Below are 144,179 nucleotides of genomic sequence, written 5' to 3'. Positions count from 1 at the left end.
GGGTTACGTAATCTCCGATACTGGCCTGCAGATGGACCCAGAGAAGGTCTCTTCCATTCTCAACTGGCCTCCTCCTTCCGGACTGAAGGCAATTCAACGTTTTCTCGGCTTTGCGAACTACTACCGTCAGTTCATCCCTCACTTCTCTGCCCTGACTGCGCCTCTCTCTGCCTTGACCAAGAAGGGGGCTAATCCGAAGGACTGGTCACCTGCGGCCGACGCCGCGTTTTGCTCCCTGAAGCGGGCATTTGCTTCCTCTCCTGTGCTCCACCATCCTGAGTTAAACCGACAGTTCACCTTGGAGGTGGATGCCTCCTCCTCTGGGGCCGGGGCAGTGCTCATGCAGAAGTCCTCCACCGGGAAGATGGTCACTTGCGGTTTCTTCTCCAAGAGCTTCTCAGCGTCTGAACGCAACTATACCATCGGTGACCGAGAGCTATTAGCAGTCAAACTGGCTCTGGAGGAATGGCGCTACCTTCTGGAGGGAGCAGTGTACCCCGTGATCATTTACACGGACCACAAGAACCTGGAATACCTGCGGTCTGCTCAGCGACTGAACCCACGACAAGCCAGGTGGTCCTTGTTCTTTGCCAGGTTCGATTTTCAGCTCCATTTTCGGCCCGCGGATAAGAATGTGCGAGCAGATGCCTTGTACAGGTCATTCGTGCCCATGGAACAGGAGGAGGAGACATCCCAGCCCATCATCTGCCCAAGTAAAATCATTCCGGTGGCTCCTGTCACTCTGGCCCAGATACCGCCCGGGAAGACCTATGTCTCTGAAACTGACAGACAAAAAGTGTTGCACTGGGGCCATGCCTCGAAAATAGCTGGCCATGCTGGTCAGAAGAGAACATGGAGTACAATTGTACGTCACTATTGGTGGCCATCCCTTCGCACGGACGTCGCGTCCTTTGTCTCAGCCTGCTCCTCTTGTGCCCGGAACAAGACGCCCAAACACCTGCCATATGGACGTCTTCTGCCGCTGCCAATTCCCTCCGTTCCGTGGCAACACATTGCAATGGACTTTATTACAGACTTGCCCCTGTCCTCCGGACACACAGTCATATGGGTCGTGGTGGACCGTTTCTCCAAAATGGCTCATTTCATCCCTATGGCTGGACTCCCCTCTGCCCAGGAACTCGCTGACGCCTACATACAGCACATCTTCCGGTTGCATGGCTTTCCATCACACATTGTGTCCGACAGAGGAACTCAGTTTACCTCCCGCTTCTGGAGGGCCCTCTGCAAACATCTGGGAGTGACTCTGGACTTTTCTTCAGCCTACCATCCTCAGTCGAATGGCCAAGTGGAACGAGTCAATCAGATCCTGACCTCCTTCTTACGTCATTACGTTAACGCCCATCACGACGACTGGTCCACGCTTCTTCCTTGGGCTGAATTCTCCCATAACCATCACGTCAGTGAGTCCTCCTCCAGCTCTCCCTTCCATGTCGTTTACGGACTTCAGCCCTCCGTCCCATTACCTGTATCTTCTTCCTCGGATGTCCCTGCTGCTGATACCGTAGTCCGTGACTTTTCAACGATTTGGGACTCTGTCAAGACGTCCCTTGGACGTGCTTCCCTGCGGATGAAAAGACATGCAGACAAGAGGCGTCTGGATCCTCCGTGTTTCTCTCCAGGAGATCTGGTCTGGCTTGCTTCCAAATATGTCCGATTGAAGCTACCGTCATACAAGCTGGGTCCTCGCTACATCGGGCCGTTTAAAGTCATCGGCAAAATAAATGAGGTCTCCTACAAGCTGCAGCTCCCGGCCACGATGAGAATACCCAACTCCTTCCACGTCTCCCTGCTCAAGCCAGTTGTCCTTGGTCCCTTCTCCGCTGCTGCCAGTTCTGCTCCTCCTCCTATTGTTGATGATGACATCTATGCGGTAAGGGATATCGTGGCCATGAAGACTGTACGGGGCCGACAGTTCTTCCTGGTGGACTGGGCTGGGTATGGTCCTGAGGATAGGTCCTGGGAACCCCGGGAGAATGTGGGTACTCCTCTGATACGTTCCTTCCTGTCCCGGTTGCGGGGAGGGCGGCGTGGGGGAGGGGGTACTGTCACGCTACCCCGGTGCCCGTGCCATGCTCCCCGGTTCCCCTGCCACGCTCCCCGGCTACCCTGCCACGCTCCCCGGCTCCCCTGCCACGCTCCCCGGCTCCTCTGCCACGCTCCCCCGCTCCCGGACCTCGCTTCCCCGCTCCTGTGCCATGCTCCCCGGTCCCCCGCTCCTCAGCCTCCATGCTCCCTCACCTGCGTCCTCCAGGCAACCCGGTCCCCGGTCCCGGCGCCCGTCTGCTGTCCTGAGCCGGCCCGGCACTCCTGCCTCCTGTATACCGCATCCTGCTCTGGCTTCTGGCACCCGGGCCTCGCGCATGCGCATTAGGGCGCGCGCGCGGTCATTGACCTTTTCTTAAAGGGCCAGCGTCCTCCAACAGGATATTGAAGAGGCAGGTACAGGGTATATAGGGGGTTCTTTTCCAAGTGGGCGGGGCCTGTTTTTCGTGTTTGCTAAGCTAGGAGTCAGGTCTCCTTGTGCCATTGTCTCGTACTCACCTATCTCTCTTGTAGAGCCGCTCCTGTCCCGCCTACCGGTCCTGACGGTTCCAGAACCCCGAACGGGCTGTCCACCATCTTCTCAGTCCCTACCGTCTCCGTTTCCTGGAACTGTGTGGTGACCGACCCCCCGTTCCGCTGGTTCCGGACCCTGCCTGACATCATCTCGGCCTCCGAACCTGCGCTCCGTCACCCGGACTACCTTCAGAGACTCCGTGATTCCAGGGACTTCTACACCCACTCCTCTGAACGGACTGTCCTGCTACCCGTAGTGCTTCGGCTACCGGGCACCTTGCCCTCGGTGAGGTGTTCAGCCCAGTGGATCCACCTCCTGGGCCTACCCGTCCTCCTGGTCCTAACAGATGGTATGTATCAATAAATATCAGAAAGGTTCAATAGTGTCAAATCAGTGTCATGTATTAACAGACACCAAAAGATTATAAGCCACAATAATCTGAATATTAGGCAAAAATCAATGTCCTCTAAATTCACAAGTTTTAGCTGGGTGTGTTCCAGTGAGAACAAAGCCTCTAGTTATAACGTATTGATACCATATATAAAGTTAGTGTTTCTTCTAGGAAAAAAGACATGTATCCATATATATTGTCCTGGTTCTGTTGATCATTACCCATAACACAAATCAAAGTCACAGTGGTGTCATTTGGATCAAATAAGTGGGTATGGTCGTAACGACAATATATATGACTTAATTTTGCTTAATGGTTAAACATTCAAATTAATTATGTGGTACAATGTACAATTACACAATTGATAATAATAAAGGGTTGGTTTCACCCATAAGTCCGGGTCTGTTTTTTGGATGGGGTCAGAGGCATGGATGGATCAGATAGCTGTCCGTAGCCAGACGTGGAACTCTTTCCCTGGAGTGGACTAAACTGACTCATCAATCCCCATTAACTCCCGCCCTTACAAGGGCAGTCTGATTTCTGAGTCTGTTGTTCAGGCTACTGAGCATGCTCAGGCACTTAGTGCATCAGAGGCTAGGTCCGGTAAGGACCTCACTGAGCATGTCCGTGAGGTGGCAGGCCCTGATAGGGCAGAGGGTGTCAGATGTCCTGATGACATGGCCACTCCGGACTGGCTCGCAGAGGCCCGCCCCTATGATCTGGCACCTCACCATTGGTCGTCAGACAATGACTGGTGAAGTGTTTGGGGCGTGGCTGCCATGAGGTCATCAGTGACGTAGTGGTTCCGGATAGGCCGCTGGTGACATCGCTGATGATATGGCACAATGCCATTGGACCTTGGTGGTTCCAATCTGGGTTTGGGGCGGATCTAGGTTATAAAAGGGGCTGGAGACAACATGGAGGTGCGCAGTCTTCACTCCTATTCACTTAGAATTCACGGTGGCATAAGCCTTGTTGGAAGCGGTAGGTAAGGCTAGGTGAACGGTGCCTGTCACGCCAAGATTCGTGGCTCAGCACATGAGGGTCAGGCGCCGTGCTTCCTTGCTACCGTTCCTGTTGTGCTATAGTAGCCCAGTGGCGGTAACTGGTCTAAAACGTTAAATCGTTACCTATCCTGTTGTGCCTCCTACGCACACGGCCAGCATACCTGCTGTGTCACCTGTCCGAGAGTGCCCTCTACGCACACGGACAACGCACCTGTTGCGTCACCTGTCCGGTTGTGCTTCCTATGCGCACGGACTGCTTACCCCAGGACCCCTGTGGAGTTAACAGGGTGTTCCAGGATTGGGTGTGTGAGCCTATTATCCTCCTTGGCTTCCCAGTCAATGCTACTGGTATGATCCCTTGGCCTGACGTTTCCTCTACACGCGTGGCCATTCGCGTGGTGACCAGAAACACTAATCGAAGGACCACTCGGTCTGTCGTGTCTGACACGTGTGGCCGACAGGGTGCTGTCGCAGCGGTCTTCTCGGTCAACGCTACCTGGTCACCATCCGGCCTGACGTGTTCCCTGCACACGTGGTCGGGGTTGCGCCAATTCCACCGTAACGCTAACTGGGTTGTCGTCCGGTCTGAAGAGTCTCTACACACGTGACCGATTCCCTGGGTTATCTCAGAGCCATCCAGCTCTTTAGTCTCCGCCTAACCCACAGGGTGCCAGCAGCTCCATTGCCATCTGGAGCATGGTGGGTCCCGACTGGCGATTGGGATATATACCCCCTGGTCCTAATCTGCCAGTCCCCCCGTAACACCTTTCCCTATTTTTTTTAGAAAAAAAAAAAACAAAAACACATCAGGTTTTTTTTTTTTATCAGCTGGTAATAATGTCACGCTAAGTATAGGGAAGTACCAAGCAAAAGGGAAGGGAAACCCTGTATCCAGGGAAGAGGGAGATAGTGACCCCTGACCACACCTTCCACTGGTCCCTGGGATCCCTCACCACCCTAGATAGGTTCCGCAACTATGCGCCGACTCAGTACCTGACCCTAGGTATACCTTATGTTGGACTATAAATAGGGAAAAGATGGGATGAACTCTTCATCAACCCCACTAAACAGTAAAGAAGACAAAAGAATGACAGACAGGGGGAAAATGCATGAACCACTTATCCACAGATGACTCAGGTAGAAGTTCAGCAACGATATAACAGATGAGTACAAGCTGCCTGCTTGCAACCAGAGCTTAAATGAACTGAATAATATAACCAGCACAAGTCCAGGGAAGATGGGAGTATTTAAGAACAAAGAGAATCTAACAATCAGCAGTTGGATGGTATGAGAGCTCCCCTGGGTCCTAAAGGGAAGTAGATGAAAACCCAACAGGAAAGCTACCTAGTACAATAAATACTAACAGAAGGAACAACAGAATGTCAGGGAGCATTTTGCGCAGCCACACACTGTGACCTTCCATTGCCAGAAACCACATGACTGTCTGTCACCCGTGACCCACTCATGACAATTAGCTTTGCAGCGCTGGGGTCATGGGTTCAAATCCCACCAAGGACAACATCTTCAAGGCATTTCCATGTTCTCAGTGGATTTCCTCTGAATTCTCCGGTTTTCTCCCACACTCCAGAGACATACTGATTGAGAATTTAGATTTTGATCCCCAATGGGGACAGTGTTGTCTATGTTTATAAAGCACCATGGAATTAATAGCACTATATAAGGGAATAAATATTATTATTATTATTATTATTATTATTATTATTGTATTTAGGGGTAGAAAAAGCTGACATGTTCCCACTAATATTTTATCTAAAAAACAGCATTCATCAATGCATTATAGTAATATCATATAATTATTTATATTGATTATTCATATTTTTATTACCCTCAATGAATTTCAGATATATGTCAGATTTTCTGTGGTAGAGCAGTTATCCGGCCCTGTATAATAAGCCGGATAATTGCTCTACCACAGAAAAATCTGTTGGGGTGTGCCGCCCCCGTGCCAGCAGCCGGCGCTGCTCGGGTCCGGGCCTTCCGGGGTGGTGGCTCGAGGGTCCCCAGTTCCGGCGCTCTCGTGGACATGCCGAATAAAAGGGGGGGGACGTAAATGTACAGGCTAGGCCATATTAAGTTTGTGACGCCACCCACGGTGTGTGGTGAAGTGGGACACCACCGCTGCTGTTGTAGGGCACCCGGGGGTGATGTTGTGCAGCTAGTTGTTAACCCCTCCGTGGGTAGGGATGGTTGCCCCGGGACCCTGTGTCTCAGTGCAGGGTATAGCGACTGCAGGGAGTGTTTGTGTACTCACAGTTAATAAACCACACAAGTCTCTAGTAAACCAAGATGCTGGTGGCCGGTGCCGCGGCCGGTTGCATTCGGGTCCCCCACCCGGCTGGTGATCTCTATCCTTTTCCTCTGCACTGTTTTGTGTAAGGTGGACTCCTAGTCTGAAACTCAGGAGTCCGCTCCCGGCTGGATGTGGCCTAAGGAGCCGTGCCCGCAGACGCTGGCCTGTGGGATCTATGGGCCCTGGCGGTGACCTCCTATACCTATCGGTGGGCTGTTGTCTTCTATGAGGGACTTTGGGTGGGACAGGACCTCTAGTCCTGTCCTCAATCGGTGAATTAACCAGTCCGCTTGTTTCCGGTTCTGGCTTCAGGGTCCGAGTACCCCCCTTGGTGCTACGGTTTCTGGGTCGGTTCCCCGTGTCGGTAACGGCGGCCTACAACCCTGTCCCGGTCCACCTCGGTTCTGCCGAGCCGTCTTCCCATCTCCTGCTGACGGAGACCACCGTCTGCCTCCTAGCCAGTGGCACCAGGGCTCCTACCCTGGTAACGTTCAACTTGAACTTTTCTGCTGGAGCTATACTTAGCTCCAGCCCAAACAACTCCAAAGTGAACTCACTCCTGTTTTCCCGCCCCGGGCTGTCTGGACCCCTGGGTGGGCATGTCCAACCGCCTGGTCACACCCACTGGTGGGTCTATCTTAACCTAAGGGGGGGTGACTAGGGTTTTTGGTTGGCTGTGTGTTTCCTAGTGGGGGAAGGTGTTGTGTAGGGGCCTATTTGTGACTACCTGGTTTTGCCAGGGCGTCACAGGTGCATTTGAACTAATGCAAATTAGACTAGCTTACTGACTAGTGAAAGGATATGAGCAGCACATTGGTCAGTTCACCCTATATGAAATAGTTCCAGAATTGCTGAAGTGCCCAAATTTGCCAACAGTCTGTATAAATTCTAACCATACAAATGAGAGACCTTGATTACTAAAAGTGAGGGGAAGTTGAGCAACGTGCAGGTTATTTTGATTGTTACTTTGGTTGTAAATACAACATTACTCTACTCCTAAATTATTGGTCTGGCAACTGGCATAAAAATACATAATTACAACTAATTTTAGGATTACGAATCCAGTGGAAAAATCAGATTTTTCTTAATGTCACATTTACATTTAGATATACAAAAGCCATAGAATAAGATACACTTATGTATTCAGACTAAACATTCCAGAAATATTTACAGCAATCTAAAAAATAAACCTTTTTAACATTTGACTTCTCATTTAATTGCAAGCAGAAATTAAATTTATTCATCCCAGCAGTCTTAGGTTTTCAGTCATAGGGGTGGGCCAGCATGGCTTCAGTCATGCTCAGTGTATAGATTGGAATTGTCTCTCCAGTAAAGGAGACAAACTCTAGCACAGCACCACCTATTGGAAGTAGCGATCCTAAAAGTCACAAGTGGATTTTTAACAATCCTTTGCAATATGACTCAGGATATATAAGCCAGATCAGAATCCCAAGTTGCAGACACGGTGTTTCGGGGTGCCTGCCCCTCGTCAGTGCAAAGTATGGGGGTGTCTGATCTGGCTCATGAGAAAGCTATGTGGGGACCACGGGGGAACACTATTCTCCTTAAGGAGACTTTGCAAGCCAGTCTGGCTGCCAAGTAAGGGGACTTATAGCTGCCACGCCCCTCTAAGAAATATTCAAATTGTCTCTCCAGTAAAGGAGACAAACTCTAGCACAGCGCCACCTATTGGAAGTAGCGATCCTAAAAGTCACAAGTGGATTTTTAACAATCCTTTGCAATATGACTCAGGTTATATAAGCCAGATCAGAATCCCAAGTTGCAGACACGGTGTTTCGGGGTGCTTGCCCCTCGTCAGTGCAAAGTATGGGGGTGTCTGATCTGGCTCATGAGAAAGCTATGTGGGGACCACGGGGGAACACTATTCTCCTTAAGGAGACTTTGCAAGCCAGTCTGGCTGCCAAGTAAGGGGACTTATAGCTGCCACGCCCCTCTAAGAAATATTCAAATTGTCTCTCCAGTAAAGGAGACAAACTCTAGCACAGCGCCACCTATTGGAAGTAGCAATCCTAAAAGTCACAAGTGGATTTTTAACAATCCTTTGCAATATGACTCAGGATATATAAGCCAGATCAGAATCCCAAGTTGCAGACACGGTGCTTCGGGGTGCTTGCCCCTCCCTTAGCCCTGTATAGATTGGGTATGTTTCACGCACATGACTAGTGGAGTTTACCTAGTGCCTGGTAAACCCCCAGAAGATGTTACAACACACTGGGGACACAGGGGTCACGATGCAATGGAGATCCCTGCCGCTAAGAAGAGGGGTGAGGGCAGGGTCGGACTTGGGTGCCAGGGGCCTACCAGGATAATTGACTCTAGAGGCCCGCACTATAGCTGCCATAAACAGTTTTATTACTTGTTCATTTTCGGCTTCTCTTGGTATAACATGCAGCTCTTAGCAAACTCTATAGTGTGCAGAAGAGACCTGTATTGTGCCCTGCCTATATCACAGGATTTCTTGTAGCATCTTATGTAGTTAATAATGGAATCTATTGTACCGCCCCGGGGCTCGGCCGCAGCCAAGCCGCTCGGATCCGGGCTTGTCGGTGGGTGGCTCGAGCGCCTCCGGACCCGGGGTTCACGTCGCTCTGAAGGGAGGCTGGCACTACGTGAGGGGGTTTCAGTGGGGAGGTTCACGGCCGGAGTCGCGGTTTTGGGTTTAAGTTCGTGACGCCACCCACGGGTCGTGGTGAGTGTGGACAACACCGCTGCCGTTGACTGGGGATGGTGTTGCGCAGCCAGGTGTTGACCCCTCCGTGGGTAGGGGGTTGATTGTCCCGGGGCCCGGTTGTTGGAGTTAGCATGTGGGGGTGCGGGCGTGTTGGCGTGATGCGGGGTGGTGCGCGGCCCGAGGGCACTGTTGTACTCACTATGACAGATTAAAAAATAAAGAAAGAGGTTTCCAGCGCCAAGGATGAAGTATAAAATCCTTTTTTATTAAATAACAAAAAGTAAAAATTTAGCAGGCACCATATGCATGTCAGAAAAATTGCAGAACAACGCGTTTCGACGCTTCAGGTCTTAGTCATGTTCTGACTTTAAATGTGACCAGCTCCCTTTTATCGGATCCCTCCTCCACTAGTTATAATCACATGTGTAGGTTTACTCAAGGCAACTCCTCACATAGTAATTGCAAGAGATCCGGCAAAATAGGAGTATACAATGGTAAATTCATATGGATGAAACATATTGGAATTCTGCTATTCCATGTATTCCCCTTCCATAGTCACTGGTGTGCATACCTTATCTCCCCATAGTGATGTTTTTTTAGGTTTTTTGCACCCAGTTCAGACATAGAATGGAGTTCCAAACGTTATTCCTTAATGTACAGGAACGGGTCAAGGTCCGGGTATTGCCCATACGGGCCGGGTAAAAAGTTCCTTACCCGGTTGTCTCTCAGAGGCCCCACGTCCAGGGGACCCCTGACCCGGAGGGTAATCACCGGTTGCCATGGTGACATGGCCTCAGGCCCTTCCTCCAACCAGCCTCTCCTGAGACTGCAGGACCTGAAGGGTGGTCCGGGAATTATTTACAAACCCAAAAGTTATTGGCTGGCCTGCAAGTTCTCTGCCTTGTCTATTGTAACACGGGGCAAACGGGATTCAAAAGGGTCCCAACGGGGGCCAACAAACGGGGTAGCTGGAACCACTACCTTTTACTCAGGCATTGGGCGAGCCCTCCCAGGGCACACACTGGCGAAGTGCCCAGGCAACTCACAGTACCGACAGATGGGCACCACTACACCCCCCGACGTCAGACGGTGCCTCATCCTCGGAAGTAGATTCTGTCTCGGCCTCGTACATCTGCAACACACAGCAGGCACGCTTGGAGAGGGTCATCCGGTACCCATTCCCACCACATCACGGGATATACGTGGCCTCCAGGGCACCCGCACCCGGGACCCCTCTCTTCCTCCGAGATAGACTCCGTGTCGTCACCTGAGCCACTGCCGTCTGACTCCGAGCCAGGCTCTACCTCCGTCGTGGCCGGGCAGACCACCGGGGCCAACATCCTCTCTGCGGCAGGCGGGTCACCGCCAGCTGTCACACGGGGAGCCTCCACCGGGACCTCCGAGCCCGCCGTCCCTGCGGCCCCGCGGGAACTGTAGTTTCTCCTTTCTCTCCGGCGGCTTCCCCTGCATGCGGGTCCCTGCAGGCCGGTGAGGCGGACCCCGCTGCCGGTGCTGGTAGCAGCGGGCCCGGCAGGGGAGCAGCAGTGATCGACATGGACAATGGGGGAGGCAGTATAGGGGGCCGGGGCAGACCGGGTCCCTCAGCCGCATCGGCCGGTCCCTCTGGGACATAGGGGCATGGGTCGCCCACCCGCTCCTCTAAGGCTGCCTCCACTTCGTACGCCCGCGCGACCGCAGCCAGCTCCTCCACCTCAGCTGTCCATCACTCCATCAGGAGACGCACCTGGGCCTGGTTGCGGTGACATATTGCCGCTGTCCGGGCTTCCATCCACGCCGCTGTTCCGGGCGCGGGCTCCGGGATCTCTTGCTTGCCGGACGGGTAGACATGCTGTTGCCTTGGGATCCAGGAACCAAATGGGTAGCAGAGTCCTGGAGTCCCTGCCCTTTATCCACTCGGTCACATGGCACGGGATCTTCACCCACCCCCCCCTTGGACTCGGAGCTCTTTCTGCACAGTTTCACTTTTCAGCCACGCGCTTTCCTGCACCACTCTGTTCCCAGGGGGCGAGGCTTCCCCATCCCGCTCTTTCTGTGGGGAAGAAGACTGGCGGGAATCTTCGCGCCAAAAGATGGCGTATTCTGCAATTTTTCAATGGGTCACCGCTGACTTCTACTTCAAGGCGCACTTCCACCGGTAAGTGGATGGGTTCAATCCTGTTCGTGACACCAGAAGAGTCGATGTGTACCGCCCCGGGGCTCGGCCGCAGCCGAGCCTCTTGGATCCGAGTTTGTCGGTGGGTGGCTCGAGCTCCTCCGGACCCGGGGGTCACGTCGCTCTGAAGGGAGGCTGGCACTACGTGAGGGGGTTTCAGTGGAGAGGTTCACAGCCGGAGCCGCGGTTTTGGTTTTAAGTTCGTGTTCCTGTCTGTGACTACCTGGCTAGTCCAGGGCGTCACACTATTATTTACAATCAGTCGCAGTTTTTCTTATGTGACGCCCTGGCAAAACCAGGTAATCACAGAAAGAGTTAAACCTCCCTGGTACCACCTGATCCCACACTGGTACAGTGAAGCAGCCTCACCCCCCAGTGTAATTAAAGGAGCAGGAGGGAAGGAGTTGAATCAGTCGGTGGAAGGAGGGAGAGGACTGCAGACAGGGGTTGTGGCTCCTGTGCTGCAGGGGAAGTGAAGCAAAGAAAAAGCAGAAGTCTTGGAGCTAAAGTGGAGAGTAGGCTCAGGGGAACCCGTAGTGGACCAGGGCAGGGTAGTGGCCTGCCGGTAGTGTGCACGGGACCCCGGACTTGTGCAAAGAGAGGACTTCCCCCGTCCGAAACAGAGAAGGTGACTCTTAGCTGGAGTGCAGCAGAGAGAGAGGGCCCTGCTTCTTGTACCGAGTGTGGGATCTGAACACCCCCGTACCAAAGGCCTACGGACACCGGCAATTTCTGGTTCAGTACTGGACTCTGTGTTTCCTGATCAATACAGCCTCATCCAACACCAGGACAACCAAGCTGTGAGTGTACTATTCCCTGCATTTCCTGCCACCACCACAACTCCCACTGGGCCCCGGGACATCCATCCCTACCCACGGAGGGTTAACAACATCCAGATGCCAGCCCAACGCCCCCGGGAGTCCCCTCAACGGCAGTGGTGGTACCCCCATTTACCACATACCGTGGGTGGCATCACGTACAAACTTTCCAAAATCCCATACACCATAAACCCCTTTTCAATTGAAGTGACCACGAGACTCCCGGGTCCGGAGACCCTCGAGCCACCCACAGAAGGTACGGATCCGAGCAGCTCAGCTGCTGAGAGCGAGGTGGTACACTTACACACGGACATTCCTTGTCCTAGGAAAACCACCAAGTCCATCAGCCAGATAATATTAAAAGAGAAGCAAAATGTTATCCAGCATCGTCACATGGAAAAGATTACAAAAATTAATCCACCTCTGCCCCATCTCTCTGGGAAATCCCCTATTAGGCCCTGTGTGCACACTGCGTTTTTTGCTGTTGAAAAGCTGCAGAATTTGTTCATAACCTTTCTGCAGTCCTCCTCCAGCAAAATCTATGAGAAAATCAAAATGCTGTGCGCATACTGCGTTTTTTTTCTCTCCAGGTTTTGCTGCAGAATTTCTGCAGCAAAAAGCAGCATGTCACTCAATTTCCGCAGGTACCTGCATTTTTGCCAGCAAATAATGGTTAAAAACCGCAGGGACCAACCCACGGAAAAAACGCGGCAAATCTGCACTAACAATGCAAGAAACTGTGGCAAATCTGCACTAAAAACGCAACAAACTGCGGCAAATCCGCATGCAGTTTTTGGTTCGGAATTCTGCCAGAGGGTGTGGAATTTTCTTAAGAAAATGCCATTTTCCAGTGCGCACAGGACCTTAAGGGAGCTTTACACGCTACGATACCGTTAATGTTTTATCGTCGGGGTCACGTCGTTAGTAACGCACATCCGGCGTCAATAACCATATCGCAGCATGTGACACTTTTGTGCGACCTAAAACGATCGCAAAAGCGGCCAAAATCGTTTGCCGTGGAGAGGTCATCCTAAAACAAAAAATCGTTTACCTCTCATTAGCGATGTTGTTCCTCATTCCTGCGGCAGCACACATCGCTATGTGTGACACCGCAGGAGCGAGGAACATCTCCTTACCTGCCTCCACCGGCAATGCGGAAGGAAGGAGGTGGGCGGGATGTTACGTCCCACTCATCTCCGCCCCTCCGCTTCTATTGGACGCCTGCCATGTGACGTCGCTGTGACGCCGAACGACCCGCCCCCTTAGAAAGGAGGCTGATCGACGGCCAGAGCGATGTCGCAGGGCAGGTAAGTGCGTGTGACCGGGGTGCACGATTTTGTGCGCGACGGGCAGCGATATGCCCGTGTCACACAAACGATGGGGGCGGGTACGCACGCTAGCGATATCGGCACTGATATCGTAGCATGTAAAGCCCCCTTAAGAGTCAGTATGTGGATGTGTGAAGCATTACCCTCCATACACATTTCCATTTGGAGACTGGTGAATTCTCTTCTCTTTCCGCCTTCACACAGTACATAATTATCAGGTAATGATCGGCCCCCAGTGTCTGTACTGGATGTGACCAGTCATTCTGTGGGGACAGAGGCCTAGAAAAGCTGCACTATGGTTTCCAAACTAGTCTTACATGTTGGATAAACCCTTTACTAGCCCTGTGTATTCTGAAAATACTGCTCTATAGGCAGATCAGGCTTTTTTTTTTTTTAATATGTATTTATATTGAGGCCCCTTCTGTACTATCATCACATATAGAGGCCCCCTGAAGAGTAATTACATATAGCCCAAGATAATACCACTGACACTGGAGGTACAGGATAATGACACTGACACTGGGGATTCAAGATACTGACACTGACACTGGGGGTAGAGGACACTGACACTAGGGGTACAAGATAATGACACTGACACTGGGGGTACAGGATAATGACACTAACACTGGGGTGCAGGATAATGACACTGACAGTGGGGGTACAGGATAATGACCCCGACACTAGGGTACAGGATAATGACACTGACAGTGGGGTACAGGATAATGACACTGGGGATACAGGATAATGATGCTGACATTGGGGGTACAGGATAATGACACTGACACTGCGAATACAGGATAATGACACTGACACCAGGATAATGACACTGACACTGGGGTACAGGATAATGACACTGACACTGGGGTACAGGATATTGACACTGACACTGGGGTACAGGATAATGACGCTGACACTGGGGGTACAGGATAATGACACTGACACTGGGGATACAGGATAATGACACTGACACTGGGGGTACAGAATAATGACACTGGGGTACAGGATAATGACACTGGGGGTACAGGATAATGCTGCTGACACTGGGGGTACAGGATAATGACACTGACACTGAGGAGTACAGGTTAATGATACTGACACTGGGGTTGCAGGATAATGAGTCTGACACTGGGGGTACAGGATAATGACACTGACACTGGGGGTACAGGATAAATGACACTGACACTGGGGGTACAGGATAATGAGTCTGTCACTGGGGGTACAGGATAATGACGCTGAAACTGGGGTACAGGATAATGACACTGACACTGGGGGTACAGGATAATGACATTGACACTGGGGGTACAGGACTCTGACACTGGGTTACAGGAAAATGACACTGACACTGGGGGTACAGGACATTGACACTGGGGGTACAGGATAATGACACTGACACTGGGTTTACAGGATTAATCTGACACCCTGCTCTTTACCTCAGCACCCAGCTTTTCTATGTTCTTATAGCCAGCTTGTTCTCAGTACCCAGCTTTCTCATGATCAAATCAAATCTTTATTTTTATATAGCGCTAACATATTCTGCAGTGCTTCAGAGAATGGGAAAGCTGGGAGCTGGGGACAAGATGGATATCAGAACATAGGAAAGCTGGGTGATGAGAAAGAGAACCTCTTTCTCTCAGCTCAGCACCCAGCTTTCCCAAATCCCATCCCATGCTGTGACTGTTGCTATCCCTCTTTCCCTAATCCCTACTGATATATGGTTACTGTGTGGACTTCACTCATGTCACAAAGGAGGGACTTGTGCACACACCCTGCACCCCCAAAATCACACACACCCTGCACCCCCCAAATGACACTCACCCAGCACTCTCATGCGCTGCATATCTCAGACAGACTGGCTGTACCCAAATTACCCCTCTCTCAAACACACTGAAACTCCATGCCCCACACACCCTGTATCACTTAGCTCCCCTCTGTCTTTTTTTAAATCATAAATTTTATTAATAAAATGTGTCAAGTGTTACATCATATTGACAATAAGTTCTCAACATTAGCTCCCCTCTGTCACAGTCTGGCCCCTCATATGTCACTCACCCTGCACCCCTCATCTCTCATTACCGGTGAAAAGCAAGATTTTTCACAAAAGCAAGATCACAATATTTCCTTAAGCGGGCTTTACACGCTGCGACATCGCTAGCCGATGCTAGCGATGCCGAGCGCGATAGCACCCGCCCCCATCGTACGGCCGATATGTGGTGATAGCTGCCATAGCGAACATTATCGATGCGGCAGCATCACACGCACATACCTGCTCTGTGACGTCGCTGTAACCAGCGAACCAACTCCTTTCTAAGGGGGCGGTTCGTTCAGCGTGACAGCGACGTCACAGCAGCATCACTGAACCGCCGCCCAATAGAAAAGGAGGGGCGGAGATGAGCGGCTGGAACATCCCGCCCACCTCCTTCCTTCCTCCTTTTCCGGTGGAGGCAGGTAAGGAGATGTTTGTCGTTCCAGCGGCATCACACACAGCAATGTGTGCTGCCGCAGGAACGACAAACAACATCGTACCTGTCGCTGCAGCAATATTAAGGAAATGAGCGACGTGACAATGAGCAATGATTTTTGATGTTTTTGTGCTCGTTGATCGTCGCTCATTTGCATTAAACGCTGCGATGTCGGTAGCGGCGCCAGATGTGCGTCACTAACGACGTGACCCCTACGATATATAGTTACCGATGTCGCAGCGTGTAAAGCCCCCTTTAGTTTCATTACCAGCCTCGGGCACTTCTCCTTCGGCAGCACCTGCCCGGCTCCTCCCACATTTTCACATGGGCATGAGTCACCGCAGGTCCTGCTGATCCACCACTGAATACATCTTCTTCTTCTCGGAAGCAGCTTCTGTTCTGCCCCTGCCGAGCTGCAGCTCATGGGCTCCAGGTCAGGACCCGCCCCTTTTCCCCCCCCCCCCGCAGCTCCCCCTGTAGCTCCGGCAGCCTGCAGGGACCCCGCCGGGTGTATTAAAATGAACATCGGGACGTGTATGTAGCAGTCACATTATGCCATAATCTGAGTGCTATATGCAGTACCTGCGGTGGCGGCCAGACGGTTTAAGGAGCCGCGGCTGCAGGTCATTTTAATACACCCGGCGGGGGCTCTGCAGGCTGCCGGAGACAGCTTAGATTGAAGACAAGGTCGGGGCCTACTGAGGGTTTTCCCGCTACCCCGCCACGCCAGACCGACGCTGGGTGAGGGGGAACCTGCTGAACTCACCTCAAGCTGACTCCTGAGCTGCCTAGTGACCCTAAACAGGTTGTTTAAACCTGTCGTGATACCTTATTCCCTCAGCTAGCCTTATAATCACACTGCCTAGTGAGCAGGCCGACAAGTTCACTAGACTCACCACTACAATACAGAAACACAAGGACAGGAATACAAACAGGGGAAATAGACATGCAAGGAAAAGACTCTCCAGGTAGCTTCATTGCACCAAACACCACCACTGCACATAACATGACAGACTTCTTCCAGTGCAGGCTCCTTCCAAAATTGACCACATAGAAATGAGGATTCAGTTTCTATCACAGGCATCATGTAGTCAGATCACATGAAATAATAAATAATAATAATAATAATGAAATAGGGAAGGGGAGTGATCTCAAAGAGCTACACCTGAGATTGACAGCTAAAGCCTGCAGCCAGCCAGGAAAGGGTGCTTAACCCTTACAAGGAAGATGATGTTATTTATTAAAAGCAGTGGACCTGCCAGCAGTGAGGCGCTGTGATCTTCTGACACCAGATTCACCTAGGGTCTCTCCCGAGCGAGATACACTCATGATAGTATGGTTTCTGAGGGTTCCCTGAAAAATAAAAAGAGAAACTTTCAGCTCACCCATTCCATGTGCTCAGATTTCCTTCTGCTGCTCAGGCTGCAGGTGCTGTTACCTGTGTATAATGAAGAGGAAAGAGTTCTGCCCAGCGCAAGAAGGAGAAATATGTCAGTAAATTTCCAGGTGCTTTATTCTGCTTGGTTTCCAATAAAAATGGTCATATAAACATATGAACAGTTAAGACATGATCCTCCATGGCTATTGACACAACAGCGACGCGTTTCGGCTACTGGAGTGTAGCCTTTGTCAAGTGGCTTTATTATGTGAACTGAGTCCTCTTTATACCCATACATGAAAAAGTCCTCCAAACAAACAGGTGCAGGTTCTTGCTGAAATCCTCAGAGTTAACCCATGATGGATCCATTGGCTCAAGATATATCACAACACATTACAGGTACATGGGTTCAAATAGAATATAAGAACAAAAGATAGGCACATTATATGACCGTTCTCTCATATCAAAAGACACTACTTGAATGTTACTTTATAATATTCATATAAATAAAAGTTTACATGAAAAATACATAGATGTATAACAATCAGAGTGACGTAAACTATTACCAAAGAGAGTGTGTCACAATATAGATGCATTGTCATAATTGCCCTGTTCCTTAGAAATGACAGAATGACATATGTAGTAAATATTCCATACCCAACGATCAAATGTATAAATGCAATTGAATCCAGAGAAAAAAAAAAAAAGGGGGAAATTTAGATGGGTTTGTAAACCTTTCCTATGTCCCCAGAGCTAAAACTACTATTGTTTATCAGTTCTCTCGTATCAACAGACACTGCTTGAATGCTAAATTATAATGTTCACATGATTAAAATTCCATGGAAAATATAACAATCAGAGTGATGTGAACTATTACCAAAGAGAGTGTGTTACAATATAGATGCATTATCATAATTGCCCCGTTCATAGATATGATAGAATACCTTATGTAATAGATATTCCATACCCAACGATCAATGCACGAGTACAATGAAAAAAAAAAATAAATTATTTTTTTGTGAAAAAATACTTTTGTGGTTTCTCTTAAAGTCCCACCAAACTGCAACTCCACTGATTTCAATTAACAATAGTATTGACAAATCTTCGCTATAGGGGAAGGAGGGGGGGAAAAGGGGAGGAAAAGGGGGGGGGAAAGGGAGGTGAGGGGGGGAGGGGGGGGAGTATATATATATTTCCCTATTCATTTATTATATATCTTTAATCAATTATATATGCATTACATCCTACGGAGACATGTCAATCAGTTGTATTGCAATATCAGATCTTTGCGTATATTCAAACCATTTGGCTGCCTAGTTCCCAATTTAAAAATCCAAAAAGACTCACGATTTAAGATTTTACATCTATAACATCCCCCTCTGATAGGTTTCTGAACCCTTTCTATGCCACAAAAACTGAAACTACTGTTGTCACCTCCGTGTACTTCTGAAAAATGCTTTGATACCGTTGAAGTACCAATTTTATTCGTTCCCAAGGCATCAGATAAGTGTCTCCTTATTCGTTTCTTAAGGGGACCAATAGTGCACCCTACATACTGGATTTGACATAGGGTGCATGTTATTAAATAAATTACTCCGGTGGTGTTACAGTTAATGAATCCATTAATGTCATAAGTATTGCCATTAACTATAGAAGTAAATGTTTTCGTCCTACCAGCATGGGAGCAAGAAATACAAATATTGTGATGACATTTAAAGAAACCCTTAAGGTCCAACCATGTAGAGCCCTTTTGCGGGGGAGATTTTAAAAAACTTGGGGATACTATATTACCAATTGTGGGAGCTTTTTTTGGAATGAATCTAATGTCACACTTGGTCAATACTTCCCTGGTTGTCAGATCACTGTTCAAAATGGGAATATATTTTCTCACAATTTTAACAATATCATTAAAATCTTCACTGTAAGTGGTGACAAAGTTTATGACCTTGTTGTCATTACTACATGAGGGTTTTATCCTATCTATTAGCAGTGACTCACGTTTGATCTGAGAGACCTCCTCATATGTCCTAGCTAGCAAATCTTTGGGATAACCCCTATCTCTTAGATCTTTACATTTGTCCCTTAGTACTTCATCCAAAAATCTGCTATCTGAGCAGTTACGTTTAGTTCGAATTAACTCCCCCTTAGGGATGTTAGAAGTCACATGCCTAGGATGACATGAACCGTATCTCAAAATGGTATTCTCGCTTATGTCTTTACGGTAAGGAGTAATAAGCACATCAGGCGTACCTCCGCCGGCCTGCAGGGTGATGTCCAGGAAGTTATTTTGGCTTTGATGATAATTAGAAGTAAAGCGCAAGTTAAAGTCGTTGCGATTGATATACTCTATAAACAGACCGATTTCTTCCTGGGTACCACCCCATACCAACAGGAGGTCATCTATGTACCTTCCGTACCACATTATTTGCCGTTGCCACGGGTTACCATCGTTCATCAAAAAAATCTCTTCCCAGAAACCCATAACGAGGTTAGCAAGGGAGGGTGAATATTTCCCTCCCATGCTAACACCCTGCTTCTGGATGTAAAAAGTTCCATTAAAGAGAAAATAGTTTTTATTCAAAAGATATTTAGTGACGTCAAGTATAAAGGACTGCATGCAATTGTCATAGTCGCTATATTTGCATAAAAAATGTTTAAGTGATGTCATGATGACCTCATAAGAGATAGAGGAATAAAGAGCTACCACATCTGCTGTCAGCCATATAAATCGATCCTCCCATTGAAAATTTTCAAAGGCACAAAGGACATTCTTAGTGTCCCTTATGTACCCCGGCAAGGACTTGACCAAGGGCTGCAAGGCATGGTCTAGCCAGGCCCCTATTCTCTCCGATAGAGACCCTACGGCCGACACGATGGGTCTAAATTTCGGGGGGAATCCACCCTTATGCACCTTGGGGAGGGAGTGGTAGATGGGGATAACAGGATTATCAACGTATAAAAAATCCATTAATTTTTGCGTAATAATTCCCATCTCCACTCCATCCCGTAGTACTGATAGCATTTCCTTTTGAAAAAAATAAGGTGGGATCCCCCCCAAAATCCCATAGGTGTCACTATTGTTAAGAAGCTCTGCATTGCACTTAATATACAGATCCGTGTCCATGATTGTGATTGCGCCCCCCTTATCCGCCCTTTTTACCGTGATATGGCAGTCATTTTTTATTTCTTGTAAAGCTGCTTTTTCTAATTTGGTGAGATTAGATCTAATAACCCTGTGTGAGGAGTGCAGTTTTACCAAATCTTCCTCAATGAGATCTTGGAATCTATCAAAAATCATGGGTCTGGAATTAATAGGATAGTAATCCCTATTGTGTGTATGAAAGGAATTCATGTTTGCTTTAATAAAACCACCACTTTCTGCTTCCAATTGTCTCAAAGAAGTAATACCACACAGTTCAGAAAAACTGGGAATTGAGTCCAAAATGGTCGCTGTCAGAGGAAGACGTGGATGTGGGAGCTCCTGAACCATCAACAGACATCCAGCTCCCCGACGGAAAATATTCCCGTCTAGCTCCCCCATCCAGGTCCCCAGAACACCCCGGGAGGGGATAGACCCTTATTTTTCGGCTGCACCCACAAGGGCACCTCCTGGGAACCCCCCAACGTTGTAGCCAGACAGGGCACTGGAGGTGGCGAGGCCCGAGAAGCGTGGTCCCAGAGAATGGAGAGTGCGAGGTACTGAAGTAAAGGGAGGCGACTGAAGATAAGTGTGGCATAGTTTTAACACAATCTCATAGTGGTGATAACTGTAACTGTTTAATTTCATTAGGGATTTGTTGTCTGTGTTTGTCTGGGGTACTGTGAAAAAGCAAAAAAAAAAAAAAAAAAAAGTGTGTCTAGTGATTTAGTCAGTAGTATTAGTCACACCTGTTTCTAGAAGCTTCTAGCAGCTTCTAGTAGTCCTTGTAGAACTATATAAACCAGCCAGAGCAAGCGAGGTGCTGAGAGTGCGAGGTACTGAAGTAAAGGGAGGCGACTGAAGATAAGTGTGGCATAGTTTTAACACAATCTCATAGTGGTGATAACTGTAGCTGTTTAAGAAGAGAAGAGTCGCCGTAAGCTGATCGATTGCTGGGACTTGCCGGGTCTCGCTGTTTGAGGACATCGCAAAACCGCGCGCCTGACGGCTCGCGACTTTCGCCTGTCATACGCTACATCAGCATTATGGAAGAGAAGAAAATCCACATGGTCACCTGCAACACATGCTACATGTTTACGGATCTGCCGCACAAAAAATCCAACTTCACCTGTCAAAAGTGCAAACTTGTTGCCCTCTTAGAGGAAAAGGTGCAGGGACTGGAAGAAAGAATAGCAACTTTGAAGCTAATTAAAGAACATGAGGACTTCTTAGACGAGGCAGAAGCAACAATTCAGGATATGGAAAGTGAGAAAAGCTTCAGAACACATACAGAGGCTGAAAAGTGGACACATGTGACCAAAAGAAGCCAGCGGATCAAGTGGTCGGCACCACCCACACAGCTTAGCAACCAATATGAAGCCCTCATGCTGGAGAACGAAAATGGCACAGCTCAGGATGATACCGTCTCTACAGGAGAAGACACAGTATCATCAAAAGAAGTTACTTTGTCAACAAAAGCAGAAACAAAAGACACTCAAAAACACTCAGGAGCAAAATGCAGTGCATCCAGAAAGAAAAGAAGAGTGGTAGTTATGGGCGACTCACTACTAAGAGGCACGGAGGCAACTATCTGCAGGCCGGACATAACCGCACGAGAAGTATGCTGCCTACCGGGAGCAAAAATCAAGGATGTGGCCAACAGGATACCAACTATCCTCGGATCCAAGGACGAATACCCGTTCCTATTGATACATGTAGGAACAAACGACACGGCAAGAAATGATCTACCAACTATTTGTGAAGACTTTGAAATTCTGGGGAAGAAAATTAAGGAACGGAACGTACAGGTTGTTTTCTCATCAATCCTCCCAGTCGATGGCCATGGTGTCAGAAGATGGAATAGGATACTAGATTTGAACAACTGGCTACGACGGTGGTGCAGGCAGCAAGGATTTGGATTCTTGAACCATGGAGTGAATTACCTCTACGATGGACTTCTCGCAAGAGACGGGATACACCTCACAAAACCTGGGAAACACACGTTCGCCAGAAGGCTTGCCACACTCATCAGGAGGGCTTTAAACTAGAAGAAGAGGGGATAGGAGAAAAAACAGCAGACAAGAACATGCAACAGAAGGACAAACTAATCAAGGATACTAGATGCCGTAAAGAGGACCCAAGGCAGGGTAATCAGAAGGAAGCTAAGAAAAGGGGAACAAAACTTCTTTCCTGCATGCTGACCAATGCAAGAAGCCTGACCAATAAGATGGAGGAACTGGAGCTGGTAATGTATGAGGAGAAATACGACATAGTAGGAATAACTGAGACATGGTTAGATGATAGTTATGACTGGGCGGCTAACCTGCAAGGATATGAATTGTTTAGGAGGGATCGTAAAAAAAGGAGAGGGGGTGGAGTCTGTCTATATATAAAGTCCAGTTTAAAGCCCAGACTAAGAGAAGATATTCAAGAGGGAAATGAAGAGGTGGAGTCTCTATGGGTGGAGATACAAGGAGGGAAAACTAATAAAATCCTCATAGGGGTTTGTTATAAGCCACCAAATATAACAGAAACCACTGAAAATGTATTATTGAAACAAATAGACAAAGCAGCAAATCACAATGAGGTGATTATTATGGGGGACTTCAATTACCCCGATATAGACTGGGAAACTGAAACCTGCGTATCTCAGAAAGGAAACCGGTTTCTGTCAGTAACTAAGGATAATTATCTGTCCCAACTTGTGCCGGGCCCAACTAGAGGGGCAGCCCTTCTGGACTTAATTTTAAGCAACAGGCCAGATAGAATAACAGACGTACGAGTGGATGGGCACCTAGGGAATAGTGACCACAATATAATACAATTCCACTTGTCCTTCAGTAAGGTGCCTTGGAGGGGGGTTACAAAAACGCTGAATTTCAGGAAAGCAAAGTTTGATCAGCTTAGAGAAGACCTTCGCCAAATTGATTGGGACAATGTCCTCAAAAATGGGAGCACAGAAAATAAGTGGGAAATTTTTAAATCGGTATTAAACACCCACTGCGAGCTAGCCATACCATACAGAAATAAGAGGGCTAGGAACAGGAGAAAACCAATGTGGCTAAATAAGGATGTAAAAGGGGCAATGAATAATAAGAAAAAGGCATTTAAAAAGCTAAAACAAGAAGGCAGCGAGGAAGCATTAAAAATATATAGAGAAAAAAATAAAATGTGTAAAAAACAAATATATTTAGCAAAAGTAGAAACTGAGAGACTCATTGCTAAGGAAAGCAAAGCAAATCCCAAACTATTCTTTAATTATATAAACAGAAAAAAGATTAAAATTGATGGTGTTAGACCTTTAAAGAACAATGTGGGTAAAATAATAGAAAGCGATGTGGGAAAAGCAAATGTTTTAAATACTTTTTTCTCAACTGTGTTCACACAGGAAAAGCATATGCCAGGGGAAATGCAGAGTGATCATGTAAATGCCCCATTAAGTATGACCTGCCTAACCCAGGAAGAAGTGCAGAACCGACTTAGTAACATTAAAATTGACAAATCACCAGGCCCTGATGGCATTCACCCTCGGGTATTAAGGGAGTTAAGTAATGTGATAGACAGGCCTCTATTCCTTTTATTTAAAGACTCTATAGAAACTGGGTCTGTTCCACTGGATTGGCGGCTAGCAAATGTGGTACCAATATTCAAAAAAGGGTGCAAAAGGGAACCTGGAAACTATAGGCCGGTAAGCTTAACATCTGTTGTGGGTAAAATGTTTGAAGGGTTTTTAAGGGATACTATTATGGAATGTCTCAATGTTAATAACTGTTTAACTCCATATCAACATGGATTTATGAAGGATCGCTCCTGTCAAACTAACCTGATCAGCTTCTATGAGGATGTAAGCTCTCACATGGACCGAGGAGAATCATTGGATGTCATTTATCTCGACTTCGGTAAAGCATTTGACACTGTCCCACATAAAAGACTGCTAAGTAAAATGAGAAAGCTTGGGCTCGGGGAAAATGTGTGTAGATGGGTAGGTAGCTGGCTTAGTGGTAGAAAACAAAGAGTGGTTATTAATGGTGCATACTCAGATTGGGCCAGGGTTACTAGTGGGGTGCCACAGGGGTCTGTATTGGGCCCCCTACTATTTAATATATTTTTTAATGATCTGGTGGATGGTTTACAGAGTAAAATATCAGTATTTGCAGATGATACAAAACTATGTAAGGTAGTTAACACAAAGGAGGACAGTTTGCAACTACAGATGGATTTGAGTAAATTGGAGAATTGGGCTGAAAAATGGCAAATGAGGTTTAACACAGATAAGTGTAAGGTTATGCACATGGGAAGGAGAAACAGATGCTACGATTACTTACTAAATGGGAAACTGCTGGGGAAATCAGACATGGAAAAAGACTTAGGCATCTTAGTGAATAAGAATCTAAATTGGAGTGCCCAGTGTCAGGCAGCAGCCACCAAAGCAAATAGGGTGATGGGATGCATTAGAAGAGGTCTGGGGGCACGAGATGAAAACATCATTCTCCCTCTGTACAAATCACTAGTCAGACCACACTTGGAGTATTGTGTGCAATTTTGGGCGCCGGTGCTGAAGAAAGACATTACTGAACTTGAAAGGGTTCAGAGGCGGGCTACTAAAATAATAAATGGAATGGGTGCATTACAATACACGGAAAGGTTATCAAAATTAGGTCTATTTACTCTAGAAAAGAGAAGACTTAGGGGAGACCTAATAAATATGTACAAATATATCAGAGGGCCATATAGAGATCTCTCCCATGATCTGTTTGTACCAAGGACTATGACAAGAACAAGGGGGCATTCTTTTCGATTGGAGGAAAGAAAATTCCTACATCAGCATAGAAGAGGGTTCTTCACGGTAAGAGCAGTGAGGCTCTGGAACTCTCTTCCTGAGGAAGTGGTGATGGCCAACTCACTTAATGAATTTAAGAGAGGAATGGATGCATTTCTTGTTAGCAAAAGTATAGAAGGTTATAAATAGCATAATCTTACAGGTAGATAGAAGAGCGACCAAGATTATTAGAGGAATGGGGGGGGCTGCAATACCAAGACAGGTTATTAAACTTGGGGTTAGTTAGTTAGGAAAAACAAAGGCTTAGGGGGATCTAATCACAATGTATAAATATATGAGGGGACAGTACAGAGACCTTTCCAAAGATCTCTTTACACCTAGGCCTACGACTGGAACACGGGGGCATCCACTACGTCTTGAGGAAAGAATGTTTAATCATAATCACAGATGAGGATTCTTTACTGTACGAGCAGTGAGACTATGGAGCTCTCTGCCGTATGATGTTGTAATGAGGGATTCACTAGTAAAATTTAAGCAGAGCCTGAACGCATTTCTTGAAAAATATAATATTACCAGTTATGTATATTAGATTTTATGACAGGGTGTTGATCCAGGGAACTAGTCTGATTGCCGTATGTGGAGTCAGGAAGGAATTTTTTTCCCCATTGGAGCTTATTTGACACATTGGGGTTTTTTTGCCTTCCTCTGGATCAACATGTTAGGCTACGGGTTGAACTAGATAGACTTAGAGTCTCCCTTCAACCTTAAAAACTATGAAACTATGAAACTATGAAACCGCAGACACCCGCCGGAGGAAACAAAGAGATCATCTGTGGGCTCAGAAGGAGCGGACTGGGACCAGGAGAACTAACGGTCCTCACCCCCCCCCTCGTCCCGGACCAGACTAGCCCGACGTCCCGAGCAACAACGGGAGGAGAGCCGCCGCCATCTTAATTGAACATCCGCCCGGCCCTGAGGACGGTGGACAGCGCTACGGCCCCACAGACCGCGGGTGCAAGCCGGAAGGCCTGCTGAGATCGAGAGCCTCGACACTTACCAGTCTGGTAGACGGCGGGACCGGAGTGAAGGAACTGCGGGCTGCGGGGGATCTTGGAGAGGCCGCGTGGAGTTTCTGGGACGCGGCGGGAGATCTCGCGATGGTTGTGAGCGGCGCTTCGGGAGATTCTACAGTGCCCGGGGAGAAGATTTGGCGGTGAGTGAGTCCTTCCTTGTCGTCCGGCTACACGCCCGCTACTCCCCCGCACCGGAGCCCAGGGACCAGCCTGCAGCGCCGGCCGGACCCAGCCGCGTGCATGCGGCACCCTGACGTCCCCCTCCATAGCTTCCCCTCGTGGCTCAGCGACCGGTCACGCTGCTGAGGGTTGAGTCACAGGGCGCAGGGGCCAGTGCTGAGTGGGAGACGCCAAACAAAATTACCCCACACTGGAATTCTGCCTGGTGGAGGGTGAAGATAGGGGAACGGACCCTGGTCAAGGGGACCCCTTCTCAAATCAACCCAGGGACATTAAGAGCCATAGGGGGTTGCTCTGTACCCCTCCACACTGCAGGGTGCTCTGTCGGCTCGGGTTTGGGCTCCCACTACGTGGCAAGTTGGCTGGCGGCAAGCAAAATTTCTTAAGTTCCGGCACCACACACCATTACGGGCACCGAGACTACAAGAGAGGCCTTTTGGTGGAGATGATATAGAGAGGGGTCACACAGACGTACCTCTAACATAGAGAGACTCTCTTCTTGCCTCCTTCCCCCTTTTTGAGGGAGTATAATGTTCTAAAATCAGTGCTGCCTGTAGGGAGCGGAGTGGCCTAACCCCTACTATTCATTCTCTCAAGCATAAAACCACATATGTCTGACTTTAACATGGTCAAAATCGGCAACGCACGAGCCAGTTCTCTGCCCAGACCAGTTAAATCCACTACCCAGGCTGATGTCGATAAGTTTCTCAAAAAACACTTACATACAGCTGATGCTAAAACAGACAGCCCCCAAAGCATGTCTACTAATGATGTACAAGATATAGATGACGATGAAAGTGACACTGAAGGTGCTGATAATAGCAAGAGTCTCCCCATCTCAAGATCTTTCATAAAACGGATCCTCAAAAATGCGCTGGAACCGGTGGCAAGGGAGCTATCAGATATTAAACAAGAAATCGGCCAGATTGGACACAGAGTGGAAACCCTGGAAGCGGCCCAAGCCACATTAACCTCCACTTCCAACACTGTCATCTCCTGCCTTCGCCAACAGGAGGACAATATCAATCAAATTCATGCCATTCTGGAAGATCATGAAAACAGAGAAAGGCGAAACAATCTCAGATTAAAGGGACTTCCAGAATCGGTAGCAAATGAAGCTTTGATCCCGACCCTACAGGGCATCTTCTCTGACCTGATGGACTCTGACCCGGCTCCAACCATGGAACTGATAAGAGCTCATAGATCTTTGAGACCCCGACCCAAACAAGGGGAACCACCAAGGGACGTCATATGCCGCTTCCTGGATTACCGAATTAAAGAACTTATTCTTAAAAAAGCCAGAGAAGCGGAGTCTATAAGTCATGAAGGCTCTAAAATTCTGATTTTCCAGGACCTTGCTTCCACCACCCTGACCAAAAGGAGATTGCTACAACCCTTCACAGCAGTGTTACGCCAACGCCAGTTTCCGTACCGTTGGTTATTTCCATTTGGCATCGCTATATCTGCTAATGGAAAACACTACCAAGCCAAAACTTCTGCGGAGATAAGGCGGATTTGTGAAGATTTGGGGATCACATTGGAGAAATACCCGGAGCTGGAAATCCATCGTTCGGCGTCTACACTACAAATGCTGCCAGATCCGGCACCGTGGCATAGCCTCACCCCAAAGACCCACAGATCCAGACGCAAAGCGGCGAAGAAACTCCAGATGAACTCTGACGGCGAGCCCCCCTGAAGGGGCCTTTGATTGGGTCTGTTGTTGCACACAACTGTTTATGCTAGTTAAAACATGAAGTTATTATAGGGGTTCTGCACCTATTGCTCCCTCTTGATGCACACTCTTATTTGTTTGAATTTCAAATAGTTGAAAATGTTGATACTAATACCCTGCTCTCCTTTGAACCTCTCTCTACCCCCCAGTCTCTCTATCTCTTCTACTCTCCCATTGGTCATAGGTCTGGACCATTCATCCCGATGGAAAAAGAACAGAATGTCCTTCCGCTTGTATCACCATGGCATCACATCATAAGGTATTTACGGCAATAAGCCTCAAGCCTCAATGCACATGGATTAAATTCCCCCATACAAAGGTCACAGACTTTGCATAGCCTACAAAAGAAGCACGCAGACATGATATTCTTCCAAGAAACGCATTTCCGTGAAGGCAAAATCCCAAGCTTTAACAAAGCACACTACAACACTTGGTTCCATGCCCCCTCCCCACGCAAAGGTTCTAGAGGGGTCTCCATAGCCCTCGCTAAAGATATACCCTTCCTAGCTCAAGATGTCGCTATTGACCCAGAGGGCCGATTTATTTTCGTCAAGGGTATGTTAGCCGGCTCTATGGTAACCCTAGGGAATGTATATGCCCCAAATGTCAAACAGATTCGTTGGTTGATGTCCACACTCAAAAAATTCCGCATTTATTCAGAAGGTACTCCAATACTGTGCGGTGATTTTAATGTGGCTATGGAACCCAAACTAGACTCCACTGCAAAAAAAGTCACCTCTCTTTAAGGGACCTATCTCGGATTAAATGCTCTCTCCTTTCCCTCTCTCTGATAGATATCTGGCGCTACCAACATCCCACAACCAAAGACTTTACATTCTTCTCTAATCCTCATAAATCATACCACAGACTAGACTACATTTTTCTACCTAGGCATCTACTACCCAATGTCAATGACTCAGAGATCCAATCAACACCTTACTCCGACCATGCTTATGTCTCAGTTAGTTTCTCACTCCTGAGGCCGTATTGGCTTCACCGTACGTGGAGATTGAATGAATCAATTCTCTCCTCGGAAGAAAATAGGAAACGCATATCTGAATGTCTCCGTAATTATTTTGCAGAGAACAAGACTCCAGATATTGCGGCCCCAATGTTGTGGGAAGCGCATAAGACGGTCATTAGGGGAGAATTGATCTCCATTTCCTCACACCTCAACAAGCAGAGGAAATTGTTCTTGCAGACTCTGTATGCTGAGATTGCCACGTTGGAGGCTCAGCATAAGAAGTCCCTTTCCCAACAGACATTAGAACAACTGACTGCGAAGCGTGTGGAACTTAGGGATATACTCAATAAACAGTCGGCTAAATTTTATCTCAATTGGAGGAATCGTATGTTCCTCCACGGGGATAAAGCTTCTAAACTTATGATGTCCCTGATAAAAAAAAGACAGGCTCGCACGTTCATACATGCAATTAAAACCTCACAGGGTCACCGTACGCAAGACTATTCCCAAATCTCGGATGAATTCCTTCGTTTTTATAAAAATTTATATCAAATTCGGCCGGAAGAGTCGGCGACGGAGAGGGACAAGAGGAAATGTGGTATACAAAACTACTTAGCTAAATTAAATCTCCCGAAACTCTCTAAATTACAGCAGGCGTCCCTGGAAAAACCGTTCTCTCGAGCTGAGGTTCAGTCCATCATGTCCAGGAGCCCCGTGGGGAAGGCTCCAGGTCCAGATGGCCTTCCCATTATCTATTATAAAAAATTCTTTGATATCCTGGGGGATCATCTCTTAGCATCATGCAACGCTCTACTACACGGCGACCCTATACCCAAGCAAGCACTAGAGGCGCATATATCATTAATACACAAAGACGGGAAAGATCCGGAGTGTTGTGGAAACTATAGGCCCATCTCACTCTTGAATGTGGACCTAAAGATATATGCTAGTTTAATTGCTAACCGAGTGGCAGGTATTCTTCCAGATCTCATCTCCCCAGAACAATCAGGTTTTGTCAGAGGTAGAGAGGGGAAGGATAACGCGCTAAGAGTAATAAACTTAATTCAACACGCCAGGACCCATAAGCTGCCTCTGGTGCTGCTGGGAACGGACGCCGAGAAGGCGTTTGACAGGGTGGACTGGACCTTCTTGCAGGGGACGCTGGAGGCCTTCCATTTTCCTCCAGATACCATACGCGCAATCCTACAGATGTACACATCCCCCACGGCCAGGATTAAAATAAACAATACTCTCACCGACCCCCTTGACATTAAAAATGGCACAAGGCAGGGATGCCCCTTATCCCCCCTACTCTTTGTCTTGGTCATGGAGCCACTGCTAACCTCCATTCAGCAGGACCGGGACATCGAGGGGTTCAACCTGCAGGGAGTGCACCACAAGTCCGCCGCCTTTGCCGACGACTTGCTGGTGGTAATGTCCAGGCCGGAGAGGGGTTTCCCTGCCTTTATGAAATTATTAGAGGAATATGGCCGCTGGTCAAACTTTAAAATTAATCTATCTAAATCAGAAGCATTAAGCATTAATATCGCCAGTAAAGTTACTAAATCTCTCCAAAACTTGTTTCCTTTTCGATGGCCAAATAGTCACATAACATACTTAGGCATTAAGCTAGGGAAAACCTTCAAGTCCCTGTTTGATCTCAACTACAAGCCCCTTCTTCCTAATCTTACCGCACAAATAGCCTCGTGGAAGGCTCCCTTCCTTTCGTGGATGGGCCGGAAAAATTTAATCAAAAGCATTATACTCCCAAAGCTTATTTACCTCTTTCAAATGTTACCCATACCAATTCCCACAGCTTTTCTCTCTCAATGTAACTCTTTAATCTCCAACTACGTCTGGAACAAACATAAACCGAGAATCAACTTCCAAACATTGAACCTTCCAAAGGACAAAGGGGGCATGGGAGTACCCAATATATCGTTATATTACCAAGCCGCCGTCCTTTCCAGAACGGTAGACTGGATCAGACGCCCACTGAGTAAATTGTGGATATCTATAGAAGAATACCTAGCCCCCACCCCTCTACGAGCTATGCTACTTTCCCCTCCTAACCAGAGAGATAAAAGAACCTTTACAAATGAACTAACGAGAACCCTTCTGCACAAATGGAAGGAAAACAGGGAGATATTGGCCCCACCTCTCTCCCCTCTAACCCACGTTTCCGACATACTAGACGCCGATGTAAACCAAGCCGCGTCTACGAAATCTACATTCCTGACCAATGTGAATGTTCCGTTAGCTGATCTTTTGGTGGATGGCTCTTTGATATCTGAACAGGAGATGGGTATAAACCCTGGCCTCTCTAAGCTCACATTTCTTCATCATACGAAATTAAAACATGTGATCCATCCATTATTACCTCATACCCATCTCGACAGACCTTTAACTACATTTGAATCTTTCTGCATGCAAACCCGGGCCCCTAGGAAAATTCTTTCTAATTTATACCATACCCTGCTTACAACAAAACTGGTGGTAAAGAGAGCATATATACTGAGATGGGAAAGGGACCTGAGAACTACATTTACCGATTTACAAACGAGCCAAATTTATAATGCCTCACACGGTCCGTCGTGTTGTGTGAGAGTTCAAGAGAATTCTTTCAAAGTGATTGCGAGATGGTACATTGTCCCCACCTCGTCTAGTACGTGGAGCTCTTCCACCTCAGATCAATGCTGGCGTTGCGAGAAGGACAAGGGAACATATTTACATGTGTGGTGGACATGCCCGATTATCCAGACCTTCTGGCTGACAGCATCACAGTTAATATTTGACCTCACAGGCAAAAAGGGGGTTCTGGAACCTGGACAAATGCTTCTGAACTTCCCAATGTGGCCTAAAGATAAAGCTTCTTCGAAACTGGCGTCATTTGTAGGCTCAGCTTGTAAACTTCTCATTGCCCAATTGTGGCGCACAACGAAAATTCCCACTCTCACGCAACTCTTGCTGAAGATTGATCAATTATATCATGTTGAAGAACTCTCAGCCCTTTCACGTCAGAATATGCTCTCTTTCCTCCAGGTCTGGAAGGCTTGGCAGGCCTATAAGTCTAAACCTCAATTTTCAGTAGTTATTTCGCAGACGGCAACATAAGGGAATGTAAGTCATCCTTCCCCCCACCAATGAGATGAATGACAACTGTCTGACCATCCTTGCCACGGATTGAATGGACCTAAGACCAAAATCCTCTCCTCTCTACTTTCTTTTCTATCCCTTCCCCCTTTCTCTTCATCTCTTGAACCCTTTAACTCTAATCTCGTAACTGAATTTCATGCGATAAAAATTCGCTCTCCTAGATTCTAGCTCCCCCCCTACCTCTAGTTCCTATGGTACTTGCTGTTAAAAACTGTTTCATATCAATACAGAAACCAGGCTAATAATATAGTTCGGTCTTTCCCACAGCCTGATGGTTAAGTCTATTATGTGGAAAGCTCAGACAACACATAAGTAATCTGAGTTATAGAGATAAAATGGGAAGCATCCGATATAATTGTAATAATATTAGTTAAGACTGTGCTTTCTGATGACTGTGTATTTTTATTTTTTGCTTCAATAAACAAAACATTAAAACAAACAAACAGAAAAACTGGGAATTAAAGTGGTAGTAGCAACACTAATCTTTTCCATTCCATCAATATTAGTAGTGACATTTTCCCCTTCACAACCCAAAAAATGGCATTTCAATGTTAAATTGCGTGTAAACTTATTAATGTCTAACATGGTAGAAAACAAATTAAAGCGTGTTTTAGGAGCAAATCCCAAACCTTTGGAGAGCGCAGACAAATGTTCAGGTTGAAAAATTCTGGTGGTAAGATTCCAGACGGTGTTCATATTTTCTTTTTCCTGGTAGATTGCCTTGTTTGTATTATGCTTTCTACCGGCTCTCCGTCCCCGTTTTTTGACTGCATTGGACCCAAATCATCCTGACTGTCACTCTGGTCCAACCTTTCAGATGAGGAATGAGTAAGGGAATCCCCTGATGTCTCCGGATAGGAAAAACTGACGCGTCTTTTGCTTTTATTCGTTTTAAATGCAAATCTGGATCCACGCCTATGTTTTTTCCACGTATAAACTTGATTTTTAGAATAGTCCTCATTATCTCGTTCCCATTTACGTCTTTTAATATCCACAATTTTATTTTCTAAATTTTCTATGTTGCTAGACATTTTCTTCATTAGATTCTCATAGTTGTCGGGTTTGACCACATCAGACATTTTTTCTTCTATCTCAGTAATGGTTTCTTGTATTTTCACTAGCTCCAATTGCTCATATTTAATAATGCAATTCATCAAGCTCAATGAGCAGGTAGACAGAATGTCATTCCAATCAGAGAAAAATTGATCTGGATAAGGATAGGTGCAATCTTTCGTGATTCTCAAACCTCTTGGCACCATTTTTTTATCCACATAATTACTGAGGAATTCAGCATCCAACCATAATTTTGTTTCTTTTGTTTTTTTTACTATTAGTTGTTTGTATAGGTTTTTAAAGTCCTCTTTAGCAATATCCCCTGGAGGAGTTGCTTGATTCTTGTTCAAAAAAACATTTTGTACCAAGCGTTTGCGTCTGTCCTGGACTGACTTTGCGGGTTCTTGTCCGGTGTCCATATTACAGAAAAATCACCAAGGACAAAAATAACCACATTATGGAAGCACAGGGGAGCACGAAAAACCAGCAATTTAAGAGACAAAAAGAGAAACTTTCAGCTCACCCATTCCATGTGCTCAGATTTCCTTCTGCTGCTCGGGCTGCAGGTGCTGTTACCTGTGTATAATGAAGAGGAAAGAGTTCTGACCAGCGCAAGAAGGAGAAATACGTCAGTAAATTTCCAGGTGCTTTATTCTGCTTGGTTTCCAATAAAAACGTTCATACATAGATGACCTCCTGTTGGTATGGGGTGGTACCCAGGAAGAAATCGGTCTGTTTATAGAGTATATCAATCGCAACGACTTTAACTTGCGCTTTACTTCTAATTATCATCAAAGCCAAATTAACTTCCTGGACATCACCCTGCAGGCCGGCGGAGGTACGCCTGATGTGCTTATTACTCCTTACCGTAAAGACATAAGCGAGAATACCATTTTGAGATATGGTTCATGTCATCCTAGGCATGTGACTTCTAACATCCCTAAGGGGGAGTTAATTCGAACTAAACGTAACTGCTCAGATAGCAGATTTTTGGATGAAGTACTAAGGGACAAATGTAAAGATCTAAGAGATAGGGGTTATCCCAAAGATTTGCTAGCTAGGACATATGAGGAGGTCTCTCAGATCAAACGTGAGTCACTGCTAATAGATAGGATAAAACCCTCATGTAGTAATGACAACAAGGTCATAAACTTTGTCACCACTTACAGTGAACATTTTAATGATATTGTTAAAATTGTGAGAAAATATATTCCCATTTTGAACAGTGATCTGACAACCAGGGAAGTATTGACCAAGTGTGACATTAGATTCATTCCAAAAAAAGCTCCCACAATTGGTAATATAGTATCCCCAAGTTTTTTAAAATCTCCCCCGCAAAAGGGCTCTACATGGTTAGACCTTAAGGGTTTCTTTAAATGTCATCACAATATTTGTATTTCTTGCTCCCATGCTGGTAGGACGAAAACATTTACTTCTATAGTTAATGGCAATACTTATGACATTAATGGATTCATTAACTGTAACACCACCGGAGTAATTTATTTAATAACATGCACCCTATGTCAAATCCAGTATGTAGGGTGCACTATTGGTCCCCTTAAGAAACGAATAAGGAGACACTTATCTGATGCCTTGGGAACGAATAAAATTGGTACTTCAATGGTATCAAAGCATTTTTCAGAAGTACACGGAGGTGACAACAGTAGTTTCAGTTTTTGTGGCATAGAAAGGATTCAGAAACCTATCAGAGGGGGATATTATAGACGTAAAATCTTAAATCGTGAGTCTTTTTGGATTTTTAAATTGGGAACTAGGCAGCCAAATGGTTTGAATATACGCAAAGATCTGATATTGTAATACAACTGATTGACATGTCTCCGTAGGATGTAATACATATATAATTGATTAAAGATATATAATAAATGAATAGGGAAATATATATACTTCCCCCCCCTCCCCTCCCCTTTCCCCCCCTCCCCTCCCCTTCCCCCCCCTTCCCCCCCTCCCCCCCTTTCCCCCCCCCTTTTCCCCCCCTCCTTCCCCTATAGCGGAGATTTGTCAATACTATTGTTAATTGAAATCAGTGGAGTTGCGGTTTGGTGGGACTTTAAGAGAAACCACATAAGTATTTTTTCACAAAAAAATATATATTTTTTTTTTTTTTCATTGTACTCGTGCATTGATCGTTGGGTATGGAGTATCTATTACATAAGGTATTCTATCATATCTATGAACAGGGCAATTATGATAATGCATCTATATTGTAACACACTCTCTTTGGTAATAGTTCACATCACTCTGATTGTTATATTTTCCATGGAATTTTAATCATGTGAACATTATAATGTAGCATTCAAGCAGTGTCTGTTGATACGAGAGAAGTGATAAACAATAGTAGTTTTAGCTCTGGGAACATAGGAAAGGTTTACAAACCCATCTAAATTTCCCCCTTTTTTTTTTTTTCCTCTGGATTCAATTGCATTTATGCATTTGATCGTTGGGTATGGAATATTTACTACATATGTCATTCTGTCATTTCTAAGGAACAGGGCAATTATGACAATGCATCTATATTGTGACACACTCTCTTTGGTAATAGTTTACGTCACTCTGATTGTTATACATCTATGTATTTTTCATGTAAACTTTTATTTATATGAATATTATAAAGTAACATTCAAGTAGTGTCTTTTGATATGAGAGAACAGTCATATAATGTGCCTATCTTTTGTTCTTATATTCTATTTGAACCCATTTACCTGTAATGTTTTGTGATATATCTTGAGCCAATGGATCCATCATGGGTTAACTCTGAGGATTTCAGCAAGAACCTGCACCTGTTTGTTTGGAGGACTTTTTCATGTATGGGTATAAAGAGGACTCAGTTCACATAATAAAGCCACTTGACAAAGGCTACACTCCAGTAGCCGAAACGCGTCGCTGTTGTGTCAATATCCATGGAGGATCATGTCTTAACTGTTCATATGTTTATATGACCGTTTTTATTGAAAACCAAGCAGAATAAAGCACCTGGAAATTTACTGACGTATTTCTCCTTCTTGCGCTGGGCAGAACTCTTTCCTCTTCCCTGAAAAATGCCCACAGGAAAATTGCCCACATGGAAAATTGCCCACACGGAAAATTGCCCACATGGAAAATTGCCCACACGGAAAATTGCCCACACGGAAAATTGCCCACACGAAAAATTGCCCACACTGAAAATTGCCCACACGGAAAATTGCCCACACGGAAAATTGCCCACACAGAAAATTGCCCACACAGAAAATCGCCAATTGCAGCATCACAAAGTTTCAGATCTATGATATTTGTGATTTACAGTTGACCTAGTGCAAAACTGCAAAAATGCTGAAGATCTGTGGTTTGTAGCAGTCTGTCATGATCAGCAATAGATAGATACAGTCTGCTCTAATCTCACTGATTCTGCCTTACTCCTTCCACCAGCCCAAAACAGCAGCACATGCAGAACCAGCAGCAGTGTGATCAAGAGGAGCAATCACTACTATCTGTACTCACAAAAGTATCACTGTATTATCTGTTGAGTTACATGTGACTGCAGGTCACATCTAATACATTATCATCTCAGGGGAGCCCACCAAAAGCAGGGTGCTGCTGGCAGAGATAGGGTACTTTCACACTTGCGTTCATCGCAATCCGCCACTATGGAAAATAGCGCAGTCCGTTAACGGACTGCGCTATTCTCCATAGACATATTGACAACGCACTGTGACGCAGTGTCTGCGTTTCATCCGCTGGCCGATACTGAGTCGTTATTTTGACTGAGCACCGGGAGGAGGGAACGCAGCATGTAGCGTTTATGGTGTCGTTAAAACAACTCACCTTGGCAGATTCCGTTGTAATCCGCCAAAGTGTCTAATGATCGTCTATGGTGGCGGATTCCGCCGCTATGCGCTAAGCAGCGGAATCCGCTGATGGATTCCATCACATTCTACTGAGCATATGTACCGCCCCGGGGCTTGGCCAGCTGCCGAGACGCTCGGATCCGGGCTCATCGGTGGGTGGCTCGAGCTCCTCCCGGACCCGGGGGTCACGTCACTCTGAAGAAATGCTGACGCTACGTTAGGGGTGGTGTTCGGTGGGGAGGTCCACGGCCGAGGCCGCGGTTGTTTTTGGGGGTTAATTTCGTGACGCCACCCACGGGTTGTGGTGAATGGATGGACACCACCGCTGCCGTTGACTAGGCTCCCGGGGATGGTGTTGCGCAGCTTGGTGTTGACCCCTCCGTGGGTAGCGGGTGATGGTCCCGGGGGCCCGAGGGTGCTGAGGAGGGGGGATGTGTGCTGGCTTGTTGGTGAGATGCGGTGCGCGGCCCAAGGGAACTGTTGTACTCACTATTACAGACACACTGGAGTCTCTGGTAAACCAAACAAGATGGTGGACGATGCCCGCAGGCGGCTGCGCTTCTCCCCTTTTTTCAGGTTGGTGGTTCCCGCCTTTCTCCTGCACCTCACTTTTAGTAGAATGGTGACTCCTATGCCTGAGCAACAGTAGTCCGCTCCCCAGCTTTGTGTGTGCCAGTAGAGCCCGTTTGCCCGCAGACGCTGGCCCGTGGGATCTCAATGCCTGGGCGGTGGCTTTCTATCCCTCTGGTTGGGCTGTTGTCTTCAGTCGGGTCTTGGGTGGGAAAGGACCTAAAGTCCAGACCCCAATCAGTGAATTTAACTTGGTCCAGTGGCTTCTGGGCCTCGTACTGGGTCTGAGTACCCCTCCTGGTGCTCTGGTTTCCAATCGGTTCCCCGGTTCGGTACCGGCGGACCACTACCCGGTCCCGGTTCCTTACGGTTCCACCGGCTGTAATCCCTGCTCCTGTAGGCAGCCACCACCGTCTGCCCCCTGGCCACAGGGTATCCGGGCTCCAACCCAGATCCCTGACAGATGTGCACACTTTGCTACCACTCTCTTCCACTCCTGTCACTGAACTCTCTGTTTTTCCCGCCTCAGGCTCTCTGAACTCCTCGGTGGGCGTGGCCAACCGCCTGGCTCCACCCCCCGGGTGTGAACGTCAAGTCCTGAGAGGGGTGACTCAGGGTTTTAAGGTTGGCTGCTGGTACCTTTTTAGGGGAAGGTGTTTGTGCAAGGGCCTACCTGTGACTACCTGGCTAATCCAGGGCATCACACATGCTCAGCATGTCCAGCAGAATGATCTAAATTGTTTAAAATCACTCCTGGTCTCTCTATCGCTCTCTGTCGGTCGGTCTCTCCCTCTCACCCCCTCTCTGTTGGCTTCTCCTCTTTTGAAAATGTCGGCCGCTCATTATTCCATCTCGTATTCCCTGCTTCCCCCGCCCACCGGTGCCTATGATTGGTTGCAGTCAGATGCGCCCCCACGCTGAGTGACAGCTGTCTCACTGCAACCAATCACAGCCGCCAGTGGGCGAGTCTATATCATGCAGTACAATAAATAAATAAATAATTTAAAAAAAACGGCGTGCGGTCCCCCCAATTTTGATACCAGCCAAGGTAAAGCCACACGGCAGAAGGCTGGTATTCTCAGGATGGGGAGCCCCACATTATGGGGAGCCCCCCAGCCTAAAAATATCAGCCAGCAGCCGCTCGAAATTGCCGCATCCATTAGATGCGACAGTCCCGGGACTCTACCCGGCTCATCCCAAATTGCCCTGGTGCGGTGGCAATCGGGGTAATTAGGAGTTAATTGCAGCCCATAGCTGCCACTAAGTCCTAGGTTAATCATGGCAGGCGTCTATGAGAAACCCCCCATGATTAACCTGTAAGTGAAAGTAAATAAACACATACACCCAAAAAAATCCTTTATATGAAATAAAAGACAAAAATACACCCTTTTTCACCACTTTATTAAAATCCCCAAATACCCCTCCAGATACGACGTGATCCACAGAGGTCCCATGACGCTTTCAGCTCTGCTACATGAAGCTGACAGGAGCGGCCACAGACCATTACCGCTCTCTGTCAGCTCCACACAGCAACTGAAGTGAATCGCGCTGTCAGCGGGGATGTCACTGAGGTAGTGCTGGTGTGTGCATTAATGATGGGGGCGGTAGTATCTGCGTGTGTGCGGTGATGATGGGGGCGGTAGTGCCGGTGTGTGCGGTGATGATGGGTACGGTAGTGCCGGGGTGTGCGGCGGTGATGATGGGGGTGGTAGTGCCGGGGTGTGTGCAGTGATGATGGGTGCATTAGTGCCTGCGTGTGTGCGGTGATGATGGGGGCGGTAGTGCCAGGGTGGGGGCGGTGATGATGGGTGTAGTAGTGCCGGGGTGTGTTCGGTGATCATGGAGGCGGTAGTGCCTGCGTGTGTGTGGTGATGATGGGGGCGGTAGTGCTGGGGTGTGTGCGGTGATGATGGGGAGGTAGTGCTGTGATGTGTGCGGTGATGATGGGGGCGGTAGTGACGGTGTGTGCTGTGATGATAGGGACGGTAGTGCCTGTGTGTGGGCAGTGATGATGGGGGCGGTAGTGCCTGCGTGTGTGTGATGATGATGGAGGCGGTAGTGCCGGGGTGTGTGCGGTGATGATGGGGGCGGTAGTGCCTGCATGTGTGCGGTGATGATGGGGGCGGTAGTGCCTGTGTGTGTGCGGTGATGATGGGGGCGGTAGTGCCTGTGTGTGCGGTGATGATGGGGGCTCTCTCTCGGCTAAAGAAAACTAACGCAACGTGTTATTTCACAGGAATCTGTTGCCTTTATTATCCCACTATTTACAACGCATCCGTCACATGCGTCACACAACGCATTGTGACGGATGCCAAACAACGCAATTGTGAAAGTAGCCATAGCTGGTCCTGAAAGCCCCAAAGGCACAGCAGAGAGGTGAGACTCTGTCGCTATTACCACCTTGTATTCGTGCTGGGAATGTATGATATGTTTTTGCAGTGGTGTAACTAGAGTCCAAAGGGCCCCAGTGTGAAATTTGGACCTGCCCCCCCCCCCACTCACACATGTTCTCTCATGTACGGGCCCTTGTAGTGTTCTAACTTCTATCAAGACTTATGAACTGCCTCCCCTCCCCCTTCATTATGTAGTAATGTCCTCTGTCCTGGTATATATGCCCATCATCCTGGTGAATATGTCCTCATCCTGGTGTATATGACCCAATGCTGGTATATAAGGTCCTCATCCTGGTATGTATGGTCCACGTTGTCTCCATCCTGGTATATATGTTCCCATCCTGAGTTACATGGTCCCCAATCCTAGTGGGCATTCATGTCTGTTGACAATTTTCTGTGGACATTTTTCACATATCATGTGAACATCCTCACCTTGCACCTCAAATATCATAGATCTGAAACTTTCTGATGCTGCAATTGGCAATTTTCTGTGTGGGCAATTTTCCATGTGGGCAATTTTCCGTGTGGGCAATTTTCCTTCTGGGCAACTTTCTATGTGGGCAATTTTCCAAGTGGGCAATTTCCCGTGTGGGCAATTTTCCGTGTGGGCAATTTTCCATGTGGGCAATTTTCCTGTGGGCATTTTTCCTATGGGCAATATTCATTTGGGCATTTTTCCTGTGGGCAATTTTCCTGTGGGCATTTTTCTGGTCACCGTTTCTGAGTTGCCAACCAAATTGCTTAAAAACCTCTCTAAGAGGTGCGCACGTCTGTCTACTTTATTACAATTTAAAAGGCCGTAATGTACAAAAAAATAATAAGCTTTCGTTTAAAGAGATTGCCAGGCTTGCGGCTCAAGTGTTCAGTTACTCTATGTGACTGTAGACTTGCCAATCCTCACATTGCGCATACAGTGTGCACTGTCAGGATCCTCCGATGCCGCAAGAGATGTGTGACCGCAATTATCTGACTTGCATACTTTCAGCTACATTCCAACTAGACATGTCTGGCCATGCATGTATAGTTGGCACGTGACCGTATGTATGCAAATCGCATACTTGCGGTCACACACTGCCTGCTTTCTACAAAATCCTGATAGAATGCTCTGTGCAGACAATGTGAGGATTCAGAAGTCTGCAACCACATATAATAACTTCAGACTTTAACCCCAAGCCTGGACAACTCCTTTTAAGTCCTAAAGTGTTCCAGTCATTTTATTTAATTATGAAAAAAATGGGTTTGCAGTTTTATTCATCCTATTGTGCATTCACTGCTTTTAGAGCACACAACTCGGTTATTTTCATTCAAAGACTCCCTAAACTGCTGCATAGATACCCTGTTTCTCCAAAAATAAGACCTACTGTGAAAATAAGCCTTAGTAGGATTTTTGGAGCATTTTGAAGTATGCTTAAAATATAAGCCCTACTCCAATTAATTAATTAATTAATTAAAGAATACAGTAGGACCCTTCATCAAAAAAAAACAGACACCTCCAAAAGACCAGGGGGATATCACAGCGATGTAGATTTGTATGTGAGAGCCCATTCACTTCCTAACGCCAGGGCCACACGGGGCACTAGTGTGATCCTCTCATGACACTCGGCTCATGCTGGCAGCACAGCAGGAGCCGAGTGTCATGCGATTGTCCCTGCGACTGAGGTCAGACTGTGCGAGCGGACCTCTGCTGCAGGGGGCAGGCTGGCACTGAGGAGGGGAGGGCCGGCACTAAGGAGGGGTGAGCGGGATTTCTCTCCCTCTCTCTTCCGTAGCCGGCTACTGCGATTCTTGATCTGCACGCATGGTACACCGGTGTACCTCGAGTGTAGTGCGAATTTTCTCTCGCCCCGTACACCTGAATGGGAGCGAGAGAAAGAGACTTGCATTACAGTGGCAGCATGCTGCGATTGTTTTCTCGGTCCGATTAGGGCTGAGAAATTAACAGCTCATGTGCACTGATGCACAGGCTAAAATTGGTCCAAGTGGAATGTGATGTTTTATCGCACTCCACACGCACCGTTTTTCTCGCCGTGTGGCTTAGGCTTAACTCTAATTGTTTGGGGTGTTGTAAATGCGATTCCATTAGGGGGTGTCTGCTTTCTTTTGGGAGTAATCTTAGCAGTACATAGGAAGAATAATACATTTAAGCAGGTAATTGAAACCATTGTATATATATGATGAACCCCCCACTATAGAATGGGTTCTGCACCATGAAATCAGATAAGAAAATGTGAATCAGTAATAGGTTTAGCACAAAATTATGATGTTCCAGAATGTAATAATATGATTATATTTGAATGAATGCTGTTTTTTTTTGTTTAAAAATAAATATGGATTGTTGTTAATGGGAAAATATAAGACATCCCCTAATAATAAGCCCTAGCACATGTATTAGAGCAAAAGCCATAAACCCTCTTTCAGTGGGAAATTACTCAGCATGAACAGGGATGGATCTGACTCAGAGCAATATACTAATAGACACAAAGGGAAGATTGAATTTACAGATGAGAGAGCAATAGAGATGAAATTCTAAGGCCATATTCACTCTGCACCCCCCCAGCACCCAAAATTAAATATAATATGGTTTTTATCATGACTGATTTCAATATTAGTGTAATATATTTAGAGTTTACGATAACTATGTAAAAATGCTCAAAATTTATTTTTACAAATATACTACCTAGAATCTAGATGATTCAATATTTTATTTCCCAATTTGTCTGCAATTTTTGGTTGTTACAAAAAAGTAAGCAATCCTGGATTAATTAACTAACCTGCAATATCCTAACCTAACAATATGTCATTAAAACAATTTTCTCTATTAGAAACTCATAAATCTCATATTTATACATAAAGACCCCAATTCATAAAGATCGGAATTGTTCATGCTGGCCTTGATGAGGAGTGGAGCAGATGTGCCTTATTTATTAACGGGAACCTCTCGTGTGAAAAAGCGCTATTAACCTGCAGATATGGGACTAATCTGCGTGTTAATGGCATTCTGAAGCTGCCCGGTGCCCACATTGAGAGCCTCGCTGCCAGCAGGAAATTACATTTATTCATCCCAGCAATCTTAGGCTTTCAGTCATAGGGGTGGTCCAGCATGGCTTCAGTCATTGCTCAGTTTTTAGAGCCGGCCATCAGTCAGTGCCATGGGCACGGTTACAGTTATGGCTCACTATGCAATAAATGGTTATTGAAGTGACATTGGCCCACTCCTATGACTGAAAGCCCGAGGCTGCGTGGAGGAATAAAATTCATTTCCTCCCAGCAGCAGGGCTCTCAGTGCGGGTGCCAGGGATCTTCATAATGCTATTAACCTGCATCATAATGCTATTAAACTGCAACTTATATCCATATCTGCCAGTTAATAGTGTTATTTGACATGACACTCTAAGAGGCAGATGAGAACAATAGCCTTCTCCTCAGCAGAAATCTTACTATTGTTTCTTTATTATTTTAAAATTGAAAAAAGAGGGTTGTTAAAACTTTTATATATTTTTTAAAATATTTTTAGTCCCCCTAGGGAATTTGACTGCTTGTTCTATGTACCGCAGTATTGTAACAATTCCTCTGCATAGTGCATCTTGCACACAAGTGATGCTCTGCCGCTCCTTCCTGAGCTTCAGAGTGGGCAGTGACATGTTTCCTTTGTGCAAAGCATTTTGCATATTTGGAGATGCTTTGCTGTGTTTCTCTGAACACTAGCTGTCAGGTGGTTTGACAGCACAGAATTCCATCCAGGTTCTGGGAAGTGCTGATTACACAGGTGTTCCACCTTCCTGGTAATTGCTCTGTTTCATTACTGAGCATGCTCTCCCAGAACTAAAACATACTCTCTGGTTCCGTAGTTGTGCTCTTGGCTTGTGTTTGTGCTTGTCTTCTGATCTAAGTTTCTTAACCCCGGACCGTGCATTGACTCCTCTCTACCCTCTCCCTGTTCATGTCGTTACCTACCCTCCTGGCTTTAGACCTCAGACTGTCACCTGACCACGTCTCTGTTTGCTCCCTGAATCTAATGCGTACTTTCCTGGAATTTTGACCCTCGGCCTGTGACTTGACTGCGTTTCCATTTACTCCCTGAGTCCTGTCATGTCCTCCTGTTTCCTGACCCCAGCTTGTCTGACTACCCTTCCATCTATACTATCCGTAAATAGTGACTAGCATCACAAATATATACAGTAGTGTAAACAGTAACCTGTGATGTATATGACCAACAAAGTGTGTAGTAGCAGTTGAAAGGCAGAACAGGACCTGGAGAGCGTGAATAACTGCTGCACTTGTTATTTTGTAAATCTGCAACCCTGAGGTCACATAAAAATTTAAACCAGAAAACCACTTTAATACAGCCATGTTCATACACTCTTGGGCTGTAGATCTAACAGTAAACTTAAGACTGAAAGTAAACAGCATTTTTTCCACTGAGATATTAGTTAATTGTACATTTTAAATACTGTATTTATGTTAGTGTATTGAATCTGCAGATATTACCATGAGCAAATGGCATATTCCAACAGGATGTCCAAGGGGCATTTTGGTGAGTACACGCTCATGTGGCGCCCCTGAGGCTTCCGTCGCCACAGGACATTGCACCCCATCCAGCGGTGTGATGCCCCATTCTGGGTGAGGAAAGGAGTGAACACCGGTCCCCTGGTAAATCTACACAACACCCATTGTTAGGTACATACTGGGACCAGGGACAGTGGCAGTAACCCTCCCATGCTGCATGCTGGGAGGGGCCGTAAGACCCATCCCTGCTCCTATAGGGTACAGCATAGCAACTGGGGAGGTGGGAGGAGCCACGAGAGAGTAGATAGAGAAAGGAAGGTCAAGTTAGTTTCAGTTTACCTCAGAGAGTGAGCGAGTGAGGAGACAGCATGTAGCTGTGAAAGAGAAAGGAGCTCTGTGAGCTCAGAGTGTCTGCACAGAGAAAGCAACAGAAGTCTGAGAGAGAGTGGGGAAGGAGGAGGAGGTCTGGAGGAGGCAGACGAGAAGGAGAGAAGGAAAGACAGCTCTAGTCAGTCAGGAGCTAAGAAGAAGAAAGTGACGCTTCCTGGTGAAGATCCTGGGACTCAGAGGGTCCAGGTGACACCAAGCAGAGAGAAGAAGGGATTCCAGGGCCACGGATAGCTGTTGAGCTGTGATGGCCTGTTCCACAGGAACATCGGTGGAGGGATCAAGCTGCAACAGGGGACGGTCCCTAGAAACTGGAGGAGTGCAAAATCATCTCCAAACAGTAAAAACTGAGGCCCAGGGAATGTTGTAAACTCCCCGGGCCACAGCCCACAGCAGAACCTCTAGAAAGGGGAGAATCATCCGACAGGTGACCCCCCCAGCCTGGAGGCTGTAGTGGAGGCCGAGCAGGTTCATCCTAAAAGAGCTAGGCTTAGGAAGACAGCTGAAGACAGAGACACCTTAGAGAGAAGGGTACCGGTTTTCACTCCAGGAATCACCCAGAAACGGCGGAGGTCCCTGACAGTGGGTTCCAGTCGTCTGAGGGCACCAGTGTGCGCATACCAGGATGTGTGAGTAAACAACTTGAAACTGCACCCTTGGTGTTGCCTCTGTTATTCCGTCTGCTTAAACTTCCACTACACCATAGACTCTCACGAGTACCAACTGTGCCCCGGGGCACCGCTCCACCTGTGGGGAGCAGTACCACCATTGCTGCCACTTCATCACCCCGGAGGCCTCACACAGCAGCGGCAGCTTAATAGCCGCATACCACAGGTGGCGTCATGAACACAAACTTTATTAAACCCCAATTCATCAGCCATATTTAACTGACACCCACCAGGGCCACGGAGTCGGGCCCCGCCACCACTGACGACCCCCGGACTAGTCCGGCCCGGCACCGGGTGTCCCATAGCCCTGGGGTGGGCGAGTCACTCATTTAAGCAATACATGAACAAGTGTTTTTTATTCAGAAAAATCAATCAAATATAAATCTACACTACAAAATAATACAATTTTAAAAAATGGAAAGAGGAGCTTTTGTCAGTTAATAGAATTCTGTTGGGGTTATATAAATACAATTATTAAATAAATATAAATGGGGGAAAAAACATTCTTTTTATTTACACATTTTAGATTAGTTACTACCAGGGGACTAAAAACTAAAAATGTCCAGCAGTAGAAATACATCAAAATAATTTTATATATCCAAACCATCTGTAGACCTAATTCACACTTGTAAATCATTTTAGGGGGATTTCCGAGTATATTTTCTTATTCTATAAAATTGTGAAAGAAAAAAAATGCACTTAAAGGGAATCTGTCAGCAAGTTTTTGCTACTTCTGAGAGCAGCATGTTATAGGCAAAGAGTTTCTGAAACTAACCATGATTAACTTAGATTACATGGTGCAGCCGTTCTGACTTTCCTTCAGCATGCTATCCTCAACTTACATTGCAAAATCCTGGTGACAGATTCCCTTTAAAGGGAACCTATCTTCTGCTACCTGCTGCCCAAACCAAATCAAAAACATATCCAGTGGCACTCATTAATATAAGGATAGTTTGACATTGCATTACTCCTCTAGGAATGTTAGAAAAAAGGATACATACAGTCATATGAAAAAGTTTGGGCACCCCTATTAATGTTAACCTTTTTCCTTTATAACAATTTGGGTTTTTGCAACAGCTATTTCAGTTTCATATATCTAATAACTGATGGACTGAGTAATATTTCTGGATTGAAATTAGGTTTATTGTACTAACAGAAAATGTGCAATCCGCATTTAAACAAAATTTGACCGGTGCAAAAGTATGGGCACCTCAACATAAAAGTGACATTAACATTTTGTAGATCCTCCTTTTGCAAAAATAACAGCCTCTAGTCGCTTCCTGTAGCTTTTAATGAGTTTCTGGATCCTGGATGAAGGTATATTTGACCATTCCTGTTTACAAAACAATTCCAGTTCAGTTACGTTTGATGGTCGCCGAGCATGGACAGCACGCTTCAAATCATCCCACAGATTTTCAATGATATTCAGGTCTGGAGACTGGGATGGCCATTCCAGAACATTGTAATTATCCTCTGTATGAATGCCTGAGTAGATTTGGAGCGGTGTTTTGGATCATTGTCTTGCTGAAATATCCATCCCCTGCGTAACTTCAACTTCGTCACTGATTCTTGCACATTATTGTCAAGAATCTGCTGATACTGAGTTGAATCCATGCGACCCTCAACTGTAACAAGATTCCTGGTGCCGGCATTGGCCACACAGCCCCAAAGCATGATGTAACCTCCACCAAATTTTACTGTGAGTAGCAAGTGCTTTTCTTGGAATGCCATGGTTTTTTTTGCCTCCATGCATAACGCCTTTTTGTATGACCAAACAACTCAATCTTTGTTTCATCAGTCCACAGAACCTTCTTCCAAAATGTAACTGGCTTGTCCAAATGTGCTTTTGCATACCTCAGGCGACTCTGTTTGTTGTGTGCTTGCAGAAACGGCTTCTTTCGCATCACTCTCCCATACAGCTTCTCCTTGTGCAAAGTGTGCTGTATTGTTGACCGATGCACAATGACACCATCTGCAGCAAGATGATGCTGCAGGTCTTTGGAGGTGATCTGTGGATTGTCCTTGACTGTTCTCACCATTCTTCTTCTCTCCCTTTATGATATTTTTCTTGGCCTGCCACTTCTGGGCTTAACAAGAACTGTACCTGTGTTCTTCCATTTCCTTACTATGTTCCTCACAGTGGAAACTGACAGTTTAAATCTCTGAGACAACTTTTTGTATCCTTCCCCTGAACAACTATGTTGGATAATCTTTGTTTTCAGATCATTTGAGAGTTGTTTTGAGGAGCCCATGATGCCACTCTTCATAGGAGATTCAAATAGGAGAAAAACTTGCAAGTGGCCACCTTAAATACCTTTTCTCATGATTGGATACACCTGCCTATGAAGTTCAAAGCTCAATGAGGTTACAAAACCAATTTAGTGCTTAAGTAAGTCAGTAAAAAGTAGTTAGGAGTGTTCAAATTAAGAAATTGATAAGGGTGCCCATACTTTTGCACCATTCAAATTTTGTTTAAATGCGGATTGCACATTTTTTGTTAATACAATAAACCTCATTTCAATCCAGAAATATTACTGAGTCCATCAGTTATTAGATATATGAAACTGAAATAGCTGTTGCAAAAACCCAAATCGTTCTAAAGAAAAAAGGTTAATACTAATAGGGGTGCCAAAACTTTTTCATATGACTGTAGATAGCTAATGTGAAAATGAGTAAAAAAGACAGACATTGCATTACACCTTTTGAAATATTTGAAAAGAGAAATTCTTAGCTCATGTATTGGCTAATCAATGTGAGCTCGATAACCTTGACAAGGTGATCTCATTATATCGGGAATAGTGATGGACGAACTCGCAGATAATCAGGATCAGCGGTACTAACCAGACTTCAAAAATTGTTTCCAGCCTGGAATTGATCCCAGATATCTGGCTAGACGCTAGTCCCCATATAAGTCTATGGAGACCAGAATCCAATGCTTAAAAATGGTGGTAGATGGGATAGGAGGATTAGAACAAGCACACTATACTTACCAGTCTCTGGAGTGGCTGTAACTGCTTTCAAGCTGCTCACTCTTCTTCCAGGGTTGCTCATTTACCTTCATGCATATTCAAAGCTTCCCCAGCTCACCAACAGTCCTGGCGTGTGTGATTTGTTGCAGTCATGTGTGCCCCCACCCTGTGTGACAGCGTCTGACTGCTTGCGATCACAGACCTTATCTGCGGGTTGCTATCTTGGTGTACAAATAAATAAATAAATAAATTGGTGTAGGGTCCCCCTTTATTATGATACACAGGTTAGACAATAATAAAGTTTATATTTATAGCACCAACATATTCAGCAGAACCTTACTATCAAGCATATGGCTACAGGCTGCAGCCCCCAGCTGTGTGCTTATCTTGGTTGTCTATCAAAATTAAAGGAACTACATGCGGCTTTTTATTATTTAAATAATTTTTTTAAAAAAACGGCGTGCGGTCCCCCCCAATTTTTATACCCAGCCATGATAAAGTCCTACAGCTGTGGGCTGGTATTCTCAGGCTGCGGAGACCCATGCTTATTGTTCCCCCCAGCCTAAAAAAAGCAGCCTGCAGCCACCCAGGATTGTCGCATCCATTAGATGTGAGGATCCCAGCACTTTATTTAATTTTTCCTTTAATTTTTTTTATTTCCTGAGTTGACAGATCCAGATCTGGACTTTTACAGTCTGGGTCCACTCATCACTAATCGGGAGCCTAACCTTGTTCTCACCAAACACTCTGCCCTAGAGCCAGGGTGTGTCCACCATCTTATTTAGCCAGGAAATTATCTGCTCAGAAATGCTGATTTTTAATCTACATAGAGGCATTTAAGGTTAGGTTCTCGATATGAGATCACCTTGTCGAGGTATCGGGCTCACATGGATTGGCCAATAAAAAGCTAAGAATCCCTCTTTGCAAATATTGTCTTTTTACTAATTTTCACATTGCCTATGTAATTATCCATTTTTATCTAATATTTCTACAGCAGTAATGCAATGTCAAACTTCCTTATATTATTTAGGGCCACTGGATATGCTTTTGTAGTTATATTGTTTTTTTCAGTTGGCGCCTGTTAGCATTTATTGAAGCTGCTGGTCAGTTTTCTGATATAGTTGCAAACCAAATCAAAGCCTGTCTGCACGATTGCTGCAAGGTATATTTTTCACTGAAACACTCTGTTAGGGCTGTTTTCCATTTGCGATTTTCATGTGCGAGTGTGAGCCGATAAAACAACGGATCGCACTTGCACCAGTGTTAATCAATGAGGCATTTTATTGTCTTTTATTTCTCGACACAAATCGTACTCTCGGTACAATTGCAGCATGCTGCGTTTTGCAGCGAGTCTCGGCTCATGCATCCCCATACAAGCCTATGGGAGTGTGTGAAACATCGCACTGCACTCGCATGTTCTGCGACTGGAGTGCAATATACGCAGAGACAGAGAGCAGAGGAGATGGGAGAAAGTGTTCCCTCCCTCTTCTCTGCAGCTGTGATACAATTGAAAGATCGCATCACAGTCGCATGACCCTCAGCTGATGCACACAGCAGAGGGTCGTTAGCATATCGCTTCCGATGCTCTAGCATCGGAAGCAGTACGCAAGTAGAAGAGAGCACTTACTCATATAAACTTTAAAGATCCACAGGCAGGTGTAGGTATTCCTTTTAATTATTTTGCATGTGGATGACAACTAGAGATGAGCCAACCCGAGGTTTGGTGTTCATAAGGAACACAGACGTTACAAAAAAACAGAGCTGCGTTCAAAGTTTGTGTGCTTTATGCATGCAAACCACTTGCGCAAGCGTCGCTGTACTTGGTGCTCACCCCAGAACGAGCAAGTTGCAGTGTTTGATCGGCTCACACTGTGGGTAACAATTAGAGTTGAGCGATGTTCGATTCGAACGGTTCGCCAATTTCAAATTCGAGTGATTTTGGGGGGTGTTCGAGTCGTTCGACGAACTCGAACGATTTGCTTCAAGTTCGGCAATTCGAGTTACCGTTCGATAATGGTTCGATCACAAATAGCGTGGCTTTTCACAGTAAGGCTATGTGCGCACGTTGTGTATTTGCATGCGTACTGCATCCCCAGCACAATCCCTCTCTCTTTCCTACTCACCGATCATGGGCGCGAGGCTGCACGGCTGTCACAAATCTCCGACGGCTTTTCCTCTTTTGAAAATGGCTGCCGCTTCATTATTCAATCAGGTATTTCCCGCTTTCCTCGCCCACCGGCGCCCATGATTTGCTGCAGTCAGACACGCCCCCATGATGAGTGACAGCTGTCTCACTGCTACCAATCACAGCCGCCGGCGGGCGGGTCTATATCGTGCAGTAAAATAAATAAATAATTAAAAAAAAAAAAAACTGTGGTTCCCATAATTTTGATACCAGCCAGGATAAAGCCACACTGCTGGAGTCTGGTATTGTCAGGATGGGGAGCGCCATGTTATGGGGAGCCCACCACCCTAACAATATCACCCAGCAGCCGCCCGGAATTGCTGCATCCATTAGATGCGACAGTCCCAGGACTCTACCCAGTTCATCCCGAATTGCCCTGGTGTGGTGGAAATCGGGGTAATAACGGGGTTAATCATGGCAGGCGTCTCCCCGAGATACCTTCCATGATTAACTTGTAAGTGAGAGTAAATAAACACACACAACGAAAAATCCTTTATTTGGAATAAAAGACAAAAAAAACCCTCATTTACCTCTTTATTAATCCCCAAACAACAATCCAGGTCTGAAGTAATCCACATGACACTGTCAGCTCTGCTACATGAAGATGACAGGGTGCGCCATAGAACACGACCACTCTGTGTCCTCTCCACGCAGCACCTGAAGTGAGCCACGCTGTCACCGGAGACTTCACTCTGCAATGCAGAAGTCAAGATAACCAAATCTTCCTATGCTTCTCATTAGAGGCAGTGGCTCAATGGTTAGAGCTACTGCCTAAGGAGCATGAGTTCAAGTCCTGGCCTCCCTGGTAAAGAATTTAATTTAATTTATTTTTAATTTTAAATTATAATTATTATTTATTTATAATTATAATTTAATTTAATTTAATTATGCACTGAGGGGAGGAGCCGGACATCAGCTGTGAGCCGCGGGACACACCTCTAAAATCGGAGCAGTTCACGGAATGAGGCTGCATTGCTCTCTCCTCTCTCTCTTCTCTCTCTTCTCTCTCTCTCTCTCCTCACTCTTTTCTCTCTCTTCTCTTCTCTCTCTTCTCTTTCTCCTCTCTCTTTCTCTCTTTTTCTCTTTCTCTCTCTCTTTTTCTCTCTTTCTCTCTCTCTTTCTCTCTCTTTTTTCTCTTTCTCTCTCTTTTTCTCTTTCTCTCTCTTTTTCTCTTTCTCTCTCTTTTTCTCTCTTTTTCTCTCTTTTTCTCTCTTTTTCTCTTTTTCTCTCTCTCTTTTTCTCTCTCACTCTTTCTCTCTTTTTCTCTCTCTCTCTTTCTCTCGTTTTCTCTCTTTCTCCCCTCTCTCTCTCTCTTTTTCTCTCTCTCTCTTTCTCTCTCTTTTTCTTTCTTTTCTCTTTTTCTCTCTCTTTTTCTCTCTTTTTCCCTCTCTCTCCTCTTTGTAGCTGAATAATCCACTTCTTGATTCTCAAGTGCAAAACAGAGGTCAAGATTACCAAATCTTCCAATGCTTTTCATTACAGGCAGTGGCTCAATGGTTAGAGCTACTGTCTAAGGAATATTAGTTCACGAGTTTGAGTCCCAGTAAAGAATTTAATTAATTTTAAATTATAATTATTATTTATTCATAATTAGAATTTTATTTAATTATGCATTGAGGCGAGGAGCCAGAAATCAGTTGTGAGCCAAGGGACACACCTCTAAAATCGGAGCAGTTCACGGAATGAGGCTGCATTGCTCCCTCCTCTCTCTCCTCTCTCTCTTCTCTCTCTCTCCTCTCTCTTCTCTCTTCTCTCTCCTCCCTCTTCTCTCTCTCTCTTCTCTCTCTTTTTCTCTCTTTTTCTTTCTCTCTCTTGTTCTCTTTTTTTTCTCTCTTTTTCTCTCTTTTTTCTCTTTCTCTCTCTTTTTCTTTCTATTTCTTTTTCTCTTTTTCTCTCTTTCTATCTCTCTCTTTTTCTCTCTCTCTTTTTCTCTCTCTTTTTCTCTCTCTCTCTCTTTTTCTCTCTCTCTCTTTTTCTCTCTTTTTCTCTCTTTTTTCTCTTTCTCTCTCTTTTTCTTTCTATTTCTTTTTCTCTTTTTCTCTCTTTCTATCTCTCTCTTTTTCTCTCTCTCTTTTTCTCTCTCTTTTTCTCTCTCTCTCTTTTTCTCTCTCTCTCTTTTTCTCTCTTTTTCTCTCTCTCTTTTTCTCTCTTTCTCTCTCTCTTTTTCTCTTTCTCCCCCTCTCTCTTTCTTTTTCTCTCTCTTTTTCTCTTTTTTTCTCTCTCTTTTTCTCTTTTTTTCTCTCTCTTTTTCTCTTTCTCTTTCTCTCCCTTTCTCTCTCTTTTTCTTTCTTTTCTTTCTTTTTCTCTCTTTTTCTCTCTTTTTCCCTCTATCTCTCCTCTTTGTAGCTGAATAATCCACTTCTGGATTCTCAAGTGCAAAACAGAGGTCAAGATTACCAAAACTTCCAATGCTTTTCATAAGAGGCAGTGGCTCAATGGTTAGAGCTACTGCCTAAAGAGAATTAGTTCACGAGGAATTAGTTCATGAGGTTGAGTCCCGGCTGTCCCGGTAAAGAATTTAATTTATAATTATTATTTATTCATAATTATAATTTAATTTAATTATGCACTGAGGGGAGGAGCCGGAAATCAGCTGTGAGCCGCGGGACACACCTCTAAATTTGGAGCACTTCACGGAATGAGGCTGCATTGCTCCCTCTTCTCTCTCTGCTCTCTCTCTCCTCTCTCTTCTCTCTTTTTCTCTCGTCTTCTCTCTCTCTCTCTCCTCTCTCCCCTCTCTCTCTTCTCTCTCCCTCTCTTCTCTCTCTCTCTCTTTTTCTCTCTCTCTCTTGTTCTCTTTTTCTCTCTCTTTTTCTCACTTTTTTCTCTTTCTCTCTTTTTCTCTTTCTATTTCTTTTTCTCTTTTTTTCTCTCTCTTTTTCTCTCTCTCTTTTTTCTCTCTTTCTCTCTTTTTGTCTCTCTCTCACTCTCTCTTTTTCTCTCTTTCTCCTCCTCTCTCTTTTCTCTTTTTCTCTCTCTCTTTCTTTTTTCTCTTTTTCTATGTTTTGCTCTCTCTCTCTTTTTCTCTCTTTCTCTCTCTCTCTCTCTCTTTTTCTCTCTTTTTTCTCTTTCTCTCTTTTTCTCTTTCTCTCTCTCTTTTTCTCTCTTTTTCTCTTTTTCTCTCTCTCTCTTTCTCTCTCTCTTTTTCTCTCTCACTCTCATTCTCTCTTTTTCTCTCTCTCTTTCTCTCGTTTTCTCTCTTTCTCCCCTCTCTCTCTTTTTCTCTCTCTCTTTTTCTCTCTTTCTCTCTCTTTTTCTCTCTTTTTCTCTTTCTCTCTCTCTATCTCTTTTTCTCTCTTTTTTCTCTTTCTCTCTTTTTCTCTTTCTCTCTCTCTTTTTCTCTCTTTTTCTCTTTTTCTCTCTCTCTCTTTCTCTCTCTCACTCTCTTTCTCTCTTTTTCTCTCTCTCTTTCTCTCGTTTTCTCTCTTTCTCCTCTCTCTCTCTCTTTTTCTCTCTCTCTTTTTCTCTCTTTCTCTCTTTTTCTCTCTCTTTTTCTTTCTTTTCTCTTTTTCTCTCTCTCTCTTTTTCTCTCTTTTTCCCTCTCTCTCCTCTTTGTAGCTGAATAATCCACTTCTTGATTCTCAAGTGCAAAACAGAGGTCAAGATTACCAAATCATCCAATGCTTTTCATTACAGGCAGTGGCTCAATGGTTAGAGCTACTGTCTAAGGAATATTAGTTCACGAGTTTGAGTCCCAGTAAAGAATTTGATTAATTTTAAAATATAATTATTATTTATTCATAATTATAATTTTATTTAATTATGCATTGAGGCGAGGAGCCAGAAATCAGCTGTGAGCCAAGCGACACACCTCTAAAATCGGAGCAGTTCACGGAATGAGGCTGCATTGCTCCCTCCTCTCTCTCTTCTCTCTCTCTCCTCTCTCTTCTCTCTTCTCTCTCCTCCCTCTTCTCTCTCTCTCTTCTCTCTCTTTTTCTCTCTTTTTCTTTCTCTCTCTTGTTCTCTTTTTTTTCTTTTTCTCTTCTTCTCTCTTTCTCTCTCTCTCTTTTCTCTCTCTCTTTTTCTCTCTCTCTCTTTTTTTCTCTTTTTCTCTCTCTCTCTTTTTCTCTCTTTTTCTCTCTTTTTCCCTCTATCTCTCCTCTTTGTAGCTGAATAATCCACTTCTGGATTCTCAAGTGCAAAACAGAGGTCAAGATTACCAAAACTTCCAATGCTTTTCATAAGAGGCAGTGGCTCAATGGTTAGAGCTACTGCCTAAGGAGAATTAGTTCACGAGGAATTAGTTCACGAGTTTGAGTCCCGGCTGTCCCAGTAAAGAATTTAATTTATAATTATTATTTATTCATAATTATAATTTAATTTAATTATGCACTGAGGGGAGGAGCCGGAAATCAGCTGTGAGCCGCGGGACACACCTCTAAATTTGGAGCAGTTCACGGAATGAGGCTGCATTGCTCCCTCTTCTCTCTCTGCTCTCTCTCTCCTCTCTCTTCTCTCCTTTTCTCTCGTCTTCTCTCTCTCCTCTCTCCCCTTTCTCTCTTCTCTCTCCCTCTCTTCTCTCTCTCTCTCTTTTTCTCTCTCTCTCTTTTTCTCTCTTTTTCTCTCTTTTTCCCTCTATCTCTCCTCTTTGTAGCTGAATAATCCACTTCTGGATTCTCAAGTGCAAAACAGAGGTAAAGATTACCAAATCTTCAAATGCTTTTCATAAGAGGCAGTGGCTCAATGGTTAGAGCTACTGCCTAAGGAGAATTAGTTCACGAGTTTGAGTCCCGGTAAAGAATTTAATTTATAATTATTATTTATTCATAATTATAATTTAATTTAATTATGCACTGAGGGGAGGAGCCGGAAATCAGCTGTGAGCCGCGGGACACACCTCTAAATTTGGAGCAGTTCACGGAATGAGGCTGCATTGCTCCCTCTTCTCTCTCTGCTCTCTCTCTCCTCTCTCTTCTCTCCTTTTCTCTCGTCTTCTCTCTCTCCTCTCTCCCCTCTCTCTCTTCTCTCTCCCTCTCTTCTCTCTCTCTCTCTTTTTCTCTCTCTCTCTTGTTCTCTTTTTTTCTCTCTTTTTCTCTCTTTTTTCTCTTTCTCTCTTTCTATTTCTTTCTCTCTTTTTTTCTCTCTCTCTTTTTCTCTCTCTTTTTTTTCTCTCTTTCTCTTTTTTTGTCTCTCTCTCTCTTTCTCCCCCGCTCTTCTCTTTCTTTCTCTCTCTTTCTTTTCTCTCTTTTTCTATGTTTTGCTCTCTCTCTCTCTCTTTTTCTCTCTTTTTCTCTCTCTCTCTCTTTTTCTCTCTTTTTCCCTCTCTCTCTCCTCTTTGTAGCTGAATAATCCACTTCTGGATTCTCAAGTAAAAAACAGAGGTCAAGATTACCAAATCTTCCTATGCTTTTCATTAGAAGCAGTGGCTCAATGCTTAGAGCTACTGCCTACGGAGAATTAGTTCACGAGTTTGAGTCCCGGACGTCCCGGTAAAGAATTTAATTTATTTTAAATTATAATTATTATTTATTCATAATTGTAATTTAATTTAATTATGCACTGAGGGGAGGAGCCGGACATCAGCTGTGAGCCGCGGTACACACCTCTAAATACAGAGCAGTTCACGGAATGAGGCTGCATTGCTCTCTCCTCTCTCTCTTCTCTCTCTCTCTCTCTCCTCTCTCTCTTCTCTCCTCTTCTCTCTCTCTTCTCTCTCTCTTCTCTCTCTCTTCTCTCCTCTTCTCTTTCTCCTCTCTTCTCTCTCTTTTCTGTCTCTCACCCCTGGCGATGATCTGCTGATGCGGTCACCCGATGGAATCAGCTGACACTATAAGTCGAGCGGTGAGGCCGGCTTTTTACCACCTGGCCAGCTAAACTATCAACTGCTGCTGTCGGACAGGAGCCTGCACAGAAGTGTGTAGATTTTTTTTGTTTTTTTTTGCACTGATGCATCAGCTGATTGTATAAATCAGCTGCTTTGTCACGTGATTCAGGCCCTTGAACCTGACACATCATCTGATCGCTTTGCCTTCCAGCAAACCGATCAGATGATATTGGATCCGAATTGGACAGCGCTGGACCCTTTACCTAGGATTACTGCAGAGGGGGGTTCTTTATTTCAATAAAGATGGAGTCACTAATTGTGCTGTGTTTTATTTCTAATAAAAATATTTTTCTGTGTGTTGTGTTTTTTTTATCTGTACTAGAAATTCATGGTGGCCATATCTAATATTGGCTTCATACTATGAATTTCGGGCTTAGGGAGCCCTAACCCCATTATTACCCAGTGAGCCACCCGTCACCAGGGCAGCTGGAAGAGTTGAATACAGCGCCAGAAGATGGCGCTTCTATGAAAGCGCCATTTTCTGAAGCAGCTGCGGACTGCAATTCACAGCAGGGGTGCCCAGAAAGCTTGGGCACCCTGATCTGCGGATTCCAATCCCCAGCTGTCTAGTTGTATCTGGCTGGACACAAAAATTGGGCGAAGCCACGTCATTTTTTTTTTAATTATTTCATGAAATTCATGAAATAATTAAAAAAAAAAAGGCCTTCCTTATATTTTTGGTTCCCAGCCGGGTACAAATAGGCAGCCCACGTAATTTTTTTTGGGGGAAAAAAACTCCTGCATACAGTCCTGGATGGAGTATGCTGAGCCTTGTAGTTCTGCAGCTGCTGTCTGCTGTCTGTCTGTATGGAGGAGAGCAGACAGCAGCTGCAGAACTACAAGGCGCCGACATGCAAGGACGGGGAGTCGACCATGTGCCAGAGTATCTCGCCGGTACACGGCGATGCTCAAAGGAGCACCGCGTACCAGAGAGATGCACTGACAGAACCTAGCATGATGTCTAGCCATGTGACCAGTCTGTAGCCAATGAGATAATAGACACGTGACTGGTCACATGCTATTTTGACGTCACGGAAGGTCCTATCATCAGTGCTGGTTACTGGGAGGGCGCAGCGATGATCAGAAGGAAAATCAGCGGAAGACAGAGTGCAGGACGCGTCGCGGGCACCTGTAAGTGTAATAGCAATGTTTATTAACTGTATGTGTACATGTATAATGTGTTTCTATGTGTTTTTGTTTACCTGCCTTTGTTTTCAATGGGGTTCGAAGGAGTTTGTCGAGCGTTCGTCGACCGTTCGCCGAACGGAGCCGCCGTTCGATGAACCAAACTGAACTCGAACACTAGGGGAGTGACTCAACACTAGTAACAACATCATTATCGGATGTAGTGTGCACAAAAAAAACCCTGCCCACAGAAGTGCTCTGTTTATGGCTGGCTACATGTGGGTGCAGACCCAAACTCCCCAATCAGTGACTTCCATTGGCATTCTGGTCAAGCCCGGGTCCTAAACCTAACTTTTTCAAAAGTCCAGCTGCACCCCCCGAACCGAACTTCCACGGGTCTGCTCATCTCTAATAACAACATATCAGACAAGTCGTCAAACTTGCGTGATTCAACTAACAACCATGCAAACTGTCGATGCACCTCTGGGTTATAATAAATGCTGAAACTTTGCATCAGTTCATTATGTAATGTATTCCCATATTTACTTAAAATGTGGATTATTTCTAGATCTAAAAATATATAAATTATATATGTGTACACTCTAAATTGATATTCAGTGGTAAGAAATATAAGAAATGTGAGCATCTCATATCTCAGATCAATGTTCCATGTTTCCTTTTTGATCCTAATCTTCCACAACATGAAGTGAATGTGTTGTAATACAGAAGACTGGCATATACATCTTTAGTAAACATTTCAGAGAAACAAAATAAGGTTTTATTTGCCTGAACTCATGGTGTTTATAGCATTTAGCTTGTTATCTAACTTTTCTGTAAAAGGTTTTCGTTATCAGATTTGACAGTCATCAACTTGTCAGATTACGCACATATAAATGATTTTTTTTTCCACCCAGGTTTCCATTAGCAGGGTGCTGCTCCATAAAAACGTTCAATTGCGATGGATTTTCAATAAAGTCAGCTAAATCCTCAGAAGTTCCTAGAAAACATGTCTGACTGGCGCACAAGATTTATGATCAAACACACAGTATTTTGTACTATAAATGCTATAGAACATTTACAGATTTAAGTGTTATTTATAAAAAAGGAATCTGATTCCTAAATTGAGAGGGAGGAAATGTCATTGCATTTATGACACAAAACTATGTTCTATACAAGTCTACTTAACAGCGTTTTCTCAGAAAATACAATGTTTCAGAGTCCAAGCAGAAAAGAGAGTATGTCATAGAAAAAATTAAAATGGTGTTGCTTCCACCAACCTTGTCAACTCCTTCTTTTATTATTCCCTGGTCCCTGCTTCTTTGTTTGAGGCCTCCTTCACACATCTGTGTGTCCGGTACATTTGAGGTCCGTTTTCACACGTACAGAGACACGGGCACACGTAGACCCCTTAAAATCAATGAGTCTGTGCACATGTGCATGTTTTCACATGGAACATGCGTCTGTGTGCAGCATACATGTGTCCATGTGCTCCACACATAGACATGTCCATTTTTCTCAAGCAGCTCGGGTGTCACATGGACTGCACAGATGTGATCCGTGTAACATCAGTGTAACACGTACCAGAGAAAACCACGTTTCTGTGAATTAAAATTAATTTCTCTACTCTACTACTATTGATCCATTTCATTGGTACCTGCACTCAGATCACTGTGATCAATAAGTCAACCTGACTAATCGATCACAGCATGATCATGCAGGAGGTGCTGAAATATGAGCCGTTCTAGCATGATAACCACCAGAGCTTGGCCCAGCTAACAGCTGCTGAGCTCCTGCAGCAACATCAAGCGATGGTGCTCACACCACCCCTGGCTGACTAACCCTCCAGATACCGCAATAGCTGCAGCAACACTTGCAAGTACCAGGTCACCAACTGGTGTGCGGTGTGTCCACATGCTAGAACTCCACATTACACATGTTATCAAGGATATATGAGCAGCAGAGGGCAGTATAATGTGCGCCATCCTGGTGTAACGTGCCCAATCCTTGTATAATGTACCCCATTATGGGTCCATCACTGCTATAATGTGCCCCATTCTGGTATATTGTGCCTCATGATGGTCACCTTCCTGGTATAAGGCGCCCTATCCTTGCATAATGTACCACACCTGGATCCATCCCTGGTATAAGTGCCATATTCTGTGTCCATCACTTGTATAATGTGCCCCGTCTTGGTAAAATTACCACATACTTGTCCCCTTCTTGGTATAATGTGCCACATCCTAGTATAATGAGCCCCATCGAGGTCACCTTCCTGGTATAATGTGACCTATTCTGGATCCATCTCTAGTATCATGTGCCCAATCAGAGTATAATATACCCCATTGTAATCACATCCCTGGTATAATGTGCCCTATTCTGGGTCCATGACTTGTATAATAATAATAATAAGCCACATTGTTGTCAAATTCCTGGTATAATGTGTCCCTTCCTGTTATAATGTGCCCCAATCTGGGTCCACTCTTTGAATAATGTGCCACATCCTGATATAATGTGTTCCATCCTGGATCCATTCCTGGTATAATGTGCCCCATCCTGGGTCCATGCCTTTTATAATGTTCCAGATCTTGGTGTAATGTGCCCCACCTTGCGTCCATCCCTGGTATAATGTGCCCATTCCTGGTATAATGTGCCTCATTGTGAGAAGCTGGCTACAAATTAAAGATTATTCTTCTTATTCCAGCATGGAGCACTGTTTATGTTGATCTGTATTATTGTGTTTTATTAGAGATTTCCTTGTTTGTCAGTTTAAGATAACTTGTCTGTACACAATTAGGGGTGCTTCACACACAGCGAGCTCGCTGCCGAGATCGTTGCTGAGTCACGTTTTTTGTGACGCAGCAGTGACCTCATTAGCGATCTCGCTGTGTGTGACACTGAGCAGCGATCTGGCCCCTGCTGCGAGATCGCTGCTCGTTACACACAGCCCTGGTTCGTTTTCTTCAAAGGCGCTCTCCCACTGTGACACACAGATCGCTGTGTGTGACAGCTAGAGAGCGACAAATGAAGCGAGCAGGGAGCAGGAGCTGGCATCTGGCAGCTGCGGTAAGCTGTAACCAGGGTAAACATCGGGTAACCAAGGTGGTTACCCGATATTTACCTTAGTTACCAGCCGCTCTCACGCTGCCTGTGCTGCCGGCTCCGGCTCTCTGCACATGTAGCTGCTGTACACATCGGGTTAATTAACCCGATGTGTACTGTAGCTAGGAGAGCAAGGAGCCAGCGCTCAGTGTGCACGGCTCCCTGCTCCCCGCACACACAGCTAAGCGGTGTGCGCTGGTAACTAATGTAAACATCGGGTAACCATACCCGATGTTTACCTTAGTTACCAGTGTCCGCAGCTTCCAGACGCCGGCTCCGTGCAAGCGCAGCGTCGCTTGCACGTCGCTGCTGGCTGGGGGCTGGTCACTGGTCGCTGGTGAGATCTGCCTGTTTGACAGCTCACCAGCGACCATGTAGCGATGCAGCAGCGATCCTGACCAGGTCAGATCGCTGGTCGGATCGCTGCTGCATCGCTAAAGTGTGAAGGTACCCTTAGAACGGGGAAGGGGTTGGAACTGTGTATCATCCTAGTTGGTCTCCATTAGAGTTGAGCGCGGTTCGCGGTTCGAGGTTCTCCAGTTCTAGGCTCGAGTGATTTTGGGGCCTGTTCTAGATCGAACTAGAACTCGAGCTTTTTGCAAAAGCTCGATAGTTCTAGAAACGTTCGAGAACGGTTCTAGCAGCAAAAAAACAGCTAATTCCTAACTGGCTTTCCGCTGTAATAGTGTAAGTCACTCTGTGACTCACACTATTATGACATTTCAGTGTATAGTGTGCGTGAACAGCGCCTTCAGATCACTTCTGTTTGTATAATGGCGATCGCCATTTTTTTTTTTTTCCTTGTCTTCCTTCCCTAAGCGCGCGCGTCTTGTTGGGCGGGCCAGCATGTCAGCCAATCCCAGACACACACACAGCTAAGTGGACTTTTAGCCAGAGAAGCAACGGCATGTGTGATAGGATGTCCATGTCACATGTCCCTGCATTATAAAACCGGACATTTTCCTCCAGGACGCCATTATCTCTTCTGCGTCCTTGGTGTCAGACATCACTGGCGCAGCTCCGTCCTGAGTCCTATCGCTGATACAGCTGTATGCGCTCCATACACAGCGCTGGACAGCATAGGGATAGCACTTTCCATCAGTCCTTTTAAGGGCTCGTACCGGCAGGGTCAGAGCCATAGGTGACAGGTCCTGAAAACAGCGACAGCGTCTGTGTAGCAAAGGTCAGGGATTTCGTCGCTGCATTTCCCCATTAGGAGGGAATAGAAAGGCAGGCTTCCATTCCTCTACCCAGAGCCCCACAATCCTGGCACTGTACCCTCCTGTTCTCTGCACACTCCAACTCATTATAACTAAGCCATTATACTAGCAAACACTCAGTGTACCTAGTGGCATCCTAAACGTGGCTATTGGACTTTTGTATAGTCCCACTAGTGCAAAGACATTTGCAGCACCTCTGCCTGCATTGCACACTCCAACTCATTATAACTAAGCCATTATACTAGCAAACACTCAGTGTACCTAGTGGCATCCTAAACGTGGCTATTGGACTTTTGTATAGTCCCACTAGTGCAAAGACATTTGCAGCACCTCTGCCTGCATTGCACACTCCAACTCATTATAACTAAGCCATTATACTAGCAAACACTCAGTGTACCTAGTGGCATCCTAAACTTGGCTATTGGACTTTGCTATAGTCCCACTAGTGCAAAGACATTTGCAGCACCTCTGCCTGCATTGCACACTCCAACTCATCATAACTAAGCCATTATACTAGCAAACACTCAGTGTACCTAGTGGCATCCTAAACGTGGCTATTGGACTTTTGTCTAGTCACACTAGTGCAAAGACATTTGCAGCACCTCTGCCTGCATTGCACACTCCAACTCATTATAACTAAGCCATTATACTAGCAAACACTCAGTGTACCTAGTGGCATCCTAAACGTGGCTATTGGATTTTTGTCTAGTCACACTAGTGCAAAGACATTTGCAGCCCGTCTGCCTGCATTGCACACTCAAACTCTTTTTAACTAAGCCATTATACTAGCAAACACTCAGTGTACCTAGTGGCATCCTAAACGTGGCTATTGGACTTTTGTCTAGCTAGTCCCACTAGTGCAAAGACATTTGAAGCACCTCTGCCTGCATTGCACACTCCAACTCATTATAACTAAGCCATTATACTAGCAAACACTCAGTGTACCTAGTGGCATCCTAAACGTGGCTATTGGACTTTTGTCTAGTCACACTAGTGCAAAGACATTTGCAGCACGTCTGCCTGCATTGCACACTCAAACTCTTTTTAACTAAGCCATTATACTAGCAAACACTCAGTGTACCTAGTGGCATCCTAAACGTGGCTATTGGACTTTTGTCTAGTCACACTAGTGCAAAGACATTTGCAGCACCTCTGCCTGCATTGCACACTCTAACTCATTATAACTAAGCCATTATACTAGCAAACACTCAGTGTACCTAGTGGCATCCTAAACGTGGCTATTGGACTTTTGTCTAGTCACACTAGTGCAAAGACATTTACAGCACCTCTGCCTGCATTGCACACTCCAACTCATTATAACTAAGCCATTATACTAGCAAACACTCAGTGTACCTAGTGGCATCCTAAACGTGGCTATTGGACTTTTGTATAGTCCCACTAGTGCAAAGACATTTGCAGCACCTCTGCCTGCATTGCACACTCCAACTCATTATAACTAAGCCATTATACTAGCAAACACTCAGTGTACCTAGTGGCATCCTAAACGTGGCTATTGGACTTTTGTCTAGTCACACTAGTGCAAAGACATTTGCAGCACCTCTGCCTGCATTGCACACTCCAACTCATTATAACTAAGCCATTATACTAGCAAACACTCAGTGTACCTAGTGGCATCCTAAACTTGGCTATTGGACTTTGCTATAGTCCCACTAGTGCCAAGACATTTGCAGCACCTCTGCCTGCATTGCACACTCCAACTCTTTTTAACTAAGCCATTATACTAGCAAACACTCAGTGTACCTAGTGGCATCCTAAACGTGGCTATTGGACTTTTGTCTAGTCCCACTAGTGCAAAGACATTTGCAGCACCTCTGCCTGCATTGCACACTCCAACTCATTATAACTAAGCCATTATACTAGCAAACACTCAGTGTACCTAGTGGCATCCTAAACTTGGCTATTGGACTTTGCTATAGTCCCACTAGTGCAAAGACATTTGCAGCACCTCTGCCTGCATTGCACACTCCAACTCTTTTTAACTAAGCCATTATACTAGCAAACACTCAGTGTACCTAGTGGCATCCTAAACGTGGCTATTGGACTTTTGTCTAGTCCCACTAGTGCAAAGACATTTGCAGCACCTCTGCCTGCATTGCACACTCCAACTCATTATAACTAAGCCATTACACTAGCAAACACTCAGTGTACCTAGTGGCATCCTAAATGTGGCTATTGGACTTTTGTCTAGTCACACTAGTGCAAAGACATTTGCAGCACCTCTGCCTGCATTGCACACTCCAACTCATTATAACTAAGCCATTATACTAGCAAACACTCAGTGTACCTAGTGGCATCCTAAACGTGGCTATTGGACTTTGCTATAGTCCCACTAGTGCAAAGACATTTGCAGCACCTCTGCCTGCATTGCACACTCCAACTCATTATAACTAAGCCATTATACTAGCAATTGATGCTGCCAGTTTAAGCGCCGTAGTTGCATTGTCAGGGATATTTATTCTTTATTATTCTGCTGTTAATAAAGCTAGACCACCGCTGCAATCTACACCACCTCTCAATTTTTACTACCACATTTTCAGTGCACAATCTTGTCGCAATCAACATGAGTGGCAAAATGACAGATGCTGGTGGAAAGGGGAAGAGGCGTGGTGGAAAAGGAAAAAAAGGGTTTGTCCGTGGGGAAGGTGGCAAAGCTCCATTATCATCTGCTGAAGATAGACCATCTACCAGCAAAAGTAAGATGTCTACTACTTACCGTGGACAATCCGATGTGCTCCCTTTTTTACGGACACGAACAACAGGAACAAAGGTAGATGATGGCCAAAAAAGGAAAATGCTTGAATGGATCTCAAGTGGTCCAACAAGTGCCCTCTCAGCCACTTCAAGTACTGCATCCAAAAAACACCAGTCCTCTGAGTTGTCATCCCAATCAAACTTGCTTTCTCCCAGCTCTGAAGTCTCCATCAGCCCTGCACAGTATGGTGGAACTGAGATGGCTGAGTCTGCAGAGCTGTTCAGTCACACTATAGCCTGGGAATCAGAGGTCTGCTCCCAAGCTACAGTGAGTACAGAACAGGAAATGGTCTGCACTGATGCCCAGAACCTTTGTGACTCTGATTCAGGCCGTGAGGACCAAGTTTCTGAGCATAATGTTGACCCTTTGTCACAAACTGTAACACCTGTGGTTATAGACAATGAGGAACATACTGATGAAGATGAGACGCAGATACCCGATTGGGATGACAACTTAAATATTCGGTCAGGGCAAGAAGAGGCTCGGTCTGAGGGGGAGGGGAGTGCAAACACAACAATTGATGATGAAGTTCTAGATCCCACCTACTGTCAACCCACAGTCAGGCACTCGAGGAGGTCAACAGAGGTGGTGGAGGAGGATGCAACTGATGACGAAGTTACCTTGCGCCTTCCTGGACACAGTCGGAGTACTGGTAGCACGTCTACAACTGCATCCTCAGCCACCACTCTGCCTCTGAGCATTATTCGGGGTGGATCAACAGGTCGCATGGCCTCTAAGCCTTGCCTAGCCTGGTCCTTTTTTGACATAGAAAAAGATCGCCCAAATTATGTGATCTGTAAAATTTGTCATGGTTCTCTTAGTAGAGGTCAAAACCTCAGCAGTTTGACAACTTCTTCCATGAATCGTCACATGAATAAATATCATATGGCCCGGTGGGAAGCTCACCGTGCTGCAATGCGGCCTAGCGGAGCGAACCATCCACCGCCTGCCCCTTCCAGTGCATCCGCGCGCTCGTCATCTTCTAGGACTGTGGGGACAGCTGTCACACCTGTTTTTCCACCCACAACTTCCACCACTGTAACCGCAACAGGCAGTTTGCTTGGTAGGTCGTCAGTTGGTTTGGAAGGGGAAACAAGTGAGTGTGTATAGCTCACTCAGACATCAATAGCACCAACGTTGGATGAAGGCAACATCATGTCTCCGCCTGCACTTTCCTCACAAACCTGCATTTTTCCAGGGACACCCTACTCAACACCGTCTACACACAGCAGCCAGATCTCTGTCCCTCAGATGTGGTCAAATAAAAGGCCACTTCCTGCGACCCATGACAAAGCTAAGAGGTTGACTCTATCCCTCTGTAAGCTGTTGGCTACCGAAATGCTGCCTTTCCGCCTAGTGGACACACAGGATTTTAGAGACCTTATGTCTGTCGCTGTGCCCCAGTACCAGATGCCTAGTCGCCACTACTTCTCTAAGAAAGGTGTGCCCGCGCTACACCAGCATGTCGCACACAACATCACCGCTTCCTTGAGAAACTCTGTGTGTGAACGGGTGCATTTCACCACCGATACTTGGACCAGTAAGCATGGACAGGGACGTTACATGTCGCTGACTGGGCACTGGGTAACTATGGTGATAGATGGTGAAGGGTCTGCTGCACAAGTCTTGCCATCCCCACGACTTGTGTGTCAATCCTCTGTCTGTCCAAGTTCCGCCACTGCTTCTGCCTCCTCCACCTCATCTGGGTCCTCCACCTCCGCCCCAAGCCTGCCTGGTCAGGCCACCAGCGTTCTCACTGCGCAGAAGGAATCATGCACCCCTCATTACTATGCTGGCAGCAGAGCGCAATGGCATCAGGCGGTCTTTAACTTGACATGTCTTGGGAATAAGAGTCACATAGCTGAGGAGTTGTGGTCAGCTCTGCGGTCCGAGTTTAATAAATGGTTGTCTCCACTCAACCTGCAGCCTGGTAAGGCCGTGTGCGACAATGCTGCAAACCTGGGTGAGGCCCTTCGCCTGGGCAAGGTGACACACGTACCTTGTATGGCTCACGTGTTGAACCTTGTTGTCCAGCAATTTTTAACACACTATCCCGGCCTAGATGGCCTTCTGAACAGGGTACGAAAACTGTCTGCTCACTTCCGCCGTTCAAGCGCCGCAGCTGAGCGACTTGCATCGCTCCAGAAGTCTTTCGGCCTGCCGGTTCATCGCCTGAAATGCGATGTGGCGACACGCTGGAATTCAACTCTCCACATGTTACAGCGACTGTGGCAGCAGCGCCGAGCCCTGGTGCAATACGTCATGACGTATAGCCTGGGCCAACGAGATGCAGAGGTGGGGCAGATCACCCTGATGGAGTGGTCTCAGATCAAGGACCTATGCACCCTTCTGCACAGTTTCGACATGGCGACGAATATGTTTAGCGCTGACAATGCCATTATCAGCATGACGATTCCAGTCATTTACATGCTGGAGCACACGCTAAACACTATTCGGAGTCAGGGGGTGGGACAACAGGAAGGGGATGAACTACAGGAGGATTCATATGCGCAAGACACAACAACATCACCAAGGTCCAGACGTTCATCATCACCAAGGCGCCAGGCATGGGACCATGGGGGACAGGGATCAACAAGGGCGCATGGTAGCAGGCGAGATGTTGAGGAAGGTGCAGGAGAACATGAAGAAATGGAGGACGAACTGTCCATGGACATGGAAGACTCAGCAGATGAGGGAGACCTTGGTCAAATTTCAGTTGAAAGAGGTTGGGGGGAGATGTCAGAGGAAGAAAGAACGGTTAGCACCTCTATGCCACAAACACAGCGTGGACTTGGTCCGCATGGCTGCGCAAGACACATGAGTGCCTTCTTGTTGCACTATCTCCAACATGACCCTCGTATTGTCAAAATTAGAAGTGATGATGACTACTGGCTTGCCACACTATTAGATCCCCGGTACAAGTCCAAATTTTGTGACATAATTCCAGCCATAGAAAGGGACGCACGTATGCAGGAGTATCAGCAGAAGCTGTTACTCGATCTTAGATCGGCTTTTCCACCAAACAACCGTGCAGTTGCAGGGAGTGAATCTCCCAGTTGTAACTTGACAAACATGGGACGGTCTCGTCATCTTCAACAGTCTACCCGTACCAGTAGGACCGTATCTGGTGCTGGTAAAAGCAATTTTATGGAATTTTTTCATAATTTTTTTAGACCCTCCTTTGCAAGGCCACCAGAGACAACAAGTCTGACACATAGTCAACGGCTGGAGAGGATGATACAGGAGTATCTACAAATGAACATCGATGCCATGACTTTGCAAATGGAGCCTTGCTCATTTTGGGCTTCAAATCTAGAAAAATGGCCAGAGCTATCCAGTTACGCCTTGGAGATTTTGTCGTGTCCAGCTGCCAGCGTTGTCTCTGAATGTGTCTTCAGTGCTGCTGGGTGTGTGCTGACAGATAAGCGCACGCGTCTGTCCAGTGACAATGTGGACAGAGTGACGTTCATCAAAATGAACAAGTCATGGATCCAGAAGGAAATTACTACCCCTGTGTCATCCTGGGGAGAGTAAATGCTTGTGGATTTGGAATGTGCTTGATACAAATCTAGCTGTGAAGTGTACAACTGGGGCACAACTGCTGCCACTGAAGGGGTGGGTGTGTGTGAGGCCCAATTTTTGGAAAAAAGGGAGACTCCGCTTGGAGTAACCCTTGCTTACATTGTTTTTAAAAGGAGCGAAGATGAACAAGTCATGGTTCAGCAAAGACTTTGCTACCTACCCCGGTGTCATCCTGGGGACGGTTAAGAATGGCGTATTTTTGAATGTGCTTGATGCAAATCTAGCTGTGAAGTGTACAACTGGGGCACAACTGCTGCCACTGAAGGGGTGGGTGTGTGTGGGGCCCAATTTTTGGAAAAAAGGGAGACTCCGCTTGGAGTAACCCTTGCTTACATTGTTTTTAAAAGAAGCCAAGATGAACAGAGCTGGGATCAGGAAAGACTTTGCTACCTACCCTGGTGTCATCCTGGGGACGGTTAATTATGGCGTATTTTTGAATGTGCTTGATGCAAATCTAGCTGTGAAGTGTACAACTGGGGCACAACTGCTGCCACTGAAGGGGTGGGTGTGTGTGGAGCCCAATTTTTGGAAAAAAGGGAGACTCCGCTTGGAGTAACCCTTGCTTACATTGTTTTTAAAAGAAGCCAAGATGAACAGAGCTGGGATCAGGAAAGACTTTACTACCTACCCTGGTGTCATCCTGGGGACGGTTAATTATGGCGTATTTTTGAATGTGCTTGATGCAAATCTAGCTGTGAAGTGTACAACTGGGGCACAACTGCTGCCACTGAAGGGGTGGGTGTGTGTGGGGCCCAATTTTTGGAAAAAAGGGAGACTCCGCTTGGAGTAACCCTTGCTTACATTGTTTTTAAAAGAAGCCAAGATGAACAGAGCTGGGATCAGGAAAGACTTTGCTACCTACCCTGGTGTCATCCTGGGGACGGTTAATTATGGCGTATTTTTGAATGTGCTTGATGCAAATCTAGCTGTGAAGTGTACAACTGGGGCACAACTGCTGCCACTGAAGGGGTGGGTGTGTGTGGGGCCCAATTTTTGGAAAAAAGGGAGACTCCGCTTGGAGTAACCCTTGCTTACATTGTTTTTAAAAGAAGCCAAGATGAACAGAGCTGGGATCAGGAAAGAGTTTGCTACCTACCCTGGTGTCATCCTGGGGACGGTTAATTATGGCGTATTTTTGAATGTGCTTGATGCAAATCAAAACATTATGTTTGCAACTAGGGCACAAGTGCTGCCACTGATGGGGTGTCTGTGTGGCCCAATTTTTTGAAAAAAGGGAGACTCTGCTTGGAGTAACCCTTGCTTGCTGTGTTTTTTAAAAATGATCCAAGATGAACAGAGCTGGGGTCAGGAAAGACTTTGCTACCTACCCCGGTGTCATCCTGGGGACGGTTAAGAATGGCGTATTTTTGATTGTGCTTGATGCAAATCTAGCTGTGAAGTGTACAACTAGGGCACAAGTGCTGCCACTGAATGGGTGGGTGTGTGTGGGGCACAATTTTTGGAAAAAAAGGGAGACTCCGCTTGGAGTAACCCTTGCTTGCTGTGTTTTTTAAAAATGATCCAAGATGAACAGAGCTGGGGTCAGGAAAGACTTTGCTACCTACCCCGGTGTCATCCTGGGGACGGATAAGAATGGCGCATTTTTGAATGTGCTTGATGCAAATCTAGCTGTGAAGTGTACAACTGGGGCACAACTGCTGCCACTGAATGGGTGGGTGTGTGTGGGGCCCAATTTTTGGAAAAAAAGGGAGACTACGCTTGGAGTCACCTTGCGGTGTTTTACATGATTTTAGAAGGGCGTGCCATGCCTATATCTGTGTGTCCTCCTCTTTTTCCTTGTCCAGCTGTTTTGTTTTCGCATGAGTATATGTCCTTGTCACTTTCCCATGTGTTTGTGTTGTGTTGTGAGTTGTTTGTCACCTTTTGGACACCTTTGAGGGTGTTTTCTAGGTGTTTTTATGTGTTTGTGATTGCCTGCCATTGTTTCCTATGCAGTTCGAGTTCGGTTCGTCGAACGTTCGACGAGCCGAACTCGAACGGGACCTCCGTTTGGCGAACCGACCTCGAGCCGAACCGGGACCGGTTCGCTCATCTCTAGTCTCCATGGACGCTAATGTAATCAGGACTGTAGTAAGATTCATTATCTTTCATCTGGTGGGGGGCTGTGCATCTTTGTTCCTTGTTGCAGGAGTCTTCCCCAATACACATCTTTTGAGAAAGGGCTTCTGGAGCCTTTTGCATACTTTCAGACCATGTAACAAATGTTTAAGGGGGTAGGAATGTGATCACCTCTCCTAAAACAAGGGGCTTTATCCCAGGAGAGGTGGAAGAGTGAGTCACATGCTTAGTTAATATGTTGGTGCTGTGACATGGAGGGGCGAAGATCGTTTGTTGTAGTCAGATCCAGGTGCCCATGAATAGGCTATAGAGATTAGAGCTGATACACATGCTACTGGCATGAGATCCATCATCTGAATTTGAGAAACTACCCTAAAGACTATTGTTGATATCCATCGTCTGGATTTGAGCAACCATTCTAAAGATTACTGCTGATATCCGTTGTCTGGATTTGAGAAACTATCTTATTCACCTGTGGTCAGTTCACCTGGGGTCACACCTGGGGTACTGTGGGAGCCCCAGCTGAGATGTCCTGTGGATTCACTGACGTTACCGCTCACAGCTGCGGCTCTGTTGGTGTGTCCCTGGCGCCACAGTGAGCGGTCACGTTCTCTAATGTGACCGTGCATTGCAACCTCACATGTAGCAGAGCCAGAATTGTTGTCAGACCTCGCGTGGAGTACGTCAGACCTGCAGGGGTGTTTTGGACTTTAATACATTGAAGAAAGAGGGTGGGGGGTTTTCTTGAGTTTTTTTTTTTTTTTTTGTTTTTTTTTAAATAAAGGATTTTTCTCTGTGTTTTATGTTTATTTCTTTTTACTAGTTTAGTAAAGGGGAGTCTCATAGACCCCTCTCCACTACTAACCTTGGGCTTGATGATAGCAGTGATTTTTTTTGACAATCACAGTTTTCATTAGCCCATTATATTATTCGGATACATTATATTACCCCAATTGCCACTGCTCCAGGGCAATCAGGATGAGCCGGATAAAGTGCTGGAATTGGTGCATCTAATGGATGCGCCAACTTTAGGGAGGCTTATTTTCTGGCTCGGGGGGGCCCAATAACCATGGGCTTCCCCAGTCTGAGAATACCATCCCCCAGCTGTCTACTTTAGCTTGGCTAGGTATCAAATTTGGGGGGAACCGCACAACGTTTTTATTTATTTATATATTTATTTAATTTTAAAAACCCACATGGAGTCTCTCATATTTTGATACACAGCCAAAATAATGCACACAACTGGGGGCTGCAGCCAGTAGCTGTGTATTTTATCTGTGCTGGCTATCAAAATAAGGGAGACCCTACACCACTTTTTCCAATTATTTATTTTTACACTCCACTTTGGGGACCAAGACAGCTAGTGTGAGGGCAACCACTCAGATGCTGTCACACCGGCAATCTAATTGCAACCAATCACAGACACTGTCACAGAGTGTGGGCAGGGGAAGCAGGACTGCAACCAATCCCACACTGTTACAGAGGGTGGGGGGATGCAGTGCATATTCATAAGGATTAATGAGCAGACTCAGAAGCAGTGTGCCAGCCATGGGGAAACTCTATGTATAATCCTCCTGTTTCAATCACCACATGTCATTGTTTTGATTTTTTTTTCCCCTGTGCCTCCCAATCACAGTAATGCCAATAGTAAAGATAGCTACTGCATTACTGTGATTAGCAATAAATCTCCGCATGTTTAGTGGCTGCAAATCAGGCACCAAACATGTGGGGAGGGGACTCGAAACTCACAAGGCGAATACCAAAATGCTTGTTGAGTAGCAGATATCGTGAATACCGTACTATACGTGATAGTAATGAAAAGTGCTGAGTATATTCACTCATCACTATGGTAATAGAAAAGGCTTATTTTTAATTGTCTTAGGAAGGCTATTTAATGTGTTTAAATCAAGTGCGTATCTTATAAGAGACAAGTAAAAAAATCTTTTCTCAGCTTTTGTGGCCTGCTATTTTGTAAAGATCTTTTGTTGCTTTTGTACTGTTTCACAGTGCCATTTTGAAAATTAAAAAGCTCTTTATCTTGCCATTTAACAGTAGTGTTGAGCCACCCCCCCAGTGTTCGAGTTCGGTTCAGTTCGTCGAATGGCGGGTCAATTCGGCGAACACCTTCGAACCCCATTGAAAACAATGGGAGGCAAACAAAAACAAATGCAAACACATAGAAAACACCTTCAAAGGTGTCCAAAAGGTGACAAACAACTCACAAGACACCACAAACACATGGAAAGTGACAAGATACTCATGCGAAAACAAAACAGCTGTACGAGGAAAAAGAGGAAGAGACGCAGATATAGGCATGTCATGCCCTTCTAAAATCATGTAAAACACAGCAAGTGGACTCCAACCAGAGTCTCCCTTTTTTCCAAAAATTGGGCCACAGACACCACTTAAGTGGCATCAGTTGTCCCCGAGTTGCAAACTTGACATGTTGATTTGCATGAAGCACATTCAAAAATCCACAAGCCTTTACTCTCCCCAGGATGACACAGGGGTAGAAAAGTCCTTGCTGATCAATGACTTGTTCATCTTGATGAACGATCATCTAAAACATAGTGTGACGCCCTGGACTAGCCAGGTAGTCACAGACATAACATCACACACACCCCCTCCCCTGGATAGTCAACACCAGTCAAACAAAATCCTTGTTGCCTCCCTCCAGGGTCTGATGTCCACACCAGGTGGGGCGGAGCCAGGCGTTTGGCCCCACCCACCGAGGAGTTCACAGGCCTGGAGGCGGGAAAAAGCAGTTAGTTCAGGGAAGTGGAGTAGTGGAGTGGAGGAGATTCGAGTTGGAGTTGAAAGTGAGAGGATAGAAACTGTTAGTGTCTGGGTAGGAGCCCAGGCACTGTCAGCAAGGTCGGCAGACGGTGGTGGCCGTCTGCAGTAGGTGGTGCAAGTCAGCGTAACCGTAGGATCGGGGACGGGCCGGGGAGCAGATTTGTATTAAGCACAAAGGCAGGGCCATCAGACCCCGACCAGGCTAGGAGCCGCCGAAAACAGTCAAATCTGAGAGTGACCGGAACCCCAGGGGCTCCCTAACACCCAAGACCCGACAGAAGGCAACCGTCCACACAGTGAGGATAAAAAGCCACCGCCATAGGCTAGAGATCCAAGGGCCAACGCCTGCGGGCAAAACGGGCTCCTTCGGTACATACACGCCAGGGAGCGGACTACCGTTGGGAAACCATCGGAGTTAATACATTCTACAAAGGTGAAGGGAAATACAGCCACCATCAACCTGTCCGGGGAGAGCAAAGACACTGCAGCTGGCTGCGGGACCCATCCATCCAGCCGTTTGGTTTACCAGAGACTCGGGATCACAAACCCCTACCCACGGAGGGGGAAACAACATCCTAGCTGCTCCCTGCCATCGCTCCCGGGATCCCAGTCACCAGCAGCGGTGGTGCTCATTATCACCACGACCCGTGGGTGGCGTCACAAACTATCTCCCAAAACAAACCACCCCTTTTTCACTCGTGGGCGAGGAGCGCTGCTTGAGTCCCCGGGTCCGGCCCACCGCTCGAGCCACCGAGCAGCAGCAGAAGCCCCGAAGCCGAGCGTAGCAAGCGCGGCCTCTCCGCCCGCGACAACTTGGCGTCACGAACAGGATAGAACCAATCTACCTACTGGTAGAAGTGCGATTTGCAGTCCCCGCCGGCGGCGTCTGGCCGAAAAATTTGAAGTTCCGCCATCTTGGGTGCGAAGATTTCCCGCTCGAGCGTCTTTCCCGAGCAGGGAGGGCGTGAAAGTGAAGCCCCGTGCCCCAGAAGAAGGAAGTGCTAGAAAGAACCAAGGGGGATGGGAAAAAGATGTCTGCGCCTGACGGAGCAGTCGGAGGAGCGGCGGTCGCTGCCGCGGCGGCGCCCGAAAAGAGAGATGGGGCGGCCCTTGCAAGGGCCGCAAGAGTAGGGGAGGCCGCGGGTCCAGCGGTCGCCCTGGTAATGCGGATCTCCCTGCCCTATGTACCTGGTATTGCCTGGCTACCGCAATATGATGGGAAGCCTGATGCTTTGCAGGCGTTCCGTAAAAAGATTAGCCCGGTCCTCGATTTGTATGCCCTGACTGGCAGGCAACGGGCGGCGGTAGTATTAGGGCAGCTAACCGGCGCGGCTGAGCAGGAGATGGAGACCTGGACCGACGCAGACCGGGCCTCAGTGACCACCATTTTTGAGAAACTACAGACCGCTTTTGAGACCCGCACGGAAGCGGAATTGCGGATGCAGTTTTATCAGTGCCGACAGCGGCCTGCGGATAATATAAGAGACTATGCCTTGCGCCTGCAAACAGCCCTCCGTGCGCTGAAGCGGGTGGACACCATTAACGATGTGGACAGCAATAAGATGCTAGTAGAACAATTTCTGCAAGGCTGGGGTCCACGGAAGACCACAAGCAGCTACGGCTGTGGGCCCTGGAACACCCCGATCTGGACTTTGCAGTATTGAAAGAATGGGCCATCAAGGCCCTGCAAACCCCAATACCAGACGCTCCTGAGGCGGCCCCATGGCCGGCTGAAACCGCTCCCATCTTAGTAGCACCTCCTCTCCCGGCCCTACCGGCCCCTGCAGCGCCCGTCGGGATGATGGAGGAACTGGCTGCCCAGGTCCGCCGCATGGATGGAGACCTAGCCAAGATCCTTGCCGCACTCCAGCTTCTGACGAGAGTCAAGCCCGCAGGGAAGATCCAGCTCGCCGACAGCCCGGAGGACGTCCCCTGGATGCAGCGGAATAGGACCAACGACTCGCGGTATGGGCCTCCTATTTGCTACAGGTACAACAAGCCAGGCCACTACTCTAGGCGATGCCCGTTAAACGGGCAACCCCTGGGGCCAAGGGCCAGTCCTCAGGAGTAGACCCCAATGGCCCTCCCGATTGAAGAGACCAGTACGATGGAGCCCGCCCCATCATCCCCCTGGCGGTGGACGGCTTCCCGACCATGGCCCTATTGGACACAGGATCACAGGTAACCACTATGCCATATTCCTTGTACCAGCAGTATTGGGGTAATGGTGAACTTGCCCCCCCTGATGACAGCCTGACCATTGTTGCGGCTAATGGGCTGCCTATGACCCAGGTGGGATACAAAGAAGTGGCCCTGACCGTGGGACGTACGGAGCTAAAACACCAAGGGATGATTGTAGTGCTGAATGAACCCAGTGACCATAACCCAAAAGTAATTTTAGGGACTAATGTGATGGAACATTGTATGGGTGAAGTGCTGATTTTGTTGCAGCAGTTGGCCGCCACTGCAGGAGGAGGCCGACAGAGGGCAGTACAGCGTGAGATCTGGGCCCTCCTACAGCGGCAGCAAGTGAACTTGACGGGTGGAGAGATTGGTGGAGTAAGGGTGATGAATGTGGCCACCTTGGTGGTGCCACCAAGAAGCGAGATGATGATTTGGTGCAGGGCAGCAGTAGGCCCCCAGGGGCGCGGTTTTACGGCGATGATGGAGCCTACGCCTTCAGAACACTGGCCCACGGTGATGGCGGCCAGAGGGGTGATTGACGTCAAAAAGGGGAGAGTGCCTGTGAGAGTGCTGAATTGTGGAGAGGAAGAGGTTAGGCTTCCCCGCTACGCCACCATTGCCAAGCTGCTTACCATAGATCCCCACGCCGTACATGAAGCTACCCCTTTTACCTTTGCATCCTCCACAAACAGTGCCTCGAGCAGTCTGAGGAGTGGTGCCAGGAACTGCATGTAGGCACTGAAGCGACACCTACGCATCACAAACAGGGGGTATACAGGGTAGTACGGGAGTATGAGCAGGTTTTCAGCAAGTACCCGCTAGACTTTGGGAGGATTAAAGGGGTTCAACACCATATCCCCACAGGCACACATCCACCCATCAAGGAGAGGTATAGGCCAATCCCACCAGCACACTATCAATGCGCTAAGGACATGTTGAGGAACATGAAGGAGGCAGGGGTCATACGGGATAGTTGTAGTCCCTGGGCAGCTCCACTGGTGCTGGTAAAGAAGAAGGATGGTACCATGAGAATGTGTGTGGATTACCGGAAGATCAATCAGATAACGCATAAAGATGCCTATCCTCTTCCCCGTATTGAAAAGTCACTGGCTGCTCTGAAAACTGCTAACTATTTCTCTACCCTTGACTTTGCCAGTGGGTACTAGCAGGTGGCGGTTGCACCAGAAGATCGCGAGAAGACTGCATTTGCCACCCCCATGGGACTCTGTGAGTTCAACAGTAGGCCGTTTGGGCTGTGCAACGCCCCCAGGACCTTCCAACGGCTCATGGAATGCTGCCTCGGACACCTCAATTTTGAGGCCGTCTTGCTGTATCTGGATGACGTGATTGTGTATTCCCAGACGTACGAGGCGCATCTAGGGCACCTGGCTGAAGTATTCGCGTCCCTTGCCAAATATGGGATGAAGCTGAAGCCCTCCAAGTGCCACCTGTTGAAGCCCAAAGTGCAGTACCTGGGACACGTGGTGAGTGCAGAGGGTGTCGCCCCAAACCCCGAGAAGATCACCGCTATACAGGACTGGCCGCGACCAACCACAGTGAGAGAGGTGAGGCAGTTCCTGGGCCTGGTGGACTATTATCGCCGCTTCATCAAGGAGTACACGAAGAAGGCCGCGCCTATGCAAGACCTCCTCATGGGACAGACCAAGGGTGGCAGAGCCCCTGGACCCCCGTTTGTGTGGGAAGAGAAACATGAGGAGTCCTTCCACCAACTGAAGTCGGCCTTGACTGGGGAATAAAACTCTAGCGTACCCAGATTACGACCTCCCGTTCGTCCTCTACACCGACACCAGCAATGTGGGCCTAGGGGCAGTCTTGTCCCAGGTCCAGGATGGGAAGGAGAAAGTGATCGCCTACGCCAGCAGGAAACTCAGGCCCACGGAAAGAAACCCTGAGAATTACAGCTCCTTCAAGCTCCAGTTCTTGGCCCTGGTGTGGGCAATCACCGAAAGGTTTAAGCATTACCTTGCCGCGGCAAAATTTACTGCCTACATGGACAATAATCCGTTGACCCACCTGGATACGGCCAAGCTGGGCGCTCTAGAACATAGGTGGGTGGCTCGGCTGTTTAACTACGACTTCACTATCAAGTACAGAGCCGGCCGCAAGAACACCAACGCGGACGCGTTATCCCGAATGCCACACCTACTTGATGGAGGGTCAGAAGATGATGACCTTGAAGAAATCGAGTTACCAGTGTTCCACCGGCTACTGGCTGAAAAGCCCTGTGTCAGTCAGCAACAGGTGAACCTGGACCCGTTACCCAGTCAGGGATGGCAAGAAGCTCAAGATCAGGCGCCTGCTGTTCAGGTCAAGACCATGATTGAACAGGGTTCTTCCAGAATGGACCCCGCTGCTCTCCCAGAAGCCCAGCGGCTATGGAAGGAAAGGGCCCGGCTGTGCCTACATCAAGGGAAGCTGTATCGAGAACTGATCGACCCAATGACTCATGAGAAGGTTCGCCAGCTGTTGGTTCCTCAGGCTAACGTGCCCAAAGTTCTACAAGCTTACCATCACGGTGCCGGGCACTTTGGTTGGAAGAAGCTGGAGATGCTGTTGAGAGAGCAGTTCTATTGGAGTGGAATGCGGGAGTCTGTAGAGACCTGGTACTGGGAGTGTGGTCCCTGTACTGAGAAGAAGGGACGAAGCCAGCCAGAAGGCCCCTCTACGACCAATCATTACCCATCAACCGCTGGAGTTGGTCGCTCTGGACCACGTCAAGCTCACACCTAGCCGAAGTGGGTACACCTATGCCTTGACCATCGTGGACCACTACTCAAGATTCATGGTGGTTGTTCCAGTCAAAGATTTGACCGGCCGTACTGCAGCTAGGGCATTCCAGGCCTACTTTTGTCGACCGCACAGATGCCCAGAAAGGGTGCTTACAGACCAGGGTTCGGCCTTCGAAGCAGAGGTGTTTCAAGAGTTCTGCCAATTATACGGTTGTAAGAAGATAAGGACCACGCCATACCATGCCCAGACTAATGGGATGTGTGAGAAGATGAACCACCTGGTTCTGGATCTCCTCAAGATACTACCGTTGGAAGAGCGAAACCTGTGGCCGGAGAAGCTGCCTGACCTGGTAGACATGTATAATAACATCCCCTGTGGTTCTACCAAATGTACACCGGCGTACCTGATGAGAGCCTGAACGGGTCGGCTGCCGGTGGACCTGGAAATGGACTTGGAAGTTCCAAAGGCCCTCCCTTCGACTGCAGACTGGGATGCCCGGCGGCAAGCGCAGTACTAATAGATTCAAGAGTATGTGAAGAAGAATCTGCGTCAGAGCCGGGAAAAACAAGAACAGAGCTTCAACAAGCGGGCTCCAGCCGTTCCCTTCGAGCCCGGGGATGTAGTGCTGAAACAGAAGAGAAGGACCCATAAGCTTGATGACCAGTGGGGGAAAACCCCATACGTCATACAGCCCACCGAATGGGAGAACAAGAAGACTTATCTGATTAGTCGCAACCAGGGGAAGACCTCGGCTACAGTTTCTAGGGACCACCTGAAGAGGTGCTCACACCCTTTGAGATTGGCAAACAAAGCTCTCCGGTTCCTATACCGAACGGGAAGAAGGAAAAAGAGGTGATCCACACAGTGATGGGTGACTTTCCAGCAGACTGGCCTATGCAGAACGGTGCGGTGATTGTTCCGGTGATAATGTTCCCACAACCCGTGGAAGAAATGGAAACGGAAGTAACCGCCAGTGAACCGTTTGAACCAGTGCCCAGGGATGAACCTACACCAAGCCACCCATAGGCCTCCACCTGACATATATGACAGACGGGAAGAGGAACCAATTGTCTCTGTCCCAGTGCCCCCCAACGACGTCATTGGGCCCAGAAGGTCCACACGCCCCAACCTAGGTAGGCCCCCGCTTAGGTATAGGGAAACTACCATCTAGGGGTGCAGCATGTTGATTGTGTAAATATTTGAATGAATGAACACCAATTACCTGAATACCTCACCTGATTACCGTCCGTAAAAGAAGAAAGTTGTCCCCGTGGGGACTTTATGTGTTCCCACTAACCCCCTTCCAGAGACAAGGCCGAGAACTTGCAGGCCAACCACAAACTTGTAGTCTTGTAAATAATTTGTTGGGCTGTATTCCGTTGTCGCCTCCAGAGAGGCAGATTGGAGGAAGGACCCGCAGCAGAGCAGGCTGGGGTCCGGCCACCACCAGGACCGGTGGCCATCCTCCGGGGGTCAGGGGTCCCCCTGGACGTGGGGTCCCCTGAAATGACAGCCGGGTGCGAGACACCGTACCCGTTCCCGCTTGGGTGACCTGGAACCGAGTTCCTGCTTCTGGACTGGGGTGCTGCCCATTTCTTAGGGGCAGCATCAAGGTGTAGGTTGCTTGGGTGGGGAAGCGGAGGAACATGGACCTGTCCGTTATTAATAAAAATGTTTTATACCGTTAGTAACGTTTAAGAGAAAAGCCTCCCGTAAGGGAAGAATTAAAAAGTATGCTTATTGTTATATGTTTTCTATGTTAATTTATATTTTTCAGAAATAAAACCGGTGATGGACGGGCAGCCCGCGGACGGTCTGCATTTCACCAAGGGGGAATGTGATGCCCTGGACTAGCCAGGTAGTCACAGACATAACATCACAAACCCCCCCTCCCCTGGATAGTCAACACCAGTCAAACAAAATCCTTGTTGCCTCCCTCCAGGGTCTGATGTCCACACCAGGTGGGGCGGAGCCAGGTGGTTGGTTCCACCCACCGAGGAGCTCACAGGCCTGGAGGCGGGAAAAAGCAGTTAGTTCAGGGAAGTGGAGTGGAGGAGATTGGAGTTGAAAGTGAGAGGACAGAAACTGTTAGTGTTTGGGTAGGAGCCCAGGCACTGTCAGCAAGGTCGGCAGACGGTGGTGGCCGTCTGCAGGAGGTGGTGCAAGTCAGCGTAACCGTAGGACCGGGGACAGGTGGTGGCCCACCGGTACCGAGCCAGGGAGCAGATTTGTACCAAGCACAAAGGCAGGGCCATCAGACCCCGACCAGGCTAGGAGCCGCCAACAACGGTCAAATCCGAGAGTGACCGGAACCCCAGGGGCTCCCTAACACCCAAGACCCGACAGAAGGCAACCGTCCACACAGTGAGGATAAAAAGCCCCCGCCATAGGCTAGAGATCCAAGGGCAAAAGGGGCTCCTTCGGTACATACACGCCGGGGAGCGGACTACCGTTGAGAAACCATCGGAGTCAATACATTCAACAAAGGTGCAGGGAAAGTCAGCCACCATCAACCTGTCCGGGGAGAGCAAAGACACTGCAGCCGGCTGCGGGACCCGTCCATCCAGCCGTTTGGTTTACCAGAGACTCTGTAAATCTGTGCCTGAGTGAGTACAACAGTGCCATCCGGCACCGCGCCGCGCTGCCTCTGCAACCCTGCACCCCAGCTACCCTGCTCCCCGTATCACCACCGGGCCCCGGGATCACCAACCCCTACCCATGGAGGGGGAAACAACATCCTAGCTGCTCCCTGCCATCGTTCCCGGGATCCCCGTCACCAGCAGTGGTGGTGCCCATTATCACCACAACCTGTGGGTGGCATCACAAACTATCTCCCCAAACAAACCACCCCCTTTTCACTCGTGGGCGAGGAGCGCTGCTCGAGTCCCCGGGTCCGGCCCACCGCTCGAGCCACCGAGCAGCAGCAGAAGCCCCGGACCCGAGCGTAGCGAGCGCGGCCCCTCCGCCCGCGACAATAGCAAGGGGAGTCCAACCAGAGTCTCTCTTTTTTCCAAAAATTGGGCCACAGACACCACTTAAGTGGCATCAGTTGTCCCCCAGTTGCAAACTGACATGTTTGACATGACATGTTGATTTGCATCAAGCACAATCCAAATCCACAAGCCTTTACTCTCCCCAGGATGACACAGGAATAGAAAAGTCCTTGCTGATCCATGACCTCTTCATCTTGGAACATTTTAAAAAAAACAAAAAGGGGACTCCAACCAGAGTCTCTCTTTTTTTCCACAAATTGGGCCACAGACACCACTTAAGTGGCATCAGTTGTCCATGAGTTGCAAACTTGACATGTTGATTTGCATGAACCACAATACAAATCCACAAGCCTTTATTCTCCCCAGGATGATACAGGGGTAGAAAAGTCCTTGCTGATCCATGACTTCTTCATCTTGGAACATTTAAAAAAAAACAAAAAGGGGACTCCAACCAGAGTCTCTCTTTTTTCCAAAAATTGGGCCACAGACACCACTTAAGTGGCATCAATTGTCCCCCAGTTGCAAACTTGACATGTTGATTTGCATGAAGCACATTCAAAAATCCACAAGCCTTTACTCTCCCCAGGATGACACAGGGGTAGAAAAAGTCCTTGCTGATCAATGACTTGTTCATCTTGATGAACGATCATCTAAAACATAGCAAGGGGATTCCAACCAGAGTCTCCCTTTTTTCCAAAAATTGGGCCACAGACACCACTTAAGTCTCATCAGTTGTCCCCCAGTTGCAAACTTGACATGTTGATTTGCATGAAGCACAATCCAAATCCACAAGCCTTTACTCTCACCAGGATAACACAGGGGTAGAAAAGTCTTTGCGGATCAATGACTTGTTCATGTTGATGAACGTTAGTCTGTCCACATTGTCACTGGATAGACGCGTGCACTTATCTGTCAGCACTCAGCACACACCCAGCAGCACTGAAGACTAGAGATGAGCGATGTTCGAGGTTCGCCAATTTCATGTTCGAGTGATTTTGGGGGTGCTCGAGATCGAACTCGAACACGAGCTTTTTGCTAAAAGCTCGACAGTTCGAGTTACGTTCGAGAACGGTTCGATCGCCAAAAGCAGGGCTTTTTACAGCTACAGTGTGCAGGGAGCCATCACTGGCAGCCTGTGGTAAGCTGGTAACCAATGTAAATATCGGGTATCCAAGCAAAGCGCTTTGGTTAGTAACCCGATATTTACCCTGGTTACGTGTGCAGGGAGCCGACACTTCCCCGCCTGGCTCCACCCCCTCCTGCACTCGGCATGTACACACACACACACACACTCACACTCACCTGTCCCCAGCCATGTAGTCCCAGGGCCTGACGTCCTCAGCGCCACATGGCCCCGCTAGGCTCCAGTCACCTCGCACTCCGCCGCCTACACACATGACCCCGCTAGGCTGCACCCACTTCACACTCCGCCGCTTGCACACATGGCCCCGCTTGGCTCCACCCACCTCGCACTCCGCACACATGGCCCCGCTCTGCTCCACACACCTCACACTCTGCACACATTACCCCGCTTGGCTCCACCCACCTCGCACTTCGCACACATTACCCCGCTAGGTTCCACCCACCTCGCACTCCGCACACATTACCACCCACCTCGCACTCTGCACACATTACCCCGCTTGGCTCCACCCACCTCGCACTCCGCACACATTACCCCGCTAGGTTCCACCCACCTCGCACTCCGCACACATTACCCCCCTTTGGCTCCACCCACCTCGCACTTTGCACACATTACCCTGCTTGGCTCCACCCACTTCGCACTCCACACATATTACCTTGCTTGGCTCCACCCACCTCGCACCCCGCACACATTGCCTCACTTAGCTCCACCCACCTCACACTCCGCACACATAGCCTCGCTTGGCTCCACCCACCTCGCACTCCGCACATATTACCTCACTTGGCTCCACCCACCTCACACTCCGCACACATTACCTTGCTTGGCTCCACCCACCTCGCACTCCGCACACATTACCCTGCTTGGCTCCACCCACCTCGCACTCCGCACACATTACCCCGCTTGACTCCACCCACCTCGCACTCCGCACACATTACCCCGCTTGGCTCCACCCACCTCGCACTCCGCACACATTACCCTGCTCAGCTTACCTGCGGTGATGAAGTCCCGCCCTCCCGACCTCAGCGCTGTCACTGTCCTCCATGGCTGCCGATTGTCACATCCCCTCGTCTCGCTGCCGACCCAAGACTGTGACTAGCTGTGACGTCACGGAATCCCGCGATACTTGGCTGTGAAGGCCGCAGTCATTGAAGTCAGTGACAGCTCTGCTATCAGCAGTGCAGGAGATCGTCACTGCAGGTAATGTACCTCGCTCCTGACAGCAGCACTTGTCATGCCCTGAAGTGACCTGGGCTGACCTATTGATGTTAGCTCAGGTCACTGCATTGCTCTCCCAGCCAATGGGAAACATTCTGTTCTTCATTGACTGGGACAGTGACAATAGTATGGATCGTCATGGGAACCCCTTGGATTACAGCAGACCTGGATTTGTTTTTCTTTCTAATAAATTGGTGAAAGAGGGACTGTGTTGGGGAGTGTATTTTCAAATAAAAATGTGTTTGTCGTCTATTTTTTTTTATTACTGACTGGGTAGGTGATGTCGGGTATCTGATAGACGCCTGACCTCATGAACCCCAGGGCTTGATGCCAGGTGACATTACACATCTGATATTAACCCCATATATTACCCCATTTGCCACCGCACCAGGGCACGGGATGAGCTGGGGTGAAGCTCCAAGATTGGCGCATCTAATAGATGCGCCATTTCTGGGGCGGCTGCGGCCTGCTATTTTTAGGCTGGAGAGAGTCCAATAACCATGGACCTCCCTAGTCTGAAAATATCAGACCCCAGCTATCCGCTTTACCTTGGCTGGTGATCTAATTTTGGGGGGACCACCACGTGTTTTTTTTTTTTTTTTAATTATTTATTTAATTTAAAATAACAGCGTGGGGTGCCCTCAGTTTTGGATTACCAGCCAAGGTGAAGCTGCCAGCTGTGGTCTGCAGGCTGCAGCCGTCTGCTTTACCTTAGCTGGCTACAAAAATAGGGGGAACCCTACGTCATTTTTTTTTAAATTTATTTATTTTTTAGCCTAAATACAAGGCTAAACACCTCTTAGTGCCACATGAAAGGCACCAAAGGGTGCAAAATTACAAAATGCAGGAGAGTGGAACATGATGTGTCTTTCTGCCATTATAATGACAAAAAAGACTGATATGAAGTGTACAAGCACAGGAAAATCACCAGAGCGCTCTACGCTGTGAAAAGCAGTAGAAAATGGCACTGGAGTGAACATGTGACCGCCTCATGTAGGTTGAAGCTATGGATCCTGGGTAAATTTATGTATTTTCCCTCCTTCAGTTTTTTTGCAGTACGCAAAAAAACCGGAACGCACACAGATGACAAACAGATGACATACGGACCGTATACGGAACGTAAACGGATGCCACACGGATGCACCCGTGAAAAAAACAGACCGATTTTTGTGGACCGCAAAAACGGATCGGTCGTGTGAATGTAGCCTTATTCTGATCTGCCGTTTATAAACAGCAGGCAGAAATAAGTGAATAGCGCCCCCCAGCGTCACAAAATTTCCGGGGTTTCAGGGGGTAGCTGACACCTTGGAGCTCATGATTCAGGCCAGTTTTTCCGGTCCCCGCTCATGTGATCACTGGTATACACCGTATACCGATGATCACAGTACATGACAGCGCCGGTAAAAATTTATTTATCTCCCATCTGGCATGAACAAACATGTCAGATGGGAGATAAATCTCCTCCCCAGTCCCATCCGGTCTCCCGGTGTCGCCACAGTGCCCCCCCCGACCACCTCCCGGAAATCCAAGGTGGGCGTGCGCAGAGCAGCGCGCTGGCCGCATTCACCCTACTCCTCTGATTTCTGTCGCATGTGCCATGACACATGCGACAGAAAACGCCTACCCAGGCCCTGCCAGGTCACCCCCTATAACCCCACCGGTGTTCCCCGGTGTCCCACGGTATCTGTGCAGCATTGATCCCCCGCGGCTCCCTCCTTCACAATACCGTAGACGCTGCCGCATGCACAGAGCGGCTGTCAGCTCAGCTTCCTGTGTTCAGACACAGTGAGTGGTGGTAACCATGCATCTGTAAGCTACTGCAATGCCCTGCTCATGAGGTAAGGAACATAGTTAATCAGGAGAGCTACACTACATTTCCAAATGGAGGTATTTGATTTTATAGTTGCCCTGCTGAACGACTACCAAACATGAGAGTCCGTTATACGCCACAAGAAAACACATCTAAATAGCGAGCTCTGTTGTTTAGTATTCATTCAGCTGGATAACTGGACTTAAAGGGGTATTCCATCTCCAAGATCCTATTCCCAATATATAGTAGGGGGAATAGCAATAATATCAGCAAATACCAATATTTGGAAATGTAGAATAGTTCTCCTGATTAGGCATGCCCTTACCTCATGAGCAGGGCATTGCATCTTTGGTAACAACAGACATAGACTCTGCTGCTGTGGACCCGGGGAGAGTGGGTGCAGATTCATTGCACCCACACTCCTGGCATGGAGGGTGTGCACTCCTAGAAAATGGGGGATATGTTCCCTGAGCGTGTCCCCCCCCATATTCTAGACGGTCCAAAGTCGTCGTGGGACCCCCTTATTTTTTTTCCTTACAATAAATTGGTGAAAGAGGGAATGTTTTGAGGAGTGTTTTTTGAAATTTCTTTTTTTTTGTCTATTTGTTTTCTTAGTACTGACAGTTTTTGATGTCGGGTATCTGATAGACGCCATGACATCACAAACTGCTGGGCTTGATGTCAGGTGACCTTACAGCTAGTATCAACCCCATTTATTACCCCGTTTGCCACTGCACCAGGGCACGGGATGAGCTGGGGTGAAGCGCCAGGATTGGTGCATCTAGTGGATGCACCACTTCTGGGGCGTCTGCGGAAGGTGGGGTCTGCGGTTCTGGGTGCATATTGCACCTGACAGGTTCACTTTAAATAATCTACCATTCTTAAATAAACACACAATTAAGCCAAATCGGTTGACCAGAAGATGACAAGGTCAGGCTAAAAAATCTCCCCATGATACAGCATTTTATTGATCTTTGTAAAAAAAAAAAAACACTAAAAATGGAATTTGTGAAGGAGTTTATCCTCAGATCTAAACATTGACTATGACAACCTGTGTAAACCAAACAAGAGAGCACTCATTCTCATTCATAAAAAGGAAATGTGATCCAAAACAACCAATCAAACTAATTAAAATGCACTTGTTTTGGCTTATGAGGAGCAGTTTAATTAATAAAATATGACTCATATGGACTAATTATCTCAAACTTCAGCCTAATTGAAAGTCCTTGAATAGACGTAGACCAAATATAGAGGGAAAACAACTTGCAAATAGTAATACTTTAAAAAGACCATTTTTACCAAAACCCACCATCTAAGTTTAATTTAAAATGCGCATACTGTATAGTGATAGCAGCCAAAGAACCTCATAAATAATAAAAAAAATAGAACACTGTTTGTCTAGATAAAAGAAGAATTTACAATATTAAAAATGCACAAACATCGAAATCTGCATCATCCATGCAGAGAGGCTTAAATTCATAGAATAACCTTAAGCCTGCTTTACACGGTACAATTATGCATACGATATCGTATGCGATCATACCCGCCCCCATCGCATGTGTTCAATTTGTTGACCGTGTCGCACAAACGATTATTTGCCGTCACACGTACTTACCCTTCCATACGACCTCGATGTGGGCGGCGAACATCCACTTCCTAGAGTGGGAGAGGCGTTCAGCGCCACCGCGACGTCACGCGGCAGCCGGCCAATAGAAGCGGAGGGGCGGAGATGAGCGGGACGTAAACATCCCGCCCACCTACTTCCTTCCGCATTGCCGGCGGGAGCCGCGGGACGCAGGTAAGATCTGTTCATCATTCCCGGGGTGTCACACACTGCAATGTGTGCTACCTCGGGAACATTGAACAACCTGACGTACAATTTTTAGCTTTGGAACAATGTGCATGCGATGAATGGTTTTTCATTCAATCGCAATCGCACGTAGGTTTTACACGCTACAATATTACTTACGATGCCGGATGTGCGTCACTTACGACGTGACCCCGCCGACACATCGTAAGATTTATTGTAGCGTGTAAAGCGTGCTTAAGCCCTAACCAATTTCAATAACCATATCTTCTATTGATCTCCTTAGTATGAACCTCACCTCGCCAATTATTCTGTCTTTTCTACAGCCAAATGTTTCAAACCTTTAAGATCACAACTGTGATTTTATGAAAAAGCAGACACCATAATTTTTTAAACCAACTTTATTATTTTATTATTATAAATGTTCTTCCTAACCAAGTTTTTATTTTGCGCTTAGTTTTAACAATATATTGGAGGACATATGAGTAGGGATGAGTGAACCTGAACTGTGTAGTTCGGTGTTCATGCCGAACACCTACTGTACCATATGTGACCAATTCTGCTCTGCTAAGTCTGAGTAAAGGCCGCTTTACACGCTAAGATATATCTAACGATATGTCGGCGGGGATCACGTCGTTAGTGACGCACATCCGGCATCCTTTGACATATCGTAGCGTGTAACACAAATGAGCGACTGTGAACGAGCAAAAATACTCACCTTATCGTTGCTCGATGACACGTCGCTCATTTTCAAAAAATCGAACGTCCTTCTGTGCTCCGGCTGTTCATCATTCCCGAGACAGCACACGTCGCACCATGTGACACCCCAGGGACAATGAACTGCAGCTTACATGCGGCCGCCGGCAATGCGGAAGGAAGGAGATGGGCAGGATGTTTACGTCCCGCTCATCTCCGCCCCTCCGCTTCTATTGGCCGGCCACTGTGTGACGTCGCTGTGACGCCGAACGTCCCCCCCCTTCAGGAAGAGGATGTTTGCTGCCCACAGCGAGGTCGTTCGGGAGGTAAGTACGTGTGACGAGGGTTACGGAGTCTGTGCGACACGGGCAACACATTGCCCGTATCGCACAAACTATGGGGGCGGGTGCGATCGCACATGCGAACACACGATAAATTGATACGTGTAAAGCAACCTTAAGACAGTCAGACGTAGCAGAGATAGATGTACGGTCTCTAACCATCTCTGCTCTGCTACATCTGACAGGATCAGCACTGCTACATCTGAGTGAAATGGTCAGATGTAGACAGTTAGAGAGAGATGTACAGTCATGGACAAAAGTTTTGAGAATGACACCAAAATGATATTTTCACATGATCTGTTGCCCTCTGGTTTTTAATTGTGTTTGTCTGATGTTTACATCACATACAGAAATATAATTGCAATCATATTATGAGTACCAAAAGGTTATATTGACAGTTAGAATGAGTTAATGCAGCAAGTCAATATTTGCAGTGTTGACCCTTCTTCTTCAGGACCTCTGCAATTCTCCCTGGCATGCTCTCAATCATCTTCTGGACCAAATCCTGACTGATAGCTGTCCATTCTTGCATAAGCAATGCTTCCATTTTGCCAGAATTTGTTGGTTTTTGTTTGTCCACCCGTCTCTTGATGATTGCCAACAAGTTCTCAATGGGATTAAGATCTGGGGAGTTTTCAGGCCATGGACCCAAAATCTCTATGTTTTGTTCCATGAGCCATTTAGTGATCACCTTTGCTTTATGGCAAGGTCCTCCATCATGCTGGAAAAGGCATTGTTGGGCGCCAAACTGCTCTTGGACAGTTGGGAGAAGTTGCTCTTGGAGGACATTCTGGTACCATTCTTTATTCATGGCTGTGTTTTTAGGCAAGACTGTGAGTGAGCCAATTCCCTTGGCTGAGAAGCAACCCCACATATGAATCGTTTCAGGATGCTTAACAGTCGGCATGAGACAAGACTGGTGGTAGCGCTCACCTCTTCTTCTCCTAATAAGCTGTTTTCCAGATGTCCCAAACAATCGAAAAGGGGATTCATCTGAGAAAATGACTTTACCCCAGGCCTCAGCAGTCCACTCCCTGTACCTTTTGCAGAATATCAGTCGGTCCCTGATGTTTTTTCTGGAGAGAAGTAGCTTCTTTGCTGCCCTCCTTGAAACCAGGCCTTGCTCAAAGAGTCTCCGCCTCACAGTGCGTGCAGAAGCACTCACACCAGCCTGCTGCCATTGCTGAGCTAGCTCGGCACTGCTGGTAGTCCGATCCCGCAGCTGAAACAGTTTTAAGATACGGTCCTGGCATTTGCTGGTCCTTCTTGGGCGCCCAGGAGCCTTTTTGGCAAAAATGGAAGCTCTCTCATTGAAGTTCTTGATGATGCGATAGATTGTTGACTGAGGTACAACCTTGTAGCTGCGATACTCTTCCCTGTTAGGCCATTTTTGTGCAGAGCAATGATGGCTGCACGTGTTTCTTTAGAGATAACCATGGTTAACTGAAGAGAAACAATGATACCAAGCACCAGTCTCCTTTTAAAGTGTCCAGTGGTGTCATTCTTACTTAATCATGACTGATTGATCCCCAGCCCTGTCCTCATCAACACCCACACCTGTGTTAATGGAACAATCACTAAAACAATGTTAGCTGCTCCTTTTAAGGCAGGAATGCAATGATGTTGAAATGTGTTTTGGGGGTTAAAGTTCATTTTCTTAGCCAATATTGACTTTGCAAGTAATTGCTGTTAAGCTGATCACTCTTTATGACATTCTGGAGTATATGCAATTGCCATTAGAAAAACTTAAGCAGTAGACTTTGTAAAAATTAATATTTGTAGCATTCTCAAAGCTTTTGGCCATGACTGTAGAGTCTCTGACCATCTCTGCTGTCGTACATCTGATCATCTTTGCTTTGCTACATCTGATCGTCTTTGCTCTGCTACATCAGAGTGAGACGGTCAGATGTAGCAGAACAGAGACAGATGTAGTGTCTCTGATTATCTCTATTTTGCTACATCTGAGTGAGAAACAAAACTATATAAAACATTGTTTTTATTGAAAAAAATACATTAAATATTGGAGGTAAACACTAGTTTAAACAGCAATGAGAACAGAAGGAGGAAGCGCCTCAAACCAGCAGAAAAGACAAAAATTAAGTATAACCAAAATAGCAGGTCATAGTAAGGAAATCAATATATATATACAGTGGAACCTTGGATTACAAGCATAATTTGTTGTGGGAGCGTGCTCTTATACCAAGTTACTCTTATATCAAAGCAAAGTTTCTCATAGGAAATAATTGAAACTTAGACAATTCGTTCTACAACCCAAAAATATTTACTGTATTTATACAAACTTATTATAGTAATACAATATAATGTACTGTATTCATATAAAATTATTACAGTACACTAATACAAAAATACTGTACAGTAAAAAGCATATAAAACAAATTAAACTGCACTTTAGTTTACAATAAAATTGTTGGTGTGCGAGAGGTACAATACAAGCAATGTGCTGTACTGGTTAGCAGAAAGAAAGTACAATACTGTATCCACAAATGCAAATTGATAGACATCCTATATAGTATATACTGTACTGTACAATGGTAAACTGTCTACAGTACATATGTACAGAAAGTTACCTCCAGAGCGGGTCAGAGCGTGGTGAAAAGACGGAACCGGAAGCGTGCACGGCGAGTATTTACTTTTCTTGCAAATCATTGCTCTTAAACCAAGTGACAAATTGGTAAAAAGGTTTGCTTGTCTTGCAAAATGCTCTCAAACCAAGTTACTCTTAATCCAAGGTTCCACTATATATATATATATATATATATATATATATTCATACAAGTAAATAAAAGTCCAGCTCCAGCCTGCAAGCCACCTGGGTTCAGACTCGCCCGGTAAATAAAGCCTTGCATGGACATGGACAGGAGTGCATCCAGCAATGGAAATGGCTATAAAGAAAATCCAGCAAAGACTTCGAAATACCGGTGCTGTAAAAAACTTCTTCTTTATTTGTGATATCCATAAAAAGTAAACACAACCCCCAAGGCTCAGGAACAATAAAGTATGGTTAGCAGGAGATATCGCAGATGGGACTACGCGTTTCAATGGCCTTGTCCGCCTTCCTCGCAGTCCTAAACCATGTCTACCTCTTTTGGGGAGTAAACTTACCCCCAACTACTGTTTCCCCAAAAAGAAGTCCTAACCTGAAACTAAGCCCAAGTGCATGTTTGGGGGCAAAAAATAATAGAAGACAGTGTCTTATTTTCGGGGAAAAATGGTATGAAGTTGACGCACCCACGAGGTCTTGGGTTACTCATCACCGGGCTGGCGGTGGTGTTTTGGGATGTCACAGCGGCCTCGCCCAGTTCCGAGACCCCGAGGTGTCAATAAAATGATGGCTGGGGAATTAAGTATATTGGGACTAGTTGTCTTTTGTGACGCCACCTGTGGTATGCGGCTATGAGAAGAGCCGCCGCTGCGGGATGTCGCTCACTTCTGGGGCTGATGGTGTGAAGAAGCTCAGGTATTTCGGCTCTCCATAGGTAGAGCTCGCCCCAGGGAGGATGATGAGGGTAGTAGTCTATAGCACACTGTCTGCGCTGGTCCTGGGGGATCTGACTCTGTATCTCTTCATTGACAGTGTTCTCCTGTGTCCCACCAGATACACTGGTGTTCCTGTTCTTCTCTTTGGAACTGCACTCTCTCCAGCCTGTGTCGCAGGCTGGCTCTTCTCTCTCCCTGCACCAACTCCTAACTCTCTGCTCTCTGTCTCTTTCCCCGGACATCCCCCCTCCCCCTACCAGGTCCCCAGACTAGTGGGTGGGAAGGCCCTTACTATTAGGTGGCCATCCATGTGACCCGACCCTAGCCTGGTCCCCAGCTGGAAAAGGGCAATGGTGTGATTGTGTGGATGAGTGGTGTGGAACCAGAACGGACCTCCTCCGAACACAGGATGAAATCTGCACCTTAAGTCAGGCGCAGTACCCTGTGGTGCCTGAAGCCTCAGGGGCGCCACATATTTCTTTATGCTGTTGTCTTTTTCAATGATTACCATTTGTGAGTAGTCTATGTTTATATTTGGCTGTACTTGGGTTTATATAAGGATCTTTCAATTAGTCTGAAGTGTAATATATAATTGGTAAATTTGAGACACATGATCATTTTATGAATGAAGCTGCTTAGGCAGTAGTATAAACAATTAATTTACATGATATGATCATTTTATGAATGAAGCTATTCAGGCTGTATTCCAAAAGGATTAATCCATAGTTGATTTATCATTTCAAAAGCCACAAACAAGTGCATATTATCTGATTTATCTGATTTGATTGGTTCTTTTTGGTCACGTGACCTTTTTTATCAATGAGTGATCTCTTTAGGTTCATTCAAGAAACTGTATTTTTATCATCTGTCTTCTGAATACAATAAAAACAGTGTGCAGATAAATCCTAGAGTACTGGAGTATGGTGGGCCATCGGTCTATACTTCGTTTTCCCTTATAGGAGAGAAAGATAACTGGGGAATTGGAAAGCCTCTTTGAGGTTTTGACAGGCTTCTATTTAGCCTTAGGGTGGTATGGCCTGTCTCTGCAGGAATTTAACCCTCTACCGTGTCTTGAAAAGATTAATTTTCTGTTCAATCCCATTCTAGCATGGCCTATTTCAGGCAGCTCCTCCCACCACTCTCTCTGTGATCATGGTTCTTTGTCACGCTGTCTGGTAGTTTCCATTTTGTGCCCTTGTGTGTATTGATCCTCACTTTCTGACATGGCTAGTATACCCATCAGCTCCTAACCTCAGCTCTGAATTCTGACCCAGTGCTGCCTACCCTGACCATGGACTATCTGACTATGCCTCTGAATAACCCTCCTGTACCTTGCCCTGGAATAGTACCTGGTGTTTACTGGCAACCCAGCTTATCCTCTACCATTAGACGCACTAGTGACGACCTGGTAGACACTTAGTCACTCCTCATTAAGGTAAGCCCGGCCCGTGGCACAGTGGGTCCACACATGTCAGCATGACATACACCATCCAGCATTACATTGTGATAAATTGTCACAATAATAAATGTCACAAATAATTAAAAAACCATATTTTCGCTGCTGCGCCTCAAGACTTGATATTGATCAGTCAAGGATTCCATCTCCAGTGGATGATATCTTGAGCAATGTGGTGCATAAATCTCTTAAAGTAACATTACTGTATAGAATCAGTAGAAATAATTTTGGTCCCTCTTCTGGAAAAGTGGGGAATCACTTTAAAGCGTCAAAACACGCTTTCTCTTATATTACAGATTGGGCCATTATCTTATTCACAGCAGCGCAGATTGAGCCACGTTTGACCAGGTTCCTGTTTTACTTTCAATAAGTGTGAACCCTAACCAGCCCAAAACCGGCATATGTAAATTATTGTGAGGTTTAGAGAGTAACCAACTCTAAAACCATGATGCCGTGGTAGAGGTTACCGTATTTTTCATGTTCTGTGGGTGGGGTCTAAGAGGGGGGTAAGAGGGGGTGTCTTGGCTCAAGAGGGTCAGTGTGCGGAGGGTCGGTGATACTCCGGGCTCGTGAGGTGTCATAGCAGCGAGCGCCATTGATCTGTCGGCAGGCTCAGAGGAGGATTAGTGTGTGGCAGTGGAGGGTCGTCAATACTACGGGCTTCTTTGGTGTCGCGGCCGCGAGAACAATTGATCTGCTGGTGGACTTTAGGCTGCTTTGAATCGCCCGCAGTTGACAAGATGGACTTCAAGAAAATGGCCGCAGAAGTGGCACGTGCGCAGATTGACGCGATGGACTTAAAAAAAATTGCCGTTGAGTTGTATCTGCGCATGCGCCGCCTTCGTGGCCATTTTCTTGAAGTTCATCTTGTCGATTCAAAGCAACCCGCAGTCTGCCGGCAGATCATTGGTCCTCGCCGCCACAACACCCCATGAGCCCGCAGTATCACTGACCCTGCGCCACCACTGCTACCCCAGCAAGCCATATGCACTTTATAAGATGCACCCCCATTTTTTCCCCTGTTTTGGGGGAAAAAAAGTGTCTTACATACTGGAAAATACGGTAATTATGAGTGACTTAGTACCATTTTTGTAGATGTTTTTTATCTCTTTTTAGTATACTTGCATGAAATTATCCATTAATGATTCTTTTCATGGATGAGATGGCTGAATCTGCTCATTAAAAGGGTTCTCCACAGTTCTTTATAAAGTGTGTTCTGCTGTAAGGAATTTTTTTATGTTATATTGTTTTGGTTTTTTTGTTACTCTGTTGTACAATATATTTTTCAAGTTATATAAATCCTGACACTGTCAGTAAAACTTTGGTAAGACTAGCTACATAAAACTACCGAATCTGAGCCATCATCTGAGAATAAGCTATGAGAGCTCTGACCTTTCCAGTAGTTTCTGACATCTATGTTTACATGCGCTTGAGTGAACCTCAGAGTAGCATTTGCTGAATATCAAATTTATTATTTAGATATAATGTAACATTAGTAAAAAATTCACAACAGTTGGGCTTTGGATTTGTACTACTTACTAACCTCTTGTATACAGGGATGGAACAAGAGGCCAAAACCTGAAACTAAATATTGACAGGTATCAAGTTAAAAAATATATATTCTTTGTTTAAAAACTTGATCTACAAGTGGGAAAACACAGAGGACAAAATGTAAGAAAACACAAGGAAAGTTAGATAAAGTGACTCCTATTCTCAGTATTCATGCACCATACAAGTGAATTGTTTTTATGGGGTGAATGCAATGGATTCAATGTAAGAGCTGCATATTCAATTGGGAACACTGTACGTCTTGTGTAATCTGTATAGGCTGTCTAATTACAATGGATATCTGGTATTACCACCTATATGAGTTTCCCAATATATCTCAATAGACCCAATTAGGGGTAACAAAAGAGGCACTGCATGTGCTGTAGTTTTGTAACATATTATACAAGTAGCATAAATGGACAGATCCAAAATAAAATTTCCAAAAATTCTCAGGTCTTGGCTAGTTTCAACAATTTAATATTTGATTTGCAAAGATCAGAAAAAAAATTCACACACTGCTGATGAGTCTAGCAGCCAGAAAGAAGGTTCATGACATTGTGTCACAGGTTGACAGGGGACTGGGGCTCCCAGACTGACCCTCGGGCTAAGCGGCCCTAGCTGTCTCTACTCACAGAGATAAGTCTAATGGTGATGATGTCTGTGCCGCCTTCCTTACCCTACTCCTGGCCAACCCTGATCTAATACCCCCTCTTCCCCAACCCAGGGGAGGACTAGGATAGGTGTGGTGAACGCACAGACATGGACAAACGGGAAACTAAAACTTGATCACACAACTAGCACACACAGAGTTATAAGACAATACGTGAACAGGATGAAATAAAGAGCAGGGAGGAAATAACCAGACAAGAGGATTTCCACAGCACACCAAGTAGCACACAGTAAATCACCAGCAATAGGAACACAACAGCACACAGACCAGGTTAGCGAAAGCTATAGCTGGCATTGGAAGACAGATTCCTCCATTTTAAAAAGGTCAGAAGTACCTGTGATAGGTCTCCCGCAACATGTGATCCCAAAGGTAACAGAAATTAATATCTGCTAGTCCAATCACTAATGAGCACACAGCTAGTCGATGCCTGAGCCTGCCTGTGCAACTCAGAAGCACCAAAGAAAGCATAATGTGGAGTATCAGAGTGTCTAGTCTGAACAGCGTCTGATGCTGCTATGACACTTGGCGAGTTTAGAGCCAAACCCCATGTGACACGTCAGATGTCATAGCGTGAATTTCCTTGTAATGCATTGCAAGTATCACATTCTATGGTATAACACAGCCAAAAAAGGAGGACTATCACTAGCATTATCATTTTAAGATTTTACAGCTTAGGTATAGGTCATCACAATGCATCAATGCAGATAGTGAATGTAAAGGCCTAAATTTGTGCTTTACTAGACTACTTCTGTAGCTCTTAAAAGCAAAGAAAATGTGAGTGGTAGTCTCAGTCTGTGACTAATAATACAAAAATTCAAGCCCTAGGGAGGTTTTAGACCTGCAGAGTCTGTGTGACTGAATTGATTGAATTGTGACATTCTGCAATTAATAACACATTTTGATTTGCTCTTGACACAGTGCAAACATGGAGGACAGTTTAATACGCCTTTGTATTTCATTTTATTTATGTGTTAAATGGAATCTGTCACCATGTTTTTGCTACTTCATCTGAGAGCAGCATAATGAAGGAAAAAACACATCGAATCCAAAGATGTATCACTTAATTTACTCAGTGCAGCAGTTGTGACACAATCAGAGTTCTTAGCTGTAGGATGAAGCAGACTTGAGAAAGCTAACCCTGCCCACACCTGACTCGCTAAGTACATAATCTACTGACAGTGAGCTGCTTACCACAGGAGGGGTTGTGATTGGACTAGCAGTCATGTGATCTCCAAAAATAGCAGTGATAATCAACTAGTGATAAAACCTTCATTATAAGTAAACAACAGCACAGTGTGACAAGAGACACATAGCTGAATTCTGTGTTTTACCCCCCTACCTCCTGTTGTAGTCAGATTACAAAACAAAAATCTGCAGATGGATTCCATTTAAAGAGCTCAAAAGGTTCAATACAGAAATGTCTTCTCTGAACAATTAGAGGCTTTGCAGTATTGAGATACACAGCAAATTTGTTCACCACAAACTACATTTTGGTGGAAAATTCAACCAAGCTGACAATTTTAAAATTCATCTGTATTTGTTAGCATATGCAGTGTTCAAGTGTTATTTGGCACAGTTTCTCAGTAAGAAGCATTTTACATTTTAATAGCATTGTTCATGTTTGCATAAAAGTTGCAATGTGCTAAAAATATACTTTAAAGGGAACTTGTCAGGTGCAATATGCACCCAGGACCACGAGCAGTTCTGGGTACATATTACTAATCCCTGCCTAACTGTCCCTGTATACAGTAGCATAGATAAAGATATCTATAGAAAAAGTATTTCTAAAGATCTTTTATCTTATGCTAATGAGCGCAGGGACTAGTCTCCTAGGCGTTAGTTTCCCTGGCTAGTCGGCCCCTTTAGCATGTTAGTAAGTCCCTGTGTGCTAACATGCTAATGAATGCGCAGCGTCAGAGGACGATCTCACTCACCTCTCCACTGCCATCGCCGCCCGACACTAGATTTCAGCTCAGTGCGCATGACCCCGGACTCATGGGGTCATGCGTACACCCGGCTTCATAATGCGCATGATCGAAACTCCAGGGTCATGCGCACTGAGCCGAAATCCAGTGTTGGGTGGTGATGGTGGCGGAGAGGTAAGATCATTCTCTGACGCTGCACGTTCATTAGCATGTTAGCACCCACAGGGGCCTACTAACATGCTAAAGGGGCCGACTAGCCAGGGAAACTAACGCCCAGGAGACTAGTCTCTGCGCTCATTAGCATAAGATAAAAGATCTTTAGAAATACGTTTTCTATAGATCTCTTTATCTATGCTACTGTATACAGGGACGGTTAGGCCGGGATTAGTAATATGTACCCAGAACTGCTCGTGCTTCTGGGTGCATATTGCAGCTGACAAGTTCCCTTTAAGCGAAGAAATACATTTTCCTTGCATGCACCTTTCCTGAGTCCAATATAAGCTCCTAGAAAAAATTTGAATATAGATTTTTATTTTGTTGGGTTTTTTTCAATTGTAATTCACTACAAATAATTACCTGATCAAGGTAATAACTATAGAAATCTGTCAACTTTGCAAATTTGATTTAAAACAGATGTCACCCTTTTTTAAAGCTGCAGGCATTACAAAATTGATATCAGTGCAGAGTACTTACCTTGAAAATTAATTACAGAGTGACTGTATATTCCTGAAATTAAAATGAGTCCAGCTAAAGCTAATGCTGAGTGCATAAAATGCTAATTTAATATTAGACAGTGAAACTTTCAAAAAAATCTGTATAGCAATTGTACAAAGGATTTTCAAAGTAAGTACCCTGGTCTCACCAGTCTGTCTGTCTGTTGACAGATCTGCTTTAATGTATTTACGGTACATAGCAGCCAAGACTTATTCTTCATATTTTAAAATAAGCAAATCTTCATTTATCAAAATAAACAGCTAAAAGTGTCTAATTAAGCACATATCAAGGTGTTTCGGGTATTACTGTATCTCTATATGCAACTAATTACTGTACATAGGCATAAGGAGACTTTTCCCTGTCAATTAGAATTCAAATTCAAAAGCAAAGAAATTGTAGCTTTTTCAATCACATGCCATATTTAGAGGCTGAAAATGATGCTTTCTGAGAGAAAAATCTACAAAAAATGGTACCCAATGCAGAATCATATAATGACACACAGGGTCCGACACTTTAGCGCTTTGTTGCCCTAAAGTCTCTATACATAATAGCTTCTATCATGCCCATGAGGCTTTAAATTAACTCTACAAAAAGGGCAGAATCCCTTCCTTTTTCGTTGTATAATATTTTGCATGAATTAATTAGTTTTAATCTTTTATGTTTAATGTTTCCCCTAATATAAAAAAAAAATAAAAAATGGGTGACATAATTATTAGCATTACGTGAAAATTAAAATTGTAAATAGAAACGTCAATGCAATAGTCTTTCTGTGGTTTCTGTGGTTGTTTTTGGTTTTTTTAATCACACACTTGTAATAGTGTTTCTTACCATTACTCCCCAGCAGCACGCCCGCTGTCATGGGGTTATATTTCAATCAAATCTCTCCTTCACTTCCTACATAAGATTACCAGCTCGCTCATGTCACCTCCACCTCAAAAACATCTCTAGATTTCAACCTTTTATTACAGTTGACTCTGCAAAACCGCTTACTGTTGCTCTTATTCATTCTCATCTTGACTTTTGCAGCTCTTTACTAATCAGTCCCCTCCAATTCATCCTGAATAGAGATGTGCGAACCTGAAAAGAAACGTTTGGTGTTTGTACTGAGAATGGACTTTATAAAAAATGTCTGTGTTTGAGTTGGGAATTTGTGTGCTTTACGTATGCTGACCACTCTAGTGAGCATCGAGAAGCTTGAAAGGATCTGTACTCACCTCAGTGAAAGCCGCTTGCACTGCTTGAACGGCTTGCACTGGGGGTAAAAACAGCATTATCCGATGTAGTGTGTACAAAAAAAAGACAAAATCCCACATTCCTCCCCTGGAACTACTCTGTTTATTGCTGGCTGTATGTGGACAGGGAGTCAAACTTCCCAATCAGTGAGTTGCAATGGGGTTCAGGTCAAGTCCAAGTCCCGAATTGAACTTTATCTAAAGTCCGGCTGGACTCACCGAATCCGAACTTCAATGGGTCTGCTCATGTCTAATTCTGAATGCATCAGCCAGGATCATATTCCTCTCCAACCACTACACCAATGCTTCTACCCTGTGCCAGTCATTGCACTGGTTGCCTAACCCACAAAGATCTCCAGAGTTCTGCATCGCCCTACATCTATTTCTTTAGACTGGCCTATCACCTCACCTCGCTTATCTAATTATTCCCATTTTTCCATTACAATTTTTTCTTACAATCTTGTCCTTTTTATCATCTGTTTACACCCTTCATGCACTTAATAGCACTCTATATCTGTACTTGTACACACACTGGCTGGTGACCGGTTCATGCAGCAGTGTTTGAATACCTTATTTATTATATTGATGAATGGACCATAAAATACAGGCACATTTTACCATTTACATTTTGGGCCTCCCCTTTGTTCTCAGATTGCGAGCATGACCCTCACTGCTCTTGGTATCTGTTGAATTGTGTTACTCTGTTATTTTCATATTGTTTGTACATGTCCCCTCTGAATTGTAAAGTGCTTCAGAATATGTTGGCGCTGTATAAATAAAAAATATTAATATTATTCTTAATAGTTCTAAATCATAGACAGAGTCTTTGCAGCTGTGAATCACAAGCAGAGATTTATTTCTTGAGACACTAAAAAAAAAAAAAAAGTGAGCCGGAGTATGAGTTGGTATACATGCAACTTGTAAGCTCATATTCACACTGGACATAAGACAAAGAAAAGCCAAGATAAAAAAATTATGGAAATATACCCTGCTGTAACTAAATAAAAGCATAGTGCATATAAATAAACATAGGTTACTTAGTAAAAACTGTTTTGATCAAAAAAGCATAAAGCCATCCCACCGCGATAAGGTGTACCCAAATCGGGATGGTACCCAACACTCTCTAGTATTAAAACCTTACCATATGTCAAAACAGGCCTCAATCTGAATAAGGGCAGACAGTGGCTGGGTCCCAACTGGACACACAGCCATGGGAATCACTAGTTGAAATGCTCAGCTCAGTGAAAAGGGGGCCACACCCTATTTTTAAGTTTAAACGGCTGGGACCGGCAGTAGAAAGTCTAGCTGGTGTACCTTTGGTGTGGCTCAATTACAAATCCAACTACAAGCTTTTTAACTGCAACAGCTATACTGTACGCAACAGCAGCTGAAAATTAGGCTCTGTAAGGGCAACTTGGAATACAGGCTGTCTCAGGACCTTTTTTAAAAAAGATGAAATGTGAAAACAGGGTCGGCATGGTGTACTGTAACGTGGGCTGTGCCTTAAGTGGAAACCATTTTAGCGCATGTCCTAAAAACACCAAGGGTTGATAAACATTTCTCTGTGTTTCACTTCTATAAAGTTTGACTGACCCCACCGAACCACTCATCTCTATCCATAGGTTCACTCATCACTATTCTTGACCATCTTACATTTACCATCTTTATTCTATGAAGATTAAGGAGCTGACACTGAGTGAGTCCCATTAAATGAACATTAAAATGATGAATTACATTTCTATAATATATTGTGCATTACTACAATACAGCAGTGGTAACAGGGATTTATGTATTACTAGCTAAGGATAATACTTATACTATATTATGATTATATATGTCTTCATACTAATTATGAAATATTCAGGTTTCTTTTTTATTTATAAAGTATGTTGATTTCTGTTTGCACAAAGGGTTGCATAATCGCATTGTACTTTATCAGAATATTGCTTGATATAATCTATTATTAAAATGTATAAACAATTTTCAATATTATAATAGGGAACTGTATTTTACTAAAATTTTATAAATCTAATTGTGATGTCAATTTTATATCTTCAGTAAATCAATTTAGTGTGTTGAGGATAATAAAATTATCCCAGAATCCCACACAGTATTTGGATAATTTGTCTGCATTAAAAGGCTTGAAAAACCTCACTGCATTAACTTAATTAAACCCTTTCACCCTCTAGCAGGTTTTCACCTTCCTGACCAAGCCAAATTTTACAATTCTGACCAATGTCACTTAATGGGGTAATAACTCTGGAATGCTTCAGCACTTCCCAGTGATTCTCACACTTTTTTGTGACACATTGTACTTCATGATAGTGGTAAATTTGAGTCTACATGAATTCCATTTATTTATGATCATAACAAAAATGTTACAAAAAATTTTGAAAATTTCACAATTTTCAAATTTTGATTTTTTTATGCCCTTAAACCAGATAGTTATATCACACAAAATAGTTAAATAATAATTTCCACATGTATACAGGGTGGGCCATAAGTATGCATACATCCTGGGTGGGCCATAAGTATGGATAAACCTGATAAAAACGGTAAAAACAATATCAGCAACCATTTCCATTTTATCAGGGTGTATCCATACTTATGGCGTACCCAGGGTGTATCTGTGACGCCCCTGGACTATCAGGTGGTCACAGGGTATTGCACAATCTACCCTCTCATTCAGTATCCACCTCCTTCTTGGTTATGGGTCCCTAACCAAATGGTGTTGCCTACATCAGCAAATCAAATCCTAGATACACCCTGCACCACACCCACCAGACACACCAGTGGATGGCTTGAGTGGAATAGAGTCGTCCACCTGGGGGGTCAGGGAGGGGAGGTGAGGAGTGTTGTCAGTAGTAGTAGTAGAGGAGTGGTAGTTGGTAGTCTGAGTGGAGAGTAGCCCTCGAGCTGTGAGGAGCTCTGAGGAGGTCAGGAGCGGGTACTCCCATAAGAGAACTGTCTGGGTTTCAGACGGTGGTCTAGGCCTAGAGGAATCGGACCCCCGGTCGCAGGGGATCATAGCAAGGGGCTATCGGATCTGTCGAGCGGGACAGCCGGCGGTCTTGCACCATCACCGGTCAGAGACCGAGGCACGACGGGGTACGTGGACCCTAGGTCAGGGAGTAGCTGCATGCAACCTGATAATTTACACGTGGAGAACGGAGCCTTCAATATTCGTTCCTAACTGCTCCAAAATCATGGCACTAGCGCAACGAAGGGGATAGGACTTTCCACCCAAAACGATCCAGAAAATCTCAAGCGTGAGCCCTGAGAGCAAGCTCCCACACTTACCCACAGTGGGGAGCGGGACCCGGCAAGTTTCACACTACTTGACTTCCTGGATGTGCGAGTTTTTAAAGGGAACGATGGACTTTTGTGCACAGATATTTTTCGCAAGAAAACAGCGGTGAACTCTCTTCTGAGTGCCAAATCTTCACACCCAAGTCAGGTGATTAATTCCATACCTGTTGGTCAATTTTTACGTGTGAAACGTGTCTGCTCCAGTGATGCATTGTTTGAACGACAGTCGGATGATTTGAAAAAACGATTTGGTGCCCGTCACTATCACCACAAAGCCATACAAGATGGCTATACCAGGGCGAGGGATACCCCACGTAGTGAGTTGCTCAAAACTCACACTAAGAAGGATGATGGTGATGTGATTCGCTTCATTACCCCTTATCATGCGCAGTGGAGGGAAATGTCAGATATTATTAAAAAACATTGGTCAATCCTTCATACTGACAATGATCTATCTCAAATCTTGACTCCATCACCTGCGATTACACCTAAAAGGTCAAAAACCCTTAAAAATCAAATTGTGAGAAGTCATTATATTCCCGCTGTTGCAAAACCATTTGGGGCTAGTAAGGGCATAAGATGAGGTTCTCGACCATGTGGAGACTGTGGCGCTTGCCCGCAGATGGACCGCGCTGTGGAATTTTGGGATTCATCACAAAAAAACACATATAAAATCACTGACTTCATCAACTGCCGGACATCAGGGATTATCTATTGGGCAATATGCCCGTGTGGTCTGGTGTATGTGGGGCTCACATCCCGTGAGTTCAGGGTGCGCATTCTTGAGCACCTTCGTGATATCCGGAATGCGGCCAAACTGCACAGACCAGAAGACATTTGCATCCTAAAGAATATCCCCAATCATTTTAAAGAATGTCATAATTCCAACTGGCGACTGTTGAAGTTCAGGGGCATTGAGCAGGTCCATCTTGGGGCTAGGGGTGGTGACCTAAAAAATGCACTATTAAAAAGAGAAGCCCGCTGGATAACACTGCTTGATACCACCAAACCTAAGGGTCTTAATGATTTGGTTAGTTATAGACCCTTTTTGACTTGATTTGACCTGTTGCTCTGTGGTGCTGCGCCACATGGGGTTGTAATTGCTGCTGGCTGTTTTGCCATCTGTTTTATATTTTTGTTTTTAATTATTTTTCATCATTTCTTCACTATATGATCTTTTAGATGTGGTGGGCTGTGTAGGCCGGACACTCAGGATGGATAAGATGGAAAAGAAGGAATGGAAAGAAAGCGGAATTGATGTTCGCACCTATGGATTTACAGCCATGCATATGAACAGTACACCAAAAAAAGAAATACTTTGTACTTTGAATTCATTACAATGTTGATGTGATGATTACATATCTCTGTATGGATTTGGCTGTCCAGTTTTATTGTGCTGCCCTCTTTCTTTCCCCTTTCCAATATGGTGCTAATAGCCTCCGTCCTGTGTGCGCATGATCCCCCGATTCTCCTTCCTCTTCTCTGCCCAGTGCCACATTTGAGGTCTGACTCGAGCGCATGCGCGGTCTGGCCTCAGTGACGCTGGCCGGCGTGGATGACGGACATCGGGTGTCACCACTCTGAGATGGTGCTGACAGCCTCCGTCCTGTGCGCGCACGGCCCCTTGATCCTCCCTCCTCCCCTCTGCCCGGCGTCCTATCGGGAGTCTGGCTTGCGCGCATGCGCGGTCTGACTTCCGGGACGCCGGACGGCGTGGGTGATGGACATCGGGCGTCCGCGGCGCGCCACCATAGGACGGTAGGGTACACTGGCCCCTATATAATCGGCCACCCACATCACCCCTGCACCTCCCGACGAAGCGGCAGCGAAACGCGTCGAGGTGCAGGGAGGTGTGCATGGTGAGGGTCTCCCCAGTTCTTTTGGTAAGACACTAGATCCAGCAACGCAGTTCTGTGGTCCCACTCAGGATCCCTGCTTGGCATGTTTAATTTTTCATGTATACATTTAATCATGTAAATTCCCCTTGCCAAATATGGCACCACCATTATGTATTTCTAATTATATAAAGAGGGTCTGATTCGTATATACATTATGCCAAGGGCTGTGTTATGTTGTCAACTGCTTCTGTGGACATATGATTAAGACCTGATCGTCTTCTTGTGTATCTGTGGGTTGCTGCCCATATATGGTTAACCCTGCTATAATACAAACTGCTAGGCAATCCATTTAATAACTGACACTATATGTCCTATGAACATCTATAGCATGTTGTGAGATCTTTGCATAACCAAGGGATTTGATTCATTGTTCGTTTGATCATTGTACCATGTTAATTATTTCCTATATGATCATGTTCTCTGGGCTGGACCCTCCGGGCGCACCTTCCTGTTTTTAATATGTTTCTACAAACACTACTGTGCACTTTGTGCTGTTCTGATTGTTATCCTTTTATCAACTTTGCATATTCATGAATAAATTTGCACCTCATTATAAAATGAAACATGGTTTTGGAGTATTTAATTAGATAGAGGTGCAATGATTATTTAATATGAAGGTCTTTTTGCTGTTCCTGTGGTCTTCTTTGGTGACCGTTCATATACATGGTTTGTGATACTATGGACCTAATCATTCAATTGGTTTTATTTGGATAATTTGTCTGCATTAAAAGGCTTGAAAAACCTCACTGCATTAACTTAATTAAACCCTTTCACCCTCTAGCAGGTTTTCACCTTCCTGACCAAGCCAAATTTTACAATTCTGACCAATATCACTTAATGGGGTAATAACTCTGGAATGCTTCAGCACTTCCCAGTGATTCTCACACTTTTTTGTGACACATTGTACTTCATGATAGTGGTAAATTTGAGTCTACATGAATTCCATTTATTTATGATCATAACAAAAATGTTACAAAAAATTTTGAAAATTTCACAATTTTCAAATTTTGATTTTTTTATGCCCTTAAACCAGATAGTTATATCACACAAAATAGTTAAATAATAATTTCCACATGTATACAGGGTGGGCCATAAGTATGCATACATCCTGGGTGGGCCATAAGTATGGATAAACCTGATAAAAACGGTAAAAACAATATCAGCAACCATTTCCATTTTATCAGGGTGTATCCATACTTATGGCGTACCCAGGGTGTATCTGTGACGCCCCTGGACTATCAGGTGGTCACAGGGTATTGCACAATCTACCCTCTCATTCAGTATCCACCTCCTTCTTGGTTATGGGTCCCTAACCAAATGGTGTTGCCTACATCAGCAAATCAAATCCTAGATACACCCTGCACCACACCCACCAGACACACCAGTGGATGGCTTGAGTGGAATAGAGTCGTCCACCTGGGGGGTCAGGGAGGGGAGGTGAGGAGTGTTGTCAGTAGTAGTAGTAGAGGAGTGGTAGTTGGTAGTCTGAGTGGAGAGTAGCCCTCGAGCTGTGAGGAGCTCTGAGGAGGTCAGGAGCGGGTACTCCCATAAGAGAACTGTCTGGGTTTCAGACGGTGGTCTAGGCCTAGAGGAATCGGACCCCCGGTCGCAGGGGATCATAGCAAGGGGCTCGGATCTGTCGAGCGGGACAGCCGGCGGTCTTGCACCATCACCGGTCCGAGACCGAGGCACGACGGGGTACGTGGACCCTAGGTCAGGGAGTAGCTGCATGCAACCTGATAATTTACACGTGGAGAACGGAGCCTTCAATATTCGTTCCTAACTGCTCCAAAATCATGGCACTAGCGCAACGAAGGAGATAGGACTTTCCACCCAAAACGATCCAGAAAATCTCAAGCGTGAGCCCTGAGAGCAAGCTCCCACACTTACCCACAGTGGGGAGCAGGACCCGGCAAGTTTCACACTATCAGGACCACCAGAGAAGTAAACTTAGTGCCAGGAGGCAGGTCACAGATCACCTGGCAGCACAATTGGGGACGGGACCCGAACTAGCTCCCCTCAGCGGCAGCAGTGTCCAGAGATTTGGTTTACCCGGTTGTCGGTGTCTGCATAATGAACAATGGAGTGAGTACAAGAGTGACCCCTGCATCCCACGGCCAATTCCCCACACCGAGTTCCAGGGCATTCCCTCTACCCGTGGAGGGTTCCAACACCTTGCTGCACTGTTCCATCATCCCCGGGTACTCCCAACTGCAGCGGTGGTACTCCTAATTACGACACACCATGGGTGGCGTCACGAACGCTATAATCCCTTGTAAATACTCCCTTCATTTGAGTGGCCGCATGACCCCTGCGTCCGTCCGGAGATACTTGAGCCACTGAGAAGCCGGATCTGAGCAGCTCGGCTGCTTCCACGGGGGCGGCACATATCCACACTAATGGTCCTCCCAGGGTATATCCATACTAATTGCCCACCCAGGGTGTATCCATACTAATGGCATACCCAGAGTGTATCCATACTTATGGCCCACCTAGTACTTTATGTAAGCACCATTTTTGAAACCTAATTTTGTTTTGTTAGGAAGTTGCAAGGGTTAAAAGTTTCAGCGATTTATTATTTTTCCAACAAAATTTACAAAACCAAATTTTTTAGACAACACATCATATTTTAAGTGATTGTGAGTGTCCTATTTGACAGAAAATACCCAAAAGGGACACCATTTTAAAAGCTGCACCCTTCAACCTGCTCATAACCACATTCAAGAAGTTTATTAACCCTTTACGTGCTTTACCGAAATTAAGGCAATGTGGAATGAAAAAATAAAAAATGTAATTTTCTTCCCACAAAAATTTTGATTTAGTCTCAACTTTTTCATTTTCACAAAGGTAACTGAAGAAAAATTGGAGCCTACAATTTGTTGTGCAATTTCTTCTGAGTACAGGTGTCACGATCGGGGGGTAACAAGCGGGCGTACACCCCTCCTTTATACCTCCCGACCGACAGACAGAGCACGTGACGCGCTCTCTAGCGCCCCTCTTATAGTCAGGCCAATTATGGAATTGCCTGAAAATAAGCAAGGAGGCCGCTATTCTCCTGTGCCGATGATTGAAGGGCTCCCGGTGAGAGGGAGGTGTATATTCCCCCGACTTCAGCGGACAGAATATATAAAAACCTCCTCCAATCTCCCCGTCTGCCCCACAATGATCCTTGGCACAAACTCCCTGCCACCAACCGATTTACGGTAACTATTAGCCGAACACACAGACGTGGGATTCACGATCGAGATAACAGAACAGCCCAAGATTAATTATATAATTTAATCAGCCTAAGGCACACTAGAAACTACAGTATATATGATAGGGGTTCTACAGAATATATACATAGATGAGTCAGAGTACATATACAAGTAAGATATGGATTGCAAGCAGGCATACAATTCAAGCAGTTACCTATATGAAATAGGAACTCCTGTGGCAGGGTCACAGCAGGGGGTCATCCTTTGTCGATTGTTCACAGCTCATCTAATCTCCATATCAGAGGAGATTGCCTCTGCTGTGTAACTGAGATGTGACACTTTTCTCTTGACTCTAGTCATCAAAGGATTCAGGTGACTTGTGAAGAAGGGAGGGGGGATGTCCTGTCAGGAGTGACTGGATCATAATTTATCGTCATCTCTGGATTTACCTCACACCTCCCCCCTTTTGAGGGCGCTAAGGGGCAGCACACTCCGGTGTTCCCCCGTGCGCCCGTCCGTGACCTCTCCTTGTCGGGACAGCCCGTCTACGTTACCGTGGTCTCGGCCCCTTTTGTGGCGAATGGTGAAGTTGTACTGCTGGAGCGCAAGGCTCCATCGCAACAACCTCCTATTCGTCCCAGAGACGGTGTGTAACCAGCTGAGGGGGTTGTGGTCCGTCTCCACGATGAAGTGGTGCCCGTATATGATTGGGTTGCAGACGCTGCAGGGCTCACACTATGGCTAAGCATTCCTTTTCCATTGTGGAGTAGGCCACTTCTCTTGGTAACAGCTTCCTGCTCAGGTACAAGACTGGGTGCTCTTGGCTCGCAGAATCCACCTGGCTAGGCACCGCACCGAGGCCGAAGTCACTGGCGTCGGTCTGTACTACAAACGGCCGCGTGAAGTCGCCTGCCTGTAGCACGGGTGGGCTGGACAGGGCGTCCTTTAGGGCTCGGAAGGCTGCCTCGCAGTCCACTGTCCAATCGACTGCAGAGGGCAGCTTCTTCTTGGTGAGGTCTGTCAGGGGCCTCGCCAGGCTACTATAGCGTGGAACAAACCTCCTATAGTACCCGGCAGTCCCCAAGAAGGACATCGCCTGCTTCTTGGTTCTGGGGGTGGGCCAGGATGCGATGGCCTCCACTTTCTCAGGCTCGGGCTTCAGAGTTCTCCCGCCTACCCGGTGACCCAGGTACTGGACCTCGCTCATGGGCAGCTGACACTTTCCCGGCTTGATGGTCAAACCTGCCTAGTGGATCCGCCTGAGCACCTGTGCTACATGCTCTAGGTGGTCCTCCCAGGTGGGACTGAAGACGGCAATGTCATCCAGGTACGCGGCCGTGTACCCTTCAATTCCCTTGAGCAGGGTGTTGACCATCTGCTGGAAAGTGGCAGGGGCATTCCTCATCCTGAATGGCATCACCGTGGACTCATACAGTCCAAATGAGGTAATAAAGGCAGAGCGTTCCCTGGCCTTGCAAGTCAGGGGGATCTGCCAATATCCCCGGCTCAGATCCATGATGGTCAGGTACTGAGCCCTGGCCAACTGATCGAGCAGGTCATTGATGCGTGGCATTGGGTACGCATCAGCGACCGTGACAGCATTGAGCCCCCTGTAGTCCACGCAGAACCGAGTGGTTCGGTACTTCTTAGGGACGAGGACTACAGGCGAGGCCCAAGCGCTGTTGGATGCCTGGATCACCCCCAGCTTCAGCATCTCGTCAATCTCCTGGCGCATGTGTTTCTGCACCTCCAGGGAGACCCGATATGCTGAACGCCGGATCGGGGGATGATCCCCAGTGTCCACGTGATGGACGGCCAACTCAGTCCTTCCGGGCTGGTTGGTAAACAACCCCCGGAAGGGGTGTAGGGTGGCCCACAGCTGGGACCGTTGGTCCTCCAAAAGCTGGTGGCCAACCTCCACATCCTCAATGGATCCACCTGCCCTAACCTGGGCTAGCATATCCAAGAGGGTTTCCGCCTCTCCCTCCTCAGACAGGTTGCACACGGGGAGCGCACATGCATCCCGCTCATGATGTGCCTTCATCATGTTCACATGGAATGTCTTCTGCCTTCCACGGGTAGGGTCCAGGGTGACCAGGTACGTTACAGGGTTGAGCTGCTGGTACACGAGGTATTGGCCTTCCCAGGCTGCCTGAAGCTTGTCCTGTGGTACCGGGACCAGTACCCACACCTTTTGACCCACTTGGTAGGTCCTCTCACAAGCGTTCTGGTCGTACCAACGCTTCTGATCGGCCTGGGCTTGAGCCATATTGTCGTGCACCAGCTGTGTCAAGGCCTGCATTTTGTCCCGGAAGCGCATGACATACTCGATAACCGACACTCCAGGGGTGGCCACATCACCTTCCCAAACCTCTTTCACCAGAGCCAGGGGGCCCCGTACACGTCGCCCGTACAGGAGCTCAAAAGGTGAGAACCCCGTTGAGGCCTGTGGAACCTCCCGGTAAGCAAATAACAGGTGGGGGAGATACCGCTCCCAGTCATGCCCGTGGGAGTCGACCAACATCTTAAGCATCTGCTTTAAGGTGCCATTGAACCGCTCGCACAGGCCATTAGTCTGTGGATGGTACGGGCTGGCCACCAGATGTTGCACCTGGACTTGCTTACAGAGGGCCTCCATCAGCTGTGACATGAATTGGGTTCCCCGGTCAGTGAGCATTTCCTGGGGAAAACCCACTCGGGAGAAAACTCCAGCAATGCGGTGGCTACCTTGTCAGCCCGAATGAACGACAAGGCCACCGCTTCAGGGTACCGGGTGGCATAGTCTACTACCGACAGTATGAAGCATTTCCCGAAGCTGCTGGGGATGGCCAGCCGGCCGACCAGATCCACAGCCACCCTCCTGAAAGGCTCATCGATGATGGGCAAAGATACCAGTGGGGCTTTGGGGTGTGGCCCCGCCTTCCCCACTCTCTGACAGATTTCACATGAACGGCAGTAGGCAGCCACATCAGCCCCCATTTTTGGCCAGTAGAAATGATGGTTTAACCTGGCCTTGGTCTTAGCGATCCCTAGGTGTCCGCCCATCGGAATCTCATGTGCAATCCGCAACAACTCCATCCGGAACGGATAGGGTACCACCAACTGTCGGTCCCTGGGCCACGCCTCCGGTGAACCCTGCCGGACCGTGACCCGGTACAGCCGTCCTTGGTTCCAGACCACTCACTCTGGGTCCAAGTCCGAGGGAGGCTGTGCCGCCTGCTCCTTAAGAGCTCTCAGGCTGTCGTCAGCTTCTAACACTGCCTGAAACCCCTGACTAGATGTGGCCAGAATCGACGAGACTGTCACATCTTCGGTCAGTACCCCGGGACCTGTGTCCTGGCCTCCGCCTGACTCGGCTGCCACTTGGTCAGAAGGGGAAGAGCTATTTGACCTCCGGGAGGCCACTTGGCTTCCAGCACTCCCACTGCGGGTGACAGCGGCCACAGCCGCTGCGACCGTGGGTCGTGCCTGCTCCTCCTCCGTTCCTGACCAAGTCGCCGGTTCAGGCAGACCTACCTGGCTTCTTGACACCCCGGTTGTGGGGGAACCCTGCACCGAGATCTTACCTGGGAGCACTTCCGCTCCTGGACCGGCCCCAATCTCACCTGCCTGTTCCCCCGCTGCAGCAACAGAACCTCGCTGGGAAATCTCTGGGGACCCCGCATTTGCTGTGGTAGCCCCCACCCCACACACTGGTTCTCCCCCTGCAGCACCCTGCTCTTTGCTTATCCCTGCAGAGGGCAACAGATCCCAGCTCACTGGCTGATCACTTGTAGAGGCATTGTCACACCCCTCTCCAACCTCCTCCCCTGTCACAGCTGCAGCTGTGTATGTGTCTATGGTGTCTGTGCAAGCAGAAAAATCAGAGTTCACTCCCTCCTCCCTTACATCATTCATAGATAACACATCAACATTGTCAGGAGGCATGTCAGTACTGGCTGAAGGTTCAGCCCTTGGGGGGGGCCCAAACTGGGAGGTTATCTGCCCCAAATCTGTCCCATGTAACACTTTTGCGGGGATCCGATCAGTTACCCCCACCTCCCTCACCCCTCATCCTGTGCCCCAGTCCAAATAAAGCTTGGAGACGGGCAGCGCTGGGTCAGTGCCTCCAATTCCGGAGACAGCAAGGGTTTTTCTGGGTACCAAGTCTTGGGGGGACACCATCTCAGGCCGCACCAGAGTCACCTCTGAGGCGCTGTCTTGCAGTCCTATGGTCGTAGACCGGCCGACGGTGACAGGTTGGAAGCTGTCCAGGGACCTACCACCACCCCCCTTTACACAGTGCACTGTGGGCGGTTTTGGGGACGGGGACGGGGCCTTGGGGCGCTGAGGGCACACGGCCTTTAAGTGTCCGGGTTGGTTGCACTGGTGGCACCGTCTTGGTTCTGCCACGGGCCTGGAGAGGGCAGTTTAGAGGGACACCCCCTGCAGTCTAGGGGCAGGTGGGGCAGTCGCAGAATTCATCTTACCCCCTCTCCAGGTGCTGCTGGTGGCCGCTCTCTTGGCCTCCGGGGCCCGATTGTTGGTGTAGTCATCCGCGAGGGCAGCTGTAGCAGTGGACCCCTTTGGCTTCTGGTCTCGGATGAACTGGCGGAGATCCTCAGGGCAGTTCTACAAGAGTTGCTCCGTGATGAACAAGTCCAGGATCTCCGGTCCGGTGGTAAGCTGCAGGCCTTGGGTCCAGTGGTCGGCAGCTCTGGCAAGTGCCCGCCGGTGGTTACCCCTTAAATGGGGGGTCAGGTATTTGGCCCACTGATCCTTGTCCAGATGGTGCTGCAGGCAAGTCCGTTCAAAAGCAGTCAAGCAAGAGTCCAAGTCTCCATCCTTCTCCAGCACTGGGAAGTCCTCAACACGTACCTTTGGAAGTTTGGTGTCTCGAAGGTCCCAGGTGGATGATGAGGGCTGGAGCTGAGCTAGCTGCAGCTGGTGGTCACGCTCTGCCTGTTGCTTTTGCTCTTCACGCGCTGCTTGCCGCTCCGCAGCCTCACGCGCTGCCTGCCGCTCCGCAGCCTCACACGCTGCCAGACGCCTATGCTCTGCCATGAGTGTCTCGTAGGTATCCCTGTCTCCAGCTATAAGCCTGGCCAGGGCAGCTTGAAGGAGGGCCTCTGCACCTCTCAGGCCAGAGGGATTGGCAAATGGGGATCTGCGGCACACTGTAAAGCCAGGTGATTCACTGTCCCTTTCAGAGCGGAGGGCTGACATCTGGCTCCCTGAGGGCATTTGGGTGAGCTGCTCCTCATCTTGTCCGGAAGTGCCAGGTTGTGCAATGTCCTCTGCAGAGCTGTTCTCTGGCGTCAGGCTCTTGGAGGGCTCGTGGACAACCTCCTCATCGTCTCTGGCCTGAGCATCGGCCATTCCTTTGGCTTTGCTCCTGGTGCTCTCAGCCATTGTTGCAGACTTTGGTCACTGACACAGAACTGACACTTGATGCACCCACACACCCTACTGTATGTGCACTCTGACACTCTAGTGTTGGTCTGGTCTGAAGACCCCAGCAGCCACAGCTGCTGCTGGCAGTCTTTAGTGTCTGGGAGTATGGGTCTCACACTCACACACACTATTATCTCGATCCCACCGCTTGCCACCAATATGTCACGATCGGGGGGTAACAAGCGGGCATACACCCCTCCTTTATACCTCCCGACCGACAGACAGAGCATGTGACGCGCTCTCTAGCGCCCCTCTTATAGTCAGGCCAATTATGGAATAAATAAGCAAGGAGGCCGCTATTCTCCTGTGCTGATGATTGAAGGGCTCCCGGTGAGCGTGAGGTGTATATTCCCCCGACTTCAGCGGATGGAATATATAAAAACCTCCTCCAATCTCCCCGGCTGCCCCACAATGATCCTTGGCACACACTCGCTGCCACCAACCGATTTACGGTAACTATTAGCTGAACACACAGACGTGGGATTCACGATCGAGATAACAGAACAGCCCAAGATTAATTATATAATTCAATCAGCCTAAGGCACACTAGAAACTACAGTATATACGATAGGGGTTCTACAGAATATATACATAGATGAGTCAGAGTACATATACAAGTAAGATATGGATTGCAAGCAGGCATACAATTCAAGCAGTTACCTTGTCCGTCTGGCCACAGGGGGGCGCTGTTAGACCAGGTTTCCGGAACTCCCTTACAGGTCTTTCCCGACCAGGCCCCCGAGCAAAGAACACTGGAAAATGGCCGAATTGGGGTTATCAACCTGGGCAAATCCAGGTCTCCTCCTACCTTTGTGACCTCACAGGGAGACACTGCCACTCCCCCGGCTTTGAGTCAGAGTAATATTCCCAAGGGATTTATTAATCATAACTTTGCCTGGGAATGTCGTAGGTGGACGCCAATGCTCTCATTGTGACAGTTATGAATTTAGCTGCAGAACGAGAGGACTCATGGCTTGTCTACTAGTTCCCCACTGGCCGATATCACGCCTGGGGTACTTCCCAAGGTCCCACTCCCATAAAAAAGGTGTGCCAGCAACGTCCACATGCGGAGACACCATTTTTATGGTTGCTGTTTTTATCGGAAATATGGATCACAAGATATTAACCATATTTTACCAGAGTCTTCCTGTCTGGGGGGCTTCCATAGCCTTGTAATGAAATAGGAACTCCTGTGGCAGGGTCACAGCAGGGGGTCATCCTTTGTCGATTGTTCACAGCTCATCTAATCTCCATATCAGAGGAGATTGCCTCTGCTGTGTGACTGAGATGTGACACTTTTAACTTGACTCTAGTCATCAAAGGATTCAGGTGATGTATGAAGAAGGGAGGGGGGATGTCCTGTCAGGAGTGACTGGATCATAATTTATAGTCATCTCTGGATTTACCTCACAACAGGGTTACCCAATATGTAGTGGAAAACTACTTTTTGGGCGCACAGCAGGGCTCAGAAGGGAAGGAGTGCTATTTTGAATTTTGGAGCGCAAAATTGTCTTGAATAGATAGTGGACACCATGTCACTTTTGCAAAGCTCCTGCTGTACCTAAATAGTTAAAACTGTCCACAATGCACCCCATTGAGGTGGAAAACTACTGTTTGGGCACAAGGCAGGGATCAAAATGGAAAGAGTGCTATTTGAAATTTGGTATACCATTTTGGCTAAAATACATTGCAAATCCCATGTCACATTGACATGGCATTCCTGACATGCCAAAACAACAGAAACCCCTGAGAAGTGAACCCATTCTGTAAACTACTTCTTTAGTTTCAATAGGTTTTATTAAGGAAATGTATAACAAAGTTTACATGAATAAAGAGGGAAATGCAAATTATGTCCCCACACAGGAGGTAACATTTTCATGAACAAACAGACATTCCATAGGGAGAGTTTCCCACAATTGAATGGCAAAAGAGAAGGGAACAATGAGAAAAGGGAGAGAGAGGGGATTGGAAGGAGGGGTGGTAGATCTAAAAGAAACGGGGATGAAGGGAGGTGAGATTACATTTGACAGCCAAGTAAAAGTGAGTCCAGACAGTAAATTCATATTAACATTAATAGCTACGAAATAACAATGATACACTCTCGCTACGGCTTGTACATGTATCAACGTTATACAGAGAGAGATACTGTATTTGACACATCCCCAGAGTTGTGCGTCAGAAGTCACAGGTCCCATATAGCACAAAATCGCTGCAGCTCATTGAGTCTTGATGCCTCTATTTTCTCATATAGCATGAAGAGGTGAAGTCAACTCACAACTTCCTTTACTGACAAAGTTGACAATTTTCATCTACTGGCTAGATGTATTTTAGCCGCCAGAGCGATGATGTAAACTACTTCTTTAAAGGAATTCATTTAGGGGTGTAGTGAGCAATTTTGAACCTCAAGTAATTCCCAAAATAGTATTACATTGGGCTGAGCAAATGTTGCTTTGTCTGCAAAGTCTTCATTTTCAAAAAGAGTAATAGGGGAAAATGGACCATACAATTTGTTAAACAATTTCTCCTGATTATGCCAATACTGCATATGTAGTAAAAAACTAATTTTGACACACAGTGCAAAACTCAGAAGGAAAGGAGCACCATATTGGAGTTTACTTGGAATGGTTTGGGGATGTGATATCACATTGGCAGAGCCCCTTAGGTGCCAGAAAAGCAGAACCTCAAAAGTGACCCAATTATACAAAGTATGCCTTTCAATACATTCTAGAGGTGCATGGAGCATATTGACACCACAGGTGTGCCACAGAATTTTATACCTTTGGATGGTGAAGAAAGAAAACTTACATTTTTTTCATTAAAATATAGTCTTAGCACAGAGTTTTTAGTTCTTATAAGAGCTAATAAGAAAAAAATGGTCCAGACACTTTGTTGTGTAATGTTACTAGAGTGCGCCATATTCTCCATGCAATCTGGAACCACTTTTCAGGTACAGTGCAAAGCTGAAAAGGATAGCAGTGCCATATTTGACTTGAGAATTTGCTGGAATGGTTTGCGGGTGCCATGGCACATTGGCAAAACCCCAGAGGTGCCAGAACAGCAGAATTCCCCCCCCCTTATTGTTCCTATTTTACAAGCTGAACCCCTCAATGAAGTCATCTAGGGGTGCAGTGAGCATATTGACACCACAGGTGAGTCACAAAAGTTTATACCAATGGAAAGTGGAGGAAAAAGAATTACATTTTTACCACTAAGCTATTGTTTTAGACCCAGATTTCCAATTTTCACAAGGTGAGTAATGTAAGAATGGTCACAGAATGTGTTAGACATTTTCTGCTGATCATGGTTTTGCTAAAGGTAACACTTTTTCCAGGTATCACCCCTGGAAAAAGAGCTACCCTTAACGAAACGTTCGTTGAGGTTTTCCCCCTTACCACTCAGATTGACTCACATCATTTATTAGGTAAATATGCGCACTCTGCACTTTATATTGGATACCCAGCATGGCTAGCCATTTTATTGATACTTTAATATTCACTGCAATTCCTCTATTGACCCTTCATTGTGGGTCCCCCAATGTTTTTGCTTTAATTTTTATGAGCTTTAGCATGCAATTTCTTGCATAGGTCTCCATAAGGTCATACTAACCATTAGTGGGGTCACTTTACCAACTAACCAAAAGGAATTCCTTGGAGGAGGTATCCATATGTGCACTTTGCACTTTATATATGGTGGGCTCCACCATAATCAACTGTGCATTTATGCCCTTGATCATCCTATTTATGATTTAATTATGTGGCCCTATTATTGGTCTCCCTCTCAATGAATTTATTATATCTGTATGTACTTTCTATTTATCTGTATTAGCGTTTTTTGAGACTGATATTTGGTCCATAGTACTATTATTCTGAGTTACCCTGACTGGAAGGGGGTAGCCACTCTTTGCATGGTTATTGTCATCCCTGTTTTTACATTATTGAATCTATTTGCATTCCCTTTATAAATCCTTTATCTTGTTGTTATTATGTGCTTTGTATAATATCAATAAATTATGTAAATAGATAATTGTTTTCAATGATCATTGATACAGATTTTTCCCTTCCTCCTTGTTTCTCTTAACAATGGTTATGGTTATGGTCTGCATGGCCTGTGGCATGCTGATTGGTAAATACTGTTAGGACCTCTGATTGATTGTATGACCTCACAAAGAGAGGTCTAATAAAGAGTTTTTCTGTCTGTTTGATTCATTTGAGCCTCATTCCCCCTGATGATGCCTGTATAGGTGAAACATGTTGGGGAGGCCTCACTATTAGTCTTTTAATGGCTAGTGGAAAGACTGCTGATACTGTTCCTTACTGGTAATAATATATCCTGGCATATGGCCGGTGTCGGATTTATAATAATATAGCGATATTTTGCAAAGCAATTAGCATAAGCAGTCCTGCACTATGTGTGTTTTTTATTTTAGTATAGTGCATCTTATTTAATATTATAAATTAAAAGTGACGTTTTGAAATAGTCTTTAGTATAGGGGGTTCAGTTTTCTTTGGAAAATTGTACATTTTGTTACCCCTATGCTGACTTAAGAATTGCTCTATTAAGTATCTGTAACACCCTGACAAAATCAGGGTGTCACAAATAACTGCACCCCTCCTCTAGGTGCAGGATTCTCTCCTCCTTGAATCACCATCAGAACCCCCATCTAGGTACATAACACCAGCCAGAAAACCCTAGTCACCCACCATGACAATAGGGACACACCAGTGGGTGGGGCCAAGTGGATGGCAATGCCCACCTAGGGGTTCTGAGGTGTTGTGGTTGGGGCAGTGACAGAACAGTAAGTCAGAAATAGTGAGACACAGACAGTGGAGAGACGGAGAGTGACAGTGGAAAGTGATGGTTGGAGTTGAGGAGACGGTGAACAGGGTAGCCAGGAGTTGGAGCTCCTGGGCTACCAGAGGACTGAACAAGTGAGTAGGTGGCAGTGAGTAGACAGGGCCACAAGCGACGGAGATGCGGTCGTGGGAGATCTTAAGTGGACTGATGCAGGGTTGTAGCCCGCCGGTACCGACAGCGGGAATCCGGTCTGGAGCCGTGCACGACAGGGCACCTGGACCCTGGAGCAAGGACAGCTTCACGCACCTTACTAATTGACCAGCCGGGGACAAGATTTCAGGTCTTGTCCCACAGGAGGCCCAGATAGAGCGAGACAGAAGCCCAACAAGGGGGATAGGGCTCTGCAATTGCCTGCTAAGATCCCACGGGTCAGTTCTCGTGGGCCACAGCTCCCAATACAGAGTATCACCGGGAGTGGACTTCCCCGTTTCATGCGGAGTAGTTAACAAAAAGGACACAAACACAAAGTGCAGGAGGAAGGGACCCCTATCTGCTGTACCAGGGTTCGGGATCCGAACACACCCGCCCGCGCAGAGGTCACTGGTCACTGGCAATTTGGTTTACCATCTGGAGTCTGTGAATTTATTCAGGAACTGTGAGTACACCAACACCATCCAGTCCGACCCTGCAAATTGTACTCCGCAGCACCATCCCATCTGTATTGGGCCCCGTGGAAGGGATAATATCCAGCTGCCCCACTCCATCGGTCCTGGGCATCACCTACAGCGGCAGCGGCGATGTCACCAACAATCACCGCACACCATGGGTGTTGTCACTGAAAAACCTCACCTATATATATATAAACACCTCTTTCACTTGCGGGTGACAGACGGGTGCTCAGGCCTGGATCCGGCTTCCCCTCGAACCACCGCAACGTCCCCGGATACGAGCATCTTGAACAATCCTCCCCCCTTGCCATGGTTCTGTCCCCCTGCCCGCAACAACTTGGCGTCACCAACAGGATACTTATCCCATCCACTAACCTAGGTGAAGTGCGCCTTTCGTGGACTGTTGACCCTTGAAACGCTGCAATTTTTCAGACCGCCGCCATCTTGCCCGCCATTTAGGCGCAAAAAACAACAACCTCACCATCTTCATCCCCGAAAAGAGCGCGAATCTGAAGCTCCGCCCACCTTCCTGTCAACACAGCCGGGGACTGCTGTTGAAAACCAAGGGGGAAAGCAAGAGAGTGGCATGTGACCATAACTGATAAAGTGCAGGGATGCCAGGACTCTGCAGAAATCCGTTCCTGGACACCAAGGTGGCAGGATGTCACAACAGCCTAGCAGGTGGTGCCCGAAAAGCCCCGTTCCCAGGACCGCTGACTGGGTGGAGGAACAGACCAAGAGGATTTGCTGGAAAATCAGGACCAAAGTGTACCTTATGCTATCGGAGTGGACGTCAGAGATGAAGGACCTGGCTGCAACCATTCGGGCACGTGAAGTGGAGACGACCTCTGAGGATCGGGTAAGTGGAGACCCATGCCCTTATGTTCCCCAGGGACCAGCCTGCCCGGCTGAGGAACCCAGCCTGCTCCCGTCCGCCACGCCACTCCCATAACCACCCCTGCCTGCGGCTAACGCCCCGACCGACCCGTTGCCCCAGCCTGCAGCCGCGGAACCCGTGGCCTCTAAGGGGGAGGACCAAGCTGCTGAAACCTCTGGCTTTGTTCCCACCACCATCCCGTCACGCGATCTGGCCCTGAGCCATGCCACACCGCCGATGAAATCTGACCCGGACCTGAGCCATCTGACATCGCGGGCAACAGACGGGTGCTCAGACCCTGATCCGGCTTCCCCTCGAGCCACCGCAACGACCCCGGATCCGTGCGTCTCGAGCAGCTCTCCCTCCTGGCCACGGTCTGTCCCCCTACCCGCAATCTATCCATAGTAGGTAAGGGCAGGCTTGTGGACATGTTTGTATGGCAAAATAATTGATCTTAATTGTATTATTATTGTGGCCAGCATTTCTGATCTTCCCTGTATACCAATTATTTACGTTGGCAGGTGTTGTGCGCTTTTGGTATAAGTTGCGGGCTCTGGTCCTGCGGTGTCTATCTGGTTGCAGTGCGTGCGTGGTGACTGGGGTGGCATATCCCTTGCTGCTGTGCATGCGCCCCCTGAGCTAACGTCTCTGTGGCAGACTGTCCTGGTCCTGCGCAGGGGCACATGTGCACACTTAGCGGCCACCTTTCTGAGCACCTGTATGTATGCATGCGTTAGAGAGACCTCTGATTGGGGATGATACTGCCCATGTGACCCGTTTCCAGGACTAGTAAGGTCGTGTTTGATATACTATATGTTCCTCCCCTATGAAGAAGCAGGCTATTTTAGCCACGTAGGGTTCTTGCAGAACCTTGCCAGACTCTCTCCCTTTCATTAACACTCCCATCTGGTAGGTTATTTGCTATTCATGTAACCTCTGATTACCTGTATTATAGATACATGTTCCTTGTGATAATTGATTTAACAGAGATTGTCACACTGAATGGCCTGTGCACTATTGATATGCAGTATTTGATACACACATGGTCACTGCGATAGCTTATCTGCCAGAATGGTCATACTGAATGGTCTATGTACGACTGACATTGAATACAGTTCACTCTTTCCTGTTCATATATATATATGGGGGCTTTGTGGCTGGGAATTACCACCATACTTTTGCCATATTAACTTTGTATATGCACTTGCACTTTTGTAGTCATTTTAATGTTATACTAAAGATTGTGGTTTATTTTGCTCAAAAACTCCACTTTTCTCCTTTTTGTAAACACATTTCATAAGCAATGTCTGATGTCTGATTAGCTGAATGATAAATAATGATAATAATAACAAAAGTGAATTTAAATTGAATATTGCTTTTGTCACTTTCAAGTTATTTCAGGGACCATTGTGCGCTATTCTTGGAAGGTAGAAGGAGTACCAACAATTTTGTGCATTGCACTGATAGAACTCCCATAGCTAAATCACACAGGAGAATGGGCAAAAAATGATACCTCTTTAGTAGGGAATACAATTAATACAGGTGACGTTTCTGTCTAGATTTTGAGACCCCAATCAGACACATGGCAAAGGTGATCACCATTGCTGAATTAATTGTGCTGCATAATTATGATTATACAGCGCAACTCATTTCAGCGAGTTAATGGGATTGCTTGCTAAAAAGGTATAATTTTTTGCACAAATGGAGTTCCAGGTGCTTCATTGTGATAAGCAATAAAGCAATATAGAGGATGTGATGCTCAGTCAGCTAATCAGTGGGGGTGTTGAAAGAGGTGGACTCCCACAGGTATGATATTAATAATTTACTCGAGATATCCTGGATAACCCCTTTAAGTGTAATAATTTCACTGTATTTAGTATGGCAGAATCCAATTCACAATATCGAAGCATTATTCCATATTTAGTAAAATCCATATAGAATTCATACAAATATCAACTCATACATTTAGGCTACAAAGAAATAACTACCAGCTAGCAATCTAGTTCATGTACACAATAATCCAGAGTAATGAAATACCAAATGGGAGAGTTAACTTTTGTTTTAGGAATAGTTGTCGAAATGTAAATTGACAAATAATTTATTAAGGCATTTCTCGTTGTAAATTAGAAATAAAATTCCTTGCTAAAATGGGCACAGCTTTAAGATCAATCTAGTCTCATTTTATAATACTGTTATATTTAGGTTTTTCATTTCAATGGAGATTTAAGTGCAAGTAATAAATAAGAGAATAGTAGATAATGGTATACAAGGTACACCAAGCAACTCAATGCTCCTTTTGGGTACGGAGACCTTTTAAGCTGTTAAAAACATGTAGATATTATTGTATTCCATTGAAAGTAAGAAACAGACAATATAAGCAATTAGGAGTAAGTATGCAATGAAGGTCCATCATGTACATTATGACCCAACTAAGGGCAGATGTCTTATTGCTCTCACAGATCTCAATGATCCTATGTAGAGGGAAGACAATTACTGGAATATTTATGCCATGTCAGAACACCACCTGATGCCTGAATGAACAAAAACCCAAGTTATGTCTTAAAAAAAAGAATAAAAAGCTTAGTTCAGTAGTTAGCCCACTGGTTAAGAAACAAAGCTAATATTAGCAAAACCGGGAAAGTAATGGTAAAAAAGGAATAATGGAATATGGCATGGGGGATTCGGGACCATAATATTAGTGACCTATGCTTCATTAAACTGCAATTTGTGAAAAGGAAGGGGATGCTTAGCGCTTGCCAAAATAAGTTACGTGCAAAAAGAAAGGTATACAGTTATAAGAAAAAAAATATATTCATATTGAACCAATCTAATTCTACAAACTTCAGTAGCTAGAATTAAACCCAATAAAGAAAGTAGCCAAAACAAATGAGAACAAATAAAAATACAAAGTTTATTGATACAGTATTAAAAAAGGGCAAGGTAGAGAGTAAGGAAAAAAGTGCAAAAAGCACCACAAAAAATAACAGCAGAAAAACAAAGAGCAGCAAAGAAGATTTTCTCTATGTATAAAACACACACCACGATGTAAATATATGGCTGTAGGAAGTGTCCCTCAAAGGGTGTACACAATACCCATAAAGTGCATACAGGCAATATAGTTACTAAATTTAAAAAAAACAGAGCGGTGTGTCTGAATAAGGGTAATAAATATTTATCAAAAAGCTCCAGGCTATAAATATATATAAATATAAATACAACATTGTTTTGTCATAGGAGTCAATAATAATAGTGAATTTTTCCAGAATTAGGCATAGCAGAATACATAGTAGGGTATATATGGCTATGAGTTATGGACAATGTTCCCAACAGGGTGTACATAACACTCCATAAAAATCATACATATATCAAGGCTATTGTACATTGAATATAGAAAGTGTGTATGATAACAATTAATCAGATACTCCCAAGCTGGTAAATGGGCGTTGAGAGAAAAAATATGTTAATCCTGAGGCAAAAGAAGCTGCTCAGAAGGTAGGCATGGCCCCCCTGACGACGGCTACCAACCGAAACACGTGTAGGGTCCTGGTGTCGGCACAGCAGCGGTGGATCAAGGCTTCAGGTATACACCCTTAATTTCGGACATTGTCTTTTTATATAATGTGGTGCTCTGCCTGCTCTGTGCATTTTGCAATGTCTACCTTCTGAGCAGCTTCTTTTGCCTCAGGTTTAACATATTTTTTCTATTTGCTTTATTGAGTTTGATACTGGTTTTCATTTTTTCATGTATTATTTTGAGATATTGGTGATGCATTGTAATCACTGGATATAATTTTCCTATATCTCTTATGGTGACACAAATTGTGTATTAAAGTCCGGTAGCTAACATGGAGATTAAGAAACTAAAATAATAATATTAATAGTAATGAGCGAGAACTAACTACAGCACGTATAGCAGATGTACTGGGAGTTAAGCAGTTACCTAAAGTTGGTTTAGTAGCGACATACCAAGTATAGAGTGTTGGAAACACGCAAAGGCCGGAACCCGGAAGTAAGGAAAACTGCGATCGATGGCTTATGCGCATGTGCTAGAAACAGTGAGTATTACTAGTACAGTACTGTATCTGCGCATGAAGGGAGGAACAGTGCTGTAGAGGGGTGGAGAGGGAGGGAAAGTGCTGTAGAGGGGTGGGGAGGGAGGTACAGTGCTGTAGAGGGGTGGGTAGGGAGGTACAGTGCTGTAGAGGGGTGGGTAGGGAGATACAGGTAGGGAGATACAGTGCTGTAGAGGGGTGGGGAGGGAGGTACAGTGCCTTAGAAGGGTGGGTAGGGAGGTACAGTGCTGTAGAGGGGTGGGTAGGGAGATACAGGTAGGGAGATACAGTGCTGTAGAGGGGTGGGGAGGGAGGTACAGTGCTGTAGAGGAATGGGGAGGGAGGTACAGTGCTGTAGAGGGGTGGGGAGGGAGGTACAGTGCTGTAGAGGGGTGGGTAGGGAGGTACAGTACTGTAGAGGGGTGGGTAGGGAGGTACAGTGCTGTAGAGGGGTGGGTAGGGAGGTACAGTGCTGTAGAGGGGTGGGGAGGGGGGGAAAGGGCTGTAGAGGGGTGGGGAGGGAGGTACAGTGCTGTAAAGGGGTGGGTAGGGAGGTACAGTGCTGTAGAGGGGTGGGTAGGGAGGTACAGTGCTGTAGAGGGGTGGGGAGGGAGGTATAGGGCTGTAGCTGGGTGCGGAGGGAGGTACAGTGCTGTAGAGGGGTGTGGAGGGAGGTACACTGCTGTAGAGGGGTGCGGAGGGAGGTACACTGCTGTAGAGGGGTGCAGAGGGAGGTACAGAGCTGTAAACAGGTGGGGAGAGCTCACATGATTCGCATATTGCGAAATCTTGCCCGTTTACTGAGCTACAATTTTTTTAAAATGTCAGCTTGTCTTGCAAAACCTTCTCAAACCAAGTTACTCTTAATCAAAGATTCCACTGTATTTGGGTTAGGATTATCTGTAAAGAATTCCAAAGTACCATACCGGTATTCATCATGAATAACGAACCTATTGCAATTCAATGGGGAACCCGAGCGTTTTTCTTGAAGATTTCCCGGAATAGTACTTTGGGATTTGTTACTAATAATCAGAACCCAAATAGTTAGTACTTGCTCATCACTAAAACATAATATTGGAGGCCTATTCTGCATTGAAATGCGATACCAAGTATAACCGGTAATAAATGTATGCCACTACATAGTGAGCATTGAATGTGGCACCAGACTCAATGCCAGTGGTCCTTCAGCCTGCTGATCCAAATAATGACGTCAGTCTCCCCAATCTGAAAGGCCATCAATGTCAATATTTTACAACCAGAAAAACAATAACATTTAACTAAATCAATATAAAAAATAAGCAGCACTATACAATTGCTGTACAATCTGATCTTAACATGGAGAGTTGCAGATAGTACACTGGGTCATACAGTTGCCCAGAGAAATATTATGCTCAACTAGTATTCTAATTTGAAATTACTAGTGCACTATAATTCATAGGCATCATTTATAGTTTTCGTACTGCCTGCATCTCTCTAAGCCCAATGTAGAATTACAATGCAGAATGTTTGGAAAATGACAGTAAAGTGACACTTTGAATAATAATCATTTCAAATCTGGCCTGCAATAGTGTAAAAAGTCCCTTCGATAAGGTAATGCATACGGAAAATGAGCCAGAAGTAATTTTCCATTTCAGTATTACTATGCAGAGACACAGAGTGGGAGTAGTATTACTATGTGACGTCATAATGTGGGGATTATAATAATCCGAACATTATTATGTGGAGACATGGCAGGAACATAGTTAAGATGCATTTAGACAACCGTAGAAATCGGACCAAGATCGGACCGCAATGCTTGGACTGTCCACAACTCTCCCGACTTGAGCATGAACTCTGCATAGAAATATATGAAGTCATCAAAAAGTTGTCAGGATACTGGACAATAGAAGAAACAGAGATGACTGTGCAGTATATTCTGCAGACAGTAGTTTTTGATGGAAGAAGTCTTCATGGCGGTCTGGACTCAATGTAGCAGAAAAAGAGAAAAGTCAAGAACTCCAATCAGAAAGATGTACATAAACTCACAAGCAACAAATCATAATTTTGTGTCAACAAGTTAGAAAGTCATGTGCTGCAAGTACAACACTGTATTGTGGGAATAATAGTCAGAGGACAATGATTTTTGTTCATGTATGGTGCCCTTCTTCATCCACTATGTGGTGGCAATATGGGCTCATGGTGTGGCAGTATTATTTTCTTTTATATAGCAGCATTACTAGTAATATTGGCCTTTATACAACAGGTTTTATTAAATAACACTATGTGATATACAGCATATGTAACTAACCGAAATGCGTTGTGTGTATTTTAAGGGTAAAACACTGGCAAGGGAACAAGGGAAAACATTTGTTTGCCACTTTTCAAATACATTTCTATGGAGAAAATTATTTATCTACCAAGAATTCCTTGAGAGCGCCGACCGATGGCCATCCATTTGAATAAATAACGCTATGGTGATTATACTTGTTACTTGTATAGTTGTATAGTGATACTGTAGCACCCCTGAAGCCATCAGAGAGCTACAAGGTACTGCATCCCCACCGGGATGCAGGGCCTACCCCCTAGGGCCCCAGAATACCAGTGTCGGTAACACACAAACACTCCAGGTAATCCCAGTTTTCTCCAACAATCCCCCATAGAATGGTACAAGGCTAGGGTCGGACCAATGGATGGCCGCCTAGAGGTGGAGCCAGTCCAGTCCACTAGTTGACCAGGTGGGAGGGGCAGACTCTGGACAGTGAATCAGACAGTAGGGAGTTTAGCAGTGACAGTGGACATGAGCAGACGTGCTGATTAGTGTGTCGCCCGGGGACCAGGGGAGTACTCAGATCCGGGCCACGAGGTCACTTCTGTGGGTATCACGGTAGCGTGACCCGGTCTGTGATCCCAGGCTCCACAGTAAAAGGGGGTTTGGTAAGGGAGATTTTCCGTGACGCCACCCACGGTTGTGGTGAGGCTGTGACACCACCGCTGCTCTGGACGGGGATCCCGGGAGTGATGGTATGGAGCAGCTAGATGTTAGTTCTCCCCTCCGTGGGTAGGGGGTTGGTTGTCCCGGGGCCCGGTGAGGTAGGTGGATGGGTAGCAGGCGGGTTATGGGGCCTGGTGAGGTGCAGGGTCGCAGGGGCAGCGCTGTGCCGCATGGCACAGGGTACTCACTCAGCCAGTAATCACGACACAGTCCTTGGTAAAACACTCGGCTGGATGGACGGGTGCCCACAGACGGCTGCGGTTGTTGTTTCTCCCCTGACCCAGTTTGGTGGTGTAAGTCCTTTCTTCCACCTCCGTGCACGCTCCTCCTGCGCTCCGGCTTCCAGCTGGCTCCCCGGTTCGGTACCGGTGGGCCACCGCCCAGCCCCGGCTACCTACAGTTTCACCAACTGTCTCCCCGGCTCCCTGCAGACGGCCACTACCGTCTGCCTGACTCTCTGCTGCACGAGGGCCCTAGGCTCCAATCCTAGGCCCCAGTCTGCGTCTGCCTCTCTGCAGACCTCCTCTCTCTTCCTCTCCTAGGACTTGACTCGGCTTGTTTCCTGCCTCAGGCCAGCTAACTCCTGGGTGGGCGTCTCCATCTCCTGACTCCGCCCACCTGGTGTGTCAGTCTGAGCCCGAGGAAAGGAATCAAGTTTCACTGGGGATGTCTGCTGTGAAACTGCTGGGGGTGGGGGTGTGTGTGTTGTTACCTGTGGCCCCTGGCTTGTCCAGGGCGCCACATTCCCCTTTAGCAAAATGCAGACCGTCCTCGGGCTGCCCGTCCATCACCGGTTTTATTTTTCTTTTTTTTAAACTGCAAAAGATTAAAACATTAAACACAAGCATTTTCAATCTTCCCACAACGGGATGCACATTACTTTAACGTTGCAACAGTAATCAAACACTTTTAATAATAACAGTGGAACGGGTCCTTCAGTCACCCACCCAAACAACCTGGCCCTGATGCTGCCCCTAAGAAGTGGGCAGCACCCCTTGACCCCAATCCAGAACCAGGCTGCCCAGATAGTTAACGGGATGGGTGCTTTGCTGCCGTTGCGGCCGGGCGGACTGCCGGAGCCGTCGTCATCGGCGGTGCGGCTGGGATGGAAGCCGGGACCGGTGGCAGAGCGGTGACGATGGTAAGGCCTGGGCCCTCCCTCACAGACGCTGCGAGCCCCGCTACCAGTGACAGGGGTAACGGGTCGGTCGGGGCGTTGGCTGCGGGCACTGAGGTTTCAGCGGTGCCGGACGGACGGGACATCTCGTGCAGCGGTGTTCCAGGAACCAAACACTGGCAGAGTCCTGGCGTCCCTGCTTCCACAGCCGCGGTTCACATGCGGCCGGACGCCATCCCGTCCCCCTTAGTCTCTTTTTAGCACTTCCTTTTTCAGGGGGCGGGGATCCACTTTCGCGCCTTTCCTGCTCGGGGAAGACGCTCGAGCGGGAAATTTTTCGCGCCCAAGATGGCAGCTTTGCAAAACGTTCGGTCGGACACCTCCGGCGGTAACAAGGCGCACCTTTACCAAACGGCAGAGCGGTAGGATCCTGTTCGTGATGCTAAATGTGTCTGCTGGGTCCTCTGCCACCAGCATATCAAACATGCAGTGACAGGGGACCCAGCAGACACATTTGGCGTCACGAACAGGATCCTACCGCTCTGCCGTTTGGTAGAGGTGTGCCTTGTTACCGCCGGAGGTGTCCGGCCGAAAGTTTTGCAAAGCCGCCATCTTGGGCGCGAAAAATTTCCCTGGCTTGTCCAGGGCCCCACATTAGGAGTGAACAGCAACCTGGTGCCCAGGAGGGTAGTTGCCGGTGGAGTACTCCCGGAACTACGCACCAACGGGGTACAGGACCCTAGGTCAGGCGGGAGCTCCAGGCAGGTCTGATAACACCTACACAGCGAGAGGACCATCAAGAAACTCTCTGACCTTGAAGTCCGGGACTCAGTAGCAAAGGGAAAACTGGGGACTGGACCAGAGACTCCAACCCCACAGGATTCAAGCTACCGCCATATGGACTGCAGTGGAAGACCACCAGACAGGGACCCCTGCTCTACGCCATGGGGACCCACCAACCAAAAGACAGGTGCAGGGGAAGAAGGTGTATGTTACGAACCGGCGCCACCATAGCTGCAAGCAGCCTGCTGCGGTTCCTGTTGCGCCCAGGCACCGGCTGCCGTTCTTGGCCGTGCCTCGGGTCGTCCAGTTGGCTGTTCCTTCCACCACGTCTAAGTGTGGAGAGGCGGCTAGTGCGCATGCGTGCGCCGATTTACCCCAGCCAGAGTCTAAGCCCGGTGTTTTGCCTAGTGAGCATGCTCAGCCTGTTTGTGTTATGTCTGAGACTAAGTCCTCAGTTCAGGCTACTGAGCATGCTCCCACAATTAACCCTAAGAGCCTCTTTGCACAGGTACTTGGACTTCGTGCTGTGTCTAAGTTCTGGGATGTGCCTACTGAGCATGCTCAAACTGATAGTCTGCTTTCTGAGCCTGTTGCTCAGGCTACTGAGCATGCTCAGGCACTTAGTGCATCAGAGGCTAGGTCCGGTAAGGACCTCACTGAGCATGTCCGTGAGGTGGCAGGCCCTGATAGGGCAGAGAGTGTCAGGTGTCCTGATGACGTGGCAACCCCGGACTGGCTCGCAGAGGCCCGCCCCTATGATCTGGCACCTCACCATTGGTCGTCAGACGATGACTTGTGAAGTGTTTGGGGCGTGGCTGCCATGAGGTCATCAATGACGTGGCGGTTCCGGATAGGTCGCATGTGACGTCACTGATGACATGGCGCTCTGCTATTGGACCTTGGTGGTTCTACCCTGGGTTTGGGGTGGACCCAGGTTATAAAAGGGGCTGGACACAACATGGAGGTGCGCAGTCTTCATTTAGAGTTTTTGGTGGCATAAGCCTTGTTGGAAGCGGTAGGTAGGGCTAGGCGAACGGTGCTTGTCACGTCAAGATTCGTGGCTCAGCACATGAGGGTCAGGCGCTGTGCTTCCTTGCTACCATTCCTGTTGTGCTAGAGCAGTCCAGTGGCGTTAACTGGGCTGCGGCTGCTGCGTCACCTGTTCAGTTGTGCCTCCTACGCACACAAACAGAATACCTGTTGCGTCACCTGTCCGAGAGTGCCCTCTACGCACACGGACAGTGTACCTGCTGCGCCACCTGTCCGGTTGTGCCCTCTACGCGCACGAACAGCGCACCCCAGAACCCCTGTGAAGTTAACTGGGTTCCTGGATTGGGTGTGTGAACCCTATTATCCTCCTCGGCTTCCCAGTCAAATGCTACTGGTGTGACTACCTGGTCTGACGTGTTCTTTACACACGTGGCCAGTCGAGGGGTGGCCAGAAACGCTAATCGGAGGACCGCTCGGCCTCACGTGTCTTACACACGTGGCCGACAGGGCGCTGTCGCAGCGGTCTGCTCGGTCAACGCTAACTGGTTACCATTCGGCCTGACGTGTTATTACACACGTGGTCGGAGTAGCGTCCGCTCCACCGAAACGCTAACTGGGTTGTCGTCCGGTCTGATGTGTCCCTACACACGTGACCGGTTCCTTGAGTTATCTCAGAGCCATCCAGCTCTATAGTCTCCGCCTAACGCACAGGGTGCCAGCAGCTCCATTACCATCTGGAGCACGGTGGGCCCCGACTGGCGATTGGGATATATACCCCTGGTCCTAATCTGCAGGTTCGCCCATAACAGTGTAGTGCCCCTGAAGCCTTCAGGGCGCTACAAGGTTCTGCATGCCCACCAGGATGCAAGGCCTACCCCCTTAGGGACCCAGAACCCCAGTGCCGGTAACACCAAAAACCCAGGTAATCCCAGTTTTGCCCAACAATCCCCCATACAATAGTACCTAGCAAGGGTGGGACCATGGATGGCCGCCTAGAGGTGGAGTCACTCCAGTCCACTAGTTGATCAGGTGGGAGGGGCAGACTGTGGAGAGTAGTCAGGAACACAGGAAGTCAGTAGTCAGAAGGAGAAGGAGAACAGCAGTGACTGTGAGGAGAAGAGAGACTACAGTGAGACAGAGCAGTCAGCAGTGTGAAGGTGGAAGTGAAGTGAAACCCTGACTCGGATTGATAGTGACCTGGTACCCAGGAGAGGTGGTTGCCGGAAGAATACGGTGGAGTACTCTCGGAACTACGCACCGACGGGGTGCAGGACCCTAGGACAGGAAAGAGCCGACCTGTTAACAGCTGCACAGCAAGGGGACCATTAAGGATCTTGCTGACCCTAAAGAATCCGAAAACTCAGTAGCAAAGAAAGAACCGGGGACAGGACCAGAGACTTCAACCCCACAGGGTTCACGCTATCGTCAGGCGGACAAAAGTGGACAAACCACAGACCGGGGACCCCCAGTGTTCCATACCATGGGGACCCACTTACCAGAGACAGGTGCAGGGGAAGAAGGCACCAGAAAACTAGACTGGCACTGGGACGAATGGGACCTGGAGGCAAAACCAGCTGGCCTCAGGCAACCAGTTAACATCCAAAGTGAGTAAACCAGTTGCACTGAATACCTGTCTGGACACCTTCGTCAGATGCCCACCGCACCATACACCCGCTGGGGCAATACCCTACTTGCGAAGGGACTACCATACTAGCTGCTAATACCATCAGCCCCAGTAGAGACATTTTGCAGCGGCGGCTCCCTACATATAGCCACAACACCGCAAGTGGCGTCACAAGTAAACTTTATTCACCAATCCCCTGTAAATATCCCCATTTCAAAAAGGGCCCAGGGCACAGAACCAGGTAACGACCACCACTGGGACATTCCCAATAGAGACTCTGCCCGGAACCGAGTACCCCATATCCCTGGGTGCTACAAAGGCATCAGACTACTAAACTGGCACAGGGACTAAGGGGACCTGAAGGTGAAACCAGCCGGCCTTGGGTGACCAGTTACCACTAGAAAGTGAGTAAAGAACCAGTTGCACTGAACCCCTTGTGTGGACTACATTCTTCCGACACCTGTCACATCACCTACCCTCTGGGGCCCGGCCCTGCTAGCGGAGGGCCTACCATCCAGGCTGCCATTAACACCAGCCCCAGTAGTGGACATTGGGCAGCGGCGGCTCCATACACATAGCCGCAATACCGCAAGTGGTGTCAAGTGTGAACATTGTTCTAATCCCTTTTCTATGGTTACATGGCAATATGGGTTGAAAAAGGTATATCAAATTTAACCGTTCACCTTTTTGCAGGGCATTGCAGCCACTTAGACATCCATGGTTACAACCATTAGCAACTACCGCTTTAAAAGTGGTCATAACTATGCATACCTAAGCTGCTTCAATACCCTGCACATGAGGTAATAGACATGACTATAGCAGGAGAACTATACTACATTTCTAATTGGAGGTATTTGCTAATATTATTACACCTAGATATTCGAATAGGATCTTGGAGATGGGAATACCCCTGTAAAGCTTGCTGTTGTTTAAAATACCAAAAACCTTCTCTTACCAATGCATGCTTCTATGCAAATTCTATTGTGTTGCTGCCTTTGATTGTTTATAAGCTGCAGCAGTGATGTCACAACTACAGTGTACATGGCTGCTGCAGTTAATCATGAGGCTTAGCGGTAATCTCCATTAAGCTATAGGTTGCTCTAGTATGTTTACTTCCTTCTGGAATGGAATACCATGTTTCCCCAAAAAAAAGCCCTAGCAGGAATTTTCAGCATTTTCAGCTTAAGGCTTAAATATAAGCCCTACCCCAAAAATAAGCTTTAGTCGCAGTTCAATAATGAAGGGTCCAGGCAGGTAAAAAAAGTTAAAGAATACTGCAGGACACTTCATTATAGAAAGCGGACACCCACAAAAAAGAAAGAAGAGAGACAACCCCGCAATCATACCCACCAGACGTCGAATGGGAGGACCTGCAGTGGACGCACACCCACACACATCAGATCACACACCCACACACATCAGATGACACACACACACACATCAGATCGCACACCCACACACATCACATCACTCCCACACACATCAGATCGCACACCCACACACATCAGATTGCACACCCACACACATCAGATCACTCACACATCAGATCACACAACCACACACATCAGATCACCCACACATATCAGATCACACAACCACACATATCAGATCACCCACACACATCAGATCGCACACCCACAAACATCAGATCGTGAACACACACATCAGATCGCAAAGCCAAACACATCAGATTGCACACCAACACACATCAGATTGTGAACACACACATCAGATCGCACACCCACACACATCAGATCGCACACCCACACACATCAGATCGTGAACACACACATCAGATCGCACACCCATACACATCAGATCGCACACCCACACATCAGATCGCACACCCACACACATCAGATCGTGAACACACACATCAGATCGTGAACACACACATCAGATCGCACACCCATACACATCAGATCGCACACCCACACACATCAGATCACACACCAACAAACATCAGATCGTGAACACACACATCAGATCGCACACCCACACACATCAGATCGCACACCCACAAACATCAGATCACACACCCACACACATCAGATCGCACACCCACACACATCAGATCGCACACCCACACACATCAGATCACACACCCACAAACATCATATTGTGAACACACACATCAGATCGCACACCCACACACATCAGATCGTGAACACACACATCAGATCGCACACCCACACACATCAGATCGTGAACACACACATCAGATCGCACACCCACACACATCAGATCGCACACCCACAAACATCAGATCACACACCCGCAAACATCAGATCGTGAACATACACATCAGATTGCACACCCACAAACATCAGATCGTGAACACACACATCAGATCACACACCCACACACATCAGATCGCACCTGGGAGCGAGACGCCCGAGGTCTATTAAGTATGACTCTCCTGGGAAAGGGGATTTGCATTTTTTGAGGGGTAAACTTTCCCCTAACCGTGTTTCCCCAAGAATAAGCCCTACCCTGAAAATAAGCCCTAGCGCATTTTTTCGTGGCCAAAAAAATATATATAAGACACTAACTTATTTTCGGGGAAACACGGTACTTACCTTTTCCCAAGGGAACCGCTTGGAAGCTACCCCTATATCCTTGTGTTAGCAAGACCACGGCTAGGAAGGGATGTACCTCTCCAAATGCTACTGAAAGGCTTCTTACCCCATGATTGAGTACTCTGCTCTGTTCTAAAAAAGTGCAAACAGCTGTATACAGATGATATCTCTTCTTTTTAAGGAAATTCTAGTTCTTTTATGGATTGGACATTGATTACATTAAATATCTGTCACTAGAGAAACATATTTTATTTTCTGGAGGAGAGTTAATCTGCATAAGAGTATGATACACTAGAATAAACATACCTATCCTCATTATATAAAGCTGTGATACATTAAATAAAATGACACATTTACAGTCTGTGTAGAACAGATTAATCTTGGCATATATTCTCATATCGTTTTCTCTTTTCACTGACATAAAACAGTTGCTGAGCTGAATGAAATTTTAGAAAAATATCTGTAAATGTCAATTACTAATAAATTGCTCAGTTCTATTCTTATACACATACCGTACTTAGGGAGACAGATCTGAGTCTTTCCTGATCCCCCCCTGTTCTCATTAGAAGTCCACCTACGATTCTGATAAATACATTTCAGCTTTAAAGGTTTAAGCTCAAAGCGTAAACCTAGACACAAGAAGCGATTTGATATACAGAGACCTTTTGGTTTTGGATGTATGTGTCTTGTAATAGAAGAAAGTGGGAAATGTCGGCAATTGGAAGCTTAGAAAGCTTATCAATGCTGCATAACGTGAACACTTTTCTTGTGAAGTGTTACTGTTGTTGAGGACTTATAGGAAAAATTTAGATTTGACTGTCTTCTGGTTCTCAATTTATTACAGAAACAAATTAATGCTTTGAATGTGTTTTTATCTATATGACTCTTGGAAAATAAAATAATTTTTAGATACCGAGCTATCCTGGCACCCATTGTCGCTGTCAGATGCTATGTTCCTAGCAGCAATGCTGACATTGTAATGTGCAGTGATGCTGGATGGAGCAGCCAACATTGAAGGGGTTGTCCACTATCTGGACAACCCTTAAGCGGAGTTTACACGCTACGACATCGCTAGCATCAGCTAGCGATATCGAGCTCGATAGCACCTACCCCCGTCGTACATGCGATATTGTGTGATCGCTGCCGTAGCAAACATTATCGCTACGGCAGCATCACACGCACATACCTGCTCTGCGACGTCGCTCTGGCCGGCGAACCGCCTCCTTTCTAAGGGGGTAGTTCGTGCGGCATCACAGCGACATCACACGGCAGGCGTCCAATAGAAGCGGAGGGGCGGAGATGAGCGGGATGTAACATTCCGCCCACCTCCTTCCTTCCGCATTGCTGGTGGAGGCAGGTAAGGAGATGTTCGTCGCTCCTGCGGTGTCACACACAGCGATGTGTGGTGCCGCAGGAACGAGAAACAACATCGCTAAAAAAAAGAAAACAATTTTTTGTTTCAGGACGACCTCTCCGCGGCAAACGATTTTGACCGCTTTTGCGATCGTTTAAGGTCGCTAATAAGTGTCACACACTGCAATATCATTAATGACGCCGGATGTGCGTCACAAACAACGTGACCCTGATGATAATTCATTAACGATATCATAGCGTGCAAACCCCGCTTTACTCTTTCCTCTTGTTCTCCCCCATAAAAAAAAATAAGTTTATACTCACCTCCAGTGCGGTCGCTGTTCCAGCAATGTCTGAAGTTGCATCCCACAATTGGAGGAGGCTGATGGACTGGTCTGGTCTCAGGCTCCTTCATCAGCAGGAATGTTATGGGCAGAAGTGCTGGGCAGTTTGTGATAAAAGCTGCACTAACAAGGGAAAGTGGCCAATCTCTTCAACTCTGAGCTTGTTCTGACATTCTAACAAAAAAGTTTGTAACTCAATTTTATCTGTCTTTTTTGGAGCGCCTCAGCTGATTTATGGCCACAGACTACATTAAACTTGACATGAGTCGGGAAACGAAGAGCCTGTGTGTCATGATTCTCTTATGACTCTGCTCTATGCAGAGCTATTGTGTCCTAGGTGTTTTCTTGTTGTCTGTATGCTCTGGGTTCAGGCTCGCTGGGAGGGGCCTATTCGGTCATGTCTCATTCCGGGTGATCGCTCTGCCTTATCTTGGAGTTGTTTCACCTGGAACACCGCAAGTAATAGTTCCTGCTCTGCAGTATACGCTTCTGGTTTTCATGAATTGTTCTGATCTTGTCCTATTACCTTGTGTCCCATTCCCTGACCTCCATCTTTCCCTCATTGTCTGTTCTCCCTGTCTCCTTGCCCATTGACCTGTCTTGTGACCCAGGCTTCGCTCCATCCTCTTTAGCTTTTATGTCCTCCTGGCTCCCGACCATGGCTTGTTCTCTGACCACCGCTCTGCTCCCCTTCTGTATCTGATGCAACTTCCTAGTTTACCGACCACTGGCTTGCACATGACTTTGGCTTCTCTTGCTCCTATGTAGTGATGTGACCCCCCCAGCTTCTGACACTAGGCTTGATTGACAACTTTGCAGACCATCCCCGCCTTGGTACTAGTGACCTCTATTTAGTAAGCGCCTCATTACACCTAGGAGCTCTACACCATTCCAGTGTACCTGCACCCCCTGGTGGTGAGCGTTATATTGTGAATGCGAAACAGTGCAAAATTTGTAATGAAACCCAATTCCAAAAATGATTCTTAGCCAAAAAATATACATCAAAATAAAAATAAATTACCAAAGAGGGTGATCAAACCCTTTAAAAATTATGGTGGAGCAGAGAGCCCTCAGTTCCCTTGGTAATGATGATAAACAAGGTGCTTAAAGGGGTATACCCATCTCCAAGATCCTATCCCAATATGTAGTAGGTGTAATAACAATAATATTAGCAAATACCTGCAATTGAAAATGTAGTATAGTTCTCCTGATATACTGTAGCTAATGCTATGTCATTACAGTAGCTTAGGTATCCATGGTTATGACTTTTACTATATATATGTGGTCATAACCATGGATACCTAAGCTACTGCAATGCCTTGCACATTAGGTAAGCAAAATAGCAGAACTATATCTCATTTCTAATTGGAGGTATTTGTTAACATTATTATTACACCTACTACATATAAGAATAGGATCTTGGAGAGGGGAATACCCCTTTGAAACACCCCTGGTGTCTCACATGAGTCAAAAAACACCATGCATGGTTACTTCCTTAACTGCTGACTATACTCTCACTCACACCTACTGTAGCGGGTAAACAAGTGGAGGTTATGTGGTGTGAGAATAGTTTCAACGGGATGAAGGAGGAGGAAGAAACAGCAGACGCAGTTGATTTGGTGGCTGGTGGTTGGGTAGGCCTAGGTAGTACACATTTTAGCACAGTAAGATTCCCACAGGAAGGCATGTTACTTGCGCATGTGCCGGTTCATGCATGTAGTACTTAAATAATTTTAATTATTATCTCTACTGACTCGTTGTTTACAACATTGGCAGATAACGAAAGTTTGGTCATCCTTTGTGCTCTCAAAAAATGCCAAGGCTAGGCAACCCTTCCTGTGAACTGCAGACTCGCTACCGCTGCTGGCCACAGCTAGAGTTGTGGCTGAGGATGCAGTGCTTCTCAAGGTTGCATCACTATGTGTTTGTATGGGAATTGCCATTGTAAATTGTTCGGCTTCTTCCTCCGCCTCATCTGCTGAGCTACTCAGCTGCCTGCCTCTGGGTTCACACCAAGTGGAATCTACAACTTCCTCATCAGGCTCTACGTTGTCCCACTCATCCTCTTCCTTATATGACATAACAGTATGTGTGCGCTTCAGGTATCTGAGTCTCATCATCGTTACCACCATCCCTGGGGGTTAACATTAGTTGACAAGGGTTGGGGTCCTACTTGGACCCTACTTCGTCGGGCCAGGATCCAACTGACAAAGATTTTGGGCATTGATGCAAATCCTTTCCTCCTCTTGGTTTGTGAATCTTTGGAGAAGACCTCTGATCACCATAGGTTAAAATGTGTGAACAGACTCACTCATGTGTGGTTCACCACAGTCAGTTTGCCAGTTGGAATTTTGTAACCTGGGGGAAACAACTGTAATTGGGTTGGCACCTCTGAGGAATGAACTGTTTGTGAGGTGCAGGAAGAAGAGGAGAGGCCACTTGATGTAGCACTTGATATCCACTCTAGCACATGCTGTTTATCTGCGTCATTTGGGCATTGAAAAAATGTGTGGCTGCCAAAGAAATCTAGTGGAGAAGGCTGTCCAGTAAAGGAACTTGTTTTCATTTCTCTTCGGATAGAATGATCCGGTGTTTGCTCACTAGAGCTTTGACCAACAGAACTTCCCACACATACACCTCGAACACCCCACCTATTCACTCTTCCACCACAACCATGCTGTGATTTACCACTCATGGTTGATGTACTCTTCCCATTTCAAACAGATGTTTCACAACCCTATAGCTACACCTTTCAGACACCTTACACAAAAGATTATTTATTTCTTGCCTAAGTTGTGAATATGGTAAAAGCACTAAAATACCAATAACTCCAAATGTGGTTAACTGCATAATTCTGAGCAAACACTGAACATGCCAAGACTTTTTTTGCTACTTCACTAGCAAATTAACAGCAGGCAGTACTAATTAACTATACCTACAAATGTCATTGACTGTGTAATTTTGAGCAGGCAATGAAAAGTGCCAAAACCTTTTTTGCCTGGTTCACTAGCAAATGTACAGTAGGCACTGTGGAATAACAATACTGTACCCAGAACCCATTTTACTTCAGACAGAGGCATCATGGATCTTGAAGTTGGAAAATAGACATCCATGTGGTTTAAATTTTAAAATACATTCGTTCAAGGGTTGGGTGTTGCATTTTATTGTATTTTCTGCGCCATTATTTAGTAACTTCCAGAACAATTTACTATGTACCCTGAAACAGTGATAATGGATCTGTTTTTTGATCCACAATCTGTGAGAAAGTCTGTCAAGTTTCCTGCATCTAATTGTTCATTCTATATTACAATTGCTTTCCTTCATTCAAGCAACGTTTGAACTCAGTATATGTTTCAATTTGCACCACAATATTTCATCATTATTTCCATTCATTTTTTGGATGGTTTATATGTTTGTTTAATGTTGTTTATTTATTTATTCCAATATTAAAGAAGACTATGTATCCAGTGGGCTATTTATAATAACCCTTGGGCTTATGGGGTTTTTTTTTATTATTTATTTACCTTGTATGGATGGTCTATGAGCTTTGACATACCTGGATGAACTTTGCCTGCTGATCCATCCTATGTAATGGCTTACTGGACTAAAGGTCCAGTCACACTAAGCAACTTACCAGCGATCCCAACAACGATAGGGATCGCTGGTAAGTTGCTAGGAGGTTGCTGGTGAGATGTCACACTGCAACGCTCCAGCGATCCCACCAGCAACCTGACCTGGCAGGGATCGCTGGAGCGTCGCTACACAAGTTGCTGGTGAGCTCACCAGCAACCAGTGACAAGCCCCCAGCGCTGCGTGGAAGATGCTGCGCTTGGTAACTAAGGTAAATATCGGGTAACCAACCCGATATTTACCTTGGTTACCACTGCACGGAGCTACACGTGCAGAGAGCAGGGAGCAGCGCACACTGAGCGCTGGCTCCTTGCTCTCCTAGTTACAGCACACATCGGGTTAATTACCCGATGTGTGCTGCAGCTAAATGTGCACAGAGCAGGGAGCAGCGTACACTGCTTAGCGCTGGCTCCTTGCTCTCCTAGTTACAGCACACATCGGGTTAATTACCCGATGTGTGCTGCAGCTAAATGTGCACAGAGCAGGGAGCAGCGCACACTGCTTAGCGCTGGCTCCTTGCTCTCCTAGTTACAGCACACATCGGGTTAATTAACCCGATGTGTGCTGCAGCTACATGTGCACAGAGCAGGAGCCGGCACTGACAGTGAGAGCGAAGGAGGCTGGTATCAAAGGTAAATATCGGGTAACCAAGGACAGGGCTTCTTGGTTACCCGATGTTTACATTGGTTACCAGCCTTCGCAGAAGCCGGCTCCTGCTGCCTGCACATTTAGTTGTTGCTGTCTCGCTGTCACACACAGCGATCTGTGCTTCACAGCGGGACAGCAACAACTAAAAAATGGCCCAGGACATTCAGCAACAACCAACGACCTCACAGCAGGGGCCAGGTTGTTGCTGGATGTCACACACAGCAACATCGCTAGCAACGTCACAAAAGTTGTTCGTTAGCAGCGATGTTGCTAGCGATGTTGCTTAGTGTGACGGGGCCTTAACTGTGCTGCTGATCCTTTTACTAGGAGTTTTGAAGATACCATATCTTGAAAGTCTGCGTTTTCCTGCACAAATTTTGCCTGCTGACTTATCTACCTAGTTATACTGAAGACACTTTGTTTGAATGCCTATGAGCTTTCCTGGCTTAAATTTGTCTGCTTATTCATTATCTTGAATGTCTATGAGTTTTATTGATTTATGTATCTCATGATACCGAAGACACTTTGTTTGAATGCCTATGAGTTTTCTTGGACTAAATTTGGCGGCTGATTTATCTCATGTTATTGAAGATTGTTGTCTGATGTTTTCTTCATGGATTCAAATGGATACTGGGTGGATTTATCCACTAATATAAACTGTTCATGGACTTTTTTGTTATTATTTATTTGAGCTTTGTGGATTTTTGCATTTATTGAATTATATGCGCTCTTACTATTTATATTTGCAGTTATATTTTTCTGTATTTTCATCTGTGTTTATTATTGTTATGGATATATAAATCGGACATACTGTATATTGTACACATACACAGATAAATGTATTTATGTCTATATATACTTTTTTGGAGAGGTTTTATTTTGTAGGCAATTTTTTTTTTTTTCCATTAGGCAATGAATCCAACTAGTGTTTCTTCATGTCAACTATGTTCCCTGGTGATGTCATGGTTTTTGTTGGTTGTAAGAGTTATTTCATCTTTTGTGAATTTGTCTAATTAAGCATTTAATATTTAATGCCTTCTAACATGTAGCGATATGTCAGGATTAAGACCTCTGTCTACACTACTGTTTTAACGTTTTTTTCTTTTTTATGATTTTGGAATAAAGTTTTGCTTTTCAATATACTCTTTATTAGAGATGAGCGGTTCCATGGAGGTTCGGTTCGCCGGCAGCAAACGAGATGAGCCTCCGCTGGTTCGAGTTTGACCCAAACCGTGGAGCAACTTACTGATTGGAAGTTTGAGTCTCCGCCCACGTACAGCCAGCCATAAGCCATAAGCAAATCACTTCTGGGAGAGGATAGGCGCACTTTTCAAAAAAATTTTTGGGGTTGAATGCTACATCTAATCATGCTGATGTTATCCCCAGTGCGAGCCGTTCAAACACTGCAAGCGGCTAACACGAGGCTGAGCACCGAGTGTACCTGAGCACAGTGTTGCTCGCTTGAGTGAAGTTTGCACAAAAAGCACCCGAACTCTGAACTCGAACCTTCCATTTTTTAACTTACTGTGTGAAAAACAGACCTCAGGTTTGCTCATCTCTACTCTTTATGCAGATGCTGTTAAGACTTTCTTCTTTTCATCAGTTACTAATAATACCTAGAAATGTGATTGAATGCGTAATTTTGAACAGGTTATAAAAACTGACAAGACCTTTTTACTTAGTTGACTAGCAAATTTATAGCAGCCAGTAATAACTAACAATACCTAGAAATGTGAATGACTGGCTAATTTGGAGCAGGCTGTACACCATGTGCAGAATTATTAGGCAAATGAGTATTTTCATCACAATGATAATTTTTATACATGTTGTCCCACTCTAAGCTGTATAGGCTTGAAAGCCAACTACCAATTAAGTAAATCAGGTGATGTGTATCCCTGTAATGAGGAGGGGTGTGGTGTAATGACATGGTGTAATGACAATCGCTTAATTATTAGGCAACTTCCTTTCCTTTGGCACAATGGGTCAGAAGAGAGATTTGACAGGCTCTGAAAAGTCCAAAATTGTGAGATGTCTTGCAGAGAGATGCAGCAGTCTTGAAATTGCCAAACTTTTGAAGAGTGATCACTGAACAATCAAGCGTTTCATGGCAAATAGCCAACAGGGTCGCAAGAAGCGTGTTGGGCAAAAAAGGCGCAAAATAACTGCCCATGAATTGAACAAAATCAAGCGTGAAGTTGCCAAGATGCCATTTGCCACCAGTTTGGCTATATTGCAACGTTACTGGAGTATCAAAAAGCACAAGGTGTGCCATACTCAAAGACATGGCCAAGGTAAGGAAGGCTGAAAAATGACCACCTTTGAACAAGAAACATAAGATAATATGCCAAGACGGGGCCAAGAAATATCTTAAGACTGATTTTTCAAAGGTTTTATGGACTGATGAAATGAGAGTGACTCTTGATGGGCCAGATGGATGGGCCAGAGGCTGGATCAGTAAAAGGCAGAGAGCTCTACTCCGACTCAGATGCCAGCAAGGGGGAGGTGGTGTACTGATATGGGCTGGTATCATCAAAGTTGAACTTGTGGGACCTCTTTGGGTTGGGGATGGAGTGAAGCTCAACTCCCAGACCTACTGCCAGTTTCTGGAAGAAACTTCTTCAAGCAATGGTACAGGAAGAAGTTGGTATCGTTCAAGAAAAACATGATTTTCATGCAGGACAATACTCCATCACATGCATCCAACTACTCCACAGCATGGTAAAGGTCTAAAAGATGAAAACATAATGACATGGCCCCCTTGTTCACCTGATCTGAATCCCATAGAGAACCTGTGGTCCCTCATAAAATGTGAGATCTACAGGGAGGGAAAACAGTACACCTCTCGGGACAGTGTCTGGATGGCTGTGGTGGCTGCTGCACGCAATGTTGATCATAAACAGATCAAGCAACTGACAGAATCTATGGATGGTAGGCTGTTGAGTGTCATCATAAAGAAAGGTGGCTATATTGGTCACTAATTTTTTGGGGTTTTGTTTTTGCATGTCAGAAATGTTTATTTCTACATTTTGTGCAGTTATATTGGTATACCTGGTGAAAATAAACAAGTGAGATGGGAATATATTTGTTTTTTTTAAGTTGCCTAATAATTCTGTACAGTAATAGTTACCTGCACAGATATCCTCCTAAGATAGCCAAATCTAAAAAACCCACTCCAACTTCCAAAAATATTAAGCTTTGATATTTATGAGTCTTTTGGGTTGATTGAGAACATAGCTTTTGATCAACAATAAAAAAATCCTCTAAAATACAACTTGCCTAATAATTCTGCACACAGTGTAATATGTAGCAATAACTATTTAGATCATTCACTGGCAACTCTTTAGTAGGCACTGACAAGTACTTATCCCTATTTCTGTCATTAAATGCCAATTTGTGGCACACACCTTTCCATACACTGCACGTCCCTATTCTACACTATCGCTCTCCTATCTATCTCAACCACCTATCATGAAATCCTTACCCAAGCTAACTATCTGCCAGCACCTTATCTAACGTTTAGCATTCACAAAATGGCGCTGAATATCTGCAATTTATCTGCAGATGGACATATAACTTTGGTAGCCAATGACACAAGCCCTTATGTCTGAACCTTTTGGATGTTTGCATCACCGTGATTGGCTGCAGAAATATCCACAAATAAAGTTATGGGGAAAAATATGGCACCGCGTGCGTCTGGCTTATCCCAAGTCGCCACCCCCTCCACTCATTAAACATATCCCTCCATTCAGTCCCACAATCCTATCCAAAAGCATTAAATGTTATTAAAGAACATTGTTTTAAAATGCAATCAGTGATCAACCAAACTGAACATTACCGACTTTTGGGGCAAGGGCTTGGGGTTACCGAGCCTGAACAAACAACTAAGGATTGTACCAAATTTGAAATTGGCAAACCTTTATCAAACAGGTTCGCTTATGTCTAATGTTATCCCCTGATAAATCCTATGAAAAAGGAGGAAACGCATCAGGAAGGCTTACAGGCTTTCTATAGGGTCGTGGTTACAGGGACAGTTGTGGGCAGGCCCGGACTGACCATAGGGCAATTCTGGAAAATGCCAGGTGGGCCGGTCCCTGTAGTGGGCCGCTCTATCTGCAGTCACCGCCGCGCTCCTCAGCAATGTGTGCATGCCGGGCACACAAGCTGCAGCAGGACCAGGAGGCAGCGCGCTGTCCCGGCCCTGCTGTGTGACAGTGTGCCCGGCCTGCACACACTGCTGAGGAGCGCAGCGGTGGCGGTGCTGGTGACCGTAGCTTCCTCCTTCCTATTCAGATGTATTTGTGTCTTTCAGACGTAAATACATTTGAACAGTGCACCGAGATGGGGCCCCGCTCCCGACGTGCAGCAACGTGATGAGATCAGCACCTTGCTGACGTCATCACAGTGTTGCGGGCGCCACACAGGAGACATCAGGCAACGGTAAGCGGTCCATGGAGGAGCCGAAGATGAAAGCTTTTATTAATGGGGGATGAGTGGGGAGGGGCTGAGAACACATAACGGGGAACATTTGTGAAGGAACACAGCTTTTTGACAGGCAGAGAGGGAGTACTGTATTCAAAGGGAGGGGGGTAGGCAGGAGTGTGTAGTGATGGGGTAGTGTAATTTGTGTGTGTAGGGGGTGATGGGGGGTGCATTGTATTATGTCTGGGGAGGGGGTAATGAAGGGTGCATTGTATTGTGTGT

This window comes from Anomaloglossus baeobatrachus, chromosome 6, assembly GCF_048569485.1.
Source record: "Anomaloglossus baeobatrachus isolate aAnoBae1 chromosome 6, aAnoBae1.hap1, whole genome shotgun sequence".
Lineage (NCBI taxonomy): Eukaryota > Metazoa > Chordata > Amphibia > Anura > Aromobatidae > Anomaloglossus > Anomaloglossus baeobatrachus.
The sequence above is the reverse complement of the archived record's forward strand: the minus strand, read 5'-3'. Positions refer to the sequence as shown.